This window comes from Alosa pseudoharengus, unplaced genomic scaffold (assembly GCF_046254945.1).
Source record: "Alosa pseudoharengus isolate Yale_2024_CS ecotype anadromous, Long Island Sound unplaced genomic scaffold, YU_APseudo_1.1 YU_APseudo_1.1_scf_3, whole genome shotgun sequence".
NCBI classification, from domain to species: domain Eukaryota; kingdom Metazoa; phylum Chordata; class Actinopteri; order Clupeiformes; family Clupeidae; genus Alosa; species Alosa pseudoharengus.
In genome coordinates, this window is record NW_027468718.1 from 34,034,014 (window position 1) to 34,148,430 (window position 114,417).

Genomic DNA, 114,417 nt, shown 5'->3' on the forward strand with positions numbered 1-114,417 from the left:
TCCTGAGCCACCATTTTACTGAGGTGGTCTGGGGTGACCTTTCTGAAGCAGTTTTCTGCTGTTTCCTTCCCCCTACTCCGTCTCCTCAGCTGCCTTCCTTTTCTCCATTTCTTTGTTCTCCTGTCTTGTTTTATTGCAAATGAGAGAAGCTGGGACAGCAGCTGATTGAGGTAGTTTGTGTTCAGTCTGTGGTTGATTACACTGTATGTGATTGTAGAGAGTCTTGTCTTTCAGTGCTAGATGTGCCAAATTAGTGAGGTAGCTCTGTGTAGCACCTGCCTCTGTGTAGCTGATGAATATGTTTGCTTTGTACTCGTTTGTTTTGTTCTCCAGGCCAAGTAGTGTAAAGCCAGTACGCTTTTAATTTGAAATGAGCCTGACCAAATGAGAGTTTCAGTGCCAAGGAGTCACACTGTTTAGCGGATTTCTGCTTACTGGCAATCATTTTCCTGATGACTATTTCCAAAGAAATGTGAAATTACTGTACACTTAAGCATTGAGAGACGCTGTTTGTTGTGAAATAAGGTACACTGCAGCTCAACAGAAGCTTGATGGTGTTTTATGTCCCCAACGTCGTCTTCCAGGCAGCGCTGCCACCGTCGACTTAAAGGCACCTTATCCTAAACCTAACCCTAACCTTAACACATGCCTAACCATAGCGCCTTCCAGGCAGCGCTGCCTTGACTACGTTGGGGGCATAAAACACCGATAAACCCCAAGAGAAAGTCAAGTTACTCCCATAACGATTTCACCACCCTGGAAGACTACCTCAAAAGGAATACGAAAAATGCCTGGCTAGTTTGATCAGCACTCCACTCAAAACTCCAAAGACCAGTCGTCACATTTGCGACACAGGATGTCCATCTTTAGAGCTGTCGCACTCTGGAACATGGGCAGTTTAGAGCATAGATATTAGAAAGCTAGATTCCGCATTGTCCATTGAGTTCTATTAAGTAGCATCGTATACGCGGCCGCCATATTGCTGGGAGTCACATGTTCCTCCATTGGCCTCCAGTGATTGTTGCCCCCACCAAGATGGCGTCGCTATTTACATACATTCTGGATCCCAATGCGGTATCTAGCTTTCTAATATCTATGGTTTAGAGAGTTTACAGGTCTTCCTGAAAGTGGTGTCACATGACCCTTTTTGTGACATCATTGGTCTCCCTGAAACAGCCTTTTTTACAATTTGTTTACTCAATAACATTTCAGGCTGTAGGCACTCTTGTGTATTCTGACTGGTGGTAGAGAATTCAACACATCTTCCAGATGTTCTTTGTCTTAGCTGATGTGGTCCTGCAATTGTGTCATAATATCATATCCAAAGAAGTTCTACATGATATTGTGTCATCATTTCACATAATCCAAAAAGGTTCTACAGGTATTGTCATCATTTCACATATATCCAAAGAGGTTTTACATGGTATTTGTTTATGTTGTTGTATGACTGTAGCCTATGAGTCTGATGCTGGTGCCTAAAAATCATATTGTTTACTGTCTGTCTGTTTGTGAAAAACAATCTGATTTGCTCCTGTAGACTACCTTTTGAATCATTAGCTTTTATTAAAGCTCTATAGACATTCAACAGTACTCCCTGATTTTGTCCACACTCTTAATATAAACTTTGAAGAGGTTCTGGTAAGTTAGCAATATTCTTTTTTTTCTTTTTTGCATTTACATTGAAAAGGGAACTTGTAACTAAACCATCAATTTATCTACTCCTCATATTACTTCATGGTATAACACTGCCCTCTAGAATTTAGAAATTGTAATACATTGCATTTGCAATTATAATAAGGTATGGATTAGGGCAGGGGTGTGAAACTCATTTTAGGCAATGGGCCGGATTTGTTGGAAGGAGACCTTGTGGGGGCCGTCACTGTAAATTGTCATTATCATTTCTCTGCACTGGTGTCAGTGCTGTTTGGTGATACACTCCTTTACTTTACCCATTTGAGAACAAACAAGTACAAATCATCTACTGCTGTCATATCCTGCTCTTTCTCTCTTGAAACACCCATGTCAGTTTTTTGGCCTCTTCCTCCTGATGATGGTTTGTAGTGCTAGTTTTAATAAATTTATCACAGAAATTCCTTAGGCCTATTACAAATTGTTGAAGACAACTGGATGTGAATATCTTATCAAACTATCGTATCTTATCATTCTTTCTAATTTTCCCTTCCTACACAAAACATCTGGTGGGCCGTATGAAACCTGCTGGCTGGCCTGATCTGGCCCCCGGGCCTTATGTTTGACACCCCTGGATTACCGGAAATAATAGACAATGGGCCTACACTTAAACATATAGAGCAGTGGTCCCCAAACTACGGCCCGCCACCTCATTTTAGGTGGCCCCCCAAAACATGTCCGTGGTATATAGGATCCGGCCCGCACGGGAGTACGACATCGTCAAACTATAACCTCCGTAATTTCCCCCATTCATTCTCTATGGCGGGTCTTAAAGCAACACCAAAGAGTTTTTTGTACCTTAAAATAATGTTTCCAAAATCGTTTCAGTGGTTCATCAACTCGTAACAGGGTGAACGGCACTTTCTGCATTCGCTTCACGGCCCTCTATCGGCTATTACCGCACTACGTAAGTTTGCTGCATCGGGTAGAGGATCTGTAGTTCGATGGAATGAGACATGAGAAACTACAAATTTGACTTGCATCTGATGTCGCAATACATCGTACTTTCATAAAATCATGCAACTTATTCTACCTTGTCTGTGGACATTGTTATTTGCAAAGCCGGTGCTGGATAAACAAATAGTGCGTGCGACAGATGAAAAGTTCTTTGGTGTTGCTTTAACAGTACACATGTAATACTATTTTTGTCCACTGGTGGTTGTTTTGGCGCTGTTTCGCGTTTGCCATCGAAAACGGAATGAAATGTATAGGCCTACCTGCAAACAATGTAAGAGGCCTCTGCTGACTGCTAAGTTAGTGAATTGGCTAACAGTGTTAGTTGGTAACCAAATAGCACATTGTGCTACACGCTGCGTAGGCTACGTGCATTCTCTCTCCTGCTGATTTGCGTTCAGTAGCCAAGTGCGTAATATTGCAAAAGTTGAAAAAATAAATGTGTTTGTAGCCTACAGAAACTAAATAGCCTACTATCACACTGTCAGTTAATTGGCTACAGTGCAGAGTTTGGAAAGTAAAGTTATAGGGCAACTTAAGTTTTATGAAAATAATTTACGAACCAGAACATAAAGACCATGAAGCTTCTATTTCTAGCAGCTGTTAAAACACCCGCTAGATAGTTTAAATACCCACCAACATTCGTTTTTGCAGTACAGATTATTTCTGAAAGTTATTTGTCTACTAGGCCTACTGATATCAAACGAGTGCTTTCTCGTTCGTCCTCCGCAAACTACAGGTGTTTCGGTAGAGAGCCGTTGAATAAGCGATGCCAAGCAATTTCTGTAACACTTTTTGTGACATTCAGCAAATATCTCCTCATTTAATGTAAGTTCCTTCGGACAATAGGCCTACGTTCTACTCTATGTGCAGTTGTCCTCCATCTCAGTTGCATCAGTTTTCCAATTTTGAAGGTTCTAAAATATGACGATATGCTTCACTGAATCCTTCTCGTATTCTTTCATTTGTCCAGCTAACTTTTCCATTGAAACTAGCCATTTATGATGGATTACACACTCGACATTCTGAAATGTCCTGCACGATCAAGGCCAAATTAAGTTATCACGCAGCCACTGTGTCAGCACAGCAGCATGAGTGCTGACGGTGACGCGGTGCGTTTCTGATGTCAGATTATTATGTAGGCCAGCCTACTAGACTGTTCTCACGTTGCCGCGCTTTACTTATATGAAGTAGCATTAATCAATATGAGGGGCAGAGGGGGATAAATGTTGTCCCCACCGGGGATAAAAATAATTTAGCAGATGTAGGGATAGGAAAACCAGAAGGGGGGAAATCCCCCCCCCCCCCCCCTACAAATCGCACCCTGCCTGTAGGGACCTGATGAAAACCATGAATAGGCTACACAGCATTAGTCATTCGTCTACAATGTGCAAACAGTAGGCTGCAAATAAACCCATAGCCCATCTAGCCTATGCAGACAGATATTCTAAGGACGTTACTATACCAGAAATACACATTGGAAGAGTGGGTGGAATGTCAACTGGGCAGACGTCATGCAGGACATTTACCTATCCGCACCTAATTCTTCCCATAGGCTAGATTCCTCTCCGAGGATGCAGGCTACGTTCCGTAGAACAGCTCGTTTTAGCTGTTTGAAGGCTTGAACCAATGACTGCCGATGGGAAAAAAAGGCTATCAATTGTTTTTTTGTAGTAGGGCCTACTAGAGTCATTAGTTTGAATGGCTCTGGTTTGAACCACAGAGAAAAGCTGAGCCGATGTCACCAGTTTTTGAATGGCTTGAACCTTTGCCGCTTACTTGGTGAACATGCGCGTTCACGAGTCTGAAAATAGCACACGTGATCTACCAGAAGCCAATCAGTTACTCAGCTTTTGCACGTTCTTGATGAAAGCAGAGAAGAGCCGAAGAGGGAAAACGCGCAATTTAATTTCTTTATTTCATTCAATTTGAAAAGATACAATGTCCGACGATAAAGGAAAGGTAAGGCGTTTAACTGGTGCATTGAAATATTATTTAAAGTAATTAAAACTCAGGGCCATTGTATGATAATTAGATTCCGGATTTGAGCGGGCAGAGTGAAAGAAAACAAAGCATAGGTTGCAACGTTATGAATTGCGGCTTTTGGTCAGAGCGCCAGTTCGGGTTCCGGGAACCAATTGATTTTCTTTTGGCATTAATTACTGACTATCACCGCCGTATAAGAGGTGAATCGACAGCAAACTTGATTACCGGTTTATATAAGGAGTTTCTTTTTTTAAACACACCAATTGGCTTGTTCGGCTTCCACACAGAGGCTAACTAGCATAGCATAGTTTGCTAACGTTACATCCCGCCGGCATGGCGAAAATGCCGCAAGAAGAGCGCAACAATCCACCATGCTAAGATAGCTAGCTTCTAATAAAGCTTAGAATCAGGGATGTTTACTATCGTCGTCTTTGGAAAGTCTGACCTCTATGCTCAGCAGTTATTAATCAATGTTATGTTTGCCACCAAAGAATAGTTTGAGCTAAATTTCGGCCCGGAGCTGTAATGTTGGTTGGTTAGCTAACGTTTGTTAGCAGCGATAGCTACTTTCCCCATAACAAATGATAATTGCATAGTTTAAGCTGGGGTGCCCGGTGTTCCTAACTTGATATACTATGCTACCCAGTGCTATAAATAAAGTCAGTAATGTCAAAGTGTAGGCTAGTTTTTCAGTAGTAACAGACCATCCTAATCAATGATATTTTCCTGAGTGACTTATATGTGGGGAAAGGTAGAATTGCTAGGAGCCTTCACATCTGGGAAGAACATCTTCACTCTGTCAGTTTTTTCAAGATTGTTTTAGATTTATTCAGGATGATTTTTTTTTCTTCATTAGGAAGGAGTCAAGACGGAAAATGAGCACATCAACCTCAAAGTTGCAGGCCAGGATGGATCAGTTGTACAATTCAAGATCAAAAGACACACGCCCCTGAGCAAGCTAATGAAGGCCTACTGTGAGAGACAGGTGAGGTTCTGCATGCACAGTTATTAGACACCATGTGTTATGTGTCTTTGGTGATTAAGTCTATAATGGTCAGTTCTAAATACAAGTGTAAACATCCACCAAGACGCATTGTGATCCCGATCACTGGAACCACTATTTGAGGTGTTCAGGGATGCGTATGACCTAATGACTGTGACGTGGGCAGCAACAGAATCTAATTACAGGTGGTCAGCAGTGCCTCTGGCTGTATAGCTTGGATACAGGTATAAACGTGATGTGTCTTGGCGGACCACTTGTGATCCAATCACCCAAAACACATTCTAGAAAATCAAATGTAAACTGGCCCTAATGCACATGCACAATCACACCTACTGTCACAACAACAAACCACAGTGTCCACTATGCTACAAGAGAGCATTGCCTCAGTTGCCCTTGTGCAATGAAAACAGGTGTCTGTTTTTTCCTTAGAAGTCTTTAGCTCATTTTTGTCATTGGGGGCAGGTGTGGTCATAGCTGTGTGTGTTGTGTTGGTGAGTGTGGTGGTGGAGGAGGAGGTAGTAGACTGATGTCTGTTCTGCTCCATCCAGGGCCTGTCCCTCCGACAGATCCGATTCCGGTTTGACGGACAACCCATCAACGAGACGGACACACCTGCACAGGTGAGTTGAAGGCAGGCATGCAAACTCCACATGATCGGTCCGTGGCATCACTATAAAGCAACTCCCTTCACTCCCAAGCTCTGACCAGGAGCCCTATAAAGCTGACCTTTCCCAGTTCACTCTTCTATTTCCCACAAACTGGAAACAAGACACAGGTGTCAGACTGTGAGGATCTGTTCGTTTGTGAGCTGCAGAGCCATCAGCTCAAGACAACAACAGTTAATATTTAACGCTTCTGATGCTAATAGACCTCTGAGATTCGCCTACAAAAAAGCTGACATCTTTGGGATCCGGTATCTTGCGATTTTTCCTATAGGAAAATAACATGGGTTTTTTGAATTATCGAACCTGTTGAACTCTCGCGGGGATGAAGAAGTCTGAAATGCAGACATTTTGCTCAACACACTTTTGTCCTCTGCCTTCAAGTGGCTGCTGTGATCTTCGGTACGTTAAGACAGCAACCTTAGATGTTTCTACCCCAGAGCTAACTTGCAATGCAACTTGCCATAGGTAGTTAGCTTCAATTAACACCCGGATCTCCTTATATCGGCAAAGATGGCAGTTTTGGTTCTTTTTTGTAGGCAAACTTGAAATGGTCTATGTGTGCAGTAGATGTCTGAAGTTTGCCTAGAAAAAGGACCAAAAGCTGCCATCTTTGCTTTATATGGGAAAAGATAGCAACTTTTAAACGTCCCACATACTCGACGCACCCGGCCGGTAGCGCGACAATGTGACGTCACAGAAGCGCTGTTACCATTTATACTCGCGCGTGGTGGTTGCGACACTAGTTGCAATAGTCTCCTGAACAGAGGTGTCGCTGTTGTGAAAAGATTAATGCTAACTACGTTACACAGCAGAAGAAGCTGCAGTAAGAAACACCAAAGATTGTTAAGGCGGAGCAAGATACTTCATCAGGAGCCACTTCCGGGAACCCGGATCGCACGAGGGGGGGTCAAAAATCCCCCTTTATGCAGAGCAGAGGCAGCGACTGCTCCATTGAAGTCTATGGGCATAGCTCAGAATTTTACCACATATGCTAAGGTCTTAGTTCTATAGAGTTAGGAATGTGAATTTCGGGCACGTTTTCATGATCCTCAAACCCTTGTGAACATTTCAGGTACATTTTTAGCATTTTTGAGCATTCCAGTCTGGAGAAAATCGACTTTATATCAGGTGTGCGCCGGTTATTTATGCCGCTGCTGTTGGCGGGTTGCCACGTACCAGAGAATGTCTGAACGTACGCTCATCAATACGTCATCAACACGCCTCTTTATGCAGACAGGATTCGATCCCCATTTCGCGCCCATAGACATGAACTACGACGAAGTATCTTGCTCCGCCTTAACAATCTTTGGAAATACTAGTAGCTAGCTTCTGTGATGATGGTGCTTCAGACTTTGGTTGCTACTATTCACAACTACCACCATCATTATCATCTAGTTTCCAAGGTGTGCGCACAGGTAGATAGATGGATGGATAGATAGATAGATAGATAGATAGATAGATGGATGGATATATAGATAGATACTTTAGTAGAGCCCGACCGATTTATCGGCGGGCCGATATTAGGCATTTTCCAAACTATCGGTATCGGCATTTATAATGGCCGATAAATGAATTTTTTAAAAATAAAATAAAAACGGACGAAACACCCTTCAACCATGTCATGAGTGTTGGCGTTGTATAGTTTGTCCACCAGAGGGCACTCTACACCGTCCCTGCTGGCAACACTCGTGTATAACGTGCCACACATCTGCAACCTGCTGATCCAGCCAGAGTCGGGAAGAGAGAACCAGTTATCCGCGAGTGAGATAATCAGTAAAGTGTGTTCATGGTGATTTGGTCACGAGACATACATTGCTTGAAATAACCATTAAAAGAACATCCCCATCAGTTCTCTTAACTCAAATAAGCATGACAAAATTCGTGAAAACAATGCCCAGTTTTGCTGCTGTTAAATAAGCCAAGAGTGAAGCGGAATTAGCTAGTAGTTACGTTACGTTGTTACAGTGTAGTTGACTGTCTGTCCTTTTAACTTTTGACAACGTGACTGAAGATGTATTTCTTTAATAGCGTGACAGTTATAGCAGTGAGACGTATCATCTCTCCCCAGCCTGTTATTTTGAAAGCGCATGTTTTACCATTTGCAGTATGACGTTATCCATTGCTAAATTAGGGCTCATCATAGACTAGCTAAACACAAAGCTAGCTAATGCCATGAATATCAGTGGAAGACCGCTAACGTTAACATGAGCTTGGAAACCACAACGAACTTATTCTGCCTAAATAAAGTAATGATTTATAACTAGTATATCTGTAGTTACAGTCCCTGCATTGTAAAATGTAAGTTAGACGTGCGAGGAGTGAACATTTAGACATAGAGAAAAAGTACCAATCGTAGCTTGTGCAAAACGTAGCTTGTGCATAAAAGTTAGCTTTTCTTTTACACGTGTGTGAAATCCAATGACGCCAACTTTGCGTTTCAGACTGTCGTTCAGCCGCAGCATTAACGAGTTACATTATGGATTTAGATCAGTAAATAGTAGGTTTTAGAAGGCAGGCAGCAACTGATGATTGAAAATGTTTTGATGTAGCTTGATGGAAATAATTTTAAAAGTGCAGGTAAAGAGATAAGCAAGCTGACATTGTAATTATAAGGTAGCTTATAAGGACTAATTATTACACACGCACACTCAAACATTTAAGAGTGACCTTTATCTTGTTTAACCCCATTACGCAGATAGGAATTCCAGCTTCATTTGGAACGATTTGTACTTTAAGACTTTAAGATTCTTTATCTAATGTTTTACATGCAGCACTTTGGATATTAAGGGCTTAAATTGAAGAAAACAAATGGGCCAAGACATTCATTCACCTCCAGACCTTTATTTTCTTCATTAAGTCTACATTTTAGAACATCATATACAGAGAAAAATGTCAAAAAAGTAAAAAACGCCTATTATTTTTGTAGTTGTCAGTGTGTCCATGGATGGTGTGTTACAACAGCAGGTCATACACTATATTTCCTGTATCTACATGTTCTTAGGAAGCAAACTCCAAAATTTAAAGCAGATGCATAAAATTACATAGGTTCTACACAGCAATTTCTAATAGGTGCATATAGGCGTTTCCAAGTGTCCATAACTTCTCCAAGCTCTCCAAAATCCAAAAACAAGATTTTCCCAATATAGCAGGTTGTGTGTGTGGTATTTTTGTGTTTTGACCTTGTAAATATACATTTTACTTAATTTCAGGCTAATATTTACACTTCTTTCAAGTTAACCAATAAGGAGGATCATTACCTCTCCAAATGCCACCTAATGTATTGAAACTGTCTTTTAGGGGAAATGTAGAAGTGTTAGAAAACAGTCCATACCAGAGTCCCATTAGCCAGAACAGTTGCAAATATTTGTAATAATTGTAAAGGAGGAGGCTCCACGTCTTCCCAGTCTGCATCATGCCACATGTCCACTGGGGGGTCACTCTCCACTGGGGCTTGAGCTGGGCGCTTGCCATGCCTGGCACCACGCTTTGCTGCAGGAGGGCATGGAGTTGAGGCTGGAACTGGTCGCTTGCCACGCTTTGCTGCAGGAGGGCATGGCGTTGAGGTTGGGGCTGGAACTGGTCGCTTGCCATGCCTTGCTGCTGGAGGGCATGGAGTTGAGGCTGGGTCTGGGCGCTTGCCATGCATGGCACTACACCTTGCTGCAGGAGGGCATGGAGTTGAGGCTGGGGCTGGAGCTGGGCCTCTGGCACAATGCTGAGGTGCACTGGTGCTGGCTGAGGGACCAGTGGCAGAGGTACTAGGAGTGGAGTAAATGTTCCCATGAGTAGTGAATTATATTTTGTACAAGCTAATAAATTGATCATTCACAAAAAAAATAATAGATTACTATACCAACATAGCAAGTGCATGTTTGATGAAGTCATAGACATATTTATGACGAAGTATAGCCTACGAATGCAACAGGCTGATTTGACAGGCTGCCAAAGTATCTCGCTCTTTCTCTCTCTCACTCTCTCTCTCCTACATGACATGCACTGCAAAGGCTAACATACTAAGAATTTTTTTAAAAATTTAAACTACATTACAGTGTAGAACATGAAAATATTTATGACGAACTACGATATGCAACAGTCTGATTTTCTTCGTGAGACTTATAGCATGAATTCACTCGTACGTGACATGCACCATAAAGTTCAGCTATGCAAAGGCACACATCCTAAGGATACATATATAATATAATATATAAATGTGCATTACTTCAACTACATTACGTGGATAGACACACGATCACTTACATTTCAAGGATGACATCCATGCCCTCCGCTAACTCGGAGTCCACGCTGCTCCTAGCCTGAACCACGGTCCCAAATCTCCTCGAAGTCGAAGTCCGACTCCACATCAAAAAGCTCGGCGTGAATCTCCTTCAAGGTCTTACTTCGTGGTCTTGCCATGATGCAAAAATCAATATGCTCCGAGAAATAGTCAGAAGAAGAGAAATAGCGTTCGTCAAAGCCTCAAACCTCACTACGCCATCTGCGTAATCCACATGCGCTAATTGCGCATATGGACTGCACGTGGGTCATTGTCATGACGCACTATCCTTGGAAAGGCATGGTTTGACCAATCAGGGTAAATGGCACATCTATGTTTTTGTAAGAAGGCATACTATTCGTTAAGAAAGACGTCAATCACTTCTGGGAAGCCTGACGCGAACTAGGAAGTAATATTAGAGACCACGTTCGAATGTAAACAAGACACGCGTTCTCACCATAGGTGAAAGAGACCGTCATTTATCAAAACTAGTTAGTTGACAGCAAATAACAACTCTGGAATTATAAAGAGGACATCTTTAGCTTTTGATTCATGTATACCATTGTATGTAAACTTGAATTTGGTGGTTGGGAAGAGTTAGAGAAGATCTTGTTGCATTTATATAGGGTAAATGTTACTGTTCTTCACTGTAACGTGAGCAAGCAAATAAACAACCTTTTTGGACATATCAATGCAGCTGAAACAAATTATTCAGATATTTTGAAGGTAAATAATTTTATTTTGAGTTTATTTGAACTTAACTTACATCTTGAACATGTTTAAAGAGCTCCGTTTTAAAGGGAGGCTACTTCCTGTGTAAACATTAGCAACATGCTAGGCTAGGTGAATATAGTTCGTTCTAGTTAACTATTGCATTAGGGCTACCCAAAATACATATGCACATAGTTGGAATGTTAGTAACAATGACTAGTTGGTTGTTTTGGATTAATATTGATGACTGCAGGAATAAATTACAAGCTAATTTGAATATTCATAATGGGCCCGCCGGCGGGCCCACTAGGGGGCGCTTTTGCCTAATGGGGTTAATGATAATACAAATGATGATGGTAATAATGTCATCATTATTTTTTGTAATTATTAATTCTTAGTTGAAAGTTATATTTATGAAGCTTACTAAGTCTTTTAATACTGGTAACATTGATTTGGTTGTTGTTATTGTGTTTTTGTTCAAAAGACTAAGTTTCATATCTTAAGTTTCTATTTTAATACATTTTATTTATCAGAACTTTAATATATTTCGATGTTCCACTGTGACAATATTATTTAAAAATAAACAAGTTTGTTTTTGAAATGCATTATCATATTATTTTAGTCAATACTCATAAATAACTACAAATAACTAATGTTAGGGAAATCTGTGTTGCGCGTTTCTGAAAAAAATATATATCGGCCGATATATCGGAATATCGGATTTTTAAATCAACAAATATTTGTATCGGTATCGGCCTTCAAAATCCTTTATCGGTCGGGCTCTATACTTTAGTCATCCCGAGGGAAATTTTAATAATTTAAACAGTTTAGTTAGCTAGCAGCTGGCTGAGTTTGTGTAATTTCCTGAAGTGGAAAGAGATTTTGTTCAGGCCTTAATAGATATCCTTTGTTTGAAAATAAATAGTTTCTATTCTTTCCTCTTAATTCCATGTGTTGCAACTCTCGCTGGTAACTTTGTTAACTTATCCAGCAAACTATTAAAAATTCACAACTGTAACAAAACACTGCAACTCTCGCTTGCCCTCGAACTAGTCCATCTTCCTGTTTCCGCTTTGTCACGCTCGTCTGAAAAAAAATGAGTGGTGCGCTACCTCGCACTACCTGGCTAAAATCCTGGCACGCCAGCAAGATCTACGTCGTTTTGACGTCACGTTTTCGCGCTACCGGTTGGGTGCGTCGAGTATGTAGAACGCTTTAGGTCCTTTTTGTAGGCGGACTGCAGAGGTCTATTATAGCCTTTATCCACCGACAGAGAATCAGCTCTGTTCCCTTTTCGTGAACTAACATTTAAACCGGTCAGAGCATTCTGACCAAACAAACAACAGTTCGTTCAGAACATGACACTTTGGTTCGGAGCTTGAACCAGAAAATAGTTGTTTTTTCCTGCGAACCGGAGTGGGTGTGTCACTTTACCGTTGAGAGGGGAGCCAAGTTGCCTAACTAGCTGACTAGCCAGGAGTAAGTGGTTGTTGTACAGACACAGGGGTACATAACTAGTCCAAAGTCTCTCCTCTGACCAAAACTGGGCCAAGATGCCAACAGCTTGCTGGCGGCTTACCACTGCTCGCACTATTGGCATCGAGCCACACTTAGGAAGCAGTTTGGCCTGTGCTATAAAGGTTTGGAAGTAGGATGCCCAGTGAGGTGATCGGATGGACGCACTGTTTAGTGGGATACCCAGTAAGGCGATCGGACGGACGCACTGTTTAGGGACAAATCTTTGCTCCACTGACCAGCTTCCTTCTCCTGTCTCCAAGCCCACAGCAGTCACTGATGGTGTCTGTCTTCAACATCAAACCTGATGATCCTGTCACTGGCCCTTTAACTGTCTTTATTGCTAACTGTAGATGTCAGACAGGTGTTCTTCATTGTGTGTGTGTGTGTGTTTTGTGCTTGCAGCTGGACATGGAGGATGAGGACACGATCGACGTCTTTCAGCAGCAGACGGGGGGAAGCTGCTAAAAGCCCCCCTCCCACCCCACCTTCCTACCCCTCATCCCCCACTTGGCTCCTGGACCCTCCACCCTTAACCCCCACACCCCACCCCAACCACACCCCACCCCCGGCTGCCTGCCTGGCTCTCCTCTCCTGCTTCACCCCCCACCCCCATTGGAGCTGAGGCAGTGCGCTGGGGTCCAGGGCTGGGGGCTGGAGGGGACCAATGAGGAGTTACTTCCTCTTCCTGCTTGCTGTCCAATCAGGAGCTCAGCTCAGAGGTGGAACAGTGCTGAGGGTCTGGCTTTTGGTTTTGGTTCTGGTTCCTCTCCAAATTCAGTAATTTCCTATTATTATAAGAATTATTATTGTTATTATATATTTTTATTGTTTATTTTTTGTAATCATCTGTCTGTTTGTGGAATTCTTTTGGAGGGGGGATGGGTGGAGATTGTGGGAGGTAAGACATGTTTTTAAAACAGTTACCATAGAGCATCCAACCACACACACACACACACACACACACACACACATTCCGCTCCAGCTGTGCCATGCTCACACACACACACACCTGTCTGTCTTTTTAACTTGACTACAGGTGAGCTGATGGTGACACCAAACCACATGACTTCAGTTGTAACCCAAAACAGCCTGTGAGGCCAACAGAAAATGAAATCATTGTTTCTTCTTTTTATCTCCTTTTATTTGTATTTTTTGAGAGCGGCGGCTGGCTGTAGTGTCTGTCCTCTCGGCATCCCAGAGTTTTAATCTGAACGTTTCTGCGGCCGCTGCCTCCTCCGCCTGCTCCAAGCTGGGTCCAGACACAATGGTCTGAGCTTAGACTTGCTCCTCATATTCTCCTGATGTCCTGGGCAGTTTACCAGTTAAATGGACCAACCAGTCGTGACTCTGGCCAGAGGTGTACAGATGTTTCCCATATTTCTCAGAGAATGTTATGGTATATCTCTTCCTCTCTCTTTACCTTTCTTTCTCTTTCTTTCTCTCTCTCTCTCTCTCTCTCTCTCTCTCTCTCTCTCTCTCTCTCTCTCTGCTGGGTGGACACCATGTGTAAAACTCCTCTTTTCTTCCCTTCCTCTAGTACCACAGAGAGGACGGTGTATCAAAGAAAAGGTTTCTTTTTTCTGTATTCTACTTCTCAGCTGATTTTCACTTTGTCCTTTACTACTGTATACAATAAATATAGTTTGGTACTCAGTCTGCGTCCTGCGTACGTCTGTCCGAGTCTCTTCAGAGTTTGAAGGGGTGGTGGGGGCTCAACTTGGTGATCAAAAAGTTTTGGATTTCATGTTGACCGCGACTTCAGAGCATTGTTACGTTGTGTCAGTGTAAAGTTAGCTAGCCTAGTCTAACCAAATATTTGTTTTACAAATCTAAACCACAGGCTCACGTTAATCTAATGGGCTTTGAGACATCTGTTTTGTCTTGTGACAAAGTCTCCTGGTTCAGTTGTTTCCAGTTTCGTAGAAGGCACTGCGTTGATGTTTCTCCATTTCTTGTTCTCTCCACCTATCAGGCAGCCAGAGACGTTGGAAATGGGGGTGCAGCCACCCCCGAAGCGCACTAAGACATTTTCCTTGTAGACATACCCATGGTTACACTAGGCAGGCAACTGTGCTCTGTTCCCAGAGCAGGCTTTGTCTATGATCTGCAGGCTTATAGGGCCTCCTCGACGAGGAGATTGCTAGTCTGCGGATCATGTGCTGCAATTGAATGGTAGCCTATGGAACCGCGGACCGAAAGAAAAATAAACTAAACATATTCCTGATTAGGTCTTTGAATTGTTTTCCTAAGGGTTATATAGGTTTTCAGAACAGACAAGTCACATACAATCCACTTGGCTTTTCATAATTAGAGCTGCAGCAGATGTCACGCAGCTCAGAATTGATCATTACAAACTGTTCATAGACATAAACTGTTTGCTTTTGTTTTACTAATGATTAAAAAATTATATAAAAAAGTCAGTTTGAGTTTTCGAAACACATTTGAATGGTAGGCTATGGATACATTACTTGAGCTTAGGAAGCAAAAAAAAAATTAAACCCTACAGCAAGTAGCCTGCCGTGGTAGGGACGTTTGAATCATGTAAATCTGACATCAAATCAACTGAAACATATGGAAGCCCGTTTGTGCCACATAAAAAAGAAATCTGATCTATTATATCTCATTATTGTGAGATACTATGTCATTATTCTGACATAGTATCTCATTATTCTGAGATAGTATCTCGTTATTGTGAGATACTCACAATAATGAGATAGTATGTCAGAATAACAAGATAGTATCTCACAATAATGAGATCATAGATCAGATTTTTTTTTTTTTAAATCTGATCTATGATCTCATTATTGTGAGATACTATCTCGTTATTGTGAGATAGTATCTCGTTCATAGACCAGGATTAGGCAGCATATTAATTTCAGTTTCGCTGCCCACGCACGCATGCCACAGTTGACGAGCAGATGGGGTGCACATTTTGCCATTCTTAATGTAAGTTATTTACTCAGAACCACTGTATTGAGTGTTGTCCACCGATTTCTGACCTTTATTGTCCATGCCATGATACTGCTAACATCACCTCATAAGCTGAAGGCAACACAACGTCAACCTAGCCTACATTTGAATGATTTCGTGACATCGCAGGAACAGTACAGGGGTTTTTAAAATCATTACCCCATTGTGACTATGAAATGTATATACAGTTTCCGTCAAGTCTACACCTTATGCGCGTTAGCAAACCTACACTAGCCTAGCATGCAGCAGGAGCAGGCTAAAATTAGCTCTGGAGTTTGTTCGAGGCGCCTGAACTACTGATTAAGGAAACCAACGAAAAATGCTGATAAACATCACCAAATGGCATTAGTTTCTGAACATTACGTGTTGGTAAACATCACGGTTCTGACAACACTCTCAATACAGTGGTTCTGAATAAATAACTTACATTAAGAATTCACATTAACGAGATAGTATCTCATTATTCTGAAATAGTATCTCGTTATTGTGAGATAGTATCTCATTATTGTGAGATACTATCTCACAACGAGATACTATCTCACAATAACGAGATACTATTTCAGAATAATGAGATACTATGTCAGAATAAGGAGATAGTATCTCACAATAACGAGATACTATGTCAGAATAACGAGATATCTCACAATAATGAGATATCATAGATATCAGATTTTTTTTTTTATGTGGCGCAAATGGCCTTCCATATCCATACTTCTATACATATGAATGACCACGGAAATATAAGGGGCAAAGCATTTCCTATTTAGTCATAGCGAAATATGTCAGAATAACGAGATAGGTATGTCAGAATAACGAGATAGGTATCTCAGAATAACGAGATATCTCACAATAATGAGATACTATGTCACAATAACGAGATACTATGTCAGAATAATGACTAATGAATATTTTTTTATGTGGCGCAAATGGGCTTCCATAAATACTATATTAAAGCACTATAGACTGAAATAATTCCTAAGAACTGTCATCATACTCTGCGGGTGAACTATATCTACTGATCTCATCCATCTGCCTTCATGTCCTCCCACTGGACGTGCAGATCAGGAGTTAGCTATGGCGCAAGCAGCAGCATTCCATACAACATTAAAAGTCTAGTGGTCGAGGACAAGGACCCAGGTTCAAGTCCAAACAGAGGTCATTTGTCGATTCCACTCCCATTCGTTTCCTGTTCACTCTCCACTGTCCTGTTGAGAAAGGCAACAAAAGCCCCCAAATAAATCTTTAAAAAGGAAGTGAGAACTAAAGAGAGAGGATGGGAACTTCCCAGAATTCAGAGATCAACAGAAAATAACGGACCAAGCAAAAATCCTCTCATGTCTGTGATAATGCATCTCACCAATGCAAAATTTGAGGATTTATATTTCTCTGACAGTAATAACTGCATATTGCCTGTTTAACCAGAAAACTTTAAGTTACTTATTAATAATAAGAAGGAACAGAGATAATGCAGATTATTAATTTGTTTAATAAGAACAGATGTACAGGTATGTACAAATCGGTAAAACACAATAACCAACCGAAATAACCAACATAGCTTCCACAGCAGCACAGCCGTAAGGTTGTCATGAGCTGAGAACTAATGTTACATTAACTGTTGTCGAGTTGATCAGAACTGAAGTAATCTAATAAGTATCCCATCTCCTCCTCAACTGTCTGTCTTTACGGCTGAATTTACCAGATTACTTTATACATTCCTCATGACAATAAAATAACAATAAAATAAACCAACACAAAAATATTTAAAATGTCTTGACATGAACGTCACTGATGGTTTGCTTGACAACAACGGAAATATTTAGTGATGGCCACAAACTAGTGAAGTAGGTCTACACCGTCAGTTTTCTTCCTCTCTACCAGGTGGCAGCAGATGAACACAGTCATGTGAGATTACTTTGGTGATCCACAGCAGAGAACTGATTGACTGAAGACTAAAGTTTATATACTGAAAAACCAACAACGCTTGTCTGAACATGTGTTCTCACTGTGTCCCTCCAGCAGGGAACCCACTGCTGCAGGTGTGTGAACTCTGCCCAAACTGATCCACTGATACTGCAGCCTTCACTGGTAAGATCCTCAGAGAGGACCATGTGATAAAGAATGGAAACAGTTTCCCAGTGAAAGTGTGTGTGAAGGAATGCAGGTTTGTGTTATTATCAGGGTCATAGAATGAGAGCTCTCCTCTGTCCCAGTCCAGCTGCACTCTGATCCTCTGGGGTTTCTCGTTCACTTTAAGGACAGTGACTGGTTGGGATGGGGAGTGTGCCTTGTATCCATGTTTAGAATATCCCATACTCCAGGACCTACAGATGGAATCCTTCCACCTACTCTGACCAGACTCAGTCTGCACTCCCAGGTGCCAGGCACCACTTCCATCTCCAACTTCCACATCCCAGCAGTGGGTCCCTGCGCTAAAGCCCCGGCAGTCCACAACACGGGGCACACTGCTATAATATCTCTCTGGGTTGTTAGGATGGTGATGCTGGATTCTTTTAAAACTGAATCTCACACTGGTCAGATCCTCAGACAGCATGAGGTTTGGGTGTGCAATGTTGGGATCCAGTATCACAGGAGCTACAGAGAGAGAACATGAAAGTTCAGTAAAGCGTTTTCCAGATTATTACAACGTCTCAACTTTTTTTGTTTTGGGGTTGTATAAATAATGTAAACAACGGATGACAACTTGTAAGCATGTAGAAATTAAAGGAAGGCTTGGAAAACATAGAATTGACTGTAACCAATAGGTGAAGAGCAGGAATGAGGAGGCTACTCACAGTACCGAACCACGTCCTGCATCTTCTCCCAGACTCTGAACTTCAAGTTGCCCAGGTGCTTTGCCACATTGATCAGAGCCCCTGAAACCCTCTCTGGATTCTGCAGTGCGCATTGGGCTCTGGAATAACATTCAGGGGTCAGTGTTGGTGTAGCGTGGATATTCCAGACCCAAATCCGAAAGATTAAAGGTCTGGCCATGAATAATGTAACAGCCCAACTCGAGGGGCGGCACCAAGCATGCATCTGAAAATCTCACTGCATGCAATTGGATCACACTATACCACCACTGTTTACTGACTGATTCCAGACTTCAACGCACTGGGATAAGCATCATTACTCATTGCCAGAGTGACTCGCTGAGCCAATTCAAATTGTGCTCCCGCGAGAACTCTGGATTTCCAGGGTAAGTGTCGGTGTGGCTTTGGATTCAGAACCAGAAGAGAGAAACAGGAGGCAGATCACTCACCTTTCCAATGTGCTCTTGTAGTTCTGTAAAACAGAGGATGAAATAAGTTAGGCCACATCACTGTGTGTGTGTGTGTGTGTGTGTGTGTGTGTGAGAGAGAGAGAGAGAGAAAGAGACAGTATAACATAAACAGTAACTTACTGACCAAAGTAACATCTGAGGATTTAAACATAAACTCCTTTTTTCTCTCATATACCTGACAAGTTCCTACCTGCAGCAATGACACATCATCAGCTCCCATTTTCTCTTTTACAACTCTGATTGAGTCCGAAAGAGATGAGATCTCTCTGACCATCTGCTCAATCTTCTCCTTCATCATCCGACTCTTCTGACCTTCCTCCTTCCTTAGTGCAGATATCCTGGCTGCCTCTTCATCTCGAAGAAACTGGTGAAGCTTCTGAAAGTCTTCCTTGATCTGCTTCTCCGTGTTATTGGACTGAACCTATAATACCACGTCATTGTTTTAATCATGTTGTAAGTATTATGCTGTTTGTTGAACTTTATTTTGAGGCATATTAGGCCTACTCTTACCTTAATGTACTCTGCAGTGTGGTCACAACTGAGTTTTACTTGTTCATAGTCTTCAAGTGTATTCTGTAAATCCTTCATTTTGATCCTGAGACCCTCCTGAAATAAAACCATTTAGTGGTTTGTGCAAGTGCTGTTGTTGTGGTGTGTTGTGGTGGTGGTGGTGTGTGTGTGTGTGTGTGTGCCTGCATGTGAGATAGAAAGGAAACTTAAACATTAATTGCTGGTCTACAACACTGTTTAGTCCAAAGTCAGTCAATTCAAGGCTGCTCTCACACCCTATTCCACATAGCTCTGTTAAAGCTTACTAATGTATTGCCAAATGTATTATCACAACTGAAGTCACCTAATTAATGTACAAAAGTTAACGTCTAAAATGCTAAGTCAAAAATATGCTAACATTTGGTCAGTGTTAATATCTTGATTGAGGTGATTTAACTGTGTGCAAGAGAGGTAGCCTATAGGCCTATTTATTTTTGAGATATTTTTACAACATGCACAAAACATCGTATGGATAGGATGTCATGTACATGTAAGAAGGTGCAAATATATTGATATACAATACATATGCTAGTACTAGGTATTGCTAATACAAAAACACACACCAGCAATCTTACCTTGCACTCCAGTGCTGCTTCACTGATGGGTCTGAATTTGTGATTTCTGTGGAGTTTTGAGTCTCGACACACCAAGCACACAAGCTGTTTGTCATTTTCACAGAAGAGCTGGAGTTCTGAATGGTGCAGACTGCAGAAGGGCTTTCTTTGACTTCTGTCCTGTTGGAAAATCTCACAAAGGTACTTCAAATGCAGGTTAAGTGGAGGCCTTTCTTGTGAGGATCTCTTCCTGCAGACCGGACATTCCCTAAACCCTCTGGTTCCCCAGAACTGCTGCAAACACATCTTACAAAAACTGTGACTACATAGCAGAAGAACTGGATCCTTGAAGATTTCATGGCACACAGGACAGGAGAAATCCTCCTCTGAGAAAGAACTGGAAGCCATTTTCCTCAGCTGCAGTTGATGTTCAAACTTGGATGGTTTGAAGTTCTTCCTCTCCCTGCATGTTTCTCTGTTCTACGCTGAGGTATTTTTGGCGACTCTAGAGCTCCCCCTAGAGTCTTGATGTATTTATATTTTACTTTGCCATTGTAAATAGTTTGCTTCTCATGGCTTGTTCCTAGCCTGGGAGTTCCCATGCTGCCTTGCGCGCGATTTGATTCACGCTGCTAAGGCAGCCTGGAAACTACCGCCCTAATTTTTGCCTCAGATAGGGAACCAATCACAGAACAGGGGGGAAAGCATTTGATAGACATCCGTGGTACCCAATAAACGGATCTGGGCATTTTTTTCAAATACGAGAAAATGAATGTTTGGTTCCCAGACCACGTCTCATTGAGAAGTGGTGGCGCTAGCCAGGCTAGCTTGTTCCCCCTGTACACAATAAAACATATTTTGTTGTGGAGGCGAATGACTAACAACAGACAAAGATATACCAACCCAAACTGCTTTTAAATCGAACCTTAAAACAACCCTTTTCCGTCTGGCGACTGATACTGAAGTTGGTTTCTTGGAGGATAGCCTTATTGTCTTGGTCTGTAAATACTGCATGCTTGTCTGTGTTGTGTTTGTTTTTGTTTTTATTAGCCTTCCTTTTTCTTTTATTTTCTTTGCTATTTGAAGCAATTTTGTCTTATATGTGCTATAAAAAAACTTACTTACAGTATGTACCTACTTAATGGTGTGTCAAAAATATGAAGTCAAAATGCAAGAAAATAAGCAATGACAACATCATGTCATGGATTGAATTGAAAGCTGTTTTTATTCATACAGACAATATTTTTATTTACATAGACAAAACCCATTTACTACTAAATTAAGTTTTGTTCCAAAGTACATTACAACTCCTTAGTTGGCATAATAATTTGTGCAATTCACATACACAAACAACAACTACTTGAAAGTGAACAATCAATTACTAAAGAACATTAGGGCAGTTGTGACATGGCAATTTGGTCAAATCAGTCTTATTCATGGGTTTCATCAGGTCCCTTTACACAGGTGTATTAATCAAGCACCATGCAGTCTGCATTCATAATCAAGGTGCATGATTGTATACACCTGTGGAAAGGGACCTGATGAAACCCATGAATATAGTATTTGCCATACAATGATGCAGAAAAGCACTGTGATTATAAAGCACTGTGTTATGATAATCTGAGCAATATTTTAGCAAAATCAGTGCAATAGCTGACCTTCAATATGGAGACAGAGACCAGGTGCATTGTGACAGAGACCAGGTACATTGTGGCTGCAGGTACATTTTGTCCTGCCGATGCACTAGTGCTGTACACTGAAAATGTGCCCATAAGCAAACTTTTGGAATCCTCATTTCATATCGGTAACAAACTGGTGGCTTTTTTTCAAATATACACAGGAGAGATGTTAAATTTCTAGTGCTGTAGAGGATTCCATACAGTGGCCAATCAACAACAAAGCCTATTCACTGTCAAAACTAAATCACAATCACAAATCACAAGCAAAAACATCACCAACAGAACAGCCTTCAAGAATATTTCACTGGGGTTAAACTGAACTGTCTCCTTGCCTGAACTCTTTTTTAAATACCGACAGTAGATTAAATTTGGATCTTTGCAGCTGGTTTCTAGGATCACTCACATCCCTGTTTTGCGCCCTCTCAAACTCCCTCACTGCTTGACCACAGACATGTAATTTCAGAGAGACTTCACATTCTTCACTCAGATCATTCATCTTCTTGTCAATCATTCCTAGAAGTTCTCTTATATATGCATCACTGTAGTTCTTGCTGCTCTGTACTTTCCCTGACACATAGGACTCACATTCTTTAATGACGCCATCACAGATACTCTGGAGTTTTTGGGGATTTTGGTTTCTTCCAAGCCACTGTTTTTTCACAGTAAATTTGTCAAGTCCACAATTCTGCAAATTTGTCTCTGAGAGCAGCTTTTTGGTCTGTCCGGACTTCGTCTTGAAATGTGACAGCAACACAGAGAGAACACGCTGACAGACATCTTGCGCTGGTAGGACATCTGGGTACATTTCACCCAAAATGTCCTCCCACGTACTCTCAAATTCTGTGTCAAGACCATCATCCGATAAAACTATCATTTTCTCACGACAGATTTTCTGCAGTTCTTTAACCTTTCTCCGTATGGTCTGATTCTGGATTTTGTTCATGTCCTTTCCTTCACTGATCATATTTCGTCCCTTCAAAGAGTATTCTATAAAACGTTCTATCTCTCTTCTCAGAAATGTAATATTGCTCTTGAATTCATCTTTGTGTTCTGCCCCCAAAGCACAATAGTCATTCTTTGCAAAGTATTCATCAAGGTGTTTGTTGATATTTGCCTCTTCCTTATCCAAAGCTGTTGCTGCCTCTTGTAATATTTCTGTCACTTGGGATTTTGAGAGAGGTCTACCTTTGGGCATATTGTATTCTTTATCAGCATACCATTTCTCCATTGCTGAGCGAAATGACCACTCCCAGTTTTCATACTCTGCATATAGTGTGGTATAAGCTTCAAGTACAGAACTATTCTTGAAATTAAAGATGAAGTTCTCAAACTTCACCACATTCAATAAATCTTCTGTGCACTTGGTGAATGTTCTTGCATCATTCCTCTCAAAGTCAGGTGATGTTTGTAAGGAACCAATTATGCTCTTTTTGAGTTCAAAGACAGCTTTGCTGTAGCGAGCATTTACTGGGCCCATTGGGGGTGGTCCATGCCAAAATCCAGGAATATAGTAGCTGTCTTTGTCAGGCACAAAGTCCATCACATCAGAGAATGTTATATTGCAATCTTTATTCTCAATTTTAGCTGCTGTCCTGGTCATGTCATTTAGTTCCTCCTCAAGTTTCTTCCGGTCTCTCATGTTGTTGTCATGAAAAGACATGTCTGTCACATTCTGATGCACAAACAGACATTTGGGCTTCTTCAGAACTTCCTTCATCCTAAGAAAGGCATGAACCACAATCTGCAGAATGTCTTTCGTCTCTGTATTGTTTTCCATTGAAACATTGATGAGGGTGATGTCACTGAGCCCTATGACGAGTGTTGCTAGTTCGTTGTCGTGTTTGTAACTTGTGCCCAATGATGCAGGTGATTTTAAGCCCTCTGTGTTGATAATCATGATGAAGTCACACTTTAACTCAAATCTGACTTCATCAGAAACTCTAATTAGCTGCATAAAGGCTCCTCTGGTGCATCTTCCACTGCTGACGTCAAAATGCACTCCAAACAAGGTGTTGAGTAAGTTGGACTTCCCAGAGCCTTGCACCCCTAACACAGTCAATACCTGGATCCTGCTCTTGGTGGTGACCAACTTATGTAGCTGAGTCAGGACTTCTGATATCCATTTCATTGGGATGTTTGATGCATCTCCATCAACTAGCTCAACTGCATATCCATCCAGCAGGACCTGAGCACACAGAGGAGGCAGATGCTGGACTTGTTGTCTGGCCTGGGTATTGTCTGGAAGGGAGCAAGCACACTCATAGAGCTGGCCCAGCTCGCGGAAGAAGTGTTCAGGACCTAATGAGCACTTGGGGATTTGGTAACACAACCCTGCAGTTGTTTCCTTGTCTTGTGGTGTTCTGTGACCATATTCATTCCGTTGCTCAGGATTCTGATGACAAACATGTTCCAACTTAATCTTCAGCCACTTAAGGAAGTAGAGGCGCACTGCTTTAGACTGGGATATTCCAGCTGTGAAGTTGGTCATGGCCTCAGAAATATCTGTCTGATATTGCTTCTTTCTGAAATGATATATTTTGCTCTGGAGTGAAAGTCTGTACTGCTTTATATTTTGCCCCCTGTCTACATGTTTCATGCTGTACATTTCTTCCTTGGTTTGGCTGATTTCCTGCCACATTTGTCCATGCAAAGGCAACTGATCCTCTTTGAATTGTGAAATATCCTTAACAGTACTACTGATTGCTTCTGCATAATATCTGCCCTTCACACAGTCTCTGCAGTCCTCATCAACATGAATTCCCGCCTGACGAGCAGAAGTAGTCATGTTCAAAATCTTCATGCGTTTCTTTTCAGTGACTCCACTCACATATAATCGAAGGGTCTTCACAAGCTCTTTATCATTCTGTCTGTTCTTGATGACCACGTTTGTCTCCTTGATGTTGAGTTTTCTGCAAATATCCTTAGCACTCTGAGAGCTGGTGACCAGGAACAGTTCTGCTTTGCTGTCCGTGTTGGTCAAAGCGGTGAAGTCACCCTCTAGGTCATCACTGAAGATGAAAATGGCAGCTGAGGTCTGAGACAGGAAATACATCTGCGTCTTGAACAACTTGCCATCTCCTCTCAGATTGGCCATGGCAACAGGCTCTCTGAACAGGTCAATGTTTGTGTTTCCACAGGACAAATACCAGCTGACTTCAACCAGACCATCTGAGATTCTCCTGGGCACATCACCATACTCCATATCATGGTGAACAAATGTGTCATTGGGCTGATGAAGATCACTGAGTAGCTTGTTAAGAGTCTGAGATTTGGCCAAGCTGCTCTCTCCTAGTCTAACAAAAGACACCATGGGAATGTCCATGTCTACAACCCTGCCCTCTACAAATGCCCTGTCACCTGCTGGAGAGTAAGGTCTGAACTTTTTAACTATGTCTCGCATGGCCCACAGCATCAGAGTGCTCTGCTGTGTGTCACAGTTTGGCAACAGCAAAGGAACAGCAAATTGGCATATAGACATTTTGGAGACCATTTTCTGTCTGAGGAAAGGATCTGCACAGTGGAAAAGAGCAGTAATTAGATCTAGAGGATTTATGGTATCAAATATAGATTTAGGATCACAGTAGATATGGTCAGTATTATAGACCTCTACATAAATGGGATCTTCTCCAAATATGTTGTGTCTAGGATTAATATTGGCAATCATCAGTTTCCTTAAGAATGTCCATGGCAGTTGTTCCAGACTCTGTGCTGATTTATCAGACACTGTGTTTCTGTTGATCTCCAGGACAGAGCTGAGTGTGAGCTTTCCTCCTTGAAGATCCTTCAGGCCCAAAATAGACAACACCTCAGCAAGATCATGCACTGGGGATTGAATGAATATCGCAGGTTTATATCTTTATTCTACATTACCTGGTTGAGAAATTCTAGTATCTATATCTATATCTATACCTATATCTATCTAGATATTCAAGTTTGGACAAATGTACAAATGAAGAGTTTGGTTCCAAAACGCTGTATCTCCATTTTCAAAAACATTAAAAAGTCATGACATTTAATTGTGTATTTCAGTAAATATGTGTAAATCTACCCAATTACAGTTCCACTGTAAAACAACATGTAAAAAAAGATTTATGAAAATTCATTGAAATGGAGGATAGAGCGTTTTGGAACCAAACTCTTCAAATGTAAACTGAAAGAGAACACAAGACCTCAAGTTTGGAATATAGCCTACAAGGTGTTTATTTTTCCGCTGAACCCTATCAGTCAATTCATTCAAAGAATTAGAATGATGTGTCTGTGCCACTGGCTATATATGGACAAAATTACAAACTTCTTCTCTTTTTGTCTGAAATAAAGTTTGTGTGTCAATGTGATGTCTTCTGTTCTCCTTCGGAGAAGCAAGGTTACGTTTGTAACCAGAATGTTCTCTGTCAGAGCACTAAGCACTTTTGTAATATGCAGTCACAATTGATAAATGCAAAGGCTACACGTGTTAAAGATATCAGAGATCATGATTCAATCTATCTACACTGTTAGAGCAAACATTCACAGACAAAAACAATATTTCTTGCTTTATTTTCTTACCAATTTTGAAGGTTCTAGAGATTGTATTGCTTTGGTTGCCATTGCTCAATACAGTGGCCACAGACACAGTGTAATCCTTCCCATGTTGTAGGTCAGGGATGGTATAATGGAGGGAGTCTCTGTGAATGGCATTGAGGTGAGTCCCATCTCTGAAGATGTCCAGCAGGTAAGACACCTGGCCCACTCCGTCAGGTTTGGTCCACGTCAGAGATGCACTCGAAACGCCTGCTTCCACTGCTAAATTCTCTGGTGAAGGAACCGCTGCAGAGAAGATCAGATTGAGTTATGAACGATGTTCTTATATAGAAACATAATTAGAATAAAGATATTACGAAATACTGTAGGCCTACATCTCATGATGAGTAGTTATTCACCATCATTTGCAAATTGGTAATGACGGTTAAAAGTGATTAGGGGAGAGGCGAGAGACACGTATGGAGCACAGCTGAAGACGCACTGTCACAGGATAAATGTTGTTTTTTTCAGTCATTTGAGCAATATTTGGGTAAGTGTTGCTTTTTTCAGCCTATGTTTTCGATGGTAACCCATTGTCAGTCAATAGTGAAAGTAACTGCATATAACTGTGTCTTGTCGTTGACTGACACCTTGGTGAAGTTAGTTTCACTTTGTCAATGAGTTCAAATAATAGACGAGTGCAAATGCGTGAAGGCTATGCTAGGTTTTAGTAAAGCATGGTTTAGTGGAATGACTATTCCATAGGGTCTCGCAAGCAGCCTCCTTCAAATGCGCCGTTGAATGCCAAAATACCGATGCATTTATTTGACATATCGCGCTTTGCGCCGTTAAAGGGAATGACAGATGTCATTCTCATTGGTTTAAATGATGTTACGCCCAAAACACACCCATATGACTGATTAAAAAACCTAGGAACACCTTGGGCTGTATTTTGGGTCACCAGCGCATGGCGTAAAGTTCGTTATTCACCGGCGCGAAGTTGAATTCGTTATTTTGCACCTTTATTTTTTAAGCATTGCGCCCAGGGGTGTGGCAATTAACAACCTAGGGAGGGACCTGGCGCATTGTCTAAAAATCGCTATCATACACCACCTAAACCTGGTCAGAAGTCAATGGCGAGTTGTTCATATGCTATTTTAAGAGCGCATGTCAACAGTCATATTGGCAGGTGCACGCACCATCCTTCTATCATTCATGAATCCACACCAGCGCACGTCCATGCAAAGCATTACAAATTGCACGATTACAATGGTAAACATAATTAGAATAAAGATATTACGAAATACTGTACATCTCATGATGAGTAGTTATTCACCATCATTTGCAAAGTGATTAGGGGAGAGGCGAGAGACACGTATGGAGCACAGCTGAAGACGCACTGTCACGAGATATAAGCAACTCCTCTGCAGGATAAATGTTGTTTTATTCAGTCATTTGAGCAACATTAGGGTAAGTGTTGCATTTTCCAGCCTATGTTTTCGATGGTAACCCATTGTCAGTCAATAGTGAAAGTAACTGCATATAACTGTCTTGTCGTTGACTGACTCCTTGGTGAAGTTAGTTTCACTTTGCCAATGAGTTCAAATAATAGACGAGTGCAAATGCGTGAAGGCTATGCTAGGCTTTAGTAAAGCATGGTTTAAGAATGACTATTCCATACGGTCTCGCAAGCAGCCTCCTTCAAATGCGCCATTGAATGCCAAAATACCGATGCATTTATTTGACATATCGCGCGTTGCGCCGTTAAAGGGAATGACAGATGTCATTCTCATTGGTTTAAAATGATGTTACGCCCCAAACACACCCATATGACTGATTAAAAGACCTAGGAACACCTTGTTACGCCATGCGCTCCACTTTTGAGAACGAAACCCCTCCCAATGTGAACTGAACATCCTACTAAATTTGAATAGACTTTTGACGAGTGACGATGCACTTTAGAATGTCATGATAGGGCCCCTTGTCTTTAATCTTTAAAGGGGTGGTTCAGGATTTTGGACATAGGACCTCATTTCCAAGTTAGCAAGTGTGATATTTATCACTGGAGACCGTTTTCAACATGTTTCATCCAGTCCTTCTAGTTGCAGAGTTCGCAGCTGCTAGGCTAGCCCAAGTCAACGGTATGTGTTAGCCTGCCACTAAAAACAGTCTTACCCACTCCACAGTACACCTGAGGCAAATAAATTATTACGCTAGATTATCGATGTAAATATTGCATCGCATTGCAATAGTTATATATATGTTCCCTGTAGTTGGTAGTAGGCATACTATGATATAATATATAAGCTACGGCAGTGGCTAGTCCAACCAATCTAAGGTGTGTATCAAACCATGGAGTGGACATTACCTGAGTTCACAGGCCCATGATTTTGCATTGGTCATGTGCACTTTCAGACTTATTAATAGAATGGGGTGTGCTTTCGTTAATACATTGATTGACAATAAAACAATAGTTATGGAGTGGACATTATGTGAGTTCACAGGCCCATTATTTTGCACTGATTTGATGCACTTTAAGACTTATTTAGAGAATGGGTGTACGTATACTTTCGTTAATACGTTGTTTGACAAAGCCTGACAAAAACCCTCCATACACAAATCATGGGATTGTGCATGTACATATATCTGCAGCAAGTTGCACATAAAGATACATGTGGCCCACGGAATAGCATTACACAGATGCAATATAATGTGACATGTATATGTGATGTTAACACTTTGCTCAGATGACTCTACTCTACGTCAGTGGTTTTCAAAGTGGGGGCCGGGGCCCCCTGGGGGGCCGCGAGGGGGTGCCAGGGGGGCCTCAGCAAGTTGGAAGGAAAAATAAAAGCAAAAAATAAATACATTTGGAAAATTAAAATATACCTATTACTATGAGGGTTGTTATAATAATGTGAGGCATATCTGAACATTATATTTCCCATGATAATGACTGGGAATAATAGTAGAGTGATAGCTCTCATATAGCAGAAAGCCCCAAATACAATTTTTACACACTGTATGCTCCATCGCGAAGTGCTTGTGGCTAAAATAATTATTAGGATTAGCTCAATGTATTTTTACATTTGCCGTAATATTGTCGATGGGTTTAATAGGGGGGGTCACATCAAGGGGGTCCTTGGCCAGAACCTAGTGGTATTTGGGGGGCCTTGTCGTGGAAAAGTTTGGGAACCCCTCCTTTACGTTACCTGTGTCTATACATCCAGTTGCATATGGCTTCTGATCACCATCTTCACTGATGGTGGCAACATTAAAGATGTACTTCTCTCCTGGAAGAAGATCTGTCACGTCCATCCCTGGACGCGTCACCACTAGGTTGCGCTGTTCTTGGCCTCGTGTCCATGTGACTTTGAACCTGTGACGACCACTAGTGTCTTTTGTTGGTGGCCAGCTCAAAGACACAGTGTCTGACCTCACTGAGGTGAACTGAATCTGTTTAATGGAAAGACCTGAGAATGTAAAAGATACAGGATTGTTTAGCATTCGAGACTGTACTAACATGAAACAGTTGAACAAATGGATGCTGCAGACTTTTGCACCATTTTGTAATATTAGATCAAGTGAAAAAAGGTCCATCTGGATCCTGATCAGTTGCTGGAAGAGGCAGGTACAGTACCTTGTTGGATTGTTGTATTGTAGTCTGACCCTTGAGTCTGCAAAAGAAAGATCAATACAGTCAACTGTATCCATCAGCAGACGTGAGTGAAATTAACTTTATGGAACCCTTAGAAAGGAAACTGAACAGTGAGGGGAGACATACAGCAATACAAATAAATATTGTATTAGAGAATGACACTTGAGTCATGACATGACAATATTAGTCCAATTGGTCAAAAAAAATGTCTGGATATTGATGAGGTACTCACGTGACCCCAGTTTCCTGAAGGACGGAACAAACCACTGTAGCAGAGATTGGTATGCTTCCCTGAATTCCCCCCTAAAGTATGGTTTAATCTGCCCAACCTCTTATGTGACAGCCCCGCATCCCATCCATGTGAGAAACATGGCCAGAATGTTCTGACGTTGACTTACAAGTTATCACATGTTCAGGGCACCACATCCGGCTCAATGTGCCAACGACGACCCAGGTTCGAGTCCGACCCAGGTAATTTCCCGACGCCACCCTAACTTGCTTTCTGTCAGTCTCCTCACTGTCCTCTCACATTAAAGAAGCCCTATGCAACAATTTTAGCAAAAATGACCTTAATTATGCAGGTTGAGAGTCGTTCTGATGGTTTTATAACACTTTTTGGGTCGTTTGGTGGGTGCTTTGTCTCCCCCTAGTGCTTCTCCGCGGAAAAACCAAATATGCAACTTTCTGGTCCTGGACCGAAGAAATCCAGATGTGACTCGGCGGAAGGCCTCGAAAATGTAGTCAGATTGTAGTTTCTAAGAAGACTGCATGTATTGTGAGCCCTGTATGTGTTTAGCTTGGTTTCTTGATGGCTAGGTCGCTAGCTAGTGGGGGTTTAGCGTAGCAGTCACTTGCTACCGAAGCTGCAGGGGGAGCTATGTTGTGAAAAATGCGAGCCCAAATCAGGCGAAAACCCAGAAACAGCGAAGGAATAACCAGACTTGCATAGGGCTTCTTTAATGGCATAAAGCCCCGAAAAATACTTACATGTTATATCACATGTTCAGTGTCATAGAGTTCAACCGGAAAGTTTTCAGACACTTCTATGTTTTCCACATTTTGTTTTGTTTCAGACTCATCTTAAAATGGATTCAATTATTTTTTTTCCCTCATCAATCTGTACACAATACCCCAACACTCAACAAAATGGGGGCAGCTGTGTCCTACTGGTTAGCACTTCGGACTTGTAACCAGAGGGTTGCCAGTTTGAACCCCGACCCAAACCCTTGAGCAAGCCACCTAACCCCTCACTGCTCCCCGAGCGCCACTGTTGTAGCAGGCAGCTCACTGCGCCGGGATTGGTGTGTGCTTCACCTCACTGTGTGTTCACTGTGTGCTGAGTGTGTTTCACTAATTCACGGATTGGGATAAATGCAGAGACCAAATTTCTCTCACGGGATCAAAAGAGTAGCCTATATATACTTATACTAGGTATTTGTGATGAGGTCCCAACTTAAACACACTATCATTAACATGTTTGTTTAGAGAAATCATGACATCCCATTCATATTATATCACAGTGTAACATACATAATGTAAATATTTACAGGTCATATTTCTGTGGAATACAATGAACTGACCATATCTCATTGAGTTACTAGACTACAAAACCAACATATAGTACCAGGTTCTGTAGCTGGTGTCCAACCATGTCGGTGTGATGTTTGCTGCAGGACTGACAGAACCGGTCATCACAGGTTATGCACTTTATCACGGCTCTGCCTCTGGGACAGACATCACATGGAGAACTACAAGAAAGCAATCACATTGTTGTCAATAGGTAATCATAGAGAACAGCACTAATTTACTCTGTGTAAATATGTGAAAGTTTAATATGGCTTAATGTTTTGAAGGAGATAATAGTTCATGCGTGTGTAAGGATAAGGTTATAATAAATGTAACACTGGTACATGACTTAGGGCCCTATCATGACATTCTAAGGGCCCTATCATGACATTCTAAAGTGCATCGTCACTCGTCAAAAGTCTATTCAAATTTAGTAGGATGTCCAGTTCACATTGGGAGGTGTTTCGTTCTCAAAAATGGAGCGCATGGCGTAACTAGGTGTTCCTAGGTCTTTTAATCAGTCATATGGGTGTGTTTGGGGCGTAACATCATTTTACATTTTTTTTTTTTTTGGGCTTTTTATGCCTTTAATTGGATAGGACAGTGGAGATTGACAGGAAGTGAGTGGGAGAGAGAGTCAGGGTGGGATCCGGAAAGGACCACGGGGCGGGAATCGAACCCGGGTCGCCGGCGTACGGTGCAGGTGCCCCAGCCAGTTGCGCCACGGCTGGGGCCAGCATCATTTTAAACCAATGAGAATGACATCTGTAATTCCCTTTAACGGCGCAACGCGCGATATGTCAAATAAATGCATCGGTATTTTGGCATTCAACGGCGCATTTGAAGGAGGCTGCTTGCGAGACCGTATGGAATAGTCATTCTTAAACCATGCTTTACTAAAACCTAGCATAGCCTTCACGCATTTGCACTCGTCTATTATTTGAACTCATTGGCAAAGTGAAACTAACTTCACCAAGGAGTCAGTCAACGACAAGACAGTTATATGCAGTTACTTTCACTATTGACTGACAATGGGTTACCATCGAAAACATAGGCTGGAAAAAGCAACACTTACCCTAATGTTGCTCAAATGACTGAATAAAACAACATTTATCCTGCAGAGGAGTTGCTTATATCTCGTGACAGTGCATCTTCAGCTGCATGTGCTCCATACGTGTCTCTCGCCTCTCCCCTAATCTCTTTTAACCGTCATTACCAATTTGCAAATGATGGTGAATAACTACTCATCATGAAATGTACAGTATTTTGTAATATCTTTATTCTAATTATGTTTACCATTGTAATCGTGCAATTTGTAATGCTTTGCATGGACGTGCGCTGGTGTGCGTTCATGAATGATAGAAGGATGGTGCGTGCACCTGCCAATATGACTGTTGACATGCGCGCTTAAAATAGCATATGAACAACTCGCCATTGACTTCTGACCAGGTTTAGGTGGTGTATGATAGCGATTTTTAGACAACGCGCCAGGTCCCTCCCTAGGTTGTTAATTGCCACACCCCTGGGCGCAATGCTTAAAAAATAAAGGTGCAAAATAACGAATTAAACTTCGCGCCGGTGAATAACGAACTTTACGCCATGCGCTGGTGACCCAAAATACAGCCCTATGTCTCGACTAGTCCTGGTCTCTTCTACTCAGCAATGCATGAGGACTTATGCTGCATTCACGTGCTATCGATATGATTAATGGTTAATAAGAATTAATAAGAATTATGATAAATACGAGTTCTCGACGTACAAAATGCACATGAACACCCCCTCACGCCATAATTTCAAATGGGAAATTGGGAGATAATTTTGATATAAGTTCCCGAGATGAGATGACCTTTGACATGGTGCAGTGTAATGCAGTATTCGTCATTCAGTGCAGTTACATGTGCAAAACAATCCGAGTAAAGCACCAATTGGAGTATTATCAGAATGTGGAATGCTCCAGTTTACATGCTAAGGGGGAAATTCTCCCATTTGCACATAGAAAAATTGTGCGTAAGCTTTTTTTACGCGCTTCAGTTACGCACTTTTCAGTTACGCATATTCTCCCATTCCTGCTTCTGTCACACCCAGCGCGCAAGTTCGAAATCAAGGTGACCTTATGAAAGAGGCATGATTTATTTAAAATAGAAAAAGACTGATCCACCACCTCGTTAATTTAGGTTAATATGAAAACGTGGACTTTCTCATTGACCTTCTGAATGTCATTTCCAGAAAGAACTAATTAACATCTAATCCTGTGTATTAATGTAACTAATTAACGTTAATTTGTAACGTTCTGTATAACCTATATGTATTTAGAGCTAGGCCTACTGCCGACATAAGCAGTATGCTGTTTCACCTTGTAGTGATGCTCAACTTTAATACAGCCCTCGGGAGCTGGAAAAGTGCTTAAGCCAGTTGCAGAATGCACGCAGTCTTGTATACATAAGAAACCCCCAGATTTTGGGGGTTTTCCTCCCAAAACGCTTAACTCTCTCCATCGCACGTAACGAGACTGAAATGCGTAGTTACACACTTTTTTTTTTTTTACTTACGCACCCTTGCGCACCCTTACGCACATGGGAGAACTGAATTCCCCCCTAAGTGAACAAGTAAGGATGAACCATGTGTCTGCCATATTTCTTTTCGCTCCAACAACAAAAGCACTTGAACATAACGCACTCGTAGTTCCGAATTCAGAAATGGGATGTATCATCTTCCCGATTAGCCTAGAAATCTAGACGCACCCCTAGCGGCAGCAAATTACATTTTGCTGCCAGGGCTAGTCTAGCAACTCTCCCTTGGCTTGTGAGCTCCAGAAATCGAAACTAAATCAGGCCAATCAAATCGTGTATAGAGTCGTTAGGCGAGCTTAACATAATGATTGATGTCAGAGTTGCAACGGTTTGGCTTGAATTCCCTGCTACTTGAAAACAAATAAGATGGATGTTGCTGTTGGCGAACAGTGTGACACGAGTTAAGCTTTTATTAAGTTGGCAAACGTTTGAACTAGCCAACTAGCTCCGCTGGTGGGAAACGCATGGGACTCATAGCGCTGCCGCTGTCTTATTGCGTGCAGAGGGAATTTGAAAGACAACTGATTATCCCGCCCCTCGGACTGAGCACTGCGAACGGTGAGTGTCCAGACCCTACATTTTAATGTGGGTCTGGCTCGTCAGGCTACTTCCCAATAGCACATGAAAGGGGTATTACAATTCTATCACATGCACAGCTCATAAGGGGGGGCACACTAATATTGCAGTAATATGCAGTGTAAGCAGGGTGTAAGGGATGGGATGTGGTGGGAAGAGGCAGCACAGCGGAGCAGCCTCAAGCAGAGGGCCTCCACAATCTGATGAATGGATTAGAACAGCATCTGGCAGGAGTGCATAACACAGAAGCTATAGCACAGGATCAAGTAGGCTACTAACTAAAACCATGGTCTGTAAAACACATTTTTATTCATATGTTAGAGCAATAATTAGTGATGGCAGTCTGACACTGAAGCTTTGATACGTGCTTCAAACCATTAACTACAATTCCATTTGAACCATTGCTCCGAAGGTTGCTTTGGTAGCCTACGGAAAAATCAAGTGACGTCCGAAGCAGAAACTGCTTCATTCTCTGAATAAATCACCTGAGTGGTTCGCAGCGCCACCGCCTCGCGAACCGATTGTGCTGCCACTGCAACTGGCACGGCCTTGTTTCTAGTCTGAATTGTAGCGCACTCAAAGCATAAACACTTTAGCATAATGCACAACATTGCGTTTCGTTCGTAGCCTCTACTGTGACAAGCATAGTTTGTTTGTATCGATTTATTTTTATTACAATGTAAGGGAGACATGGGAAAACTTTATTCTGATGGCTCCTGATCAATCTTTATTTGTAAAAAGAATGATATCCCATTCTTATTCATGTGCACTACCTATGTGTGGGGGTGGGGTGGTTAGGTGCGTGCACTAGATTTATTTCACTAGTAAAGCTTCCTGTTCACTATATAGCCGGGATAATTTAGATGCAGTCTTGGCTTTTCACCAGGGGAGGTCGCTGTTACTGAAGCTTCGAGTAATGAACCCATTTCCGAATCAACTGTTCAAAGTGGTTCAGTGCTTCACCAAAGCTTCATTTGCCCATCACTGGCAATAATATACTAAATAAAAGAAAATAAATTGAATTGAATATGTTTTGTGTAGCCTACCCATACTCATATGAGCTTTCGCTAATTCCTGAATCCGTTGTGGCAGAATAATAGCCCGGTAAATTAGAATGATCCTGCCTTGAAAGATGAACACAAAGATAAATACAAAATAAACAAAGTATGCAAGCATACAGAGAAGAAACCATATCATTTTAAAAGATATATTGTGTGAAGTTTCTTGTCTCCTTTTTTTGCAAGTAGTCATATAATAATCGGGATAGTTAATCATTTGCTATTAAGGTTAAGGATGAGTCGAGCAATAAGCAGGAGAAACACATTGATGACTTACATTTCTATCACATTGATGACTTACATTTCTATCATATTGCAGTTCATAAGGGGGCACACACTAAGAATAAATGATGCAGCATAAGCAGGGTGGAAGAGATGGGAACTGCCCGGGGGTGCAACAGAGCAGCTATGGCAGCAATGCACAGCAATCCAGCAGAAACCGACAACCAAAGATTCTAGAGCTCTATTCTAGAATCTTTGCCGGCAACAAAGCAGCAACAAAGACGCAGAGCAATGCGGTGAGAAGGGGCAGAAGGGGCAGCACAGCAGATAAGGAGTCCGCCTCAAGCAGAGGGCACTGCAAGCAGATCTGGTGAATGGACTCAATCTGGCAGGAATGCACAGCCCAGAGTCTATAAAACACCTTCTTATATTCATATGTCAGGGCAATAAACATACTAGATAAAAAAAAATGAATTGAATTGAATATGTTTTGTGTACCCATACTCAGATAAGCATTCATTGTTTTCTGAATCCGGTGCGGCAGAATCATAGACCGGTAAATTAGGACGATCTTGCCTTGAAAGAAAAGATGAACAAAAAATGATACAAATATACAGCATACCGCACAGAAACATCTTTTAAAGGTGTAGTGAGCAATTATACTCGATTTCAAACCCATGACAGTTTTGGTCACATTCAGCAATCATCTCTTCACGACCGCTAGCTGCCCATTCCGTGAGTACACTGTAAAAAACTTGGTCTCTGTAGGTAGCCCAGGCTCTGAATAGGTGGCCACCTATCCCCCAAACAAAAACAAAACCCTGCATGGAGTTTCTCTGAGAACACTGAAGGGAGGGGTGAGTTACCTTCTGTTTCGTTTGGTCCTTGATTAAAATATGAAGCGTCTGCTAATAAATTTAGCAGTACATAGCTGCAATTTTTAGTCATGAAATGCAAAAATCATGTAGTCATTTTGACTGTTTCATTTAAGGAGAAATGAGGCTATTCTTATGGGATGTAACATATAGGATTATTAAATGAAGGAACAGGACAGTCATCGGGGCTCGAGCAGTAGTGAAACATGTCTGCGGCAGCAGCCCTGAAGTACAGACTTTCACAAAATTTGGCATGCCTCCAAAGAATTATTGAAATCTTTACCTTTGAACCTTTTATCTCAAGATATTGGCACAGATGTCCATTTACTGCTGAATTGATGGTGGCCATTTTGTTTGGTGAACCACAACAAACTTAGAGAAGTGAGCAAATATATAATCTAACTATTACATTTACTGTAATGTTGAATTAAAATGATCTATTTCATTTACAGCGCTGAGCAAAAAGATATACTAGATATGTCCTTTCATAGTAATTCAAACATTTCACTGAACTATACAAGCATATACAACGCATGTGCTTTAACAAAAATATGTAAATATGTAAATATAAAAACACATATTTCTGTGTTCTCCCTTTGAGTATACCATATTACACCACCGTTGCCCATGTCCAACATATCCATCAGCACACCCCTGTGAGTTGATACAGTCCCTCCCTATTAGTTCTCTTTTGCCCGATCAACATGCCTCTGATGCTCTGGACCCTGCTTTTACCAATGTAAGTACTGGGGCCTGTGCTAAAGACTGTTACGTCTGTATCTCTGTAATTGTTTATCTTTATCTTTTTTTAATTATTGAATATTTATTTTGCCTTCTAAGTCCTTAATACAGACCAGTCCCTCTCCTAACGTTTGTGGCAAAGACTCAAGTGAAAACAGATAACTGATTACAGTGATACCCCAGATACCCCAGATACCAATGAGCTGGAAGCTTTTGTAGTTGAGAAATGGGATACATTTGGGCAATTCCATGGAAAATTACGTTTTTTGTAACATCCATAACGCCAATAAAATGTGATGGTATGGTATGGTGTGAATGATTACATGAAATTTGAGCATTTGCTATTTTTGGCTGAAGAATGTACATGAGAAAAAATGCACAAAAAATGAATGTTATCATTCACATCATACAAATGCCAAGGCATTTCGCTGGCGTTATGGATGTGACAAAAAGTCAATTTTCTGTGGAATTGCCCATTTACTGTATTGTCATGAGGTGTAATGGCCTTTAGAGCATAATATTTCTTCTAGACTGGTCCACAGAGAGAGATGTATCCCATATTGATAATGCATTCTCAGTTTTAGCTATGCCAGCTACACTTACCAGTCAGAGGTCTTTGACTGCGCCTCCAGCTGAGCTTTTTTGACAGAAACAGCCTTTTCCCCTCGGTGTGGTTGTTTTTGCAGATCTTGTGCTGCTTGGTCCCGTTGCTGGTTTCTTTGTGGATTGGCCAGGTCATGTAATCTGTGACTTTCTTCTACTGCTTTGTGCTGCCTGGCATGGAACATGCAGTGCAAGGTTCTGCAGGTGAGACAGGTGGTGACCACTCTCTCGTCACATCCGTCATTGTCACATGCCGGCTCTGCAGAATGACTGAAAGACAAACAAACAAACAAAAAAATGGAAGTCTGTCTGTGTGAATAACTGGCCGTGGGTACTAAAACATTACTCTCAGAATGCTGACTGGCTCTTCGCCATTTATTGACCGCAGATGAAGAGACAGGTATTTTCAATAACGACGCTGCTGTGGTACAGCCCTTATATGTGTGGGCACATAGAAAGGTGGCACACAGGTGGCATGGGGCAGGTTATTCAGCCCGGGAGAAAGCACAAGTACAGAATAATAGCACAGTGACCAGTTAGTGGTAATACGTCAATTATAGTACTAAGGACTTAGCATGATGTGAAGTACAGCAGGACTCAAACACTTAACTGAGAGCCTTACATTGCCCTTCACATACAGTGCATATAAAAAGTCTTCAGCCCCATGCTAAAGTTGACTAAAAAGAGGAATAAAAAATCATCTTTTGGAAATGGATCTTAATGCCTTAATTTTAAAAAAATGGGGGAAAATCCAACCTTTAAGGACACCAATTTTCTTTGTGAATGAATAATGTATTGTAAATAAATGAATGTTCTTCGTTAAAATACAGGGTGCATAAGTATTCATACACCTATGTTAAACCTATGTTAAATTCCCATAGAAGCAGGCAGATTTTTATTTTTAAAGGCCAGTTATTTCATGGATCCAGGGTACTATACATCCTGGTAAAGTTCCCTTGGCCTTTGGAATTAAAATAACCCACATCATCACATACCCTTTACCAGAAAATTGGTGTCCTTAAAGGTTGGATTTTTCCTCATTTTTTTTTAATTAAGGCATTAAGATCCATTTCCATAAGATGATTTTTTTTATTCCTCTTTTTAGTCAACTTTAGCATGGGGCTGAAGACTTTTATAGGCACTGTAAACACATAGGATGCTGGGATTAAAACATACTGCAGCATTGCAGTGCCGCAGTACAGTATCTTGCATCAGTGCCTGACCTCTGCAAATAAGACCAGGACATATACATGTGCAAACATGATAGGCACTATCAGGATCATGGGACACACATTTTTCAAAATCTTGCTGGCAGAAATAATAGCTACTATGGGATGCATTGTAAGAAACTAAATGGTACACAAAGTTAATGTCATGTGAGGCACAACAGCCCGAATTAAAACTTTCCAGACACATTCATGCTTATAGTGTTGAAGTGGGTCGTTTACCTCTGCACTTTCTGTGCTTGTCCTTCACTCATGACCTCCTCCACTCCCTCCCCCTCACATCAAATGAAATAAGTCCAAAGGTGATGACAATCTGGAGGAACAAAATTCTACTCAGACGCTGGCAAAGACTACACTTTCTAAACCAACCAGTTTTTGGTGTTGGAATTATTTGAATAATGTATAAAAGATTATATAATGTTCAGTCTATAGATTATGATTCTGCTGTCTTTGTACATGTACTCTACACAATGACAATAAAGTTGAATCTAATCTAATCTATGATAATCATCTTTTTGACTGAACTGACTGAATTAATACTTCCTTTGGAATATTGTAAAAGCATGAATTAAATACTTTGTACATTTGAATCACATACACGTTGATCTGCCATTATGGCCTTTGAATAAAGTCAACTACAGAGTTGGTAAAAGTAAAGTAATGACAAACAAATCATCAGTATGTCTTCAACATAAGTCCTAAGATATGACGATAAAGTTAATGTAGAACACTCAAAAAGCTTACTTTACATACCAGTCGATCACAAGGAACACAAATAAAAAATAACCACTCATAGAATGGCCCACAAACCACAGACTCAAGTCTGAGTAGTAAAAACAGATTAATCTTTAGCGTTCTACAGTAGCCTTATCTGCTGCGATATCACTGCCTCCCACACTGTTGTAAACTTCATCTGAGCATCGTCAGATGACTGCACAAATCAAATCAAAAGGCCATTATAATTCACATTTCCAGTTGCAACCCACATTGTGATCCTTATACAGATGTGATGAGATAAGCAAAAGTTACATTTTTCAATTAATGCAATTTAACCATTATATTTAATGCTTCTATTGTATCGATTTAATTTACAGCACAGTTCAAATAAATGTCCTTCCATCTATCTATTAATGACAGGAACATGTATGTGTGTGTGTTTGTGTGTTATTTGTATTTAATGTTAAATTGATTTTACAACAACATGCCATCCCATATGGGTAGGCCTGTACAGTGGCTATTCAAAACGGCGTAAAAATTATGTGATCATAAACTGACACTTCAAATAGCTTACTTTGAACTGTCTTTGGACTTTGACTAAACAAAAGTCAATTCCGACTGCCGAATTTAAAAATGTTTTCAGAATGCCACATATGAAAAGTATGCAGTTACAGACAGAGTGGCAGAGTGTGATGTCACTTAGGCTATACCAGAGACTGTTTTTGAAATCACACGGTGCAAATTTCATATGACCATGCATCATTCCACAAAATTGTGTTTGTCTTCGCATCAAGTTATTCAATTAGGCTAAACATATAGCCTTAACTCAAAACAGCTGATACGCCTACTGTTAGGTCTATGTAATTTTGATCTGTAAAAAATTTCAAATGCAGCCATGCTTAAATAATTGCATACTGTAGATGGAGGTGCCAAAATGGTATATTAAATTCAAACATGTCGAAAAAAGAAACAACGTAAAAACAGGGTCACTTTATTTTCAATGTCAACACTTTACAATAAAAAAACATATGTTGATATTATAAATGGCTTGAAAATGGTTTAGAAAACATTTAAATGATTCTTTGGCAATTATATACCACCCCATACAGCAAACACATATTTATGGCTACTCACACTGAATGGAAGGTTGTTGCCTAGAGCAGCTGAATGCCTGCTATGCTTACCTAATAATATATTTCATAATTATAGTCACTGTAACAATTACAATTAAAAACAGTTACAGTTTCATTTCAATTCCATATATATTTTTATATATATAATATATAATATATATAATTATATATATTTAATAAACATTTTGTTAAGAGTGGTGGTTGTTGTTGTATGCGTTGTCATCATCATCATCACCCTCCAGATTCCTGTTCTCAGAGTTCCACTCTGACAGCATGGTTCGAATTACGGGGGGTATTGGGGGGGTCCGACCCCCCTAGATGAGACTTGGACCCCCCCCCCAAAAGGGATGAAAATAATAGTTTGGGGGGTACTGAAAAAATGTAATAAAATTTAATGTTATCCTATATTGCATGTAATTATGACCGCCGCGCAGCACATTCTTTTTCGCATGTCCAAATTTCCGTCAAGGATTCCCGGGACACTGAAAGACCGGGGTACACGAAACTTGGTGGGCATGTAACCCCACATGGATAGCATGGAACCATCGTTTTTCGTTTTGATCTGTAGCCCCCCCGCTGGACTGCACCCCCCGAAAGGAGGGTAGGGCAGACACAGTTTTCTGTAAATATCTCGAGAACCGTAAGGTTTAGGAGGACCTTTTTTTTTTGTATGTTGATCTCAAGGGGCCATGTCAACCCATTCCATAACCACTCATTTCATGTATAGCGCCACCTAGTTAAACACAAAAAAGTAAAAATGAGGTGTTGTAATTGAAGGTATCTGTGACCTAACATAGTCAAAACTGCACGAAATTGGAAGTGTAGGATCATTATGACACCCTCTGTATGCACGCCAAGTTTTGTGGAATTCCGTTCATGGGGGGCCACACAATAAATTAATTTATGTTACTATAAACCAACTGGCCTGTAGGTGGCCGGAGACAGTTTTCTGTGAATATCTCGAGAACCGTAGGGCCTAGGAGGTCCACCTTTTTTATGTATGTTGGTCTTAAGGGGGCATGTCAACCCATTCCTTTACCACTTATTTTATGTATAGCGCCACCTAGTTAAAAATTAAAAAGCAAAAAATGAGGTGTTTTCATCACAATATCTCTGGCTGACAAGGTCAAAACTGCACGAAATTAAAAGTGTAGGATCATTATGACACCCTCCGAATGCATGCCAAGTTTTGTGTACTTTCGTTCATGGGGGGCCTTACAATAAAATAATTTATGTGTACATTTAGTGACGTACACCAACAAGAATTCCCGGGACACTGAAAGACCGGGGTACACAAAACTTGGTGGGCATGTACCCCCACATGGATAGCATGGAACCGTCATTTTTCCTTTTGATCTGTAGCCCCCCCTGCTAGACTGGACCCCCCGAAAGGAGGGTAGGGCAGACACAGTTCTCTGTGAATATCTTGAGAACTGTAGGGCCTAGGATGACCATTTTTTTCCGTATGTTTGCCTCCAGGGGTCATGTTAACCCATTTCATGTGCACACATGTGCACAAACAGATACACACACACACACACACACACACATACATTCACAGTAATCATACATATGACACATACTCACACAGTAGACATATGTACGCTTGCATGCACAGGCACATACGCCGGCACACACACAAGCACGCACACACACACACACACACACACACACACACACACACACACACACACACTCACACACACATAACATAAAAGTAACACAAACAATCAAGAATTTCTCAGAATTATGAACAGGCAAGATGGAGGAGGGGTTGTATAAAATGAATTTTACATGTGAAATCTATGAACTAATCATGTTTTGGTATTTGTTGTCTAGCAGATACCAGTGAGAATTGAGTGTGGATAATGCAATTTAGTGAGACAGTTAGAATCATATAGGCCTTTCAGCGTGATTTCTTTTTTGTGGAAAAAATGTGCTGGACTGGGCGGCGGTCATATTTTGTACCGCTCTGCGGTACATCTAGTTATTATAGTGAATGGAATCCACTATATTGAAATCTCCTGGCTTCTTCTTCTTATTATTATAACCTTTTCTTTTTACCTTTTCAAAAATTAATGTGGCTCTAACAGCTTAACGTACAGACATGTTGAAATAACCGTTGTGTAGGTCTGGAATTGGACAAGAGAGTTATCATTTCAGATTTTTTGAAAAGTTTATACTTTTTGAGAAAAAGGGGATTAAAAATGTTAAAAAACTTACTTTTCTCTGTATGACATCACAAAGAGGGCTCATTTAGAAGGGTCATAAAGTAATCAGGTGCGGGTCCACCTGCATACAATCTGGCGCTCCCTAAACTAGTCCTACACATCCTGTAATTATTCGCTTTTGAATCACACTGCTAAATTCTCTTCAAGACAGTTTACGTTCTTGGTGTCTGCTTCGTCCAACAAACTACGACGAAATGGACGTTTTCCTACCACACCCAATGTAAGTTACAATTAATTTGTATTTTCCATTTGAATGGAGTATCTATGTGAAGTCTTTTTAACGACTCGGCTAGACAAGTAAGCAAGCAAGCTGGCGTTACCTGTCATCAATTAGTAACACACTCTTAGCTGTTACATCTAGAGAGGACGTTACGTTTAACTCTAGTTAGTTTGATAATATTGGTATTACGTTGAGTAAGTTCATGACCTCATTAAGCGATAACTGAGGATTCAGTAAGTTATATTACCTTAGCTAGACCTCGATGTTTCTAGGTTCACGGTTGTCAGCCGCCTTTCCTAGCGATAGCTGGCCTGACGAGGGAAATGGCCTTCTATGGCAAACAGTCACTGGCTGAAACTTAGCCTTCGTTTTGAACTACGTTTGTATGAGTGGTAGGTTGTGGTGTAAAATGACTTGATTGTAGGCTTAGCTGTTAGATTGTTGTTCAGTTGAACATATTTATCTAACAACTGTCTCTTTTTTCCCCCTTCTATATCTGTTAGGTGCCGCTTCACTCTGCTACTGGAGGATCAGGCTGACTGCAACTGCTATGGATGGCAGGCAAGCACAGCACACATGAATTTCTAGATGAGTGAATAAATGGCACTTGCTTAACTGACAACAAGTTGTCAATGGTTATTTATAAGTATAAGTAAGTAAGTATATACTCTTTTGATCCCGTGAGGGAAATTTGGTCTCTGCATTTATCCCAATCCGGGAATTAGTGAAACACCCTTAGCACACAGTGAACACACAGTGAAGTGAAGCACACACTAATCCCGGCGCAGTGAGCTGCCTGCAACAACAGCGGCGCTCGGGGAGCAGTGAGGGGTTAGGTGCCTTCCTCAAGGGCACTTCAGCCGTGCCTACTGGTCGGGGTTCGAAGCGGCAACCCTCCGGTTACAAGTCCGAAGTGCTTACCAGTAGGCCACGGCTGCCCTGACAGTAGGCTATTTACAATATTTTCTGTAAAGTAGAGTTTGTAAACACATTATCATCAACTTAATGCACGCACAACATTTGTTTGAGCAGGAGAGAGAATAACAATCAATGGATGCAGCAACTACAGAAATTGTAGCCATACTTGCTGCTTTCTTGTACTATCTATGGTTGCTGGTTAACAGCACATAAAAAGCTGATTTAAGCTAATTCACTAACTCAAGACTTCAAGGCCATCATGGATATAAAAAGTTTTTTGAAAATAACGAAAGGATGGAGGGAACATAGCAAAGCTTGGAGTTATTTCAGATGGACTACAACAAGGTAGGCAAAATTATGGTGCTTCAAACCTTAGTGCAGCTGGAATAATGCTTAGGCTGATAAGCGCATGCAATGTTTAAAGCCATACACAACGGTAAATTGGAACAAAACTAAAGGTAACTTTAGCCTGTATAAAGTTGTCCAAATTAATAGGTCGTAATTAGGCGTTGTTGTTGTAAAGATATTGCATGTAGATGTTGTACTATATAGGCTACTAAATTGTTAGGTCACCAATGCACGAACAAAACCGGGAAATGGACAAATATGATAATGGCTTTGAATGTTTCCGTCCGTGCACGGGGGAGTCTGTAGATTGGTGTGCAACGCATTCATTCATGCAGGCCTGTGGTCATGCATGGGCCCTTAAAATAGCATCTGAATTTGCGCCACAGACTTCAGACCAGGGAGTTCCTGGTCTGTGGCGGAATTGTTTTCTGAAACTGCAAAATATCAACAGTGAACGTTTGCGCCGGAACACGCCCCGTATTTTCGCTGAACCGCCCCCGTGGGCGCAATCGAATTCCCTAATTTACAGGCATGTACCTGTGGAGGGAAAATTCCAATATGCGCTGACTGCAAAATAGGAAAGACAAAAGCGCGAGTATACAAAGCCAATTGCGCTGGGACGCAAGATAGAGCCCAATGTGTGTGTGTGTGTGTGTGTGTTAGACATTTGTGTGTGTTCCCTTACTAATGTTTGTGTGGTCCCATAACAGGCTCATGGCTGCTCAGTATTAGTTAGTTCTGCCTCATACATGATCCTGAATACAATTAGTGAGGCCTGTGTAAGGCACTGGAACATGAATAACAGCATATTGAAGAACACATTGATTTTACCATTAATTGTTGACTGGGTAAAGTCATATTTTCACTCATTTTTACTGTAGATGCAGAGGGAGGGCCTCCTGGTGCCAGGATATAATAACAGGAGTTAAAAATACATCACCTTGACCTTTGGGCATTGATCACATACTCTCAACTACTGCATGTTCACAATATGATTTCATTATTAGTAACATAAAACACATTTGAATGATCTCTGTGATTAGGTACATTGATTTGAAACAGCATTGAGTTAAATGACTACTGTATAGTGTCTCAATGGAAACAATGGAACATATTTTATACAGTGACATCCATACAATAAATGATCACAAGTGTAAACCTGAGATTTTAAAAAGTCAGTGTGTCTCATGCTGGTGTTTTCTCTCCTCTAACTGATTCTCATCTCCTCATGCTGATCAGTTCTGGTCCACACAGATACACTATCAGCTCAGTATATGGGCTGCTCTACTCTTACTGACTGAGATCTTCATTGGTAAGATCCTCATTGGAAATTTACCAGTGTTAATGTATGGAAACACTCTCTCAGTGAAAGTGTGTCTGAGAGTGTGTAGGTGTGTGTTACTATCAGGGTCAGAGAATGACAGCTCTCCTCTGTCCCAGTCCAGCTGCACTCTGATCCTCTGGAGTTTCAGCTTCACTGTGAGGAAATGATGAGGCTGTGATGGAGCTTGTGCTGTATATTCACCATCACAATACTCCAGATGTAACTCTCCACTCACAGGGCCAAAATATTCTCCCTTCCTCGGGGCCGACTCTGTCTTCACACCCACCCACCACTGTGTGTTCTCTCCAACCTCCACATCCCAGCAGTGAGTCCCTGAGTTAAAGCCCTCAGAGCCCAGGACAGTGGGATACACATCAAACCTCTCTGGGTTATCAGGAAGCTGCTGTTCCTCATCACCACATCTCACACTGGTCAGATCCTCAGACAGGATGAGTTGTGGGTCTGCAGTGTTGGGATCCAGAGTCAAAGGAGCTGCAGAGAGAAATGAGAACAGTGAAAAGAGACACACACACACACACACACACACACACACACAAACACACACTGAAACACACGCACAAACAAACATACAAACACACATAGACATACATACAAATACAAACACAAACACACACAGACCTACACGCATACATACAAATACAAGCACACACAGACACACAGACACACAGACACACACACAAACAGCCCTCAACTCTTAATGCACATAACCACTAAACTCCAATGACTAAATCATTTGTGTGTGTGTGAGCACATTTGTGTGTGTGTATTATTTGTACGTGTGTGTATTTTTTTGTTGCTGAAGCATGTGCTCTATATGTACCGCCTTTATATCAACTAAAAAGGGTGTGTTTTTGATGCACTTTGCGTCAAGCGGGTTCTAAAAAATGTATGCGTATGCTTGGTCCTTACTGCATCGTGATTAACATGTTATGGCTGACAGCCCTAATACAAACATAATGTTAACCATCTCCTTGCTTAACTAGTTGTAAATGTCGCTAGCTAGCTGAAGTTTACTGTCGTATAGATGTAGCAAACCATGTTCAATCTTTCTGCCAATTAACATTAGCCTACTATAACTTCATTGAGTAGGCTAAATGCCAAACTCCGATGTTGATCCATCATCACTGCACCCTCGATTGACGTTTACCACAGTAGCCTAAATATGTGCGGATTCTTTTAACTCTTTTGAACACAGATCCGCTGTTTATAAGGCCAGCATAGGGCCTGCATATGTACAGATGTACCGTTTGTACAACAGGACAGGAGCACGCAAAATACATCATTCAATCTCTATGGACGAAATTCTCGCTTGACCCACCCGCAAACGCGCTGAGACCAGGTCGGGGGCCCCCTAGCGGCTCGGGGCAGTTGCCTGCCTTGCCTGTTGACAAAGTGCGCCTCTGTGTGCAACAATAACCTGGCACTCAACACTCAGAAGAGCAAGGAGATCATTGTGGACTTCAGGAGAACCAAGAACAAGGCACACACCCCCTCGTGTGTCTAGCTTTAAGTTCCTTGGGGTCCACATCACAGAAAATCTTTCTTGGTCTCTCAACTCCTCCAGTCTGGTAAAGAAGGCGCATCAGCGCCTTCACTTTCTACGAACCCTTAAGAAAGCACACCCACGTCCTAGGTTTCTAACAGACTTCTACAGTTGTACCATTGAAAGCATACTCACTAACTGCATCTCTGTATGGTACGGCAACTGCAACGCTGCCGATTGCAAGGCACTTAAAAAAGTAGTGAAATCTGCTAGTCAGTCACAGCAGTGTGTGTGTGTGTGCTTGAGTTTCGGTGTGTACAAGCGTGTGTGTGATTGGGTGTGTGTGAGCGTGTGTGCATTTTCACTATATTCAACACAAATGGGTCTCTAAAGTAAATAGCAATAATCTGATCAAAGATCTCTTTCTCTCTCTCTCGTGCACACATTTGTGTGTGCCCTCACTGTGTTTGTGTTTGACTTACTGTACTGTACAATCTACAGCAAATGCAGTTAGGGAAAGAAATGTACTTACTGTACTGAACAGTTTCCTGCATCTTCTCCCAGACTCTGAACTTCAGGTTGCCCAGGTGCTTTGCCACATTGATCAGAGCTCCTGAAACCCTCTCTGGATCCTGCAGTGTGCACTGGGCTCTGGAATAACATTCAGCAGTCAGTGCTGCTGTGGGTTTGGGTTCAGAACCACAGAGAAGAGAGAGACAGGAGGCAGATCACTCACCTTTCCACTGTGCTCTTGTAGTTCTGTGAAACAACAAAAGAAACGGAATGTGTTTTTTTTTCTGCTGTTATGATGACGACACATGCACATGCTCGCGCACACACACACACACCAGAGTCTCGCAGACCCACCCCCAACCAACCACACCAACACAACACTCACAAAAGATCACCACACCACACTAACATCACACTAATGCCACACTCAATGGAAATCACCAACACTACATGACCATAGACCAACTGATTAAACATGAACAGTCTGTGTCTGTGTCTGTGTCTGTGTCTGTGTCTGTGTCTGTGTCTGTGTCTGTGTCTGTGTCTGTGTCTGTGTCTGTGTCTGTGTCTGTGTCTGTGTCTGTGTCTGTGTCTGTGTCTGTGTCTGTGTCAGATGTGAGGGGAGGGTTCTTACCTGCAAGAATGTGATGTCATCAGCATTTATCTGCTCCTCTATGTCTGTGATTGTGATTGAGAGAGATGAGATCTCCCTGTACATCTTCTCAATCTTCTCCTTCATCATCTGACTCTTCTGCTCCTCTTCCTCACTCAGTGTAGCTATCCTGGCTGCCTCTTCATCTTGTAGAAACTGGTGAAGCTTCTTAAACTCCTTCTTGATCTGCTTCTCTGTGTTTAGGGCCTGTGTCTTACATAGCACAAAATGTCAAAATCATGTATATACAATATTTTACATACAAAATGCCACTAGCATATATTCTGTGAGTCTTCTCTTTACCTTAATGTGTTTTGCTGTTTCATCACTGATTAGTTTAGTTTCTTTATGCTTCTTCATCTTTTCTTTCAGCTTGGCCAGCTGTGTCCTCAGTTGCTCCTGAAACATGAAATATACAAGTTATGCTGCAACAACACAAACAAACATGCATTCAAAGTCAGTACATTGTCATGATGGAAGGAAAAAAGTACAAAATCAGCTTTCTATTTAGACCATGTATGGTTAAGTCTCAAAGGCTTAGTATGACGTTTTATGAATGAACCCCAATATCATTAAATAACATTATAAAATAAAACCATGGAACTCATCTTACCTTATAATCACGTGTAACCTCAACAACAGGACTAAAGTTGTGATTCTTATGTTCCCTTGAGTCTCTACACACCAGACACACAGGCTGTTTATCCTCCAGACAGAAGAGCTTGAGTGTCTCACTGTGCAGACTGCAGAGCACCTCAGACCCTGCTGAAGCTCTGTGACTTCTCTCCTGTAAGTAGGTCTCACACAAGTTCTTTAGGTCCAAGTTAAGTTGCGGATTTGAATTTGTGAATCTTTTCCTGCATATAGGACATTCTTGGTGTCCTTTTGTTTCCCAGAGCTGCTGCAGACAGACTTTACACACACTGTGACTACACTTCATGATGACAGGATCCTTGAAGATGTCACGGCACACAGGACAAGAAAAATCCTCCTCTGTGAAAAAACATTTGGAGGCCATTTTCTAAGCTCACTGTAAAGTATGTGATGACCCCTAACAATGATGTCCTGGTGGAAAGTAGAGTCCGAGTCCTGATGAAAAGTAGAGTCCTGAGTCCTTCTGCAAAATTCTTCCTTCAGTCTTTCAGATCTTCAGTCTGAGGGGTGGATTGGTCATATAAGGCCTTTATCACGGCAGCCGAAGTAGGACGTGAACAGCTCGCTTCCTGTGTGAGCACAGGTGTTTCTAATTAAGTGTCAGATTCAGCCACAGTTACTTCCACCAGAGGCCTCGTTAAAGTTTTTAGGAACACCTGTGGTTTGCCTGCCAACAGGAAAGTGAACAGCCCTGCTTCAGCTGCCGTTCACCTGTGTTCTCACACAAATCAGAGGGAGGAGCCTTGAAGTGACGGAATGATTCTGATTGGTTAGTGTAGTCTCATGCATGTGTAAAGTAAAGTAGTTTACTCAAAGATTACATCCAGAACAAATGAACATTGAAAATGATTAGACTACATTCAGATCAATGGACATTCACAATCTTTGAACGTGCCTTACAAAATCGGTCAGTGATGCATTTTTTTTCATTTATTTTAATTTGAATCACTTTGTATTATATCACTGCAGGTCCTACTGCTGTCACTGATGTTGGTTTACTGCATTTTACTGCATTTTACTGCACACTGTGTGTGTGTTCTGTTATTTGTAGCGTCGTCACTCATGTTTGATGCCTCATCATTACCTGCCTATCAGGTGTCTGAACTCCCAATTGTAGCCTACTACAGCACTTTGGTCAGCTGGTGTTGTTTTTAAAGTGCTTTATACATAAACTTGACATGACTTGTCTGCCACATGGTGTTTTGATATTAACACATATAGATAAACGTTCCTGCCTTGGCGTCAGGCTCTCACCTGGAGACAAAAAAGGCCAAACGACGGTCATCAGTCATACAATGGGGCAACGGGAGGAGGTGTGGGCAGAACCATCACAGGCAGGTGGCCACCGAAACTCAGTTAGCACAATTAGCATTGTTACCTGATGGCAAAACATTTACATTGATTCAGTTAGCACACATTTTATCCAGAACTACTTACAGAACAATGAACAAACCTCAAGCTACAGAACATAACATGATTCAAGCTAGAATACAGAGGAGACCTTATCTCTGTGAATTGACAGGCTGGTAGGGGAAAGCTGGCTCTGTAGTGGGAGCTGAACTGGAGTGCATCACTTCAATATCTGACAAAAGGACCCTGAACAAACTGAGTGTCACCCACTCCACAGCACTGTGGGTGACACTCACACACACAGGCAGCCTCAGTCATTGCAAGCGCCTCTTGATTGATTTATCACCCACTATGTGGATACTGTTTTTAGAATTGATTTAGATGAAGTGTTAGTTAGTATAATTTGTATTTTAGTATATTCTTTATCTTCTACTGTCCTTATTGCTTAGTTGTGTTTTTTTATATTATATTCTTTACTATATTCTACTGTTAGTGAATGTGTGTGTGTTGTCTGTATGCTACTGAGACCTTGCATTTCTCCTGGGGATCAATAAAGTATCTATTTATCTATCTATCTATCTATCTATCTATCTATCTATCTAGGAAACACCACTGCATCAGGCAACACTCTTACTAGAGGATAAGAGAGCAGACATTATAAGTAGTCAAAGTATAGGAGAAAAGAGTAGGAGGCAAAGTCCTTTCAGGCGACCACTCAGCGGCCATATTGTAATGCTTTTTGGGCACTTATTGGGCATCTATTTCGGCAGAAATCCATGTGTGCAAGGCATCACGACCCCAACCTTGCTCCAGAGGCGAGATCACAACACGATTGGCATGATGTATTCACAACACACCACATGATTGGCACAATGTATTCACATGTCAACTTGTTTGCTGCAGAAGGGGCAGGATATGTGCAGACAACTGCCATACTGGCGTTACAAACTAACCCCATGCATTTCTATGGAGGATTTTTTGAGTGCTGTGTCTCCTCATTACAAAGTCTCTGGAGGAGGTAGGCGAAGGTAGGAAAGGGAAGTGCATAGGGTGTGTGTTTGGTGTGTTAGGCATTAGAAGCCTCATTTATTTATGTTTAACCCATTTACTCCTAAAATGCCTGCTAAAAACGCCTATAGAATCCTATGGCATTCTAGACTAAATAACCTTTTTTCCTGAGGGTTTTCTGAAAACATACTAAAAATTGTCAACGTCTACCAAAATTTAATATCTAAGCCTCTGTAGCACCTAGAAACATGAAATAAAAATCATGCTGCGCTACGCAGCATCCAGCGGGAGGGTCAATGTTGCGCTACGCAGCATCCAGCGGGAGGGTCAATGTTGCGTCATGCAGCATCCAGCGCGAATGGGTTAATGTGCCAAAGTTTGAGAAGCTTGTGTTCAGTCTTCAGTGTAGCACCATCAGGAGTGTATTTTACTGGAATAAAGACCGAACACTGTATAAACTAAAGAAAACTCATTTTTTCCTTGCAAGCATCCTGGCTGTGTGTGTGCTTGCCGGAGTTCATGCCAGCTGACATGATGTGGAAATATAGGAGCTACATGTCAAGATGATAAAGATGAGGAATTGCAGAAAAATACTTTGAATAGTGGAAAACATGGAGCACATTTTTATTCATGCATTGTATGTGTAAATAAGTGGATATTGAGAATACAATAAAAACAGAAGCATTTTTGTGTAAAATGAACTTCATTTCAATTCAGCTATCAGCATCTATATGTCTGAACGCTTGTGTCTCCTGTTATCGCTGATGGGTAACATGCTTAACATGGACATATTCGTCGGTGGATGTACGTGTCTAATGTTGAATGAGTGTCTTCCAGAATGCAGTGCGAGTGAATGCTATAATGTGTAATGTCGGTTATAATAGTTGTCGTTGCTTTTACCATGTATAAATACTCTTTTGATCCCGTGCGGGAAATTTGGTCTCTGCATTTATCCCAATCCGTGAATTAGTGACACACACTCAGCACACAGTGAGGTGAAGTACACACTAATCCCGGCGTAGTGAGCTGCCTGCAACAACAGCGGCGCTCGGGGAGCAGTGAGGGGTTAGGTGTCTTGCTCAAGGGCACTTCAGCCATGCCTACTGGTCGGGGTTCGAACCGGCAACCCTCCGGTTACAAGTCCGAAGCGCTAACCAGTAGGCTACGGCTGCCCGTTTTTGTTAGCGTGTTAGTGTCTTCGGTTGTACCTTATGTGTTTATCTCCGTGTTGATGTGTGTGGTAAACCCTTATTGTGTGTTGCATGTGCGGCTGAGACTACCCCTGTGTTGCCCTTTGTAGATGTCTGAGTCAGTCTGTGTTTTACATTGATGGCTGTTCCAATAAATGGCCGATTTGGCCAAAGGTGAATCTTGTCTGCGGGTGAGGTCGCTACAATATGTTTGACCTGCTGTGATTCTCCTACAATCTTCTCTTGAAGTAGTTTCTCTTCTAGCCTGTGTGTCTCTCTTCTTTCACTGGGAATACAATTCTGTGCTGTCTCACTGAATACAAACAGGTGCCTCTAGTTCTCTGGTAGGGTTGTTCGAGAGTACTCACAACCCTACTTGATCATGACCAAAAACACATTTTAACATAGCTTACGTTCTAACACAGGTATATATTTTTACCATCTTTACATTGACTTATTGTAGTTATGTATGGTGTAATACTGCTTTGTGGATTTAATATATGAATATATTATGGTCTGAAGTGTAGGGTGAATATTGGATTATACCCAATTTGAAGAAAATGTATTTGCGAAGATGTGTATATTTGTATCTGTATATTTGTTCATGTACACAGGCATGGTGCAATATTTATTCAATAGCTCTTACCTGAAGGCCAAACGACAGCCATCAGTCATACAATGGGGCAACAGGATGAGATGTGGGCAGAACCATCACAGGAAGACAGCCACCAAAACTCAGTTAGCACCCATATTGTTACCTGATGGCAGTACATTTGCATTTATTCATTTACACAAATACTTTTATCCAGAACGACTACAGGACAATGAACATTATTCAAATTAGGATGCAACAACAACAACACATTACACATACAAGTGCTTCACGTTTAAAGGTGCTCTAAGTGATGTTGGGCAAAGTCACTTCTGTTGACGCTCAAACAAAACAGAGATAGCTCACTACTCCCTCCCCCTCCCTCCTGTGCAATTGAAACACTCCTAAACGCACCTCGTTGTTTATTGGCTGGAACACTGTTTGTTATGTTTTGTGTGCAGGGGCCTGTACTACGAAGCGGGGTTTCTGGCTTATCTGGGTAACTTCGAGAGTAACTTGATCACGTGTGGCGTAACTTCCCGATTAACCCATACTACGAAAGGTGGATCGGTTTTAACCGAGGTATGCTGCCATGGCAATTTACGCTGCATCTCAAACCTGCTCCGACCAGGTTATGTTCTTGGTTAACCCGAGGTTTCCGTTAACCACACCCTTTATAAGTACCACCCCTCCACTAACAATTTCTCCCGAGACATGTCGGCGTACCTGGATGATCCATACGACATTGGAGCGCAAATCGGGACTCTCTTCGCAGGGCGAGGGGTTTTAGAGACCGCCAGAAAATATATATAGCATACCCGGACGATATTCTCTATGAAGATATAGATTGTCAGCCGAGGGAATTCGTTATCTTTGTCAGATGATCTAGGAAGACGTCTCATAGCAATGCCCGTACGTGGACATTCATGTATTCAATCGGTGATGCAAGAATACTGTATGTCCTAAAATAAATCGGACATAGGCCTACAGTATGCTGAACATCTGAGCAAGAATAGCCTAAAATAAATCGCACATAGCCTACAGTAGGCCTAATAAATAAAAATCACCATTTTAACAAACTTGTTGAATTGAATGTCATATTACTGTAGGCTACCCTGCACATAAAGGCTACACATTTCCACAGCACCAGAATCCGACCGAATGCCTCCCTCAACCCCCTCCATAATCGGCCTTCCACTATTATTTGCGATGGCCAACTCCTCTGCTACTGTAAAACACTCTGGTGCCTTACAGTAGTGTTCAAAGACACCTTTTTCTTGTTAGCTGTAAAACAGAGGTCAAGTGAAGGCTATAATCATAGGCCTACGTGTTTTCATAATTAAGAAATATTAATGCAAGCTATGACTATATAAACCACTATTCTGAATAATGTGTTTGTGTTTCATTTTCACCTGCTGCCATGTGCGTTTGGCAATGGTGTTGCATCTGAAATGTTTACAGGATTAGGCATACACTAAATCAGTCAATGGGGCTACTTAAACATTCAATTATCCTTATTACTGTAATCTATATGCCCACTTCTAAATTGTGTTGCATCTGTAGGCATTTCTATGAACTCAAAATAAGCAATTTAATTATTTCAACTCATTAAATACATTCCGCAAGCTATTAATCCTCCGAATGTGAAGATCATGTGGAAATAAAACTTTACTTTTAGGCATTTAGGATCTGCAATACGTTGCCAACAGCCTTGCCAGCTTGCTTTGTTCACTGCCGACGTATTTGATTTTTTTCGTAGAGTGGGTTTTAATTCCTCATAACTTGTCATAATAATTGTGCATTCCCCATCCGTAAAATAAGATGAACGCGTCATCACTGAAAGTGGTGATTTGCGCTGCAACCCGCCCCTTTTATGTGAACGCGCACAAACTCCAATGAGGTTAACCCCGGCTCAACAAATCAACTTCATAATCAGCGTCGTAGTACCGATTAACACCACTAAAGATAACCAGGTTTTGTCAACCCCGGTTTAACAAAGTAACCCTGGGTTACATCTGGGTAGGTTAAGCTCCCTTCGTAGTACAGGCCCCAGGTTGCACCAGTTTGTTTCTGTTGCCGTTTCTGGAGCCTGGGCTGTCTAATGAGTGTGTGCATGTGTGCGCTTGCTTTTGTGTATATGTGTGCTTCTCTGTGTGTGAGTTTTCGCTTCTAAGTGTGTGTGAGGGTAATAGGGTGTGTGTGTGTGTGTCTGCTTGCCTGCATTTGTGTGTGTGTTTTATGTGTCTGTGCGTGTTTGTGCATGCATGAGTGTACGTGTTTGTGTTGTGTGTGCATGCAAGTCTTTGTGTGTGCGTGTGTGTGTGTCTGTGCTTGTGTATATCTTTATGCGAATGTGTGTGCGTACCTCTGTGTACCTATGTGTGTGTGTGTGTCTGTGCTTGTGTGTTTATGTGTGTCTGTGTGTGCGTTTATGTGTGTCTGTGTGTGGCTGCATGTGTGTGCGTGTATGTTTATGTGTGGGTTTGCATGTGTTCATGAGTGTGTGTGTGTGTGACAACTTCTCATGCAGTCAGAGGGTGTCATAATGATCCTACACTTTAAAGCTGCAGTAGGCAAGATTTTTTTGATCATATTCAATGGAACCAATACTATGCTCCGACAGAACAACATAAATCAGCCGGTTTTTTGAAAAAGGCTCCACCTAGAGCCTGTTATTTATTTTGCAAAAATCCATAGCTCCCGGTTCTTCTGGTCCAATCAGAGCAGGATTGTGTGACATCTGACTGTCAATCACAGTCTGGTGCAATCTGCGGGGTATTCCAAGTACGTGGTTTAGTGACTACTCTAGTTAACTTAGAGTAAGTGGTAAACCTCCTAATAGAAGAGCTGTATGGCTTCATTCTCCTAACATAGGGCTCTTGTTGTAGGAGGTTTATCACTTACTCTTAGTTAACTTACCCAGGTTTGCCACTAAACCACGTACTTGGAATACCCCCATGGTGCGCACTGACGATCACAAACTTGATGAGAGGGTGCTCGGTGGTAGTGGGGGAGGGGCATGAGAGTTGTAAACATTCAACATTTTGGCTAAGTCCCCTCAATCTGTCAGACTTGCCAACTGCAGCTTTAAATTCCGTGCAGTTTTGAACTTGTCAGTCAAAGATACCTGTGATTACAATGCCTCGTTTTTACTTTTTCATTTTTGACTAGGTGGCACTATACATCGAATGAGTGGATATGGGATGGGTTGACATGGCCCCTGGAGTCCAACATACAAAAAAAACTGGTCATCCTAGGCCCTACGGTTCTCGAGATATTTACAGAAACTGTCCGGCCATCTACAGGCCAGTTGGTGTAGTCACTAAATGTACACATAAATTAATTTATTGTACGGCCCCCCATGAACGGAATTCCACATAACATGGCATGCATTTAGAGGGTGTCATTATGATCCTACACCTCCAAATTTGGTCATCCTAGGTCCTACGGTTCTTGAGATATTTACAGAAAACTGTGTCCCAGGGGGTCCCATCCGGCGGAAAACGAAAAACAATGGTTCCATGTCATTCTTGTGGGGCTACATGACCACCAAGTTTCTTTCAAGAGTCTTTCAGTGTCCCGAATCCTTGATGCAAAAAAAAAAAACAGAACAAAATAAACTCTGACTAAACCTATATGACCTCGGTGCGGTAGGGCTTTCATGACTGCTTTCACGTGATTTTCAGAGGTCGACCAGTTGTTCATAATAGTCGTCGACTAGTCGACTAGTTGTTAATTTATTGTTTATTAAGTTGATGCGTTAGTTGAGGAAGTTAAAGAAAATGCAGAGGGAGTTCGAGTCAATACTTAAAACTGTATTTTTGGAACATAACAGTACGAAAATTCATGTTATTCTATCCACACAGGTTAATATAAAAATGGCAAAAAAGCTACAGCAGCCTACAGTAAATATAAGTATATATACTCTTTTGATCCCGTGAGGGAAATTTGGTCTCTGCATTTACTCCAATCTGTAAATTAGTGAAACACACTCAGCACACAGTGAGGTGAAGCACACACTAATCCCGGCGCAGTGAGCTGCCTGCTACAGCGGCCCTCGGGGAGCAGTGAGGGGTTAGGTGCCTTGTTCAAGGGCACTTGAGCCATTCCTACTGGCCGGGGTTTGAACCGGCAACCCTCCGGTTACAAGTCCGAAGCCCTAACCAGTAGGCCACGGCTGTCCTAGGGGTACAACACGGGTGTCAGCTGGCAGCTTGGTTGCCTTGACCATGGAAGTAAACATAACCATTGACACCTTCACAAACACGAATTCAGCACACATTTTGCATTGTGTCTTTAGCTAAAGAATTAAACTGGAATTACCATAATCAGCAGTGGCAACTTACAACAATCAAAACAGTGTGACCTTAGTAAACATTAGCCTATAGCATACCTGCATTAGACCTACTTATCACTGTCATTGAAGTCCACTCTGCCATGTTTTTGTTTCACGATAAAAAAAACACATCGATGTGGCAGAGATGGAGACTTGACCGCTGTCGGGTGACTGTGTTACAGCTTCACTGCCAGGGAAAAAAGCGCTCGCTTGGAGTAGGCGTACTGGTGGCTGGAATAGCCAGACAAATTTCTCGATAACTTAGCTAGAGAGGGGAACAATTTTGTTAACGACTACCGCCTATAGTGTCGACTAGTGGTTGTAATAGTTGACTAGTCAACTAGTTGGTGAAGCTACTGCGCGGCGGTCATAATGATGAAATGCTCACATGCTGACATATTTACACAAACAAGCCAATTAAGTTCCACCTTACTGACGGTCACAAATTTTGTTGTCCATGTGGATTTGCTGATTGGAATCCCTGCCAATCCCCAGATAATTTACAGTTGTGTCCACCAGTAATATTGCAGCTAATTGGCTTATTTGTGAAAATGTGTGGAAGTGTTGTTGGACTATTAAAGAAGGTGAATATCATTCAGCTGGCCAGGACTATGCTGAATACAGGAGAGCAGCGTTCTCTTAACCCTTGTGTTACCCTGAAATCTTACCAACATGCTTTATCCTTGGGGTCAATTTGACCCCAGCTAAATAAACCCTCAGAAAATGATTATAATTCATATTGTTACCCAGTTTTTTTGTGACAGGTACTTAACAAGAGTGTAATAACCACCATCAAAAGCCTTACAAAACAATCCCACTCCCCCACACCCCTTTATGAACCATGGAACCCTGGCTGGCAATATTACCCATCCAGTGTCAGCAGCCCAAAGGCTTGCTGTTGCTTTACCTTTTTTTACCTGCCAAAATTACATGTAATATGTACTTGTATGTAATAATGATAATAACAATATGTTCTCACTATTACAATAATAATATCCATAATGTGTCAAATATTAATGTAGCTTATGTTTCATACAGCTGGGGTCAAACTGACCCCAAGGAACACCAATGTACAAAATATTTGTACAGGACATTGAAAACATATTATTGTACAAATTTTAATGCTTACTCTGTTGTACCCTTCAATTGAGGAAAAGTCATGAAACATGAAGCAAAATAAAAAAAAGTGAACCATATATTTTATGATGTTAAACATTGCTTGGGGTCAAATTGACCCCAAGGATAACAGGAGGGTTAAAGATGACACAGAATGTTATTATAGAAGGCACACAACTTTGGTCTGATGTACAATACACCTGTACAATATAACTGTATGCACTAACACAATATGTTCACAATACGTACAGTAGTTAAAAACACATAAGTTGTATGAAAAAGTGTGTGTATGTGTGTGTACATATGTGTGTGTGTCACTGATGTTTGTGTGGTCCAATAACAGGCTCATGGCTCATGGCTGCTCAGTGTTAGTTAGTTCTGCCCCATACATGATTCTGATCACAATTAGTGAGGCCTGTGTATGGCACTGGAACATGAATAACAGCATATCGATGAACATGTTCACTTTAGCATTAATTGTTGACTAGGTAAAGTTACACATGTCTACACATTTTTACTGGACAATTTCAAAGGAGGAGCTATTCATTTACTTACACATTATCAAACCTTCAGCCCTTTAAACATATTTTATACAGTGACATCCATACAACATATTATCAAAACCTGACAATTTAAAAAAGTCAGTGTGTCTGATGCTGGTGTATTCTCTTGATTCTCAGAGTCTCCTCTAACTGATTCATCTCCTCATGCTGATCAGTTCTGGTCCACACAGAGACACTATCAGCTCTAACTGGGCTGCTCTGCTGTTACTGAAACCTTCACAGGTAAGATCCTCAGAGGAGACACCCTACAGCCATTCAAGTATGGAAACACTCTCTCAGTGAACGTGTGTGTGAAAGTGTGTAGGTGTGCATTATTATCAGGGTCATAGAATGACAGCTCTCCTCTGTCCCAGTCCAGCTGCACTCGGATCCTCTGGGGTTTCTGCTCCACTGTGAGGGGAGTAGATGCATGAGGTGGAGCACATGCTCCATATCCAGCACCATTATAATACACATAACACAGTCCACTCATGGAGGTGTAGTCTCCCTTCCTCTGGAGAGACTCTGTCATCACACCCACATTCCACTGTGTGTTCTCTCCAACCTCCACATCCCAGCAGTGAGTCCCTGAGTTAAAGCCCTCAGAGCCCAGCACACTGGCATACTTATCAACTCTCTCTGGGTTATCAGGAAGCTGCTGTCTCTCATCACCAAATTTCACACTGGTCAGATCCTCAGACAGAATGAGACATGGGTGTGCAGTGTTGGGATCCAGAGTCACAGAAGCTGCAGAGAGGAACGAGAATGGTCTGAGTGAAACGAGAGAACACACACACACACACACACACACACACACACACACACACACACACACACACACACACACACACACACACACACACACACACACACACACACACACACACACTTTTATTTAGTCACTGTATGTGTGTGTGTGTGTGTGTGTGAGTGCGAGAGAGTGTACGTGAAGTTAAGTGACTACGTTTTATGCAATATCCTGCACGGTGGTGAAATACTCAAACAGTTGAGGAAAAGAGAGGAGCTGACCGGCTGTGTGTGTGTGCGGTCAGTCCAGCCTGAAGCTAATTACTCTGACATTTAAATGATAAACCCACATTGGCATCCGTGTGAATGCCACTGCCCCTAACAACGCTTAACCCTTAACCACTGACCTGCTTTGAGTATGGGCATGTAGCTTTAGTTAAAGCCGGTCCATGTGTGTGTTTTGCAGTGTGTCTCTGTGTGTCTTTGAGAGTGTGTACGATTGTGATTGTGAGTGTACATGTACGAGTATGATTGTGACTGTAACTATATGTGAGTGTGTGTGAGTTGAGTGTGTGTGTGTGTGAGTGGAGTGTGAGTGTGTGTGAGTGGAGTGTGTGTGTGTGTGTACGAGAATGATTGTGAGTGTACGTGTATGATTGTGAGTGTAACTGTATGTGAATTTGTGTGAGTTGAGTGTGTGTGAGTGGATTGTGTGTGTGTGAGTGGAGTGTGAGTGTGTGTGTGTTGAGTGTGTGTGTGAGTGAGGTGTTAGATGCGACTGTCAAAAAAATGGTTACAATTTGGCCCTCAGAGTTCAGGTTGGAGGGCCCCTTGGAGGTCTGAACCGGCACTGTCCAAACCAAACACTGTGTGAAACAAACACTATCATGGAATTTGGACATCACAATAAATGAGGGTACCCATAAATAATCTACAGTGATAAGAGGTTTAATTGACATAAATGACTTTTGTATGTGTAGGCTATCATCTAGAAACTACAACAGAGCCTTTCTTTGCAGCCCATCGGTGGTTCTCAAAGCTCTCAAAGTTCCACAACCCCCCGCCCGGTCAGACGGCAACCGATACCAGACAACCCCCCCCCCCCCCCGTCGGACAACCTACCACCTTGACTAACACATTTCCTGCGGGAAACCCTGAACTATATGTGAGTGTGTGTGAGTTGAGTGTGTGTGTGTGTGTGTGTGTGTGTGTACGAGAATGATTGTGAGTGTAACTGTATGTGAATTTGTGTGAGTTGAGTGTGTGTGTGTATGTGAGTGGAGTGTTTGTGTGTGTGAGAGAGTGGAGTGTGAGTGTGTGTGAGTGTGTGTACAAAATGTGTGTGCATGTGTGAGAGTGTACATGTATAGTAGGAGGCATTTTAACAGCCTGGAGTTGTTATACAACAAGTCAAAGTGTCCATATACAAATCAAAAGAATATCAGAATATCTCAATAATAGTCACATTCTTACTAGAGATCCCGCGATACAAACATGTCACGATATTTAGTCAAAGTAAAAATCTGACGTAACACGCACTAAATAAACTTTCTCTCTTAACAAGCAGTAAGAGCAGATAAACTTTTCCACTGTGAATGGCCTCCTCAAGCCACCTGATAGTACCATCTATCAGAATGCATCTGTTGAACGCTGCTCAGCCTTCTTGAACTTTTTTCACACAAAAATTGAGGCAATCCATCAACAATTGGAGTGTTCAATTACTAAGCTGAAACAACCATGCTCCTTGATTGAGTTGGGCTCACCTACTATAAATGCACTCAGTGAATTCAGTCTCCCTGCTGAAAGTTACATCTCTGGTCTCATCACCAAGTGCAACTCCTCCACCTGTCAGTTGGACCCTGTTCCGACAAGCCTGGTCAAGATGTGCCTACCATCCATCATCTCAATGATAACATCAATAATTAACACCTCGCTCATCACTGGTCAAATCCCTCCTTCATTGAAGACTGCTATTGTCAAACCAACCCTGAAAAAACCTGGGCTGAACCATGATGACCTCAACAACTACCGACCCATCTCCAATTTACCATTCATTTCAAAAATTATGGAGAGGGTGGTGGCATCTCAACTTCAGGATCATTTGAAGGACAATGATCTGTTTGAGCCATTTCAGTCTGGATTTCGACCAAAGCACAGCACAGAGACTGCCTTGGTGAAGGTAACAAATGACCTCCTCTGCACAGCTGATGCTGGACTCATCTCCATCCTAATCCTCCTTGACCTGAGTGCAGCTTTTGACACCATATCCCATCAGCTGCTTCTGGAGCGTCTTACCAGCATTGGAGTGCAGGGCAGTGATCATCAATGGTTCACCTCCTATCTCTCTGGCATGACACAGCTTGTCCAGATTTTGGACCACAAGTCGGAGAGTGCTGCTGTCACAAAGGGAGTGCCACAGGGGTCTGTTCTGGGGCCCCTGCTCTTCATCATCTACCTCCTCCCACTGGGAAATATCCTGAGGCAACATGGTGTTCAGTTTCACTGCTATGCTGATGACACCCAGCTTTATATGTCCACCAAACCGACTGCCTCCCTTCCTCCTGCTGCGATGACTGCCTGTCTGCATGATATAAATCTTTGGATGACTAACAACTACCTGACACTGAACAGTAACAAGACTGGATTACTTGTTGTTGGCTTAAAAACAACGCTGGCAAAGATGGAAAACAGACTCTCCCTATCTATAGATGGCTCCAACATTGCCTGCTCCACCAAGGTGAAGAGTCTTGGTGTTCTACTAGACAGCACACTTTCATTCACTGCCCATATTAACAGTGTGTCTCGCAGCGCCTTTTTCCATCTGCGCAACATCGCAAGACTGCGCCCCTCCCTCAGTCAGCAGAGTGCAGAAGTACTTGTAAACGCCTATGTTACATCCCGCATTGATTACTGCAATTCCATCTTCTCTGGCATTCCACAGAAATCACTCCACCACCTACAAATAATCCAGAACTCTGCAGCCAGGATAGTAACAGGCACAAAGTCCACAGGCCACATAACACCTGTACTGTTGCAGCTACACTGGTTACCAGTTACCCAGAGAGTCCAGTTTAAGATCTTACTGTTGACATATAAGGCCCTGCATAACCTTGCTCCCAATTATATAACCGACCTCTTAGAGAGCTACACCCCTTCCCGCTCACTGCGATCCTCATCAGCTGGTCTGCTCAAGGTGCCCAAGATGAACCTCAGCACCATGGGAGAGAGAACGTTCTCCCACACAGCCCCAAAGCTATGGAACTCACTTCCAAACAACATCAGGCAGTGTGAATCCACTGCCCAGTTTAAAAAGGAACTGAAAACGTATCTCTTCAGACTAGCCTATGGACTGTGATATGGCTAAATGGACTATATATATATTTTTTTCCTTTTTTGATATATATATATATATATTTTTTTTTCCCTTCTATTTGTTTTATCTGTAAAGCGACCTTGGGTGTCCTGAAAGGCGTTCTTTAAATAAAATGTATTATTATTATTATTATTATAAACATAATTGTGTTTACAGTATTATTGTCTATTATCATGTACGATACCAATTAATCATTCTTTAGGACATGGAATTAATCATTTAATTAGTCTGTGAGGCCATCATTAAAAATATTTTCGTTTGCCGTAACCCGACCGACCCTGTCAATTTAGAACCGACCCAAATATTTATTTTTTTCCCTTTTTAGTCCGACCGACTTGCCAGTTGTAAACTTGCGTTAAGACCGACCGATTTTTTATTTTACTCTAAACAACCGATACAAATGCAATAAAATAATATTTATTTTAGTAGGCCTAAGTATTGTGCATATAAATTGCCTACATGCAAATGTCGGCTCTCTTCAATAAAACCCTGTGACGTCATCTCTACACCATTGGTTTACGCATGTCACACTATGGCCTATACGCTTCGTTTCATTCACACAAACATGCTGGTCTGCAGAGACGTGGAGTGAAATTAGGCCCGGTGCTTCGTCTGATAACTTGCTGCGCGATTGATCATGAAACCGCGGAACGACAAAAAAGAAAACAAAAGTTTCTGCTATCGATGTCATTACGGTCGCTCTCATTGAGGCTGAATGGAGACGAAATTCGCCCTGGTTGGGCGAAATGAAAGCGAATCGCCGAGGCAGGCGAAACAAAGTTGGCCAAAGTTTAACTTTATTTAAATGAGGACCATTTGAAAACCAATCAGGTCCGCGTCTTTGTGTTTGGAGGTGGGAGTTACAAATAAGTTTGACCAAGATGGCGGAGACTACCTGAGCTGTAACACGAAAATTTGTATGTGATTAAAACGTTTCTACACGAGCATTGGCACTTGTATCAACACGAATTGTGGTTTATATGCCACACAAACTTAGTCAGACCACATACACCACTAAATATATGTTACACCACTAATATATATGTTAGTTTAAGCACTCGATCTTTTTAGCTAGCTGACAGGCGAAATGCTAGTATTTTAGGACATTGGATGCTACATGCTGCAACACAGGTATGAAATATATTATGTCTTATTGACCTTGTTGTTTCTATGAACATGAATTGTTGTTTATAGGCAACATCAACTTAGTCGACGCATAATGACCCCTGGATATCTTTATTAAGTACTTAAACGTTGCCAGGTGTTTCGCTGGTGTTTCGCTGTGTGGAAACCCACCGTCAAACATGGAGCCATACAATAAAGTGGTGGTATGAGCGTTCATTCAATGCAGGTGTCTGCGCGAGAGAAACTCTGAAGCTCTGCTTCAACCTGTTGGAAGGCTATTTAACAACACTTAATAGAATGATGTTGACTTTTGGAACTTCCATAGAAACAGAGCAGAGACTGTATAATACACTGTATAGCATTGAGTATTGTATGTCAAATTTGAATATAACGCGGCCAAAAGCTATTATAGCCTTCTTTCTGTTAAAGATCATCAGATCAGTGATTTACGCCTATCTGCTCCACCTTAAGCTGGTATTGTGTTTCCTGAATCCTTACATTCAGGCATTCAAATTAAACTTAATTAAAAAACATGTAATTTTTTTTTCTCCATTTGCCTACGAGTGTATGATGCTTGCATGAGGGAAACATCCCAAAACAATAGCACCCATATAATTGTTTTGAGAAGTATTTCTTTTCTTACGCAAGCATCATGCAACCATACAAAAGCAATGAACCTAATTATATCTTACATTAGTAAAGCAGTCCTCTGATGTGCATGTCACAAAACATTTAAGTGAAAGTGCATGTATAACAATATAGGCATAATAATGATTGTGATAATGATAATTTGATTTGGGGGGGTTGTTTGGGGGGGTTGTGTACGTGTAGATGAGCCCTATGACTCCAAAGTCTGCCATGACCAGGCCTCAGGTCAAAGAAGTTTGAGAAAGGCTGGTCTATATAACCTTCATAAGAATGAGGTTTGCAATGGTGCGCCTGCAGGCACGGGTTGAAGACCCAGTCAGTTACGTCACAATATGCACATTTGTTTAAATTCATACCTACGTATAGCCTAGAAATCTAGACGCACCCTAGCGGCAGCAAATTACATTTGCTGCCAGGGCTAGTCTAGCAACTCTCCTTTGGCTTGTGAGCTCGAAAAATTTTACTTCTATCAGGCCAATCAAATCGTGTATAGAGTCGTTAGGCGGGCTTAACATAATGATTGATGCCAGAGTTGCAACGGTTTGGCTTGAATTCCCTGCTACTTGAAAACAAAGAAGATGGATGTGGCTGTTGGCGAACAGCGTGACACGAGTTAAGCTTTTTTTAAGTTGGCAAAAGTTTGAACTAGCCAACTAGCTCCGTTGGTGGGAAAACGCATGGGACTCATAGCGCTGTCCTATTGCGTGCAGAGGGAATTTGAAAGACAACCGATTATCCCGCCCCTCGGACTGAGCACTGCGAACGGTGAGTGCCCAGACCCTACATTTTAACCTACGTAATCACCATGACCAAAATTGTACTTTTTTTTTTACTTTGACCTACCTACCGACCCATTTTTTTTTTTTTTTTTGGCTGTTACTGCAAACAAGAATATTTTTAAGGATGGCCTGAACCGAGCTAGCTAGCTAGCTAATGATGCAAGTGGATGGCTATAGCTACGGGAGCGTACCTATATGTTCCCCGGGTCCTATGTTCCCCTCTTTGTATGGGACCGGGGAACATAGGACCCTTTTTTAAAACCCTAACTATAACCCTAACCCTGAGCAGGGAACATAGGGATGACCCTAGGGATGTAACAGCATGAAATTTTAACCTCACGGTTATAGTGACCAAAATTATCACGGTTTTTGGTATTATCGCTGTATTTTTAAAGTTCAGAAAGCACTAATAGGCCTACACAAGCTGAAATAGTTTCAAAAAGTGTGACAGCATTTACTATATTACAAAATATAGGCAAAACCCTATCAAAAGAGCAACATTTAACCAGGGATGCATTTTCACCTGGGGGTGCTGAGGGAGGGTAAAAAAATGTTTTACCGAGTAGATGCGATTCCTTTATTTTGGTGCAGGCCTACATCCTGACTGCACAAACAAACCTGGCTGAGCTGAGCATTCTTGATTCATAGCATAATGTTACCGTGGCATTGTGTGTTGTCCCATTCACATTTTCCTTGGTCATGTTTAATTAGCTTTGTGCCACAGTTAAATCCATCAAGTAGATAACAGAATCAGTAGGGTACCAGTTTTGTTTCATTGTACCAGGCCTATTACTGTATGTCAAAAGCGAGCTTGGATGAAGCTGGGAAGGATTAAACACATGGTTTCCACACCGTGGTAATCAACCGTGATAAATCATGATATTTGAAATGAAAACGGTAATTGTTATCGTCAACATTTTTATTGTGGTTTACCATTATACCGGTAATCGTTACATCCCTAGATGACCCTATACAGCTATGCGCTAACAAGTGACAAGCAGTTGAGGGAATTTGCTTAAACTTAATATACTGTTGCAAGTTCACAGTATAAACTATCCACTTCAACTAATATCAGTAATGTTCTCCATTGAAACTAAACCACGCACACAGTTTGTGTGTTTGTGTTTCACTCACTGTACTGAACAATGTCCTGCATCTTCTCCCAGACTCTGAACTTCAGGTTGCCCAGGTGCTTTGCCACATTGATTTGAGCTCCTGAAACCCTCTCTGGATCCTGCAGTGTGCACTGGGCTCTGGAATAACATTCAGTAGTCAATGGTGCTGTGGGTTTGGGTTCAGAACCACAGAGAAGAGAGAGACAGGAGGCAGATCACTCACCTTTCCACTGTGCTCCTGTAATTCTGGAAAATAAGAAAGGATAAAAGTATTAAAGAGGCCATATTATGCAAAACTCACTTTTCTGTGCTTTTGTATGTCCATTTGGGTCTCTGATTCTGCTTCGACAAACACTCCAGGTGCGAAACAAAACCTTGCGTTGAGTTTTTGTGCATTAGTTGAGAGAGGTTGATGTCAGAAACTATGTGCTTCTGTGAGCTATTCAGAAATCTCCCTTATTGAGACGTCACAATTAGGGAAATTTGAGTATTACTACCCCCAGAGCCATATAGGGCGCTGACTACCCACCCCCATCTGAAAATACCCACCCACTAGGTTATTGCAATTTCAGTCATTTTCAGCCATGAATTGTTTGATTTTCGAGGGTCTCCGAGGGGGGTCCCAGAACTCCATAACGAAAAAAAGCTGGAGGGTTTCCTCTGCCTGGTTTCCTCCTGCAATGACTCTTAACACCCTTACAGACAGTGGATGATTCTTACCAACAAGAATGTGATGTCATCAGTTCCCATCTCCTTCTCTATGGCTCTGATTGTGTCTGAAAGAGATGAGATCTCTCTGCTCATCTTCTCAAACTCCTCCTTCATCATCTGACTCTTCTGCTCCTCTTCCTCCCTCAGTGCTGCGATCCTGGCTGCCTCTTCATCTTGTAGAAACTGGTGAAGCTTCTCAATCTCCTCCTTGATCTGCCTCTCAGTGTGTAGGGCCTGAGTCTGGATAAAAACAATTCATGTTTAATTATTTACAAATGGCCTTTGTGCAGAGTGATGACCAGAGTGCAGAGTGAGGTTGAATACAATCCAAGCAGCAGTGAGAAGAGATACAGAATAACAATACTGAATTTCAGTCAAACTGACATACAGTGGCATCAAAAGTGCAGAGCAGAAGTAGAAGTGTACTGGAACATGATGGAAGCTCATGGAGAAGTCCCTGACAGGGCAAACATGACACTGATCTGAAGTGAAGCGGAAATAAAAAGCGAAAGTCAAATCTGACAACTTGTAGAATGATATAAAAGACGTGAATCAGAAGCTTTAAACCGTTGCCATTGACAGCGGACATACATTTTTCGGAAACAGATTTCGGATCGTTGGGATGGCCCATTAAATGGAACTTCCTGAAGCACTCTGAGAAGCCAGACGCATCATTTAGGATTATTTCCAAATCTGCAATGCACGGATAAAAGTAGCAGGCGGTCTAAACCAGATGCCTTCCATTAATGAAGTGTAAAATAGTTTTAGTAGTCTGATTTCATTCTTCCTACTGTGTGCACATTGCTCTCTCTGGTGTTGCCATTGTGTAATTGTTTTCAGGACAAGCTCCACAAATGGAACGTCACTGTGCGCCCGGTGTAGCTGAGCTGTTAGATATGCTGTACAGTATTTGGGTGACATATTTGACAATGTGCTGCTATAAAAAATGCTATCTAGGGTTTTCCAACCTGGAGAATGAAGCCAGGGTTTCCCGCAGCACTTTGCAGTCAAGGTGGCCGCCTTGGCAAAACACACCTGCTGCCTTAACTAAGTCATCAAAAAAAAAAAAAGTAGTCCACCGTGTTACTCTGTCCTGTTTTCTCCCTTTCATTCCAAACCGTGACCAACACCACTCTCCCTTCTCCGCAGAACGCAAAAATAAGAAGAAACGTGCCATGAATCTAAAAATAATCAGTTTTTATAGTCTTTACATATGTGATATGCCTCCGAATCAGAGCTAGTGAACAGAGGTGAGCGGTGCAAATATCCCGCTCCTCACTCTCAAGAATCAATCAAATCGCGAACAGCCACAGCTCCGTTTAATTGTCAGGTGTGATGAAATGCGTTCATATTCCACCTATGTCATAAACGTTGCAGGCCTATGGAAAGGTTTTGTGGTAGGATTGTCCAATGGTCAAGTTGTTGCTTCAATTTGTGTTTTAATTTATGCGACGCACTGATGCTGGGTTCATCAGTTTTGCGCAAGTTTAAAATGTTTAGCCGACTGCGCAATTTGTCATTTTCGTTCTATAAGTTCCACTTTTCATGTCATGAATGTAACATGCCTATGATAAGGCTTTGTAACTGTACAATATGGTCAATATATTGTCTCAATTGTGTTTCATGTGACGCGCAGAAGCTACATTCATGCATTGTTTTGCTACAGTTGAAAATGTTTCTGCGTAATGTCAGCTGTGATCAAATGCGTTCATTAAATTCCTCTTTTATGTCATAATAACAAGCCCACCATAGGCCTCTCTTATGTTCAATCAAATTCGCTTTGCCCACCCGTTTTTTCTGTGCCCACCCATTTGAACATTTCTGGCTACGCTACTGTTAGAAAAGAAACTGATAAGTCATACAAGTGTACTATTCCTACAAAACAACTATATACTAACAATGTAGAGCAAGAATAACCATGTGGTGACAGTTTCAGTGAGTAAAGATTCATTTTGGAATCTAAGAGGACACATTTCGCGGAAACATGAGAGTGTGCTACGGAGAGCAAGGAAAAACGTTTGCAATTTGAATATGCTTCATATCAAGTAGAAGGCTAAAGTAAAACTTGGATGCTAAGCCTATATTCTTTAGGCAATTAATCCCACTGATCCCTTTAGTTTTAGTCTTAGGCTATGTGTATTTACGTCAGGGCTTTGAACCGGTTCAAGGAACGAAAGCGAAAACCGGGAACTTTTTGTATTTTACAGGGAACAGAAACGAAACCGGAAACTTTATTATTTTTTATGTTCTGGAACAGGAACACTTATTTAAAAATAATGGTAACCGGTTAATACCGGTTTTATTTCGTTCCTCAAAGTTTTCGTTGCCTAATTAACTAAAAAAAAGTAATTATTTTCCTGCGCACGTTACCATGACGGCTGAGGTTCACTTCCTGTGTGACATCACATCAGACATTCGCTGACTGAATGGAGAGAGAGCGGTGGATTACAAAGTCTCCACTCCACATCTTAAATAAGAAGTAAATTACGATCCATCGTTAATTACAACGCTCATTCCAAACACAATATCAATAGCTATATTTTCGACTCCACGTTAATGATGGACTAGCGAACATTAGGCCTACTGGATGGCCTTTCCCCTGACAGTTGGAATTTGTTGTTGCCCGAATGGCATAACCACGTGTCTTAATAATGTCGTTACGTTTGTGTGGAAATTTTCTCTTTTAACAATAAACTACACATTTGAAATAATTGTAGGCCTATTTAATTATTATTATTATTAATAATATAATTATTATTATGTAATAATGGTTGTAATATTATAACATTTGGTTTAAGCTGGATGAGAAAGATGTGACATAATTCTATAGCATTAAACAGCTGACAGGAACGAAATTAACCGTTCCGGGAACAGTATTTTTTTGTTCTAACCGGTTCGGGAACGTCAATTTATTGGTGGAACTCATAACCGGAAACGTTATAATTCCGTTTCTGTTCGGAACGAACCGATTGGAAAAACAAATCGGTTCAAAGCCCTGATTTACGTTGCCAAGCGTGTTGCACTATCTTTTAAAAAGTAATATAAGTATATAGAGATCCACCGATAGATCGGCTGGTGACCGGAATTGGTCGATTTTCACGTGATCGGCCATGACTGGCAACCGGCCGGTCAGTCTGAGACATGCCGATTTTATGCCGGTCAAATGCACTCGCGCGCTGCAATTGTAACAACACCCAGCTGAGTTTGCAAAGTTTTAATTAGCTAAGTAGCTAATAGGCTACTGAGTTTTTCTATGCAGCGAACGCTGTGCTTTGCCATATTGCGTGGAATTTACTAAGCTGTCACTTCATTAGGCTATGTAAACATCGCTCATCACCACCCGTCCCTGCCTCTAATTGCGTGCCTACAGCTGAACCACAAGCGCAGCTGAACGGAGATAACCGATTGCAACATTAAAAATAATCAAATAGATAAGTTTAGCTATCATGATAATAATAAGTCAACAAGCAGCGACATACAGTAGGCTAGCCCTATAGTTCTACTCCAGAACTATTTACTGCACGTAGACTAGAGCTATGCCTTAAAATACCCTAGTCTAGCAGATTGAGAAGTGGATGTCGTGAAAGTGAACAAATGATAGCCTATTAGAAAGGCAAACAAACTTTAAAGTTGCTTTTGATATAGTAGCCTATAACTGATGCTGTGAATACTGAATCAGCTGTCTCTGAAAGTTTCTATAGCCTAATTGATGCATTTAACCGGAATTTGGATTTAAGTTTTCACCGCAAAACAGACGTGCGCTGTTTTCATATGGTGGAGCATAGGGCTGTCACTTTACGTTTGAAAATCGATTGCACAATCGATTGGACCAAACAACACAAAAAAACTAAAATAGGAAATCGATTTTAACCAAATATGTACACTATTAATTTTAAACAAATTAAACAAATAAAAAAGATAGATGTAACAAAATTCACAAACAAGAATATAAGAATATAAAAGAATTCCAAAGTGCAGTAAGAATTGCGAAAGCTAAAAAGAAAATTCCCACCAATTTAACGCACCTGAAACAGCTGTTTTAATCAGCTGCTGTGCTGCTCGTGTTTTGCCAAAAAATGGAGGACAACGCGATCAACCTGTGCGACATAGAGAGACGAGTGATAGGCCCTAATAACTTGAGGAGTTCGATGTGGAAGTACTTCGGATTTTTGGTATAACTATGGAGAAGAACAAAGCGGTAGGCTATGCAAACTGTGCAATCGAGTTCTACATAGCCGAAATTTGTTTGACATTTCTAATCGTAAACACAGACACAGCTACGTTGAAGCCTGCAGTCATGTTTGTCACTGATGTAATGGCAGTCCACTCGGCTTATTGTTTTTCGAGAATGTTGCACTCCTGTTTGTCATTGTGCACGAAACTTCACGCCAATAAATCCTTCAAATAAAGCCTGTTAGTTGTTTGTGGATTGGCCATAATGTGGCGTTTAAAATGGAAACGTCTTTAGACATAAAAAATCGATTTTACAATCGATTCAATGAACACTTATGTCTCAAAAATCGAACAGGATTTTTTCACAAAAGTGACAGCCCTAGTGGAGCACCTAATAGCTATTAGCACTTCTCCTCCCCTGTGTTTGCGTGATAGCCTACTCCCACTTTTTGATCCTTTTTGTGTGAGTGGCCGTGTCCACCCCTGTGTGTGTAGCGTGTGTGCGTGTTCGGTATTCATGGTCTGTGTCTGTCTATGGCCCTGCTCCTGTACAGATTGCTAAGCTAATAAAAGCGGCTGTGAACCAAGCTTTGGCGAAGTCCAATTTGTTACAGTGGTGTCAGACGACTTCAATGGAGGCCTCTTCTGGGGAAGGTGACCTGACGCAAACAGCCCTTTTTAGGGCTACTAAGAAGCCAAGCAGCGCCTGCTGGAGAAGGCTGAGGAGGCGGAAAGTGGTCGTCCAGGCCTGGCTCCGATCCGCTCAAGAAACCCCTAGCGAGCTCTGCAGCGAAGACAACATCGACCGGCACGAGGATCTGCGCGACTGGCGCTACGCTTGGAGGTCGGCAGAGCAAGAGATCGACGACGACGGCGGCGACGTTGACGAGGGGCCGGTCTTCGCGCCGGAGGAAGAGCGGGATCTCGCACTGGTGGCGGACGAAGACAACAGCGAGCTAGCCGGGCGGCCAGTGTTCCAGTGTTCCCGCTGGGGGAGCTCCTGCGCATGGTGGCGGCCAACCTCAGGCCCTCCTCAACACGGAGGCTACTGGTCACTCCAAGGCGGGGGCCCTTTGTTGCTGGGGCGATGGAGGCGGACGAGATGGAGCGGCAGCCTCGGGGGACGTGCCTGGTTTGTCCCCGACTGGGACCAGGATCGGCGAGCCGACTTTTGGGTGGGACAGAGGGTGGGCGCCCTCTAAAATTACTCTTTTTACCTTTGGGCACGTATGGGGGGCGCCATGCTGAAGAACACTTGTTCTTGTTGGCCGGCGTCCTTGTAAAAAATAAATAAATAAATAAATAAAAAATGGTTCAATGTTCAGAGTCGGATAGCATGGCCTAGCATTGGGGGTCGTGGCCTCGACGCGTCTGTGGCGGAGTGGAGCGGCCGGGAGCAGCAGGGGACAGCTCTGTGACAAGGCAGCGGAGAAGGGATGCCGACATCGGTAGCTGTGCGTGAGCTGCTGTCCCGGCTGGCGAGACGACGGAGCGGGGCATTGAAGGTGCGTGTCAACCGACCGGAGTGTTTCGGTGCTCAGGGCCGGGGAGTCGACGGCAGTGGAGGCGACACTCGGCGGACGCGTGACCTGTGAGTGGTCGCTGAGGAGGAGCTGTGGACGAGCGGCGAGAGCCAGGGGATCGCCAGCATGCCCATTTCGGGACGCTGGCGGTTGTGGTTCCCCAAGGAAGGTAGGCTCCTGTGGTGGGTGCGCCTCACGGTGTACGAGACTGTCTCGGACTGATTTCGGAATGCTCGTGCCGACGTTAGGCTACAGCTGTAGTTGATTGCCGAGGACGGCAATAACTGAGTCGGGGGAGCTGTGTAACGTCGGCACGCTGGACTATGTGCTTCAGACTCTGTGACAATGCATTCTGGGATACGGGGGAGAACTCTGGGTGTTGTTTGTGTATGGTTATGCTTTATTTACTGTTTTAATGTCCGTGTTTTAGTGTAACGTGTTGCCCTTTTAGTTCTCTTCGTGTGTGATCCTTTTTGTGTGAGTAGCCGTGTCCACCCCTGTGTGTGTAGCGTGTGTGTTTGTTTGACCTCCCTTGCTTGTTCGGTATTCGTGGTCTGTGTCTGTCTATGGCCCTGCTACTGTACAGATTGCTAAGCTAATAAAAGTGGCTGTGAACCAAGCTCTGGCGAAGTCCAATTTGTTACAATATGTTCCATGGTAGCATGTTCAAATGCAAAATTGTTCTTATATCTTTAGTTGGATATTGGATGTGAGAAGAAAAAAAATGGGTGTTCCATAACAGTGCATTTATATTAGTAGGCCTAGTCCATGGACTAGGCTGGGTGAACTCAGCCTGATCTGCCAGCGATTCCTTTTTTTTTTTTTTTTAAGTATATTTTTTTGGCCTTTTATGCCTTTAATTTACAAGACAGTAGAGAATGACAGGAAGCGAGTGGGAGAGAGAGTCGGGGTGGGATCCGGAAAGGACCACGGGGCGGGAATCAAACCCGGGTTGCTGGCGTACGGTGCAGGTGCCCCAGCCAGCCACGCCACAGCTGGGGCCCCTTTTCGATTTCTTAAAAGATTGAGCTTGGTCTGGCGAAAGCCAGACTAACCATGGACCTCATAGTTGCAAAATGCAAGGGAACATGAATCAGCATATTATTTGCACAAACAATAACGGACAGTAGCTCTTCAACTTGGCCCGTTAAAATGTGTATGAACAGTCTAGCAACGCATTTCATGAAGGCCCTTTTGGAAATGTCAGTTATTTGCACCACTGGGTAAAACGGCATTTTGTTTTAGACTACTGGTATTTAATTTGTGCATTGACAATAAAGCTGAATATCATATGAATATAGAATATAGAAAATAACTATTTGTGTGTATGGTGTAAAATGGTTAGAGGAAATTAAATTGGAATCGGCTATCGGCAGGTCAAACTCTATGAAAAATTGGAATCGGCCCAAAAAATTGCAATCGGTGCATCTCTAAGTAAATAAATATAAGAAAACACCACTGAACAGTAAAGACTGTAGAAGATAAAAATACTAAATAAAACTAAATCAAATATCCACAGTGTGCTTAAGGATGATTAAGCATGAGGCGTTTGCAGTGACAGGGCAGGGACTGAGCCTGTGATTCTGTATGCATGGTAAGGTGCTCTATGAGAGTGAGTGTGCAAATAAGTAAATGCAACAGTGCAAGAATAAAGTCTAGAGACCAGCAAAAAAAATGGACATATAAGAGAATAATGTAGCCAAAGTAATATAAAAGACTATATCAGTGCAAGAACAGGTTGAAGTAATAGGGTTACAGCCATTGGTCAAGTATTAGGTATTAAAGGAGAATTCCGGTGTGATATTGACCTAAAGTGTGTTGAAACATGATACAGTGAACGTATGTCTCATAGCTCATCTCCTCAGGTACCTGGTGTGCCTGCAACGATCAAGGAGATCCTCAGCTGGAAAGGTTCAGGCGCTGAGGAGATTCCAAAAGGAAGTCTCCTGAAACAATATCTTCCAAAAGGAGTTATGAATGTTGTCAAGGGCTCAGAGTTTTCATGTATGGGGATTTGCCAAAATCCTGACATAGCATCCAGCTTTGAAAATACTACTGCTCCATCTTGCTTTGCAAGTGTGTCATCCACAGCAGGCAGTATGTGCCGCTCACGGCGCAGGCCTCATTGAGCCTGGTCAGATCCACGCAAATCCTGATGTTTCCATTAGGCTTTGGGACAAACACCATCCCTGCACACCATCCAGTCGGTTCGTGCATCTGCTGGATGACGCCCATGTTTTCCATCCTCTGGAGCTCTGATTTCACTTAATCCATAAGGGGCAACTCTACACGTCTAGGACAGGGCGTATGGCATTGCACCATCGGCTAACTCAATCTTATAGCTACCTTGTAGCTCCCCTGAGGCTGAGAAAACTTTTGGGAACATGATTTTACATTTGTTTCCCATCTCTTTTACTGCTGCAGCAGTGGTAGACCCTGAATAGCAGAGAGACCTAACAGTGGCATTACTAGATCTTTTACTACAAATGTTTCCTGCTCGGTTTTCTTTTTGCCCTTTTTAAAACATGCTTTGAATGTACCCAGTACAGTCAGTGGTTGATTGTTGGGACCGCTTATTTTTTGTGCATTCTGTAAATCACCATCTCTGGCTATGTTTTTTACCTTTATTTTGTCTAACTTTAATTATTGTTTTAGCCAATGTAAGGTCATAACTGTAATTCCCACCATGATCCGATCTCTAATCATTTCTTTGAGCAGAACGCCATATTGACAATGCTCCGTTAGCTTATGGACATCATATAGTATACCATATAGTACCATATATACAGTAAGGGTGTCCCTGCTCCAGCTCTCCATCAGTTTGGGGGTCCCTGGCGTGAAAAACATTGAAGACCCCTGTGCTATTAAATTTATCTCTCTCACCCAGGGCTGTGCACATGTCAGTATATTTTTTCCATCCCACTGTTTCCTCTACATTTATTTCAGCATGGCAGCCCGCCACGGTTTAATTAATACCGCCACAATATCAGAATCAGGGCAGACGTACAATGTAGTTGCAGTTGCTTTTTAAATAATCCTGGCAACGTATCCTCCCCTGCTGGCTGCCGCTCACATTGCAATTTAACAATAAGTAGCCTAAAATTAGTCAGAGGTTATTATGGCCCGTCCAGTTTCACTTCACATATTATATATTGTATTGATTTAGCCTATTTAAAACATAAACTTTCTTCTCAGTGTTTCCTCTTCATTTAGCGTGTCACTGCTTCAGAATTAGGGGAGACGCAAAATACTGTCCGGAAGGATAGTTGGCTAAATGCCCTCCGCTGGCTGCTGAAAATTGCAGTTTAACAATAAACAGCAATGCTAATCCAAGGTACCTGTCTAGTTTTATTCCATAAATACTGTATATTGTTTTATAGACGTTAGTGCCATGCACTATCAAGAGCTTCCATGTGCTATGCATGTTTGTCAACATCGCAAAAACTACAATTTTCGCACAACTTGGTGGAAAGGTGTAGCACAGGCTAAGGAAAACCCATTCATTTCTGAAATTGATCGTATTGAAAGTATTTCCCATATCATAGCCTATTAGCTCGCTCGCAACAACAGCAAAAATTAAACTGGAGAGTGGATGGCTCCGCGAAGACACCGCTGTTACATTAAATGCACACTCAATCGCGATTTGACGCAGTGAAAAAGCAATGACTGGTAGTAACGAAGCCGCAACTGTTAAAAAAACACTGCATCCATCTTTTTGTCATTCAATGTCAGCGTGTTCAAAACGTTGTTGCTTTTCTCCCCCATGAAGTACAGTAGTGAGTTGATTTGGTACTCCTCACTCTTTTCTGTTAGTCCAGAAGCTACCCTAAATTGCTCGAAGCGTCATAGACACTATCAATGTGTAAAAACCTACACACTACAAACCCATACACTACAAATGATGACAGGGACATCTGGCATGATTTCCATATGTAACATGTCTGGACTCACCTTGATGTGTTTTGCTGTTTGATCACAGGTCACTTTAGCCTCCTCAAAGGTCTTCAGTTTCTTCTGTAGGGGCTGCAGTTTGATCTTGAGCTCCTCCTGGAATAAATAACAGACTTCACTGCAGACTGCAGCATCTCTACATTCAACAGTGATGTTCATTCATCTCCAAGTGGATTACAGGTGATGGGTGTTGATTATCCCCATAATCAAAAGACAGAAATGATCGAATTATTAATGAATAAGGTGGTGCTGTTCATTGTTCATGTTTATACTAGAGCTGTCAATCGATTAAAAAAAAAATTCATATATTTTTTGCTGTGAAAGTATTTTAAATATTTAAATTCAAATGAATCATTGAATAATCAGCATTAGTGACATTAAAGTTCAAAAACTCTTATTATTTTCACTGTTCAAATAATGGCCATAATAATCTATGATATGACCTAATATGCTGAGGAAATAAATTCAAAAGTACACAAGGCATTTCAGGCCACAGATATAACCTAGGGGACACAATGAAAATAAATTAACACTCCCCTCAATGTCAACACTATTTTTTTGCATTGATGTGCGACTTTACAGTTGACGAACTCCGTTGATATGCAAATTCCTTGCTGCAGACATTGCAGAGGACTTTATTTTAATCAACACTTTATATTTATCACCATCAGGCCGTTTTTTAAAAGTAAATGTTCCAATCAATGATCTAGGCAGCACAATTTCTTCTCTCTCCTTCATTTTACAGTCTAATGGTTACTGACTAGAATGGCTCGGGGTCAAAGGTCATACGGAATCGATTAATCTGCGCTATTTTTTTTAATCAGTTATTTTTTCTCAAATTAATCAAAATTACTCAGTTATTTTGACAGCCCTAGTTTATACTAATCATAAAAAACACTCTACCTTACGGTCAATTGCTGCTTCACCAACAGGGTGAAATTTGTGTCCAGTGTGTTTTTTGGAGTCTCGACACACCAAACACACAGGCTGTTTATCCTCCAGACAGAAGAGTTTGAGTTTCTCACTGTGCAGACTGCAGAGCACCTCAGACCCTGCTGAAGCCCTTTGACCTCTCTCCTTTAAGAAGGTCTCACACAGGTTCTTTATCGTTAGACTGATTGGAGGATTTTCCATTGATGTTTTGCTCCTGCAGACTGGACATTCTCTGGAGCCTTTGGTGTCCCAGAACTGCTGAAGGCAGACTTCACAGATACTATGACTGCATGAGAGGACAACAGGGTCCTTGAAGATCTCACAGCACACAGGACAGGTAAAGTCATCTTCCGAAAAAGATTTAGATGCCATTGTTACCAGCAGACTCTTGTTTGCAATAGCAACTTTCACAGTTTGCCTTCACTTTCAAATTCACAGTTTGAAGATCATGAAAGTTTCTGAGAAAGGAAACACAACATACAATTCACAAGGCTCTCATCTTCATGTACATGCACTTGTTAGTTTGTTAGAATATAAAACCATTTAGTACACAATCTACGTAATAATGCTAGCCGCAGCCATATTGTTGATATAGCCAATGCATAGATCTTTAACAGATCTGTCAACTCACTTTTTTATTTATTTTTGTACAAAATTTTACATGATTGTATGTTGTGTAATATATGGCTGTTCTAACAACAGCAATAAGAGCCCTGGAGTTCGTTTTATGCAATACCTACTGTCAGAAAACAGAAACGGAAGGAGAAATGTAAGCAGTTCGCCGACCCTGACTCAAGTGACTTGAATGTCTTTAGCTCCTGCGATATGTATACTGATGTATGAACGACATAGTTAGGCTATAAATAGCAGAGTAAGTTACTGGTGACAAGAATGACGGATATTTACTTAATGCTATTGGGTCTAATACAGAGGTGGGCAAACTACGGCCCGGCACACACTTTAATCCGGCTTGCCGGGCATTTAATTAGGTTTTCATAGGCTGCTTGCGATTTTTTTCCTGCGATAGATGACGTTTTGGTTATCTTTACTGCAAACTGCTTTTCACTCTTCTTAGAGAACGTTTAAAATGTCAACGTCAAAACAGCATGTTACATAAGGATGATATTTTCTGTGTCCTCTATCTCCATTGCAGCTAATTCTATGCTACTCAAATAAATTGTGAGCGCGTCTGAGCACGCATGAGAGGGAGAGAGAGCGGCAGGTTCCAACTGGCTTATCATTGTTGATAATTAATAAAAGGAAATCATGAAGGCAACAGTAGTTCCCAATAGTTCCCATTTATAAACTGTGAGAAGGCACAGCAATAAGCACAGCACTAGCCATAGGCTATATTTGAATGGAGCTGGCAAAAGATCATTATGTGAACGAGTAAGTGACAGTGCACCATTTATAAATTAATTAGTTAAACAGCATCAAATTAGCAGTATTTCTTATGAAGTTCATATTTTAAAGCAAAACTACTGTGTCATTACTTATTTATTTATTTTTGGGGTGGGGGTGGTGGGGGGCAATATATAAACCCAATGTGGCCCTTGAGCCAAAAAGTTTGCCCACCCCTGGTCTAATAGATATGGGTCGTTCGAAAATCGATTGCACAATCGATTGGACCAACCAACACAAGTTTCGAAAACTAAAATAGGGAATCGATTTTAACCAAATATGTACACTTCATTTTAAACAAATTAAACAAATAAAAAAAAATAAAAAATAGATGCAACAAAACCCACAAACAAGCAGAAAAATAAAATAAAGAATTCCGAAAGTGCATAAGGCATTGCGAACGCTAAAAAGAAAATTCCCACCAATTGTACGCACCGGAAACAGCTGTTTCAATCGGCTTCTGTGTTGCTGGTGGAGGACGCGAAAAATGGAGGACAACGCGATCAACCGATGCAACATGAGAGAGACGAGTGATAAGCCCTAATAACTTGAGGAGTTCGATATGGAAGCACTTCGGGTTTTGGGTAGATCAAACTATGGAAAAGGACAAAGTGGTATGCAAACTGTGCAGTCGTGAGTTCCTACGTAGGCGAAATTTGTTTGACATTTTTAATCGTAAACAGCCACGTTGAAGCCTGCAGCAATGTTTTTTACTGGTGTTATGGCAGTCCACTCTGCTTATTGTTTTTCGAGAATGTTGCACTCCTGTTTGTCATTGTGCACGAAACTTCACACCAATAAATCATCAGAATTATTGCTGACTTGTGCGTCTTCAAGCGCCCTCTTTACGTTCGTCCTAATGCCTGTAGTTGTCCGTGGATTGGCCTATAGGCCTTTTTGGCGTTGAAAATGGAAACGTCTTTAGACATAGAAAATCGATTTTACAATCGATTCAATGAACACTTATGTCTTAAAAATCGAACAGGATTTTTTCACAAAAGTGACAGCCCTAGTTCACACCGATCAAGCTTATCTTCTGTTGATATCGACGAGATAAAGTACTGGCAGGGATGCAAACACATGTGTGGTGAAAAAAGAGTGTAATACGAAAAAACACGAAAAAAGGCCAAGAAATCTATATATATGGATATATAAAACCATTATCATGGTTAAGGTCTTGTTGTTGCACATTTACTAACGCAAAATTGCAAACTATTACAGTGATTTCATTGCATTACTCAGCATGGTTGCACGATGCTAGATTAGTGTGGTTCTATATGCAGTTGTCATCTAAATGCAGTGTTTTGTAGGATATTCAAAGCATTTCACGTTCATCACTCATTTGTGGCATACGCCTGTCTTGAGTGATCGCTGTCCCTTTAAATGTATGGGATTTTAAATGACGTTTTAACTCCGTGCTGTTTTGTTGATGGACATCACTGTTTTTGATTCTGTTTTCCTACCGTTTTAATAACAAATATTAAGAAGAGCTCTTTAATTTCATTGAGTTTAATCGAAACAATGTATTGTAGTGCTCGTGGTGAAGTGGCTGTTCCAACTAAACTTGCCACGTGAGGTTAATGGCAAGGGTTCCCGACACACAATCCATAGGAAGCACGCACGGAGAGTTGAAGTAAATTAGATGTTGTATTTATTCAGACAATCCGGTTGACTTTCAGGTATGGACAAATTATGAAAATAAAAGAAAACTGAAGCGGTAGTTTGCGGTAATTTGCGGTCTGAAAACTACCATCTTGCCATCTAACCCGCTGAACACTTTGTGAATGGCCTAATTAAAGCCACCACTTCGCGCCACAGGCATGTGAAAGGGGTGTGTCTACTACCATGTGACAGGTAATCAGGTAAGTACGTACAGGTAACGCACTGCTCAGGGTAATTAAGGTAAGTATGACATTTCTTAAATTAAACTATATTATTTCGTTAACTGAAAACCACATTTCTATAATGTAATAATGTAAACTAAACTAGTTGCACTTATTCCACAGATAAGTTCACAAAACCCAAATATGGCTCCTACATTCTGGCCCCTAATTGTCAATGCTAAGGGATGACAATTACCAAATATACACAAAATATGGAGCCATAAAATATATTAATCAAACATGCTAACTGAGGTCACGTCACAATTCAAATCAGTCCACAGCCATATTCAAGCATCAAAACATTTTTTTTTCCTTTTTCTTTTTTTAAAAAAAAAGTAAACCCAAAGTTCATAGTGCTGGTCCAATAGTGCTCAATCCCCCCAAAGTCCATGGACGTGTGCAAAAGTGTCCAAACACAGTCCATTGACTCCTGAGAGTCCATGTGTCAGTGTGCTGCAAGGGTGTGAAGTCCATGTATGTGCATAGCAGTGAGTGTAAGTGTACTGTGGATATGAAAGTCAATGAATGCATGTGTGGGCTGGTGTGTGAGCACGCAGGTCAAAATCTGTAGGTTTGTCAATATATGTGGATGCGTGCAGGGGCATGGGACATAGCTCATAGGCCTGGCAGAGCCAGCCAGACCTTCAAGCCGATTCCTTAGCTTCCAAAAGCAAGCAAAGCTTGTCAACTATAGTTTTGGTATTAGTCCATTTTGCCGTTGCTGTATCAAAGTGAGGTATTCAATAGTCCAAAAGACAAAGGAATCGCCAGATAGTGTTGATGCAGGAGTATGTTCAACATACTCGCCACTTCCAGGTGAATGGCTCTGCTCGCCAGACAGGTAAAGATCACTCCCCATCTCCTCACAAGGGAACGACCCATCTTTACCTCAATAGGTCCAAAGTGGTCGATGCCTACATGTGAAAAGGGTGGCAAGTCTAGAGGGACTCGGTCCTCTGGCAGGTCTGCCATCTTTTGGACTCCGACTTTGGCCGGCATTGATGCTTCACTTAACCTGCCTCCAATCCTCAGGATGCCCTCATCTAAGATCGGATCCAGTTTAGATAAGGAGCTGTCCACCGTGACTGGCCTGGCTTTTCTTAAGAGTGTTAGCTCGGCATTGAAGCGACACTGCTGTTCATAACAAATGATCGCCTTTTCTGCTTCGTCCAAATCATCCACAGTTAAGCATTGTTGCTCACCTTTAATTTTGGATGTCACATCTTTGTTTTTCCGACTTCGGAGCAGAAGGAGCCTTTTGAGCTTCAGCAGCCAGGCAACAGCTTTGAGAAGTTTCTTCCATGAGGAGAAGTACTGAATCAGGGAAGAAGTTGCATTAGTTTCCAGCTTTAGGCAATTTACAGTAATATCCTTAACCCTTAAGAACGTACCGTCACACTGGTGTGACGGCCGTTAACTATCCGTAAAAGCGTACCGTCACACTTTTGTGTTTGGAATGTTGCTACATAAGTATTCTAATTGCTGCTTAACAATGGGCTACCACTTGTTGGCTAACATGGGCTGACATTGTACATTCTCAAAGTCAAAGATCTCTCGCAAATCACTTTGCCACTACCATTTGGTTATGTCCACATTTTGCAGATCTAGTTTATATTATGATTGTGTGGTCGGGCTATACATGACAAAATCCACGGAAGTGGCAAGTATTGGGAAGACGTTTATTTACAGGAGGCTACAAATGTTGCTAGCTTCACTGCCATTTATTGCCATATTTCTGAATGTCAGTCATTACACCAAGCACAATAAAACAAGCAAAATTAGTGCTTTTTTAAAAAATAAATGATGATGTTATTCAGTGTTTAGTCAAATCTCATGGCCACTGATAAGAAGAAAATCAAAATGACCGCGAAATGTACGGAATGCTGGAAACAAACATCGTTCATTCACGAGCTATGTAGCTTTGAGTAACGCACGCGGCTCAGGAAACATAGTTTGCTACATTCATGACATTAAAACTCGCACAAGAAATGCGCATACATCTTTATCTTGTCCCATTATAATCACAGCTTTATTTGCGCAATAGCAGTGCATCCATCAAGTCCGTCAATGCAAAACATTACAGCGACCGGCATCTCGAAGTTCATTCATTCAGAAAACAATCGTAGTATTTACAGACGCTATACAATTTCATCGATAATATTAGTCATGGCACATTTGAAAAGGCGTCAGTTTACTGATGAAGAGATCAGGGTTATTTTTACATCTAATGACGACTCTGGTGTGGACATTGAACATCCGTCTGAGGTAAGAGCAGAGATATTCGCGTGTCCTGTTATCCTCGTGACAATTGTAACACGTTGTCAGCGCGACTTCATTTGCGTAATCAGGTGCATGCATGCAACACATGTGATCCATAGCTGTCAACATTGAGCTTTGAAAATAAGGGAGATTTCCCGGGTTTCTCACGCAGAATACGGGAAAATGTCAACATTCGTCCCCCTATATTAATTTGGTCAACTTTATACAGCCCTAGCAAGGCTAAAGTTCTGTAGCCTAATCGATGGCCCTGTGCACTGTCATTCTCTCTCCTGCGCAAACAAAATGTGTGCGTTCCAAGTAGCCTATAGTGCGTAATTCTTCTTCATAAAGTTGAACAAATGCATTTGGTTATTTTAGATATTTTAGAGAGAAAATATAAATAGCCTGTCATGCAGTTTATGGGCTTTAGTGCAGAGTTGGGAAGTTATGGTAGGCCAACTTGGAGTGAATATACAAACAGGGGAATTCTTTCCCTACTCGTAGCTGAGTGGTAGGCCGATACACACAGCGTTCGGCCGTAGCCTACACTATGCAGATGCCACTGAATCGTGCTCTCGTGCATCTTAAATAGTCTCACTGTCGCCTTCAAGCAAGCAAAACGATGCTTTGAAAACATCTGTTTCGTTGGAAGGGCAAGGGTGTAGCAACAGGACAACAGTACAGAGACTGACAAGTCCGATGGTAGAGCTAATGTTATGAGATTGTTAAAATACGGGATATTTACGGGAAAATATTAAAACGGGAAGACAGCGGGAAAAAAGTTAAAATACGTGAGAAACCCGGAAAAAACGGGAGGGTTGACAGCTATGATGTGATCACATGATGAAAGCATGTGTGTGTGTGGTACTTTGCAATATTCACGTGAAATAAAACAGATCAGGCCATGCTGCACTGCATAGATTCTAGGCCACCTAATAATGACTATAGAATGTCAGTGTAGAACGCTAGTGACGCAGCCCAAAAAACTCACCCAGTGGAGTACGTTGGTTTAAATAAAACCTACGTTCTTAAGGGTTAATTACCTCAGGATCACTGTGGGGTAGCTGGCCCAAGTCCTCTGGTGCATCAGGCCATGCAGATTCCTCCCTTGAAAGGAAGTGAGGGCCATGGAGGTAGGTCACCGTTCCGTAACCTGCTTCACTTGCATCACAGACATGATGCAGCCGAACAGTCCTTACTGAGCCAAAGCTCTCAGGTTTTATACACCTGTCCATTTTAAATCTGTCCAGCTGACTCAGTTCTGTATTCCATCGTGGCACCTTTTCTGCATAGCTTTTCTTGAGTACATCTTCCATGAATGTTTTGTACTCATTTGCATAAGCAGAATCCATTTTGAATCTCCTAGAGACACCCACTGTGCGCTGTGCTGGAACTAGCTGGTTGTTAGACAAAGTTACATCTTCATCACAAAAAGACAAAGGTAAGTGATAGTGGTCATTTTTAAACATAACTGACCTTGATGTTAGATCCACGAATCTCCCGTCCTCAGACATCTCTTTTTTCTTCTCATATTCCTTTTCAGGAAAATCATTGTTGTGTTGCCTGAGGAGCAGATTCTTGATGTTCTCCAAAGAGATCCGATTAACTGTGACTGACTGTTTGCCACATCTATCCATAGCAGGACAAGAATTGAGTGGGCCATTGACCACCCATCCAAGCAGCGTACAGAATAGAAACTAATGTGTTAGCTTATGGCTAATGTATATGAGAAATCCCATGGACTTCAGTCCATTTACAAAAGGGTTACATGAGAAGAGTTCTTTGTTTACAACTGACTATTAAAATACTTAAAGGCAAATGTTTTTTCTCTCCATATAATACCATGTAGGAAAAAATGTGACTGTCTCATTAATGCTACGTGAACAGAAGTACAGTAGCTGCACAAAATCCCAAGTAGGCTACGTCTGGATCTCGCTACACAAAATAAACATTAGGCCTGCGTGTGACAACATGGACCCACTAGCGATCATGTGACACTTGCTCTGCTGCAACGGGGCTTCTCTTACATACACCTCCTGGATTTAGTGAATGTATGGGGTTTCAATGCGTGATTTTGAGTTTTTTTTATTTTTTTTTTATGTAAATACTCGATAATGTAAATTTGCACATCGTTAAAACAACAATCACGATATTATCGCAGACGATATATATCGCCCACCCCTAGTTCTGACTGTTAAGTACTTGCCATGGCTCCATTGGCTTTGGCACATCCATTCCAATCAATATTTCTACATCAGCGTCAATGCTTTGCAGTGTTATGCCACTGAGATAAGGCCATCTTTTAATGTCATTTTGTGTAAACAAATTGTCTTTTGACACAGGGATATTAGCTTGTGTGTACACTCTGGGCAGTTCAATGAACCTGCTTCCATCAATGTTTCCTACTTCAAGCCCTGTGAGCTCGTAGCACCTCACCGTTTGCTCTTGTCCCATTGTTTGTAGAACAACCTCTGTTCTGCGTCCATTGACATTCAGCTGGTGCCTGATGTTATCTGTGCAGAAGGTGGCTGAGCTGCCTGGGTCAAGGAAGGCGTAGGTCATGATGGTTCTGGAGCCCTTGGATGCCTTCACTCGAACGGGGGCACAATGGCTAGTGCGCAGTGTCTGGCCCCTGTTGCGTGATTAGCTGTGATCAGTGCACTGTTGACAGCAGTCTGCATTCTCACCGCTTTCTCACTGTTGATGTGTAGTAAGGTGGGATGTTTACACTTGCATGTCTCACAGATCATTCTCTTAATACAGTCTTTGCTGAGATGTCCCTTCTTAAGGCAGCAAAAGCAATGTCCATTTCTCTTCAGGTGTTCCACTTTATGTTCATGTGGCTGTGACTTAAATTTTTTGCAGTCAGTGATATCATGTCTATCTAAGCAAAAGCTACATACAGACAAAGATTCAACATGTTTGTTGGATTGCTGCGTCTTAGCTGGCTATGATGGTACCTGCGATTCAGCTGGCATTACAGAGGTCACGAAGCTGCTACCCCTTCTAGGTGTCTTCGTGTCAGGTTTGGCTTTCAAGACTGGACTTTTACTTGGTGGAGGATCTTTAATGTCACCAAACACTGGATGGAGTAGTACACTGGACTGATGTTCCAAAAACTCCACAAGATGAGTGAATCTCGCCTCGGCGGGCATCCATATGCATACAACTCCTCACTATGTCTTTAGCCTGTCCTTCTGTAAACTGCTCAAGAAAATAGAGTCTATCTTGGCAATTACTAGTATTGTTCTCAATTGAGTGTTCAAAAGCAAGAATGAAAGGTTGAAAAGACAGGATCACCATTAAAAACAGGTACATCTCTTTTGGGCAAGAGAGAAAGGTTCTGTTGTCTCACCATTAATTCTGTGAGGTCCTTTTGTCTGTGCAGCATTTCAGTATCAGCAGCAGGGTCATGGCTGGACTCAAGCTGTGGGCTGGTGGGAGTTCTGATGCTCCTGGAGCTGCTGTGCAGATGTCGTAATGCCTTTTGCAGTGGCGTTTTGGGCACAGTTGCCACAGGCCTAAACTCAAGGGCAGAGGCCTCAGTCAGAGTTGGTTCAGCAGGTTGTTGTTTGCTTGCATCCAGGTACTCATTCATGGCATCCTCCTGCTCTCCACTGTCACTTAAAGCCTTCAGCTTTGCATCTGCCTCCGCTAATTGAGCTTGTATCTCCATGAGCTCCATTCTAGATTTCAGGGCCACTTCCTCCATCTGAAGTGCGTGCAGCGCTGGTAATGCCTTGCTGCGGGCCTGAAGAGCAGCCATTTCAGCTGCAGCAATTCTTGCTGCTGACGAGGTTTTAGATTGTGGAAACATTAGAAATGCTGTCTTTTGGTTCAACAGTTAACTGTAGTCTATGTTGTTCATTTTTCCACGTTTCAACTTCTTTAACGAAGTAGTCAAAGTTCTGTGCTCTCGGTTCATACCAATCAACAGTGTCATTTTCCCTCTCCTCCACATGTCATTAATGATTGTACTGATCTATGAGTGGATTTAAAGTCCTCAATGCTTTGGTGTAGCACAGTGGTCCCCAAACGTTTTCTTCCAAGGGCCAGCTTACTATGCCTGGCTGTAAGAGAGGGCCAGAGACTCGGAGTATATCAGAAAACCATAAATAGCTTAGTGCTGTGAACAACAGCAGTCTACCTTAGTTGAATATTCCATTACATTTAATCTATACAGGGCTCCAGACTAACTTTTTGCACTGGTTGCACTGGTGCGCCTAACTTTTTTTCTTAGGTGCACCAGCACAAAAGTTAGGTGCACCCAAATTTTCAACCACATCGCATTTAACACCGCAGCAGGTTCACTTTTTTTCCTTAATTACTGTCCTATGACTTATGATTTACAATTCTACAAGAAAAGTAACTTAATGAAGTGTTGGTGCTTTAAGTGCTTCACGGAGCTGAAATTTAAACTTAAAACATCTCAAGATGTATTAAATAAAAATAACAGTGAGTAAATTAACAGTGCACGTCTTTTAACTGCACATCTCATGGCTCAATGTTTTACATACTATCCTTCATGATCTTTAGGCCTTGGCTAAACCAGCTCGCCATGCTAGCATCTTCCATAGAAATGTATTTGAGCACAATTTAAAGAGATGTTCCAAGTAGCCTGGGGGATTTTTATGTGATTTTGCAATGATGATTGCAATAATCATTTAACAGCCCCACAATGCAATTTACTTTTTAATTTTAGTATTTTTACATTTTCAATAAGAACATGGTTAATGCAGTAACGAAATGGTAGGCCTATTATTATAGGCTATTACAATGACTTGCCATGCTCGATCTAAATGTGTCCACTCAATTCACCGTACACAATGACCACTGTATACATGCAGGGAATATTCGGGCTTTAAATGTAGCAGCGATATTCGGTTTGCGCCAAATACCGGATTAAATTGATTGATGCCATCAGAATGAGTTTACACAACTTGCGCGCAAAACGAATATTGCTGTTGAAAACCGGGTTACTCCCTGCATGTAACTGCGGTCAATGACGCACTCCTTTTCGGCGATATCTGTATCTCTGTCGTTCGGTCGTTGTATGCATTGTTCGCAATTTTAAGACGTATTTTCATCTGCAATGACTCCTATAAATTTGGCGCAAGTGGCATTCCTGTACGTCGGGTTTACGTTCAAACTATTTTTCTGGAGAATAATTATTTCGGACTGAACTTGGTGAAGGGAAGTTTCACTAGGCCTATCGTAGGCAACGATAAACTTGATCATCATCTCGGGCTCGTTTGATCAGTTTGCTGCTGCCAGCTGCTGAAAGGCAGTGGGGAGAGGGGACATTTATCTCGGCCTATGTGACCACACTGTAATGTAACTACATCCACTCTGTTTATCTGACGGGTCTCTGACCTCCCTCTCTCTCGCTGCAGCACACGCATTTTCAAATTTACACACAGGCACTGGGCCACGGCCAATCAGAGGGGAGGTCCCGCCCTTCACTATCTGTGATTTGTTTAAACCACGATATTGGCCAAATATGTGTCTGTTATTGAACCAAAGGTAGAGTTTCAATCCGGACACTTTTTCCTCTCTCGAATAGCTGGTCGCACCGGTGCGACCACCGATTTTTTTTAGTCGCACTTTTGAAAAATTAGGTCGCATATGCGACCAAATTGGTCGCACTCTGGAGCCCTGCTATAGGCTTTTGCAATTTGTAATTTAATACCATTGTTTGTGTGTTTACTGTGTTTATATTGCCATCATGCCATAGTGTAAAATGTAACTCAAATTAAATAATACTAATAAAAATACTTTTGCATTCCCAAAAGTATTAGCAGGTAGTCCTAAAAGTATATTTCATTAAAAATGTGTAAACTCTGAACTCTGAAAATGTAAAGTTCTCAAACTATGAGAATTTTATGAAGTGCTGAAGTGGTCTGAAATGACCACCATTCAGCATTTGAACAAATAAAAATAATTATCCCAGAAAGTCCCCGAAAAATGACTTGAATACAAGTTAGTTAGTTATTAACAATTCATTGATAAACTTTTAGAATACTTTGAGCACTGATGCAGTCAGCATAGGTTACATTGTTTGCATATAGGCCTACATTTCATTCTGTTTTTGATGGCAAACGCGAAACAGCGTCAAAACAACCACCAGTGGACAAAAAGAGTATTACATGTGTACTGTTAAGACTCGCCATAGAGAATGAATGGGGGAAATTGCGGAGGTAGTTTGACGATGTCGTACTCCCGTGCGGGCCGGTTGCTATATACCACGGACATGTTTTGGGGGGCCACCCAAAATGAGGTGGTGGGCCGTAGTTTGGGGACCACTGGTGTAGCACTTGCATCTTTTTCTCCACTCGGTCCTCATTTACATTTTCAACAAGCAAAGATCTAATGTCATTCATCTGTCTTTCCCCGTCGAGAAGCCATTTCAGATTTTAAAAGTTTGCCAGTCTCTTTCGCCAGTCTATTTTGCCGTTTCGACATCGTGATGTTCAACAGTTCACAATGCACGTCAATAAAGTCTTATAAACTTGTCCAAGTCTATTCAACGATAGTTTACACTTTCACAGTTCGTTTACTCACTCGGTTTGCCGACGTTTGGCTGCAGAGCCTCCAATTCTTGTGGTGTTAGGCTCATTCATGGATTGCTCCTATTACGATACGTTCCATTCATAAAGTCCGTTTAGGCCAAACGCGTCGTTCCATCAAGAGGTAAGTATCCAATGTTCGGCGTTAATCCACAAGTTGGTCCTTTAGTTCTTTCAAAGACGACGGTCTTCGGTAGTTTTCAGACAATGAAGTGGCTGTTCCAACTAAACTTGCCACGTGAGGTTAATGGCAAGGGTTCCCGACACACAATCCATAGAAAGCACGCACGGAGAGTTGAAGTAAATTAGATGTTGTATTTATTCAGACAATCCGGTTGACTTTCAGGTATGGACAAATGATGAAAATAAAAGAAAACTGAAGCGGTAATTTGCGGTCTGAAAACTGTACCATCTTGCCATCTAACCCGCTGAAACTTTGTGAATGGCCTAATTAAAGCCACCACTTCGCATGTGAAAGGGGTGTGTCTACTACCATGTGACAGGTAATCAGGTAAGTACGTACAGGTAACGCACTGCTCAGGGTAATTAAGGTAAGTATGACATTTCTTAAATTAAACTATATTATTTCGTTAACTGAAAACCACATTTCTATAATGTAATAATGTAAACTAAACTAGTTGCACTTATTCCACAGATCAGTTCACAAAACCCAAATATGGCTCTTACACGTGGACTACTGGTAGGCAATTATTATCCTGGTCATAATTTGAGGATTTACGGGTAGGCCTATATGTGATATTCCTCCGAATCGTGTGATGCGTCCGAACAGTGGCAACTGGTTGAATGTCATCGTGCTATATATCTATCATCGTTCGCCAAACATTCTAATTCAAAATTGTAAATCTTACAAAAAAGTATACAATAATCTAAACTTCATTCACTCTCTGTGTATAGATCAAGACAGACTTGCGGAACAGGCTGCACGGCAACAGTCTGACAGCCTGCTTGAAAATATACACAAATATACACATATATATATATATATATATACACACACATGATCCGCACTTGTAAAAGAGTGCAATTGACCGTTCGCAAAACACCGCCCATCGAATGCAGATGAGCCAATGGCAGTCCAGTAGCTCCGTGCAGGCAGACATGGCCTTCACCTTACGGCTCCATAGAAATGTATTGGGAGCCTTGATATTTGTCCGGTTTTATGGGATTTTATAGTGATATTGAGTTGAGTGAGTTGAAAAGGACAGTCAAATGACATGTGGGATTAACAAAACACCGATACACAGAAAAATGCCTTTCAATCTTGATTACGTTTTCTAATTATGTTAAATTAGATTAAATTCTCTGGTCCCAGATCTCCACTATTTTAAAGCAAAGGGTTACTCCTTAGCAAACCATAACGAAACAGTGCTCCACCACATCTGTGGATTAAGCCACACAGTCAACTCAATGTAAGTCAGATAAATAAGGATGTTAATAGACCTCTCCAGAATATATCCCGCCTCCTAACTTCCGTATCCATCCAACTTCCGGGCGTGGAATGTCTATGGGAAATAACATGGCGTTTTGAAAGATCGTACCGGTCAAACTCTGTAGGTGACAAAGTAGAAAAAGCTGCTGGGCAGATTGGCCTACACACTTCTGCGATCTAGTTTCCACTGGATTTTTTGATTTTCGGTGCCGTTTAAGTAGTATAGTCTATAGTATACTACTTAAACGGCACCGACAATCAAAACATCCAGTGGAAACTATATGGCAGAAGTGTATAGGCCAATCTGCCCACCAGCTTTTTCAACTTCGCTACCTACAGATGTTTTACCTGTATGATATTTCGAAACGCCATGTTATTTCTCATAGACAATCCACGCCCGGAAGTTGGATGGATACGGAAGTTTCTGGAGAGGTCAATTGTTTTCAGCATTGCCAGGCAGCATTGTATTTGATTGTCACTTGGAGGAGACCATAGATATATACACTAGATGTCGCCTTCTGCTTCTCAGCATGCGTCAACACCGCCGCCATCATGGTACAGGGATCTGAAGCGCTAAACTAGTTCTCCTGTATTGTCAGCGTTACCTATTTAGCGACGTTTGGCCATCCCCAGCGATAGAAAACCTTTTTAGCGATTAGCGACAAATTTGGGAACTTCTCACAATGATGGCAGATCGGCTTCTTTGTTGTTGAAACGTAAGAAAATCACCTTTCTCATGGCTTTGTCATTTATGAATTCAGCTATCTCGTTTGCCCATGGCACTGACCCATGATTATAAAAGTAACGACTGGCGTAGCCTATGTAGTAGCAGAGGTAAATGTTCTACAGATCTACAGCAACTTCTGGTGAGATTACAACTTACATGAGTAAACGAGACGAGGGGTATGTGGCCTCAACCAGAGCCTGTCTACGAAGAGCCTGTTTACTTTCATTGTATCGAACCTGGTTGCAGTTTACTCATTGTTCCTCTAGGGGCCGCCGCTAGCTAGTGCAGAATGAATGGGAGTCTATGGGGCTAGACGGTTAAAATGTATCTTTATTATCGTCTTAAGCTTAGTTTTCTCTAGACTCAACCATAAATACATGCCTGTCAGTTGGAACAACCCAAAAAACTAGATAATTGCTTGAGATTTTGACGATTTATGGTGATTTTATTTTCGCTAGATCTTTGCCCAGATTGACGCTAATGCATTATAGAGGAGTGGATCACTGAAGCAAGATGGCGTCTCGATTGACGCATTCGTTCCAATGAACAGCAGTAGTCAAGGCGACATCTAGTGTATATATCTATGGGAGGAGACTTGTAGATAACTAACGTTAGCATAGTTAGCTAACCGCTGCTAATAACGTGCTAGCTTCGTCACGTCAGAGAAGCATGGGGCTGTGCCACTGATCTTTATAGATTATTATATATAAATATTTATAAATTATACTCAATCAGAATACTGAGTAGTTATTTTCTGATAAACATTAAAAACTGTCTGTAGAGAGGTTGAGTCGACTGCATGCAGCCCCAGACGGCAGCTAAGTGTCTGGATGCAGCCCGGCTACTTTGTTTCTTTTTGACGTTCTATAATTAGGCGCGAATATGCACTGATTTCGCGAAGCCGAGGACATTGAATGTGCAGGCAGCGCAGCAGGCAGAGCCAGCGTGTGTGCAAAAAAAATACGTCGGAAGTTCGGCCTAATGTCCATGTCGTTTTAACATAATCTACTTAATCTAACAATTATTTTGTATTTTTACTTAATGACCCATAATTTTGGCAAGGCTTGTTATTAGCGTTTAATAAGGCTATTATCCTTATTCTGAAAGGTCTGATTTGCACTGTTACGCAGTCATTGTTTTTTTTTTCCCACAATGACATTTTGAGTTCATGATTTCTCTGTTGTATTTTGAGGCAGACTTGATGTTTGAATAAAAATGTGTTTTGGTACAGGTTTGAGAATTCGCTGTAGGCCTACCACACCGCCCCCCCCCCACACACACACACACGAAAAAAAAAGCGTCCCGAATTTCAGCCAATCTCATCTGGTCACCCTAGGTGATATCGATCAAGTGTGTAGGCCTACGATTGATATAGGCCTATTCTATGCGATTTATACGTTCAAAAAAGCATGGATAAGCTGACAGAAACTTTAATTGTGTTGTACAGTTTTGCAAAATTAATAAATTATAGCTAGTGAAATCATTTCACTAGTCGCTAAGATAGAAATTATTAGGACACATTCTTGCTGTGGAGACGACACACTTTAGGCTATTCAGGAATTATTTGCGAGATCATTGCAGCCTGATTATTAGCCTATATTTAAAGCCAAACATCTCTGGTGTGGTTTTGACGATCAGAAAAGTAATTTCCTTAGCTATACTGCAATAGGCTAATGATGTCAAGTGCGCTTCTGTGGGGTTAGGGTGGGTGCAGTGGAGTCGGAGTGCTGTCGCGGAACATTGGAATTTGTGGCTGCCCAGGAGGTAGATAGATAGATAGATAGATATACTTTATTGATCCCTAAAACTTGTCTCCATCACCCGCACACCGCACTAAAATTATGTATTTAGCAGTCAAAATCCGAAACATGTCCAGGAGGGGAGAAATCGTCGGACATCCATTATTTTTGTTATTCAGCACCCCTGGTCAAAAATAGGTTCCCACACGCCTGAGTAGTGTAACATTTATTTCACCATATAATAATAAAGTTGAAGTGGCTCTGCAATGTAGGCTATGTTTCCGTTTTTTGGCAGCACCATGTTCCTTACATGACATGGCCCAGTCTGAGATTGAGTTTGTTGTTATTTGCATAGCATTTTTAAAAATTACCCTCTGTGCTGCTTTCAGATTCTTCAGAGATTCAACCTGCTCACAGATGCATATCACCTGCATGGACTTGCATACAAGGTTTTGTTGACACTGTCAAGAACCCAGGTGACCTGTGAATGTTCATTTTCAACACTGAAATACATAAACAGCAGACTGAGGAGTTGCCTGACCTCCAACAACGGAAAAGGGCATACTTGTGGCCTTGGATACAGACACGGTCATTGACAAAGTTGCAGAGAAGAGTGATTAATGAAGAAACTACTTTTGTTTGTGAGATTTATGTTATCAATGTTATGAAATTATTTGTGGTGTAATGAATCTATTAGACAGAAAGTAATGTGATCATGACTAACTATCCCTCTGTTCTTCTCTCTCAGGTGCTCTCACTTGTGTGATTAATAATCCAGTGTTGTTCAGAGGGCCATGCAGCTTTCCACTGTTATTTCCATTGTTTACGTTTTGTTATTTCATTGTGAGTTTACACTATATTCAGCTCTCCTTACATTTTCTAGAAAATATGGTTACCAACTGAATCTATAATTTATCATGACTTATCCTTCACAACTTATGCTAAAAGGTCCAGCGTGTTCAGAGGGCCATGCAGCCTGTTCTACTATGCTCATGTATACAATGTATACAGCTGTCTCTCTACATTTCCCAGACATTTAAGCTTAATTAATTATACCTTAACTTAGCAGACATTTCTCTCCATTTCTCACTCTTTTAAAGGTTACCTTGTTATAAGTAAATCTTTCTTGTTCATTGGTGTGGGCCAAGGCAACATTTTGACTGACTTTACTGGCAATACATACTTGTATAATTAAATGACATTAACTCATTGAGTGCCAAAAACGTAATATTACGTTTTTCCTTCCCATGCGTTGAGTGCCAACAACGTAATATTACGTTTTTAGCTTTTTTTTTTTATTACGAAACTAGACACTCTAACACACCTTATATGTGATTTTGGGAACTCTGTGATGAATGGAAATTAAATATATGACGATCGAAAATTCATAAAAAAGCGCAAGATCTGGACATTTTATCTGGACGTTTGATCTTAACTCGGCTTTTGATGGTTGCCGCTTTGTTTCGAATCAGTCACTGATTAGCCTATCAGTGACATGCACGCCAACGTCAAAATCAGGTCATTTATTTTCGTGGGTTTATCACTAGGTGGCAGGTCTCGTTAGATCTCTTCCCAGAAACTTTGCAGGCAACACTTCTCAGGTCATAAAAGACGCAATATCTCCATTTCTAGAAAAAAAACAGGGATTTTGATGAAAACTAACCACTGTTTAGCTTGGGATTTCTCAGGAACAGAGGTGTGTAGAAATACACGGTTTGCCCCCACTGAGAGCTAAAGTCTCACCTTTCAAACGAGCCATTGTATGTGTTCATAGCTATAACACAGAATATGCTGTGGCTGTACAAAAATCATCAACAATGGTCTAGATTGCTGGCACTTAAGGACAAAGCTTCCGCCAGCTTGGCATTCAATGAGTTAAACTCATTTGAAATTATACTTTAAACTCTTCATCTTTGGCAATTACTTGCACTTGAGCATGGATATTGTGTACTGTATGGTCTCCAGGCCGTCAATCAAAAGTGAGTGAGTACACTGGTTCCTTTGTACTGGTGCTCTTTTCCAGGGCATATAGGCTACTACTCTCAGCTCTCTTTAGGAAGGGTTATGGTTATTGTATTTAGCAGACACTTTTGTCCGAAGTGACAAAATATGAAACTTTTTTTCAGCAAACTGTTATAACATTTAAATACCATACAAATAATACGTCTAAGGATTAATTATTTTAATCCTTAGACTTATGATATGTATGGTATCATACATGTATGGTAATTATTATAATTAATAGGGCTGTAACGATACACCAACCTCACGATTCGGTTTGTATCACGATTTTTGACCCACGGTTCGATACGAATCTCGATTTTTCTTTTTTTGGGGGGGGGGGCTAGACATTTTATTAAATAACATTTTAATAGCCTCCCTTAGAACACCAGAGTATTACAATATAATATATCTATTATTTTATATCCTGGTATAAAAATATTTTTCTGAATGACTGATATTTATGACAGCACACTTTATGCAGATTAGCTTATAGCCTAGGCCTACTATTTTTTATTACAACTCTACCTCTTTAATTCAGCTGTCTGGTTGAAGCCTGGAAATATTGTAAACAAAGTAGCATATAGCTTAGCCTATCAGTCTACTGATTGGACTGTTCAGTTTCCCCATGTGTGTTTAAGTTTCAAGGTAATACTTGTTCTCCTTGGGACAGGCCCTTTTGGGAAACGTTGGTATTGAGATGATCAGTCAACTTCAATGCAAGACTTTTAAACAAATATGTGCAGCATGCTAATGATGCTAAGCGGATTTAATAGTAATTTAGCTAGTCGTCTATGAGTCCTTGATTTCACGATTGTGAATGTTTTATTTAAGTCACGTGTGTTCATTGAGCAGGAGAGGGAGGGAGAGTGAGAGGGAGGGAGCGCGAGAGAGAGCGGGGCAAGGAGAGGGGGTTTACTTCTATACTGTTTGGTAAAGTTGCACACATAGTCTACAATGAAAGCAAGGAGAGGTATGAAATTATTATTTATTTATTTGTTTGTTTTTGGACAACGTAGGCTACCGATAAGTAAAGCGGGAGTTGTGGGTTGCTTTGCAGCATAAGCTGCAAAGCACTGCGTGAAACACTAGAAAGGGTGTGTCGCGATTCTGCCTTTTCACACCGCGACACAGTATCGTGGATATGAATGTCGCGATTTCGGTTTCGAATCGTAAATCGTTACAGCCCTAATAATTAATTATTTCAAGTGTAAGATCAATAGATAAGTCTCGAGACCCCTCTTGAAGGATCCAATATCACATGAACGCAGAACACTAGGCAACTCGTATCATAGAATGCACACATATTTTAGGACTGTCTGCAGGACAAGTGTGTGCCCAATCACGGTGGGTGGGCCACCTGGGCCAAAAATGCCAGGGCTGATTTTTTGTCCCAGTCCAGCCCTGGCCATCACTGTTTTCTCAGACATTTACTTATGAATAATAGGCAGTGTTTCCCATACATTGACTAATCTGTGGCGGGGCGCCACAAAATAAAAATCGGCCGCCACACATAAATATTCTATGTTTAATTTAATTTAAATTAAATATAAGATCAAATCCTTGCATTGCCATTGAGCTGCGCTTTTTATGCACGCAGCATTTCCTTGCCCCGCCCCGCTCTCTCTCGTAGCCCGCTGCCCCTCCTCTGCATGTGCATTTAACAAAATTCACAATTGTTGAAGGATTGTTGTTGCCACATAGAAGCATTGCATAGAAGACGTCTGGCTAAATTGCTATTAAATCCGCTTAGCATCGTGACCATGCTGCGCAAATTTGTTTAAAACTGCTGCATTGAAGATAACTCTGCTAAGATCTTATCACAACATAGTAGGCTACATTGAAGAGACTAAACTAAGTTAAGTTATGCAATCAAGCAGTATCTCAAAGCTAACGTTAGAATACTGTTTGGATGTCGAATTTAGCATGCTTAGCCTACTTACAGCTGCTTGTCAACTTCGTTGAAGGGCTCATTTTATTGACTCTGACACTGAATGTTTGCAAAATCCCGATGTAAGTGGAAAAGTGTTTTCCAAAATTCAAAAGTGCTTGTCCCAAGGAGAAGTACGAACCTTTATTTTAACTATGTAGAAAACGTTATGAGTTGCATCCACACATCAGCAGCCTTTAAACTGTGTTACAATTGCAATTTGCAAGGGTTCCCTCACGAACGTTTAAAGTGACAGGCACTCAATTAGACCTATACACTACACCAAGACGATGCCTTTAGCTAGCTAACCGGGACTAGCGGTAAACATTAGCAATACAAGAGTTAGCCAGCAACATCAGAATATTGCAGGCGAATTTGGCTGCTTATGTACATATTCACAGCACCAATCAATTGTTTTTATGCAAGTCTTTAAAAACGTTATGTTTATCAAATTGTTTAATGCCTTGTAAATTTAAGAGGAGGTGTTTAGTGTCACGGCTATCCCTCATTCTAATGCAAGTGAATGGCGCCCTTAGTCACTTGCATTTGTCGTCACCAGAGCACCACCCACATACATCTCATTAACAATGCAGCTCATTTGCATGTTGTGAACTTGTGAAAATCGAGAAATGGAAAATAAATCGCAAGCAGGTGTCAGTTTTAATTTTATTTATCATTTTGGCATACATTGTGCGCATTGTCAGGAAAAGGCAAAGTCAAAGTGAAGTTTGCATTTTCATTTTTGGCAGTAATATACCAGGATGGTAATGAAAATGAAATGACAAATAGACGTTTTCAATTTATTTTTATTTTTGTCACAAATGTATCGTGTTTATCAGGAAAATTAAAAGTCAAATGTAGCCTATATATTTCATTTTATTTTTAAATTTGGCAGGATAATTGCACTGACACTTTGAAAATTAAATGGCAAAACGAGTTTTTCATTTTAATTTCACTGTTTTCATTTAAATTTTATTAATGGCAGGAAAACCCCCCCATATTTTCCCTTGATGAAGGTGAAACCACAAGTTTTCCCACATCTCAACTTTGGCCAGAGTTTTCAGAAATAATCATTTTCAGTGATAAAACCTCATTGAAATAATATGCATTTTCCATATGGGGTCCTAGAAGCCATCTGTCTCCTTCTAGCCACAGCGTTTTTCATAATCAACCTAAGCATGCTCAGATGACGTGATAGACAGATGAGCAACAGCGCCTTGTCTATCATGGTAAAGACCGATTTGATTGGTCCGCCAGATTTCGGGCGAGCATTGCTCCACAACAGAGTAACCTAGCGTTCATGGGCTTCGGAAAAACCTTTCTCCGAGTGAAAACATCATCATTCAGCGTCATTCACGTCACTTAATGTGTGAGTCAGAGGTCGGAAACTGGGGCTAGATTTTGCTAACAGAGTTGCCCAGTTATAGCCTGGGTGTTCCCATGCTGCCTTGCGCACGATTTGATTCACGCTGCTAAGGCAGCCTGGAGACCATGGAGCAAATTTTCGCCTGAGATAGGGGATGAGCTATGCACAGACGCATTTGATAGACATCCGTGGCACCCAATAAACAGATCTGGGCATTTTTTTCAAATACGAGAAAATTAACGTTTGGTTCCCAGACCAAGTCTCATTGAGAAGTGGTGGCGCTAGCCAGGCTAGCCCAGTTAGGGGCTCGTCATCACTTTTGTCGTCATGTTGTAGTTCGTTTGTAGTCCATGTGGCCTTTCATGTCCAACAGTTTTAATGTGAACTTGGGAATTTGCCGTTTTGTCACTTGAAAGCTGCATATCTTTCTTTCACGAGCATCTTACACTCTAAAAAATACTGGGTTATTTTCTCAACCCAAACGCTGGGTTGAGGCTGTCAGGGCATTTTGTGGGGTTGTTTTTACTCATGTTGGGTTATTTTCTGTAACCCAGCTTGTTGGGTTGATAGTTTAGGACAGCGCCCCTCCTCTCTCCCACCTGACGTGGAGTACACTACCCAGCACCTGGGTGACTTTAACACAGCTGCATAGTTATTTGAGAATTCGAAAAAACATCGTTATTCTTCCAACCGTCCAGTCCACCAGCTGTCAGCATGCAATGGAAATCAGGCGATTTCGTAAGGTATGTATCTTTAACTTTTTTTAAATGTTTTATCCAGACGGATTTTAAAAGTCCACCCAGAGATGTAGAAGCAACCCTCATGATATGAATGGATATTCTGCCTGCCAATTTCGTTATTGTGTCATTCATGCTAACTAACGTTAGCTAACATTAACTTACAATTACTGTTCATGTTAAATATACACAAAGACAGACTCATAAAAACATAGTTCATTGTTCACTGGGTATGAACTGCTGACAGAAACAAAACAAACTTTTACAACGAACTAAAATGAGCATACCAAGCTGGTTAACATTAGCAGACCATATAGCTATCATCAATGCTAATTAAATATGCTTCGTGGTGGTTGTAGCCTAGACTAACGTTAGTCTATGGTTGCAGCTAACGTTTGTCAGCTAATATTAGCCAACACAGTTGAAGTAATGTTAGTCTCTTCACAAGCCACACGTATGGTAATAATAATGGCAAACAACATCTTATTAATTCATTCAGGGTAGCTTCATATTATAGCCATGTAACTTAACTTTACTGGGTGTTTTTGTTGGTAGCAGAGAAGACGGGCTCTGGTTGTAGCATCAGACAGTCATTTAGCTAACGTTACTAGAACTAGAAGCTACAAGTTATTATAACAACTCCATACAGTAGGTGGTCATGGTTTCCGAGTGTGTTGCGCTAATATTTTGTCTCCTGGTGGATTTTTAATGTTTGTCAACATCATTCAATGATAATGGTTCATGAAAATCTTGATATAAAGTTCTGTAAATAACAGTGATTAATGCACTCTTTTTTTCTTCTTTGATTCACAGGGGTGATCCCCAAAACAGACGGTGGAATCTGCCTGCCATGGAAGTATCACAAGCTTTTTCTAGCTATCTGTTCAAAAAATAAACTGTCAAATAAATAAATGTCGAACTGTTTTATTTCATTGCATGGCTATTGTTGCCCATTGGATGGATTTTAAAACATTATATTGTAACATTAATGATTTGCAAACATTTATTTGAATTATTATCAATTAATATGATTGGATTAAGGAGAAAAATAAGATACTTAGAATAACCCATAAATTAGGTCATCATAACCCAGAAATGACAGTGAAAATAATATAAATCCTGGGTTGTATAAGATAGCCTACCCAACAATTATGTAGGTTTAACCTAACAGTTTTGTTACGATAACCCAATGTTTGGGTTAGACTATCAACCCAACTCATTGGGTTAACCGAACAACCCAATTTTCAGGGCTAATATAACTCAGTGCTGGGCTCGACCACTATTTACCCAGTGATTGGGTTGAAATTGGGTTGTTTTTAACCCAATGTTTTTTAGAGTGTACACTATATTTTAAGCAAATACAGTTGTTTGTTTAGGATTAGTGAATTTATGTTTTATCCTTTGTTGTGGCATCCGTGTTTGTCACACATTCCGATGGCAAAGCACATGAACACTTGCTGTCGGAAAAACAAAGTAGCCATGGGGGCGGTCCTTGTCATTCCAAGGTGCTCTGAATGCACCATGCCAGACCGAACTTCCCGACCTCAAATGTTGTGGGCGGGACTAAGTTCGGCTGGCACCCAGGCTAATTAATGCATTCCTTATGTTGTTAACTTTTCTTTTTAACTATTCTGTTTCGGGGGGGCTTTAATTTTGAAACCGCTTTTTGTTTTGAAACTGTTTCAACCGTGAAGTTGTAAAGCAAACATTAAACATAGTGAATTGAGAATGATTGTTTCTGCACATTCCTAAGAGATCCAAGGTTAGTGTTCATGGAATATAGCCTACACTTATTGATGTGCATTTTATATGCCCTAACTAGATCATCTTTTCACTTGTAAGTCAGTGTTAATTGACGTGAATAAACGTCAAAATACTTCCACACCAGTGATTTCAGAGTAGCAAGAGGGGCTTCGACTTCAGCCAGTTGATGTTTTTTTTTTTTTAACTAGCTGGCCTAAAGTTAGAATGAACTCCGCAGTTTAACGTGTGTGTGTGTGCGCTTTACGTGACATTGGGGGTGTGACTATCGTTGATTCTACCTTTGAGTTCAAAGTTCGAGATTGAGATGTAGGCTAATTTCGATCGATTTCGACTTAAAATCGAAATCGTGACACCTATAAATAACGATCAGCTTAAAGGGCTAACCCTTTACGTGTGGGGTGTGGGGAAACAAGAAAAGTTTCAGATGGTAGAAACAATGTGTTTTCTTACCGTAGTCTACAGCAAAACGGATTCTCATGCGCTGTGTATTAGGAGGCGTGATCACCAGTAGCTCTTCCTGCATTCAAATAAACAAGGTTTAGTAGGCTAACTTCTGATAGAAATCGCATATCAACCAAAGCGCCTGCACGATTTGGGGATTACACATAGGCTATTTCAAACTTACCGGTCTCGGCAGCGAAGCGAGAAGGAAACGTGAAAGAGGCATGTCCCTTTTATGCTCTGGGACAAGCCTCTGGTCAGTCACATGACTTTGTTGGAAAACGCCCCCCATATTTCACAAACTAATCACTAGATGAAGTAAAATGTTGTTGTTATTATTTCTATGCACTATGTTGACTATTCCTATACATTATGTTTGCAATTAATGCTGTTAAATTGCTTTTTTGATTTTGCTATTAATGCTGTCAAATTGCTTTGACAGGGTGGGGGCATGTTACCCCACCCTTGGGGGGCGTTTTACCCCACCGTTGGGGCAAAACGGCCCTTTTGCGCAATTGCTTTTGTTGGTAAAAAAAAGTTTTTTTTACCCATTACCACCAGAACCTGTCAAGCTACAGTTATAGCCTACTTGCTTTTGGCCACAGGGAAGAGTGCCACCTCCTGGCCAGCCACCAACACCACTTCCAGCAGGAACCTAAGCCTGCTTAGCTTCAGTAATTCAGCAAAGTCAGGGTATCTGCTGGTCTGGCTGCTGGCTAAAAACAAAAGGTGAAAGGCATATATGATTCTGTCTCACTGAATTGCATTATGCACACTCAATTCTCACTGGTATCTGCTAGACAATTCTCACTGGTATGTGCTAGACAAGTACCAAAACATGATTAGTTCATATATTTAACATGTAAAATACATTTTATACAACCCCACCCCCATCCTGCCTGTTCATAATTCTGATAATTGTGAAGACAAACATATGCAAGAACATATGCAAGAAACATACAGTATGCAAGAAATTGGTCATCCTAGGCCCTACGGTTCTCAAGATATTCACAGAAAACTCTGTAGTCACTAAATGTACACATACAATTATTTATTGTATGGCCCCCCATGGGGGGCCATACAATAAATAATTTTATGTGTACATTTAGTGACTAATTTTATGTGTACATTTAGTGACCAGTCATCATGCATTCAGAGGGTGATATAATGATCCTACACTTTCAATTTTGTACCATTATGCAGCCCCACCCCATGTCTGTGATTGTTGTGCTTCATCATTAAGAATATCTCTACTCTTTCCCAAGGCATTCCCTTTGCCTCCAGGTATTTTTTCCGCTGACTTAATTATTTAAATTCTTTCAGTTCTACTAATAGTCCAGGCAAAGTAGCGTTTTCCAACAGACTAATTGTACTAATTGTAATTTTTTTTTTTTTTTTTTTGCATAGATCATTTTTATGAGGTGTCCAGAACAACATACTAAAAGTCCTGAATCCTAGTTCAGGAAATATGTTAATTTCTCATCAATCCTAAATGTGTACCAATAGGCAACAACACACCCCAATGTGGCTATCTAAATGAAACTTTACATAATGAAAGTACCCATGAAAAGTATTTTCAAGTTTCTTTGAAAATTAATTTTAATATGCAAATGAGCTATACACACTAATCGAACATGCCCAAAATACACCCAATAGTAACTTTTTTGTATTACATGTTTCTTTTGAAATTATTTTGAATATGCACATGAGCTTTACACTTATTGAATATGTCCTAATTTGCATCACAGGCAGAAACACCATTCATATGTATGATAAATATATCGGCCCAATCTTCATCCAATCATCCTGCTGCTTTTAGACTGGCCTCTAACCTGAAAACTGCCTGGCTTGGTAGTACCTGCCAGGGGTATAACCCCCACCGGTATAGTCTTCAGGGTCACGGAGGAACAAGCCTCCCCACCACGACAAGGTAGCAACAAAAGGGGAGGTTGTTTTTGGTGTTTTTGTTTTTTTGGTGTTTTTGTTTTTGTTTTAATTTTTTTTAAATGTTTTTTTTTTTTATCCAGCCTGGATCCTCGACCCCTTCTCTGTGGCTCTTGGTTCTGGCACCCCCTATATCAGTTCCTGGTTTGTTCTTTGCTTAGTTCTTCCCATCTGGGTCGTATTCATATGATAAATCAGGCAACTGTGAGTTTGTAAAGCTAGTACCACGACATGGAACATGTCTCCGCAAATGTCAGTGCAAGGGAGTCCATGTTTTTTGCATGTGCATCTCTTTGTGCTGCAGTTTTCTTGCAACTACAGCAGACTACATCTAATATTTCTGGTGGTGCCGCAGGCTGATCGGTCATTGGCATAAATCTTCCATCCAAAACATGCCACCCCCAGTCTTTTGGGTCCATACTTTCACTTCCCCCTTTTCACTCCTTCATTTGGTAAAAGACCCGAAGACTGAACTTTGCAGCTGTTGTTGTTGGAGAGATTGAGGTTCCACTGGAGGTGAGTTATGAGTTACTTTAATACAGAATCGCCTGTATCTTAGCATATCAAGTGATTCATCCTTTAGTACAGAATCGCCTGTATCTTAGCATATCCAGTGATTCATCCTTTAGTACAGAATCGCCTGTATCTTAGCATATCCAGTGAGTCATCCTTTAATACAGAATTGCCTGTATCTTAGCATATCCTGAGTCATCCTTTTTGCCCCCATACAGTGATACTAGAGCTTTTTCACCTGCTGCAATGATGATGCTTTTCCCCACATTTTCCTGTCATTGGCTGAACACCTTAGCTTGTTTGAGAAAGCTATGTCGTTCTTTACTTTTTTCAGTGCCATTCCCTTTCCTATGCCAAATAGACGAGATGTAGAATCACAGCCTAAAATGGCATGGATAAAGAGGAGATTGTCACACACCTTGGGACCCAGTAAAACCTTCATCTGCTTTATGTCCGTCTTGTGTTTGTTGCTTTCTTCGGTTCTGGTGAAACAGCTCCTTTATTCAGATCAGCATTATGCAACAAGAGTACTAGCACGTCTGTGTCATCACCTACTAAGACTGTGTCTTTTGTTCTTGCAGAGGCAATGGCAGTTTGGACAATGAGCACATCTGCATCGTGCTTTGCATGGTCTGTGATACACCCAGCCCTCTCAAGTTTATCACTGAGATAAACCAAGAACCGCTGTTTGTTTTCCTTATTGTTAAGGAAATGGTGCTTTTTGGATTGGATGATCATGTCACCAGAGAAGTGTACAGTCACACCGGGAGTAAAACCTGTTTGACGCAGTTGAGTGGCGTCTTTTATTGCTGGTTCTTCTTTGTAGCCATCAAAGACTATGACAGTAGCCGTACCATATTTCTGTGTGACATATCTGACATTTCACACACACGGTCATGTGGACCCTTGTGGCCATGGTAGACGATGTAGTAATGCACCCCCATCCAGGACATGCTGGACATCACTGCTGGGTTGTCTTTGCTCCTGCTCAATAGATTTCTAGAGGACATTGGCAAGAATTGCCTTGTTTGCCTGTAGGGGGAGGTAGGATGATTCAAACAAAGCAGGCAGGTGACTGCAGAGTTCATACTTGAACAGCGATGGCATATCTTCACAGCGGTCTCTCACTGCTACAAGCCGCTGGAATAACAGCTGCAGATCCACTACCACTGTCTTTCCTTTGATCTTGACAGTTGATCTAGATGCAAGCTTGGTCAGCTTTCCTGAAGGTGAATTCCTCCACTGGTTTCCCTACCATAGACTCCAAAATCTTGCACCCAATTTCCCTTGATTTCTCAACATTGACTCCCTGCTGGGCTGTCATACCATTAGCAATGTTGTGCAGGGAAGGGTTCTCAGTAAATGGGTCTTTCTCTTCGAGATAGGTGACCAGGGCAAGAGTGTCACTGACATCTCTAGTTTGCCTGGCCTTGGACAGGTCTTTATGTTGGTCGCTGGTCTCATATGAGCATGGGCGTAGATTTAGGGTGGGACGCTAAGGACTAGTCCCCACAAAATTTTAGATTGACAAAATTGTCTCCACCAATATTTTAGCGAACTTATTTGTGCTGCTGTTTATTCCAACAGCCAGCACGACAGTACAAGAAACATCGTCATTTGATTGGCTAAAAAAACGAGGGGGAAGGGTTATCTGACACGCCCGCTACACGCACGGAGAGTGTCAAAGAACAGGCTACTTTGCACTGGCAGTCAAGCGAACGGGTGCGTCAACGACAACTTTAGTTTAGGGCTGTCTGCCAATACATACCCCATAAAAGGCCAGAGTAAAACATTTTGATATTCCCTTTGCCCCTCAGCATGTACATGTTTGCCCCTTTTTGTGGTTTGTAGATCAGTTATGCCACCCAAGAAGAAGAAAGGGGACAAAGCTGTATCATTATGCAGAGTCTAAGTAGGCAAAATAACAAACAGCCATACAAATTGGCAACTGGCGACCAGGCTTTCAAATGCGGATTTTACTGTGTAAAATAACATTAGTTGTTAGGATATTACTCAGGATATCACAGCTAAACCTAGCTTCTGTAATCTTTCAACCAAAGTTAGGAGTCATGTTGGTGTGCCACATGGACAGTCGCATAGGCTATAGCACAGAATAGAAGTCACCATCACTGACTGTTAATTGGGCTGCCAATCTTGCAGTCGCAATAAACTATGGATCCGAGACATTTTCCTGTTCCTATATTCTGTTTATGTAGCGTAATGTATTTGTGAATGTAGCCTGCACAATGCAAAGAAATAAAAGATAAACTATGGTGCATTATACTCATATGAACATTGCGAGGCATCAGATATCTCTTCTGTGATCTCATCCCAGAAAGATTTTCTTTGACTTGTTAGTTTTTTGAACATTTATTTTATCTAATGGCATAGCAAACATGATGAATTGAATCCACATATCCTTGCACTTACGAAAACTATTTTTCACTAGCCTAAAACCGTGAGACTGAAAGCTAATTGCGTTCACGTTCTAGGCTACTTAAAGTAACAGACACTCAATTCGTTTTTTAGCCTACACACCACAAATGTGATGATATTAAAGACAAGTGTAGCCTAATAGTTTAAATATCAATGTGATGTATTCAAATTACTAAATATGTTTAACTATTAGTTATTATGCAGATCATAAAATACTATAAATAATTAACAATATAACGTTTATATGAATTCCAAAATATGAAATAGAAACCTATGACAACCATCGCTTTCTATGTGTGTGTGTGTGTGGAGGGTCAATCAAATTCTATGATTGCCACTGATGTGAATGATCTCACAAATCACACAAACCAAATCAAATTTTAAAAAATGGCAAAAGTATCAAAATCGAGATTCTTCACTTAGTATTGAAACAATAATGTTGGTATTGTGACAACAGAATTTGGGGATGTGTCCCCACCAAAGCTGAGACCAAACCTACGCCCTTGCATATGAGACACCCGTGAAGGACTGCATAGCATTGTTGATGTTTGCACATGCTGGCATTGAGAGGACCCACACCAAGCGTTGAGTCTCTGTAAATACTTTCCCTCTTGTTAAGCCTCCATGTGTTTTTAAACTTCTCATGAGCACCTGCTCAATAATGAGATCAGTAGCCAGTCCAGCCCAATACCTGTTGCTCCGCCTCACTATGTGAAATCCCTCCTCAAATTTCTTGTGGATATCTGGATGTGTTTCAGGTAGGGCTGTCATCATTTGCAGGTATACATAGGCTGACTTTGCATATAGTCTGTGTCCAGAAGCGGCAAAGTAGGGTAGCATATCATGAACACAATGAAGGTGCAATCTCCAGTTGCCTGTCCTCTCAGCTTTGATGAAGTTTCCCAGAATATCAATCATGTCCATGTACTGCAGCCAAAGCTGTGCTGTTCTCATATGCATTGTTTCCTTGTAGTTGTTGAGTGCACTCTGGATTCTCTCTAAAACCTCAGCAGAACAAATTTCTTCTATCGGCATAATAAAGGACATGACTTGGTCATATAGCTCACTTGCAATACTTAAGTCAGTTGTGACTGTTTCTTGGGTATCGGGAACTTCCTCATCTGGCTCAGTATCAGCGACAGGCGTCATCTCAACTGGAGGTTGTTCTATTGTGTCTGGTTGGTAGTGGCACATTGTAAGCATCAGCCAGCAACATGGTGTTGAGTGTGGCATCCACTAGCATGTGACCACGAACTGCCCTTGACACAGCCTTGCCAGACATCATGTGGCACACTGTATTTCCAGCATACACCACCTCTAGTAGCTCCTCCAGTCCAGACCCTGCCATTAAGTGTCCAATGCAAGAAGCTCATTTGCATGTGAAATCCCCCAAGCCTGAGGACTATTCACTTGAGTTCATTGTTGCTTGGCTGAGACTGGATAATGGTCAAGGCTTTCCAGAAAAGGGGTTGGTCGAACGTCAGAACAGGGGTAACATCATACTGCAGAGCTTGAGTTACCACAAACCTCAATGTTGAGTATATGCAGGATTCATCACTGGGATCAAGATCAATCATTGGAAGGAATGTTGATGAAGCTCTCCCAGGGTGTTCACCTAGATGCAGTATCTGCATCATACCAGACCATGATGGTCTTTGAGAGTGAAGGAGTAGGGATGTCTTCCACAAAATATCCAGCTGTGATGTTTTGTTATCTGCTGGCAACAGAGCCAGTGGCTGATACACAATATAGGTTCACATATAGGAGGAATCTTAAAGTACTGAATGTTTATGCGACCAACCGCAGCAATATCTGCAGCAGTCACTTGGGTCTTTGGAACAGGTTTGTTTTGTTGCACTCCTGGTGTAATACAAGCTGTTATACCCATTCCATGGAACGTCCCAGTACCATTAATGGTTGCCACATTGTGGTGGACGTTGTCTGCAACATATTGTATATAATGCTCTTCTGTGGTGGACGTTGTCTGCAACATATTGTATATAATGCTCTTCTGTGGTGGACGTTGTCTGCAACATATTGTAAATAATGCTCTTCTGTGAATCCAGGGATCTCAGTCCCTTGTGCCACTGCTGCACTCTGTACATCATCACATCTGCATAGGAACAGGCAAAACCATGCTCATGGTGTGTGTTTACCAAAAAGCGTGACGCAAAATGGTGATGCATCTGGACCCCTAGGCCAAGCTGAAGAGGTGCAATCATCGTCCTTGGTCTTATTGCTTGCATGATGGACTGTCCGATTGATGCAACCTTTGTATCAATGTTTTTACCAGCAAACATATTCCTCAGTAGAACTTGTAGTGACTCTGGAACATAGCTTGCAGCTGCTGCAAAGTCACTTGAGTCTGGGTAAGAATCGTTTTGGACTCCCATGAATTTGACATCACTTCCAATTAACTTTGCAGTGGTTTTAATTATATTCAGCTTCTCGTCTTCTGGATTATTAGATTTTTGTTGCTTGTGAAATTCACGAAGAACTGAGTGGGCTGTGTCTCACAAAGTGACCACACATTGATTTTCCAGGCCAGTCATCATTACTCTATCTCCAGTGTTCCTTTATTTTCATTTTCATCCACTTTGCACAGTATGGTTCACAATCTGTGTCTTACTCTGTCATCTTTACCATAAGGTCTTGAATAGTAATTTGTTCCTCATCGTATTCTTTTAAAAAGTTTGCCACCTTTAGGAATGCTGTTGTTCTCTCATAATCTTCTGGTCTTCCGACTTTGAATCTTTTGGGTTTGTTGCCTGGGTTTGCAGAGAATTGACTTGGAATATTCTTCATATTTCGAAAGTTACTGTTGCATGTGTTGTGGTACATTGCATCGGCTGCATGAAGGTCATGGACAGATGATATTCTCCCCAAAACTGTATTAGACCATTCATCATTCCTTAAGTCTAAGTCCATCATTCCTTATCTATCTATCTATCTATCTATCTATCTATCTATCCCTAGGGATCAATAAAGTATATTTATCTATCTATCTATCTATCTATCTATCTATCTATCTATCAATCTATCTATCTATCTATAAGTAGCAAACCTGCACAATCCTTTCCTGGAAGTCTCCTGTTCTTAGATATACATTTTCTCTCTGTGCTTATTTTTAGTCTTATCTATTTCAGTTGGTTGTCCACAGAACAAGCAATACTCTTGAAAATTCTGTTCTGTTCTGTTCTGAGCGGAGATTATGTTTGATTTGTGGTTGTTGCAAAGATGGTAATACATTATCACATACAATATTTTCTGCTTTACAATAGTTGCGGCGGCATTCGATGTGTACTCTGTCTCCAGGAATTGTCACTAAGCTACTTCCACGTTGAGCACTGGCACGGTTCACACCATTGCTGCCTTTTGCTCGTAGAACAACCGATGTGTTTTCATCACTGAATGACTCATTACATATTTTACACTTCTTTATTTCCCCTGCATAAACAAAACAAAAAAAGAAAAGAAAACAGTGCTGTCTAGCAACGAAATTAGGCCCAATTGAATTTGCTAGTGCTAGCAAGCTAACGTTAGTTCATTTCAGTAGGCTAGGTGATGCTACTTCAAGATGAAAAGTAGTTTTGGCCTTAAGCAAAATATGTCCACAGTAAAATGTCTAGTTAGAAAGCAGTTGGTAACTTAAAATGTTCCGATTTGGTTTCTAGCCTAGATATTGCTGTCACTAGCTTCTCACAGCAAATCTACTTTAGAAACGGTGGAAGTCTGATGTCTGAAATACTTGCTTACTACAAAAAGAGAAGCAGTTTTGGTGTCTGGCAAAATTATTTAAAGAGCTGGAATGTCTGGAAAGTGTCTATCTGGTTTTCATCTGTCTTCTGTGTGAGAGTGAATCGTTTAGTTGGTAAGAATGACTTCTGCCTGTTATCTCGTAATCTTACCAAGAATACCAATCATTTGTAAATCTGCCAGCCCAAAATGTAATCTCACCACGTTACTAATAAATAAGAGGCTAGGCTGTGAGGCTTGTTCACAAATAAAAAAAATAGAAAGCAACTGGAGGCAAGATTGTGCAATCAATTCTTAAGGTCAATATAAGTCTTTTTTGTGGCAAGTGACCCAGGAGAGTGTGGCAAGTGACTTCAAAGTTATCGTGTTTATGCATGGGTTAATTTACTGAATGGACATGAATGTGTTAGTTATTTGGCACCTGTTTTACTTGTGACTTTATGGCTTCAGTCAATTAGGCCTAGTGTTGAGCTCATTTGCATATTTAAAATAGATTTTTCCAAGAAACTTGTAAAACAAAAAAGTTCATTTTCATGTATACTTTCACTGTGTGAGGTTTGATTGTGATAGGAGTAAAGAAATTAAGCCTATGCGGGTATATTTTGGGTAGCCTATATTCGATTAGTGTAAATTAATTTTCAAAGACACTTGTAATACAAAAAATAGTTTTCATGGGTACTTTCATTGTGTAAAGTTTCATTTTAATAGGAGTAAAGGAAAAAATAGCCCCATTGGGGTGTATTGCTGCTTGGCCTTATTGGCACACATTTAGGATTGATGAGAAATTAACGTATTTCCTCAACTACCTTTAGTATGTTGTGAAAAAAATGCTGAAAAAAATATTTTACAATTACTTCTATTTTTGGCCCCAAAATGGGTTAGTTTGCCTGGACTATAAAGTGAGAATGAACATCAGCTATTACTCAAGGTCATGGGGTCAAAGGCCGTGGTCCTAATATTCTCCCTCAGTATCTTATCTGTATCGTATTCAAGTTTTAGTCTAGTAGCACTTAACACACCTGACAATTCAAGCTCCTAGTTACTTTTTAATTTCTTTCAACTTCCTGACATGTTCTAAGGGGTTCTAAGGGCCTTTAAGTTGTTAAGTTGTCTACAGGATGACAAGAATTGACATAAACAAACAAATTGGGTTTACACCCCATGTTGTCCTTACAGAAGGGTGATAAAGTTCACCATTTTGGCTCCCTCAATTGACTTTTCTTTTCATTTTTTTCAACTTTACACATGTTCAGAGGGGATCGTAATAGATGAAAGTTGGATCTAACACTTTTAAGTTGGTCACAATGTGGCATACCACAGCAAGAGAAATGAAAAATGGATAAACATTTCATGTTTTTCTTCCAAAAAGGTAATGAAATGTTTAGGTCAACTTTTGAATATTCAACAGAGTTGAATATAGGAAATTGCCCAAGGGATATCTCCAGGCCCCCAGCTATTCTTAAAACCAGATTAACCAAGATTCTGGCCTTTGGCTTATGATAAGCATTGCCTATTGTCATGGTTATAGCAGGTAGTATATTTAATTGAGTGATGACATTTTGGCTTATTTGAGAAGTATTTAAGTAGTTGAAATACTCAAATACAATCCCTCAAAGTATTTTGTTACAAACTACATTTGATTTTTTCCAATCCTGCAAAATACAAAATACGCTAAAGTAATTAAATACGTAAATTTAAATACGACATTGAGGGGAGTGTTAATTTATGTTCATTGTGTCCCCTAGGTTATATCTGTGGCCTGAAATGCCTTGTATGTGAAAAAAAAAAACTTATACCCGAAGCACTTTTGAATTTATTTCCTCAGCATATTAGGTCATATCATAGATTATTATGGCAATTATTTGAACAGTGAAAATAATAATAAAAGAGTTTTTGAACTTTAATGTCACTAATGCTGATTAATCAATGATTCGTTTTAATTTAATTATTTAAAATACTTTCACAGCAAAAATTACATATGCGATTAATTTAGATTAATTAATCACAGAGTATGTAATTAATTAGATTAATTTTTTTAATCAATTGACAGCCCTAATTAAAATACTGCCCATGTCTGGCAGGACACTGCTGTCCCCTTGTGGTCGCTAGTTTATTTCAAAAAGTGAATCTTTCTGGATTCATTAGATATAAGGTGAAATATTTCAAGCCATTTTTTGTTTTAGTCTTGATGATTAATACTAAATCTCATAAAACCAAAAATTAGTAACTCAAAATATTAGAATAAAGAGGTTATAATACAGAAAATAATTATCTGACTAGTCAAGTCAAGTTTATTTATATAGCGCATTTCAATTCAATGTGCTTTACATAAACAAAAACAAACAATAATAACAAATAAAAGCATAAAAGGGCAATATAATCAAAGAATAGTTAAAAGGTAATGATCATAATAAAAAGAAAACATAAAACACAAGGTAAAATCATTTAAAAATAAAGAATAATTAATAAGCAAAAACAAAGGCAAAAGTAGTAAAAAAGTAATAAAAGACAAGGTAGATAATTATCAAGGCAGATTCAGAATTTGTAACTCGGCGCAGTTAGCAGGAAGCATCTGAGAACAGAAGTCTAGATTTAAAACTGGCTACAGTTGGGGCCTTTTTGATGTCATCCGAAAGTTGGTTCCAGAGCTGA

General features: G+C 41.2%; 5 protein-coding genes across 5 annotated transcripts in view; 2 read left to right on the forward strand and 3 right to left on the reverse strand.

The window, feature by feature from the left end:
* pttg1ipb (PTTG1 interacting protein b) overlaps positions 1 to 1,585 on the forward strand; it is an 8,539-nt gene extending 6,954 nt beyond the window's left edge. The window contains exon 7 of the mRNA XM_076264102.1: positions 1 to 1,585. This exon is cut by the window's left edge and continues 178 nt beyond it. The gene's annotated coding sequence lies outside the window, so the exon portion shown is untranslated.
* Positions 1,586 to 4,478: 2,893 nt separating this feature from the next.
* sumo3b (small ubiquitin like modifier 3b) lies at positions 4,479 to 14,452 on the forward strand. Its single transcript, XM_076264103.1, has 4 exons — positions 4,479 to 4,605; positions 5,486 to 5,614; positions 6,181 to 6,252; positions 13,202 to 14,452. The coding sequence occupies exons 1-4, from the start codon at positions 4,585 to 4,587 to the stop codon at positions 13,262 to 13,264; spliced, it is 285 nt and encodes a 94-aa protein (XP_076120218.1). The 5' UTR covers positions 4,479 to 4,584; the 3' UTR covers positions 13,265 to 14,452.
* Positions 14,453 to 17,616: 3,164 nt separating this feature from the next.
* On the reverse strand, positions 17,617 to 31,640 carry LOC143099928 (up-regulator of cell proliferation-like). Its single transcript, XM_076262838.1, has 11 exons — positions 31,614 to 31,640; positions 29,544 to 29,787; positions 26,377 to 26,637; positions 23,017 to 25,653; positions 19,560 to 19,570; positions 19,321 to 19,470; positions 19,029 to 19,051; positions 18,562 to 18,680; positions 18,297 to 18,361; positions 18,116 to 18,193; positions 17,617 to 17,640 (listed from the first exon to the last, which is right to left on the reverse strand). The coding sequence occupies exons 1-11, from the start codon at positions 31,638 to 31,640 to the stop codon at positions 17,617 to 17,619; spliced, it is 3,639 nt and encodes a 1,212-aa protein (XP_076118953.1).
* Positions 31,641 to 46,255: 14,615 nt separating this feature from the next.
* LOC143099929 (zinc-binding protein A33-like) lies at positions 46,256 to 50,004 on the reverse strand. Its single transcript, XM_076262839.1, has 6 exons — positions 49,600 to 50,004; positions 49,290 to 49,385; positions 48,969 to 49,199; positions 48,558 to 48,580; positions 48,354 to 48,472; positions 46,256 to 46,809 (listed from the first exon to the last, which is right to left on the reverse strand). The coding sequence occupies exons 1-6, from the start codon at positions 50,002 to 50,004 to the stop codon at positions 46,256 to 46,258; spliced, it is 1,428 nt and encodes a 475-aa protein (XP_076118954.1).
* A 9,258-nt stretch (positions 50,005 to 59,262) lies between these two features.
* On the reverse strand, positions 59,263 to 103,340 carry LOC143100698 (E3 ubiquitin-protein ligase TRIM35-like). Its single transcript, XM_076264104.1, has 8 exons — positions 103,301 to 103,340; positions 103,126 to 103,192; positions 78,823 to 79,310; positions 77,920 to 78,015; positions 68,282 to 68,512; positions 67,785 to 67,807; positions 67,581 to 67,699; positions 59,263 to 60,521 (listed from the first exon to the last, which is right to left on the reverse strand). Exons 3-8 carry the CDS (start codon positions 79,222 to 79,224, stop codon positions 59,980 to 59,982), a joined length of 1,413 nt encoding a protein of 470 aa, XP_076120219.1. The 5' UTR covers positions 79,225 to 79,310; positions 103,126 to 103,192; positions 103,301 to 103,340; the 3' UTR covers positions 59,263 to 59,979.
* Between the last annotated feature and the right edge of the window lie 11,077 nt (positions 103,341 to 114,417).

What these genes read in the sequence shown, in the direction of transcription:
- LOC143099928 (XM_076262838.1), bottom strand. Translation starts at nt 31,640, where the DNA reads ATGGTTGGACACCAGCTACAGAACCTG. An exon ending in GACACCAGCTACAGAACCTG is followed by an intron (nt 29,788 to 31,613) that starts GTACTATATGTT and finishes TCCATTAAACAG; the next exon opens with ATTCAGTTCACCTCAGTGAG. An exon ending in CTCTAGAACCTTCAAAATTG is followed by an intron (nt 25,654 to 26,376) that starts GTAAGAAAATAA and finishes TTCAATCCCCAG; the next exon opens with TGCATGATCTTGCTGAGGTG.
- LOC143099929 (XM_076262839.1), bottom strand. Translation starts at nt 50,004, where the DNA reads ATGGCCTCCAAATGTTTTTTCACAGAGGAGGATTTTTCTTGTCCTGTG. An exon ending in ATGACATCACATTCTTGCAG is followed by an intron (nt 48,581 to 48,968) that starts GTAAGAACCCTC and finishes GTTGTTTCACAG; the next exon opens with AACTACAAGAGCACAGTGGA. An exon ending in GCAGGAAACTGTTCAGTACA is followed by an intron (nt 46,810 to 48,353) that starts GTAAGTACATTT and finishes TTCTCTCTGCAG; the next exon opens with CTCCTTTGACTCTGGATCCC.
- sumo3b (XM_076264103.1), top strand. Translation starts at nt 4,585, where the DNA reads ATGTCCGACGATAAAGGAAAG. An exon ending in AGGCCTACTGTGAGAGACAG is followed by an intron (nt 5,615 to 6,180) that starts GTGAGGTTCTGC and finishes TGCTCCATCCAG; the next exon opens with GGCCTGTCCCTCCGACAGAT. An exon ending in AGACGGACACACCTGCACAG is followed by an intron (nt 6,253 to 13,201) that starts GTGAGTTGAAGG and finishes TTGTGCTTGCAG; the next exon opens with CTGGACATGGAGGATGAGGA.
- LOC143100698 (XM_076264104.1), bottom strand. Translation starts at nt 79,224, where the DNA reads ATGGCATCTAAATCTTTTTCGGAAGATGACTTTACCTGTCCTGTGTGC. An exon ending in AAACAGCAAAACACATCAAG is followed by an intron (nt 68,513 to 77,919) that starts GTGAGTCCAGAC and finishes GTTTTTATCCAG; the next exon opens with ACTCAGGCCCTACACACTGA. An exon ending in TACAGGAGCACAGTGGAAAG is followed by an intron (nt 67,700 to 67,784) that starts GTGAGTGATCTG and finishes ATGTTATTCCAG; the next exon opens with AGCCCAGTGCACACTGCAGG.